This window comes from Pleurodeles waltl, chromosome 10, assembly GCF_031143425.1.
Source record: "Pleurodeles waltl isolate 20211129_DDA chromosome 10, aPleWal1.hap1.20221129, whole genome shotgun sequence".
NCBI classification, from domain to species: domain Eukaryota; kingdom Metazoa; phylum Chordata; class Amphibia; order Caudata; family Salamandridae; genus Pleurodeles; species Pleurodeles waltl.
In genome coordinates, this window is record NC_090449.1 from 62,870,288 (window position 1) to 63,014,466 (window position 144,179).

Below are 144,179 nucleotides of genomic sequence, written 5' to 3' on the forward strand. Positions count from 1 at the left end.
TGAAAATTACATCCTCAATGGGTGGAATCTTCTAAGTGCATTAGCTCTTCTGCCTCTACCAGTTTTGAAAGGTCATCTCCTTAATTAAAGTTAGGGGGCCTTTAATTACTATTATAGCTATCAGAAGCAGGATATCATGCTTAATTATAGGTCCCAGAATGCAAAGTGCTTTTGGCTAAAAGTCAGGACAGATTGGAGGTGTCAAGCATAAGTGGGACCGCTTGATAATTATGTTGTTCATCTACATTAACCAAACCCCTGCCAACTCAAACATAATATTCACGGTGTGAGGATGGAAGGGGCTTTGGAGGGGTTGGGGCTTCATGCCGAGGAGTATTCACAAGGGATTTTTGCCCCAACCCAAACCCCTCCACCAAAGAAAAAGAAAAATCCTTGCTGAGGCTGGAGCCGATGTTCTGGGGTGTTCTCACACCCCTTAATGGATGTCGGCAATTCAAAGTCTATGAAAATGAGCTGAAAATCCACTGTGTACACTGGTTTTCAGCTAATTTTCCCTGCCACACTGTAATATCGGCTCCTCACTGGGTGACCATGTGAAGGGAGCCAATATTGTGTGTCACACTGTGGCATGGTGTGAGTTGGCAGGTCTGTAACCCCCTCTTTGTAACCCAGGGAATGCTCAACTACAGAGGTGTCATTTGCAAATCCTTATGAGGTGTTAAATACAGTGGGTGACAAGATACCCTCTCATCACCGGAGACCAAACATCCACTCGTGTTTCAGTTATCATACCACCAGTGCATTGTGGGAGCTGTAGTCCTGCTTTATTTCAATTGAGCTAATTAAACTAAGGCCTATGATAACCCTAATTTGTTTATGGAAATTGAGAAATGGGAAAGTGGCATTTTGGTGACATGCAGTTGTGGTCACTAAACACATGTATCTATCCATACACCTTCATCTCGCTGCCAAATGTCTGCAGGCAGAACAGAAGAGCATGAGCTTGTGAGCGATAGCTCAGAAAATGAAGTGTCTGCACATTCTGTACCTGGCCTCTCACTTAAAGGAACAGCAAAGTACAGAGGGGAGAATCCTGCACTGCGCCTATGTAGAATATTGTCTTTGAGAGTGAGGAGGTAGCTCTTGGGTGAGAGTGTAGAATGCAGAATATTAGCAGTACTCTATGTATGTCTATGGTACTTCTGTAGCGCAAACATAACCAAAAGGCAACAGGGCTCTGTAAAGTGTCAACAACAAGCAAGAAGACCAGAGTTCAATTTCAAACAGAGCAGGGGGCTGATCCAAATCTTCCTGACAAGGCTCCAAGGTGCAAATTTGGAGGCCTTCTTAATTGCATACCTACCATAGCAACTCAATGCTTTGAAGGTTACACTCAGTCTGTCAATGGTTGTAAGCCATCAGCCCTTTCCATGCCGTCAGTTGGAATCTCATATTTGTAAAGGAAGACTACAAGTCCCAGCATGCACGATGCAGTTGGCTAAAAAGGCAGGGTTGGAGTCAGGTTTCTCGAATGTCCTGACACTTTGCAGACTAGAGGATGATGGTTTGCAGACAGTCAGAAGCATATATTACTACCAGAAAACCACTCGACTTCTTTTTCTTTCAGAACAAAATATTGTTTCTCAAAAAATGATCGGACGGTACCTTCTAATGCCAAGTGCATTGATAAGTTGAGGCAGCCATTTTCATCGGGTGAATGATGAGGCATAGTTCTCGGGCCCTGGATAAGCCTCATCTCCTGTGATCACAGGATGCAGCAGGTGAAGTATTGGCAGATGAACCTGTGTGTCATGGCGTCATCAGGTGATGCTGTTCCCTTGAATCACTGCGCGCGAGAGATAACGCAGCCATGGCGTCCAGCGCGAGGGAAATAATTGCTCCCGCGGCAGGAATGTGGAGAGGGCGTGCCCACAGGCAATTTATATCCTTAATCAGTGACCTCACCGGTGTTCATTATTCTCGCCCACGCGGACGGGACATGTCAGCCCCGGGCTTTTCAGCTGCTCCAGGGACATACATGGAACGTGGTGCACTGGAAGGACTGTATGGCTCAAAGTGCTTGTTTTAGGGGCCGCAAGACAGGAATGTAGTGCCTTTCCAGGTTGAAGTGAAGGGTTTTATTGGGGTGCATGAAGAATGAGGTGCGTTAAAGGAGTGGGGGTGAGGGGTGTGCCACTCCACTCTATTCCACTCCAATCCACACCACTTTACAACTTAATGACACTTCACTCTGTAACACTCTGCACTGCTCTATGGCAATCTACGCCACTGAACTCTAAGACACTCCAATCCACCCTACGACGTTCCACTCACCTCCAGACCACTCTCCTTTATGCCAATCACTTTTACCCATGCTGAACATCAGCCACGTTGGTGTACAACATGGCTAAACCACGTTTTAAGTGAGACCTATCGGCCTTCACAATGCTTGTTTCTATTTATTCCTTTAATATATATCACATATGCTTGTTGTTTGTATGTGTTGTTTATTACTGATGGGAGGATGAACGCAACCATGAGTCAGTGGGTGGATGAATGGTGCATGGGGGGCAAAGACAAAGGACATAATTGATGAGCCATCAAGTGACAGAAGAAACACTTTCACTAATACGCCAGACTATTGACAATGCCAAAGCTTGTTGTTTGCATGTGTTTCAAGAGGATCTCTCTCACCCTCATAATTCATCACTCCTCTGGCTGCTTAGCGACACCAAGATAATCATTCCACCTGTCTAGATTCACTGTTAAATAAAAAGTACTTCATTACTCCACTTTTTGAAGGATAAAAGTTACTTCAGAGAACTTCAAGCATCTACAGCAGAAGGACAGCCGCCAACACAAAGCCACTGTGCGTTTTTTTATCCAGCTGATGCAGGCAGCGCTTGGAATCCGTGCTCATTAGCAGCCCGCACCAGCTGCTCAGTACCAGCAAGCAAAAGATGAGCCTGGCCCTTGGTGCGAGAAATCAGCCCGGAGTTTGTTTAAAGCGAAATTCAAGGTACCATAATAAAAGGTCTGGCATATTTCTCCTAAAGGCAGAAAAATATGTTACCACCCCCCCTTATGAGTTGATGGAAATGTTGTGATTTTTGTTATGTTATTAGCACTGATGTAGCCCACCACCACGATTCCTATATCACTGAGGCGCTATCAAAGTCCTGTTACCTTTCCATTCTGTTGTGAGATTTTTGCCACTGGTTGTTTTGGTTAATGAATGTTTTGTTCTAAGTATTACTTGACTTACAATGGGCAGTGCAAACACTGAAAGGTGTCTTTTCCCATCAGGGGTCTTTATAGTGGTCTACAAGTTTGGATGCTTGCACTTCTTCTGGTCCACTGGGGTGTAATTTAGCTAACTTTAGGCCTGGGTGGAGTCTGCGGAGTTCAGCGAAGTGACCCAAAATCTCAGCTGTGCGACGCAGAGTTCCACGAGGGGCAGAGTGCGTTAGGTTACTTTGTTTGCGCTGATCTTTAGCACCAGGTGCTTGTCCCGCACTGTAAAATCAGCGCGAATGGCACCACGCACAGCTCAAAAGGGTGCTACTTCTTTTCTGCCACTCAAGTAGATTTTCTATTCAAGTGGCAGCTTCCTCAATGCAAATGGAAGGTTTCTCAACACAAGCAGTAGTGACCATCCGCAACCGCCTGTGTTGAGAAATTTCACTGGGAGGTGGTCTGGAGTAAGGCTTTTCTCACTTGCAGTTGCCAACTTAGCATTGGCAAGCGAGAACAAGGAAAAAATCTCTGCTTTTCATAACTCTGCACTTTAAGCGGAGTGAGGAGTGGGAAAAACTCTGCAAACTCCACGAGCAGAGCGGAGTTTACCGCCCACCCCTAGCTAACTTGCAATGAGTGTAATAATCAGCAATGGAGTTGGAGATGCTTTGCTATACCCGGACATAACTGAATGGTGTGCATTGCTGAGGGGTAAGTGCTGTAGGAAATCAACTATAACTATCTACTTAGCACATCTGAACTGCTTTGGGTGCATGGCATGGTATGTCTAGTGGGAACGTTTTGGTGGAAGTGTGATATTTCGAGAATAAGGTGCTGTTTGTACCATTCTGATAGTGGACTATCTGGCATATCCGCGCCATGTTGTATGCAGGTGAGATGTTCGATTTAGCATATCTTATCGAACAACGGGATACCCTTTAGCTACAAAAATAAACTGTACAACAATATGAAACTTATAGTCATATCAGTCCAAACCATAAAGAAGTCCTGTAGATAGAAGAAAAGACAGGATGAGTAAAATGGTCTTCTGGATCCTGTGTTAGCTGAATAAATGGCATATCTGGAGGTTTATGCAATTAGGTTTTGTCTGATGTTTGATGCTGGGTATTTGCAGGTGGCCTACCTCTGTGAAGTGTTGAGTGCACATGGTAAAAGCCTGCTAAAGGCCTGATTACAAGTGTCCCATTATATTCCTATCTCTGATCAAACACCTGGTTCCGCAGAAATAGTAAATATTAGTGGTGCAGTCTATTGGGTGTGAAAAAGTTCACACACTTCCTTAGATTTTAGCACGCCAAACCTGCCGGAATTTCACAGGAGGCAAAAGGCTGACATTTATAGGGACACGTGCGTTTGTAATTGTTGTAAGTAGGAGTGTGTGAAAAATGTGCAGAATTTGCTTAGACATAACTATGCAAAATATTAGGAACATCATGTGAAATTAAGAGAAATGCAAATCTCTCAATTAACCCTATATTTTAGCACAAAATACATACTTAAGCTTTGGAAACCCAATTGTGGCAAACAACTTTTGCTCGTGTCTGGTTGTTCACGTTGCTCCTGTGTTTCAGTGAAAAAAAAACATGCAATTGTTGTCATTATTATGCAACATGGGATAGTGACAAATACAAAAGTAATGCAAAAATTCATAAAGTATGCAAATTAGAATGGAATAATTTATACTTTGCCAAGGACTAGCTGTAATCAGCAAAGTCTACATGTTATTTCCCCAAAAAATCAGAAGGTGATAATTATCACACTCAATAAATATTGAAAACCTTAGTGTTGGGATTTTATCTGGTGTGATGATTACCACATCTAATATGGACCATCTGCAGGTATGCCCTATGTGGCATACCTGTACTGTGTTTTGAGTATGATCTACTATCTTCTGTTTGTTGGTTGTCGCATTAAAATTATTATATTAACATTTTTTTCACCAAAAAAAGTAGAAATTGAGACATCTTCGAATCAAAAAGAAGAACGTATGATAACTTTTCATAGTGATCTTTCAAGTGTTCTGTTGAGAGGTTCTGAGGATGCCACTTTTATCCACAGTGCCAGCCTGAGGGTAGGGTTGTCCCCTTTGTCTAACCTTCCCACTTTCCTGGGTTTGGCTCCAAACTGTCTAAGATAACAAGTCAGGCAGGAGTAGCTGTGAGCTGGATTTGTCAGTGGCAGGGCAAGAAGCCCTTAGAAGTCAGGAAGTGGGTGGACAAGTACTGCGGCTGCTCTTTAAAGCTCTGGAAGACTGAGTGAAACTCTCCAGGATGTCTTGCTTTGCACTCAAAGCCCTTTTCCCCCCCATGCTTGGACGGAATACACAAAACAACCCGGGAGAGTCATTCACAGTCATGTGACATTGGACATTGGCAGAAAGGCACATTTGGTTTAGGCAGAAAAATACCAGATTTCTAAAAGTGGCATTTACAGAATAGTAAGTTAATATTCGACTTTACCATTGAGGATGATTTTAAATTAGAATTAATTTGAGTGGAAACAGAATTTTTATGTCTGGTCCGAAACTAAAGTTTTCACTTATTAAGTGTGATAAGATAACCCAGAGTTAGTCTATGGGAGAGAGAACCTCACAACAGTGAAAAACAACTTTAGAGTTTTTCACTGTCAGTACGTGTGAAACAAACACACCAAAAGCAGCTGCTTGTAATGGGTGTGAGGGGCATTGCCCTGCCCCCCTAGGAAGAAGAAAAAGAATAAGACGAAACACCAAGCAGCTGGAAACAAATTGAACTTGCTAATCGATGACAACATGAGCTGAATAAGTGAATATGTTTTTTTGGTGGAGATACGGGGTTAGAGGGATGGCCTCCTGCACATGCACTGAGACTTTCTCTCCCTGGAGCCATAAGCTAAGACGGTGTCAACACTGTGGTGGGTGTGGTGAGTTTTAGTATCAAACATAGGGTTGAGTTTGGGATGTTAATAATAAAAGCTGAGGGCAGGATCACAAGAGAACATTAAACAAACGGGCCATGGGCCGGGTAGGTCGAGGAGTACAAAGTTGGGGTGCGCGTGGTGTCAGTACTGATAGGTAACAGAGGCGTTGGGGAGGAGTTCAGCTGACTCCTTCTAGGTTAATTAAGGTGATATGACGTGGGTTCTAAGTTGCCACATTTTTTTCAGGGCCTGTAGGTTGGAAGTTCCAGTTAAGGCAAAGGAGCAACTCTCTAGTTTTTGAAGCCTCGGTGCTCGCTTTCCTTTTGTTGGAGCTTATCTTGAAGAAATCTGCAGTTTGTCATCATTCGCCAGTGTCTGCCAGTCCTAGCCTTGTCCTCACTGGTTTTTACATAGACGAATGGTACTGTTTTAATATGCCTGGGCTGGGACAGCAACCTATACCGTTTTTTATGATGGAACCACGCATACGGCAACTACGCATGCCTGAACATCGCGGTTGGAACAACGACCACATTGTTTCCACGCATGCCTTTACCATGCATGCCTTTATAACGATTTTTCATTGTAAAGGCATGTGTGGAAACGACATGCGTGGTTGTCGCATGCCACCCCACCCTAAAAACAGAAGTACCCCGACCCCCAACCCTTAAAAACTACTTGTATACCCCCACCCACCCTGAGCCCTAAAACGACCCCCAAAAATAAAACAACCCAACCCCTAAAAACAAAATTACCCAGACCCCCAAACCCCACTCCTAAAAATACGACCCCCCACCTGCCCTGAATACAAAATTATCCCAACCCCAGGACCTAAAAACCTGACCCCCCACGTGCCGTAAATACAATACTACCCTGTCCCCCACCCCTAACAACCCACTCCACACCCCCAAAATAAAAAAGTTCAGCTTGCGTGCTTCCTGACACGTTGTTCTGGATCTTTCCCACCTATACCAGCCATTGGCAATCTGCCTTTTCTTTGCAATAGACTGCTGCCTAGTCTCACCCCCTGAGTCTGTGTCTCCTTACACCTCTAGCATCACAGAGGTTAGTGCTGTGGCTGCAGAAGAGGGGATGTGGGCCGAAGACTGCTCACTAGGGTCAGTCTTATACTGGGCTGGGGGGTTGAGAAAGATGCAAAGGGATGGGGTGCCTTTTGGAGGAAAGGGCCAGAGCTAACTGCACACTGAGCAGGATGCACTAGAGGCGTGCAAGGGTAACCATGAAAGTCTGAGTCTTTCCTGCTGAACATACGGCCTACAGTGGTGGAGAGCATGTGTTCTGCAGGGAAAATGAAGACTTTCATTCATTTGTGGTTCTTTTAAATGGAGCACAGAAACAGGTAATACAAAACCTCAGAGACTAAAGGCCAGTGCAGGGTATGATGGAGAGCGTTTCTGAGGAACAGCGAAGAGGCCCTACAGACCAGGAGAAAAAGGAAAGTGTTGCACTTTACAGGTACCTCAATAAGGGCCATATGTACCAAAGCATTTTCCCATTGCCACAGAATGGGTAAAACCCTTTGATACATCTGGCCCTAAGTGCGGTGCCGGCTGCTTAGGGGCGCAGTACCAGGCCTTACCCCGTACACATGCACTGGCATGCCAGCACTAGATTAGCAGTTTCTGTGAGTCAGAGTTCATGCATGCGTACTGAAACAAAAGCCAGAACTCTGGTGACAATAAGGTTAGAAGGCCAGTGTTCTCGTGAATTTATCTTAGGCACTTACACAAATCGATCTCTTTCTCTTCATAAGATAGAAAGCACACTTTTGGTTTATTCAGTGCTTAATTTGTAAATAAAAACATGCCGGTGCTTAAAGTCCTCCTCTTAAACCCACGACTGCTGCAATTAAATGTGGGAACACGGAATACTGAGGCAGAGTAATCCCAAAGCCATCTCGGGCCTCTTCAATCCATATAAAGCCACTCTCTACCCCTTCAGCTCACCCTTGCACCATTCTGCTTTCTCCCTCTGTGACACTTTTTAGTTTTTCTCTTCCTCCGTCTTTCCCATATGTGTCTTTTGCTTGCAGCAAATGCTTGAGGCAGAAGAATAAACCCCGGCCCTCAAAAATAAGCGCCGGTGCTCAGCACCGGAAACAACAAGCACAAATTAAACACTAGGTTTATTGCAGGGGCATAGTATCAATGGAGCCGCTGGTGAAGTAGCACCGGGTCCATTGGTTCCAAAATATTTTACTTCTAAATTAGGGGCGCATGACCTTATTCCTTTCTTTCAATAGTACCCATGGTTTGTACGCTACACCCCTGCTGTGCTGCTTGCCATTGCAGCAGTGGTCGCTGGCTCCCAGGAAGGGGCTTTGAGAGAGGGTGTAAGCCAACTGTTTAACAGCAGACCAAAGTGAACAGAAGCACCTCACATGCATTCAGACATCACACAGTGCAAACTTCCAAATACACAGGAACGGGAAGGGGAAACATTTTGGGATGTCACGGAATCTGACATGCCTACTAAACAGCTCAGACAGAGACTATAGTGCATGCATTATGACATCATGCAGTGAGACCTTCCAAACGCACAAGGATAGAGAGGAGAAGGAACGCTAAGTTGCATCTACTGTTTTCTTGACACTGTTGCTGTGCAATGACCCTTTTGGATCTCCTTGGTATAAATGTGTGCAGTAAAATCGGCCATTCAGAGTTGGACTGGCCTACACAGCAATCAGGCAGTGCCCGCTGGGCTGGTCTGACTGGTCAGTGAGTGAGGCTTTTTTCTCTGTTTGTGGGCCTGTTTTTTTAGTGTTCCTTTCCCTAATATGAAAACAAACACCTGCAGCATACAAAAAATGCATGCTGTCTTCTATACTTTGCAAAACACTTCTACAGTGTGTCTTTGCAAGTTCATAACTGACCCAATTTGCAAAGATGGACCACTTTTTAAGCTTTGTAATTCACTGATGGGGGACTTTTTTAGTGCCAGGCCTATTTTCTTTCCCTTTCCTATCCTGCTGCTATTTGTGTCAATTTAAAAAAAATAAAAAATCTTGCAAGATGGGAATTCCCTCGTATTCCTCTTTTTTTATTTCAGGGTCGGTTGCTGCACTCATACATTATAGTTGTCTCTAAAATTCCTGCACCTCTACGTTTAAAATCCACCAGCTGCCACTGAATCATACATGCCCTAATTTTTAAATATAATGCATCCTGCCCTGTGAGCCTTTTGGGGCTACCTTAGAGGTGACTTATAAATATTAAAAAGGAAGGTTTAGGTCTGTCAAAGGGATCATTCTGTCAGACAGAAAAGGCAGTTTAAACCTGTACTACAGGCATCAGTGCTAGGCCTGAGACATGTTTTACAAGCTGCTTTAGTGTCTGGCACAAGGAGTGCTGCAGACCACTAGCAGAATTTACAGGCCCTGGGTACAGGTAGTACCAGATATTATAGACATAAACTAATGGGATATACCAACCAGGTGTAGCAAATTTTATCATTTTTTCAAGGGAGACCACAAGTACTTTAGCACTGGTTAACAGGGAGAACGTTCAGAGTCCTAAAACCCAACAAATATGGGTTCAGCAAAGGAAGGCAGAAATCTTTTGTGACCCTGCAGAAAGAGTAAGGTCGAACAAGTGTGTTAGATTCTCTGTTAAGAGCTCACCTACAAGCTCTCTGTAACCTGCTATGGAGCACTGTTGTCAGGCAACAGCTGCATGGCCTGTGGAAGAGTTCAAAGGCCTGAGCCTGGCGTCTCTCTAACCTGAGGGGAAGAGTTGGTGGGAGGTGTCTAAGCTTTCAGGATCTCTTTAGCCAGATGGACAAGTATGCTGTGAATTGCCCATAGAGTTTGTTGCATATGAAGGAGCTCTGCTGGCATAGTTCTTCTAAATCTATAAGATTTCAGTAACTTAGACTTTAGTCCTGCAATTATATGCTTGAGCAACCTCCGGGGTAGCTTTGCCTTCAGGTGTCTAAACTTGCAATAAAAGTGTAACCTAGGGGATCACTTCGCTCTCTGAAGCCTGAGCCTACAAGATCTCTGTCACCTCAGCAATTGCCTGTAAACTTTATTGTGTGAACCCTGAGCCTATATTTAGATCTACATATGCTGAACATGATTTCTCAAACTTGAGTGATAGCTCCTTTTTCTAATCCACAGCCTGCATTATTTTTAAAGTTTGACCATGTGATATCTGGGTTGATGCAAACAGGCTATTCCCGAAAAATAAGATTAATCAGTAGGTGTATGATTTTTTTTACAGCACATCTAAAATTTAGGGGAAAAGCTAAAATATGAATCATATTTTGCTGAAATTCATTAAATAAAAGCACAAAAAAATTATTATACTGGCACTCTGTAGTGACTGCTATTACTGTCAACCTGTGTTTCTGGACTTTTACGTTCATGGGTACTTTCAAATTATAGTCCTTGTTCCCTGCACCTAAATCTGTATAGAGAACTGTGTCATGGAGAGTTGGAGTGTAGCATTCGTTAAGGCCAAAATGTTAATTTGCAGTTGGACGCTAATGGCATTCTCCCCAAAATTGACACATTTGGTCCACCCTTAGCTTGCCTGCCTCGTTCAAGATATGGTGGGGGAACCTCAGTGGCATCTCCACAGCTTGTTCTGCTGCCAGGATAACTCTGTCTGGAGGATACCAGTCATCAGTCCCCAGCAGACATGGCTTTATAGGGCCCAACCTGTTTAGGGTGGTTCATCAAAACCATGTAAGCAGTGTTCTGTCTATCCAGGTCTAATAGGCATGGCTTAGGAGTCCGAGGCAGGAACAAATTACCAATGTCTCCAACCACTCCCAGAAACATTTACCATGTTTTCAAAATTCAAATCCAACTTTGGGAAATGTAAAAAACACAAACTGGTCCACTTTTTGATTTTCCCACCTTGTTGCCGAAACATCTCTCCTACCAAACAGGTTGGAGGTTTTAAATCCGACTGGGCCGTCGGAAGTGGTACGTTCGCCACCCTACCCCTTTGACAAGCCAGCCTGATTAGTGGGGTCATTACGAGTTTGGCGTTCCCAATGTGGGACCGCCAAACTCGCAGGGAGGACTCCACCACCATGGCGGTGGAGTCCCCCTTGCCCTATTATGATGTTCCCGCCGGTCTAAACAGCGGGAACATTGTACTAGAGCGTTCCCGCTGGTCTATCCGCTCAGACCAGCAAGAACAGTGCTACGAGTGCTTAAAGGAGCTGAGTGCTATCTTGTAGCACTGAGGGAGCCAACCAGCACCCTCAGAATGCACACTGTCTGCAAAGCAGAATGCACACTGTCTGCAAAGCAGACAGCGCGCATTCTGAGGGTGCTGGGCAGAGTGGCCGTTGCACTGCCCACACCATGGTCATGGCAGTGCAGGGGCCCCCTGTAGCCCCCTGCACTACCTTTCCACCAGCTTTTTCATGGATGGGGGGGTTCCTGCCATGAAAAGGCTGGCAGAAATGGGGGGTTGTAATCAGCCATGGTGGCGCTGAACTCATGTCGTCGGAAACCATGTTCGTAGCACTGCTCCTGCCGGTCTGACCTCCACCGCAGGTCTGGCAGTCTCATAATGAGGCACTAAATCTAAATTACCTCCTAAGTGTTTTCAGAAGGGTATCAAAAGAGGGGTCCAGGCTCCCAAAATCCTGTAAGATGTACAGAATCACACTGGATTCCTTTACCTTTCTTTAATTGTGGGAGGCATTTCAGATTTTCATGCTCTCAGGCTGTGATACAATAAGTGATGCCTTTGTCTGTGTTGTTCTCGAAGTGCACACCTGTCTCTCCCTCAAAGGCCTCCATAACGAAGAGTTTCTGATTTTCTTCTCAGTAACACCTCACCTTAAGCGCTGCTAGTATTTGAGGGAGCAGGGAGAGAGCTGAAATGATTAATATTTCTCTCCTACCTTTGGTCCTGGCCAGTCTCAGAGCTGGGCCCGTGCCTCGGTTTTACGCATCCTTCACCCACAGACTGCCTGGATGTTTACGCAGCCTCCTCTGAGCATGACTGACTGGACAGACCCGGTCAGAAATCATCATCTCGCTGCAGGATCTCCGAGCTCATAGGCGGAGAGGAATCCACTGGGGTAAAGCCTGTACTCGCATCAGCTGGTATTTCTCGTTCCCTTTATCTTCCTGCGTGGAGGCTTCAAGGCTTGAAAGCGCAGACCTCTACCTTTAAATGGTGCTTTTTCTCTCCATCGCTTCCCTCCTGTCTCCCTCTCGCTGGTTCTTAGAAGCATCATTTTCCAGCAGCATTGACCGAGGATGTCCCCCAGAACCTAGGCCTGGGTAAAATTTGAATAATGCTAGTATTATTCGCATAATTTGGGGAATTTCAAATTACCATTGTTATGTAAATATTTGCTGCAAATATGCCATATGCATTAAAAATGTACCATGAGCGCACAGAAACAACAGAACGCAAGCAGCTATTGCTTATGGTGCTTTTAACTTTGCACTATTTTTAGTGCAAGTGAATCCTCAAATAAAAAATGTGTGCAAAGATGCATTTTTGTCCTAAAATATAGCCCTAAATGACAGATTTCCATTTTGCATAATCCTGTATAATTCTGCAGTAATTTCAAGGAAGTATACAAAAGCAAAATTCTTGAATTTTGCACACCTTTCCCGGAAACCCTTCTTCTATTTCCCCAAAATGCATGTTGTGTTTACCTTCTCTGTAGCCCCTGATTTGAGTGTCTCTTTTGCACTTCTGGCCTTCAGTATTGTCCGTCTATCCGAGGCCCAGGAACCACAGCATGAACAACACACCCTGCCTACTTGGGTGCAAGCACCTTGGTGGATGGACTCGCAGAAATTAGGGCCTGATTTAGAGATTGGTGGACAAGTTACTCTGTCACAATGGTGACGGATATACCGTCTGCCGAAATATGAATTCCATGGGAGGAGAGGATGTGACCTAACTGCCCGCGCTGCCAACTTTAGAGCTGGGGGAATCAAGTTCAAGTCTTCATGTCGGCTTAACATCCTGTGATTCAGGGCAAATCAATCAATCTCCCCGTTGCCTACTATTCAGCGCCTTTAGACCCTCATGGGTGATTTGCCACACTTTACAAATCCTATTTATATTTTGACGGACGGGACATCCGTCACCGTTGTGACGGAGTAACCCATCTGCCAAAGTCTAAATCAGGCCCTTAATTCCTTGAGAGGGAGTCCTGGACTCCATTTCAGGCATGTATTATGTTTGTGTGGCAGTAAAAGTTGTGCAAAGATTGTTTCTCTCTTGAGAACTTCCTATAATATTGCTTATTGCACATTTGCTGTCAGTAGTTCTCACAGATTTCCGCATGCGGGCATATGAACCCCTTTTAAGTTTAAAGAAAAAAGATTGCCAACACCCATACGCTTTCAAAGTCACAAGAAAAATGGCTATAGAGTTCATTTGTGAGAAAAGAACACATCCATTTTCAGCATTAATTAGCGGTCACATGGAAACATTACCAGTTTGCACATCTTGCCATTTTATATATATTACCAGTTTGCACATCTTACCATTTTGCATATATTACCAGTTTGCACAGAAAAAGTACACAAGGGAATAGGAGTAGGGAAGAGGGAAGCAATGTGAACCATGGCCATTCTAATACTCTATGAATATGGTAGATTTTACTCGCAATAACGAGTTTCCATACCCCTTAGCTGAGTAACAGATACACTAAGTGGTTGGCAAAGCCTGTAGTTCTGGCCTTGACAAGGTGATGTGGTGGGTTATTTGTTTTCTATTTCAAGCATACACCACAAAAATAAAAAGATGAAAACATTAGCAAAAATGGGTTCGCCTAAACAAGGTGGCAGATTCTTGCTATCAAAATATTTTAATGAAAATGTATTAACCATTGTATATGATTTTAATAAAACAGTAAGGCAGGATCGTGTACTAAGCCCTGGTATAGAAACCACTTTTAGTCCTAATGTACATTGCAGGAAAATATGATTCTTCTGAAGCAAAAAAGCTTTGAATTGTAACCTGGCTACACAGTTCAAACAGGTGAAGGTGGAATATCAAAAAAAAAAAGTTAAAAAATAATAAATAATAGGAGGGAAAAAACACTTGCAAAGTAAAGTTTTGTCCCACTTGCTCTGCCACTGAAGCTCACTTGTAGGTGATGAGGCCGATGATGCTGTCACAGTGCAAGAGAGCCTTTTGCTCCAACCTGTATTCTCTGGGCAGAAGCAAAATGTGAATGACAGTTGCACAGACCAATGGATTAAGAGGGTTGACCCAAAGACCTCTATGTGTATACATGTATTTTTCATTTATGTTTTTTTATAACATGAGCTAAAACTATATTGTTTAACCCTTGCATTAGTAAATGACTGGCAGTTTGAGTTAAGTAGCCATCGTTGGGTTATGTCCTACTAAGTAGGTATGTGTGTGTGAGAAACAGGAGGGGGGAATGAGAAAAGTGGTTAGAGAGAAGGCTGTGGGTGAGGGAGGTTAAAATGTGGAAGAAGGGCAGGAGCCTGTGAGAATAGGGGGGTGTTAGTGAGAAAGAAGTGTGTGCATCCCCTGAACTGGAGAAAAGAGAGCGAAAGAGAGGCTGAGAGGCTAGCGTGAGACGGGCATCCACAGGAGAAGCGTGCAACACCAGCGGGAGACAGGAGCGTGTGTGAGGCAGCAGATGGAGAGAGTAAAGAGAGTGCACTAAGCCTGGCAAACCTTAGCGCTGGCGGCATCCCGTGCGACGTTTGTTGGGGCCCCCATAACCCCATCGCCACAGATTCCCTCACTACCACCCTTTAACATTGTCCCTCAAGTCTCCATAGGCACTCTCTCTCAGATGCATTTAATTTGATTTGTAGTGCCGCTCATACCAGTGTAGGGTGTCAGAGCACTTTACATCACACGCAATTTACACAGAAAGCCATTCATAAGTGTGTAAATCAGTGTATAAGAAATGTTGCATAAGGCAGAGCACTAAAAGATGTAGTGGTCACATGCAAACTCAGAATTTAAAATGTAACACTATGGTTGGGAGTTCTCTTTAATAAGAATTGATTTCTACCCAAATGAACCCTTTTTGCAACATTACGATAAAGAAAGACTGGGGAAAAATAATAACGTTCTAATCTATACCTTGGGGAATGCATCAGTTCTTTGATGATAGTTATTCGCTTACTGTTCTATATTTAAAAGGACCTCTCTGACAAAAGCAGTAACCCACTGACCCTATTTGTGTTTTATGCACTTTGTGATGTGCATGGTACATGTCCTTTACCTTAAAACTTCCACTAGAGAAAACTCCGAACTCTCTGGACTCAAAACATTAATCACCAGAGTTATCCTGACATTTTTTTTTTGTTGCCTGAAAATAACTGGAGGCAAGGAGCGCTGGAGCAGCGGCTTTTAAAACTATAATATACTTACCAACATGGTGCCCGCTTCCAACGTGAGCACCAGTCGCACAGCCCTAGACTCGGCCCTGCTTGTAAGAACAGAAAAGAGGGCTATTGACAGAAAAAGTTCCAAAAGCGGGGAGGCGTACACAAAAAAGGGTGCCGCTTTGAAGAAAAGAGTTCAGCAACCATTTTTGTTGTAGGCAGTACCAGGAGGATGGGCAGGGAGCTGTAAGCAGAGGTAGGCACAGCTACCCTTACTTGGAGCAAACGTGGCACCATTGCTGTTGGGCAGGTGGAGAAAAATGTGCCTTCACTTAAGTTGTTAAATATCCTTTCAGTGGGTCATGGAGGGGCAGAGGTGTGCACCTGTGTGTATGTGTAAAGCGCCAACATAGCCAAAGGGCATTAGAGCACTGTACAGGGCCAAAGACAAGCAGAGTGACAGAGATGAGGCATACAGAGGCAAGTAAATTGTGAGGCAGCTAAGAGAGGGGCGATAAGAAAGATGGGGTAATTGATAGGAGGGCGTGGGAGTAAGTAGGTGTGAGTAAGATGTGGAGATTGTTGGTGTGATAAAGAGGCAGGTGTGAAAAAGAAGTGTGTGGGGAAGTGCTGGGGTGGATTATACGAGAAGAGGGTGAAAGAGAGGACAGTGAAACAAGAGAAAGGTGAGAAAAAAAGCCTGACAAGAAAGAGAGATGGAGAGGAGATGCCCCTTCCTCAAATTTTATCCAACAGCACTTTGAGTATTGGGTTCCTAAGCCAAACCTACAATGGTTATAAGTACTACCACCTAGGAAGACAGGACTGGATGGTGGTGCCACTTGAGATTTAGGGGCAGTAGGCAGCTATGGTCCATGCTGGTGTCCTGTACCCCAAAGTCTGTGGGCCAGCGTACCCCTTGGCATACTTTGCACACCACACCTGCAACACCTCGCCACATGCACAGTGCATTGAAAAATTGCAATAATGGCTACAGACGTGGCCCCACAGAGATGCCAGTGGTTCCAGGTGATGGACACGAGCTGGTTCTGCAGCGTTCCACACTTCAACGCCCCAGACCGCTCATTGCTAAGACCTCCATCATCAGTCATGGCCACTTGCATTTTGCCGCATCTCATGGAAGCCACGCATTACTCTTCATTTCATTTATCATCTTTTCCAGTGGTATTTGGAAATTAATTGCATATTCCTCACCTTTCTAGAACAACTCATGCCCAAGTTTACTAGACAATGCTTTCACAATGTTGTACTTTGAGGGGAGGGGGCAAGTTTATCTTCCCTGCTGTCCTACTCCAGAAATACAACCCTGATGCAGTAGTTTGGAAGGGTTGTCTGCAAATAAAAATCCAATCTTGATGAAGAGTAGTGGCTGCCACAGAATAAATTAAAATATCTATAAACCTAAAAATACATCCACAGTACATAATAAATCTGCTGACTCCTGGTGAAGCTCCATAGGTGTTTGAAAATAAAAACGAAACATACATATAAAGTGTTATTGACTTTGCTGACATCAAATGCAGACGTTCTGCAAGCAGGCGAAGGAAATCTAACAATACATCCAATAATTAGAAAATCTGCTGACTTCTAAAGTTCCCTCAATGCCACAGAAAGAACAGTGCCTGTGTCTGGGCGCAGAGGCTCTTCAAAGTCTTTCCACGGTTCGTCCCCACCAGGGTGGGCTGTGGAGTGCAACCAGGGCCACGAAGCAGGACTGCAGAGTCAGAGGTAGGACCATGTGCTTCATGTAGGGGGCGCTAACGACGGCATCTGGTATCCCCGGCTTGCCCTTTGGTACCTGGGGCTCTGCCCTTGCCAACTCTCATCTCAGGAGTCAGGCAGGTTGGGGCAGGAACAGGCCTACCAGAGGGGGGTGTCGAAAGAGCCATTATTCCTCGTGCTTTTTAATGGTCCTGTTCTCCTGTGGCTAACATTTATTATAGATTTTAAAATAAAACTATCCTTTTTATTAATGAAGAGGCAGCTAAAGCGGCTCATGCACTGGAGGGCACCAGACGCTGTTTTTGCCATGCTTCCGTTTTCACAACAACACATGTTCTTTTGTACGAAGGGCCTCTCTTTAGTTTGTTTACTCGGGATGCACAAAACTTCTAAGATGCTTTGGGAGGAGCTGAAGGCACACAGGCAGAAATCGCATTTAATTTTGCTAACTTCCATTGCTTGCCCTCTCCCTGCCCCCAATAATAACTGCTGAGGGGCAAATCATGTGATGTCATTAGGATGCCTGACATCACTCCCACCAGCCCTTGCATTTTCTTGACTGGGCATCCACAGTTAGGACCGAAGTATTTTAGTGATTCACCCACTTGTGGCACGGAGCCAGGTGAGGTGGGCTCTGCGGAGGTTAGCAGAGTCTTGATTCTGGTTGATGCTGTGTGGGGTCAGCTGCTGGCTGGGAATGGGGGAAGTTATTTCTGGATCTGAGAGAGCAGTTCTTTGTGTGGGCCTTTCTTTAGTATCATAGCTTTTGCTGTATCTTGCACGGTAACACTGTTGCAAGTGTTTTAGCACTTGCTGCATATGCGTGGGTGGATTCTGTTTTTGGCACTTTGATAACAGATTGCGTGTAAGTGTTGGCTTTGGTGGGGCAGTGCTGTGTCAGTGTGTAGCATTGAGCTACCAGTGCTGTTTTAGTGGCATTTTTGCAATACTGCGGGATGACTAGCAGTGGCATAGCAATGGTGCCATGGACCCTGGGGCAAGCAAAGTTAACACCCCCACCCCCTGCACTAGCTGTATAGTGTAATACAACCATCATTTTAATGCTTTAGGCACATAATGACCTTGGGCCCTCGTGTTGCTAGTGATAACTGCATCTCTAAGAAGGCCCTTCTTATAGACCACACAGTCCTGGATCAGTTTGGGAGGCCGCAGTGACCTCTCCTGGGCCTCACAGCGCTGGATCATGGCAGAGAGACTCACGTGTCTAGTGGCTTGAAGATGGTGCCATGAACCCTTATGCAAGCATGGCAAATGGGCAACCCCCATCCAGTGGCAGGGAAGAAAAGTACATCAATAACTTGAGGGCCTTGGGCCCCTGCCACCCATGGGCCTTGGTGCCACTGAACCTGCTACACTATTGATAGCTACACTCCTGCAGTTTAGTGTCTTCATCTGGTTAGCTGTGGTAGTACATGTATTTGTGAGCACATCTGGTTAGAAGCAGTTCTTGGAAGACAGCATGAAATATTCTCTAATTCAATTTCTCCCTCTGCTTTTATCTTTTCATATCCATTTAAGATTCTCTGGGTTCAGACAATTAAAAAATTAATATCTCAAATAAATGCCCGCCATACACTTAGGGAGATGTAATTTGGATCCAGAGCTCTCACACTCAGTAATTAGTCCAAAGATCCCTATAAGGCTTTGTGCCTTATCTTAATTTGATGCGATGAATATTTAATACAATAATCATACTCACTACTCACGACACCAATGGCCTGAAATTCCCCCAGTGCAGGGGCAGCTTCTGCAAAATGTTTCTTTGAAATGTCTTCTTGCAGGGTTGTTTTAAAGAGGCTCATTCCCTGCCTGCGCCTTATCCACTGTGCCCAGGGGGAGGGGGATATTCTTACATGGGTCTGAAGTGTTTCCTGCCACCGATGCAGAAAGATGAGTTCCAGGCAGAAACGAAGCAGAGCTAATTCTTTCCCTTCGGGGAGTCAGGCGCGCTGCATGTGTGATCTCATTTAAGCATCGTTTGCTTTGCAGTCTCTGGGCTTCACTCCTTCTTTTCAGTCTGGGTTGCAGTTTGTGGCTATAGTGCTGTGTTGATCGAGCTTTTTAGGACTTATTCACGTGTGTCCCCGTGGACATAAAATGTGAATGTAAAAGTAATGGCCCCAATGCATATAATTAATTTCTATATTATAAACTGTTAACACATAATGCGAATCAATTATTCTAGGTGTCTAAATGAAAAGAGTGGATACAAATATTTTTGAATTGAGGAAACAGGGGAGTTATTCAATCCATAAAATGATATAATTGGGGTGTTTGTATGTGGTCCCACCTTGTGGATTGCCCAGGTGATAGTGAAGTGTACCTCACTGTGTGAATCTTTCCCGTACGTGGAAGAGTCACTGCATTGCCACCGAGTCTCCCACTTTGAGAGTAATCTCCGTCCCTACGCCTTAGTCCGCCATGTTACGATGATTTATCACCACACATAGAGCCTATCACTTTGTGAGATGTAGCTGCCTTCTCTCAGCCTTTTGTTGGGATTATTTATCCGTTACAAAGAGAATTAGTGTCCACGCCCTGGTCCACCACTGCGTCCACAGTCGATTAGTAATGTGTATGATGACTGCGTGGTTGGGGGAACACATATACCACCCTGACTTTGTTGGGGTTCTAGTAGGTCAACATATGGCAGTGTACATGGGTAGCTCGCCTATCCACCCTCCACCAACCTTGCAGATGAACAATGCTAGCCCTGGGTCAGCACCCATAGCCTGCTCCGTCCTCTGCCCCAATCCAGCATTCAGCCAGACACTGGAGCAGTAACGTATTCGTATGACACTTGAGCCTTGATATCACTTAGCACTTGCAGATGAAACATGAACATCTGAAGAGCACTCTGCATCCCCCATCTAGAACCTACAAGATGTACACACGCCCTGTCTTCCCCCTCCATTCATCACCAATAGCAATACCGGGGTGGAGACGTGAGTGCTCACAAGGCACTCTATGTTGCCCACCACCCATCACTTACAGAATACAGGGCTACAGGGGAAAGTGCTCTGGGACATAATGGCCTATCCCACCAGCACTCCAGAAAATAAAGTAATGGTAAAGCTCAATCATGTGAAGGTAGTCATACCTTTCCCACCATGCAACAACTCACCAACACATTTAGGGGTGCTGGGAAATGATAGCCATGTTGCACCCAGGAAGACATGAACTGAGGTCTTGTTGTTGGAACTGTAAATATATTTCTTCAGCCCAGGATCCAATGGTTGCATTGGTTCTTCTAAAAAATAGACTATTTTTAGCCCTCAGCTGTTAAAAGATTGTACTGTGTTCCAGATATCTCTTAGTAAAGGACTATTTTAAACTACAGATGAGATGGTCCAACAGAACAAGCACTAAATACACATCATTGTACACAGAGATCAGATGTGTCAACAGAGCATCTACTGAAACAAATCAATGTTCACTGTGTTTCAACCTTAAATTGTAAAAGCTCATATTTGAACAGATATGTCTGCAGCACAAGCAATTAGTTTCATGAAACTTTATGTTTAAAAATGTGCCAACTGAAAAAACATGCAAAGGTTCCACAAAACATTGGGGAATATTTTATGGCCTTTGACCTCCTAGCACTTGCAGCTGAGTAAACACTAGCTTGAGACATCAGTTTCATGAATGCATGTCTTGAAAAAGGCACTAACAGGTTGTTAGACCTGTCAGCCTTAAGTTACTCCCCCCTAACTTTTTGCCTGCTTGTCTACAATTTTGCTGAATTTGTTGATGTTGGCCTTAGGACTCTATGTACTTTTCCACTGCTAACCAGTGATAAAGTGCTTGTGCTCACTCCCCTAAAAATGGTTGGATTGGTATATGCTTAATTGGCATATTTAATTTACTTAGACCTTCCTAGTAAAGTGCTCTACTTGTGCCCACAGTCTGTATATCAAATGCTAGGAGTGGCTTTGCAGCACTAATTGTGCCACCCATGTATGTAGCCCTTTAAATATGTCCCAGGCCTGCTGTTGCAGCCTGACTGCAGTGTCACACTGCTATGTCGACTTGGCATTTAAAACCCATTGGCAAACCTGAAATTCCCCTTTTAATACATATCAGTCACTCCTAAGATCCACCATAGGGCAGAGTAGTATGAAAGTAAAAGGTATAGCATGTACCTGTCAGCTTTACCTGTCCTGGTAGTGAAAAACTCTGATATTCGTTATTCACTACTGTGGGGCACACCCTTCACATAGGATACGTTTGGGATTCCTTATTACATTTAATACGCTGTAATTCCTGACTGGGAGGAGGTTGATCCGTCATGTGTAGTATCTATGAAATTGTAAAGATGCATTCTCTTTAATGGAGAAGTCTGATTTGTTGTCACAATTTTGAAAACGCCACTTTTAGAAAGTTGTCATTTTCCTGCTCCCAGCCCTAAGTGCCTGCAACTTGTCTATGATCATGTGTCTGGGGTGGGTGACAGCCTTTGTGTATTCCCTCTAGACAGCCACACATATTGGGAGCTTGGGGGTGACTTGATGGTCTGTGAAGGGCCATCAGGACAGGATGGAAGGGATGAGCTGGCCACAGCCTCACACTTACACTTGAATAGGCTGTGTCCTGTCCCAACACAAAGGGCTTCATACACCCTCATAGTGACTTCGGAGCCAGGGCAGGATGGGAGAACCCCTGTGCACGTCTAAGACTCCTTTGAAGTCTTCCCCACTTCAGAGGTACCACTGGGTATAAGTACTGGACCTCACACCCTTCTGCTTCAGTACACTTCTGGAACTGCGGATACCATGCCAGGAAAAAGGACTGCTGTGCTGCTCTGCTTTACAACTACTGCGAAGACCTGCTGCCTAACATTGTTGACCTGCTGTCCTCCTTGCGTGGGTGAGAAGAACTGGACCAGCATCTCTCCAACCCAAAACACAGAGTGACTCCAAGGGCCAACCGACTGATCTCCTAATTTGATGTCTAAGGGTCATAAAATACTTCCAACCAACTCAACTGCACCCTGACACCTATGAGTCTGACCTGTCAAGTGGTACCACACTAGTCCTGGACCCTTGAAGATAGATCTTCAGGTGCTGCTCCAGCAGAACCACTACATCTCTGTCGTTGCATCAACAGGACTGGCACATCTCCACGTTGCACAGATAAACCCAGCACATCACTTTTGAAACCAGAGTTTTTTTTGGCACAATGCTACTGCTTCCCTGTTGTACCCAGCTTCGATGACAAAGCCGAACTCTGCATCACAGCCACTGTGCTCATCAGAGTCAGCGCATCGCCTGCACCTGAACTCCATCGCATCTCGTCTCCAATGCATCACCACCGATGTATGGAGAACTTCACCGCATTTCTTCAACTGCGTGGGGTAAATCAACATATTTTCTCAACGGCTGGGATTGGAACCACCGCAATGCTCCCGTAGTAGAATTTTAAGGTAGGTTTGTTCAGCGAGCCAAACTGGGTCCCAGTAGCCAGCCTGCACTCCATTGTAGTCAGCCTGTCAACACCAGGACAGTGCGCGCTCTACGGGCAACATAATGCAAAATGACAAACCTTATGCAATGTAATAATTCATGCATTGTGTGCTGATATTGCATATTAACTTTTTGCATTGCAGGTATTTATCTTGAACTGTCATTAATGCTGTGTGTAATGTATTGTTCATTTTCAAGCTTGTTCATTTTCAAGCCTTTCCTGCAAACTGGCTGGGTGTGGCATGTGGGCGGGGCTTGGGACTATTTAAGGAACCTAGCCCAGCTCCACGTGCTCACTATTCAGAGGTCCCGGTGCAGAGCAGCAGCATTTTCCTGGGCTCCGGTTCCGGAGGCCTACTTGGATATTTCCTGGCCCTGTCCTCATTATCTTGCTGATCTTCAAGCAGGGCGGTAAGGCGGAGTTCGGGGAAATTTCCTCGACTCCGTTTTCTATAACCATTTGAATTTTGGCTTTGTGATTTACAGAGTGTGCGATTTATTCTTGGCATTTAACCCTTGCAGTTCGGGTCGGCAGAGTGCGCGATCATTTCAAGGCATTTGAATCTTGATGGTTGAATCGGCAACAGTGTGCGCGATTCATTCTTGGCAGTTCGGATCGGCAAAGTGCACGTTCATTTCAAGGCCTTTGAATCTTGATGGTTGAATCGGCAGCAGTGTGCGCAATTCATTCTTGGCAATTAACCCTTGCAGTTCGGATCGGCAGAGTGCGCGATCATTTCAAGGCATTTTAATCTTGATGGTTGAATCGGCGGCAGTGTGCGCGATTCATTCTTGACAATTAACCCTTGCAGTTCGGATCGGCAGAGTGTGCGATCATTTCAAGGCATTTGAATCTTGATGGTTGAATCGGCAGCAGTGTGCGCGATTCATTCTTGGCAATTCACCCTTGCAGTTCAGATCAGCAGAGTGCGCGATCATTTCATAGCCTTTGAATCTTGATGGTTGAATCGCACACAGTGTGCTCGATTCATTCTTCGCAATTAACCTTTGCAGTTCAGATCGACAGAGCGCGCAATCATTCCAGGTACTTGAATCTTGATGCGCAGTCTGGCAATAAGGTGCGCAATAACTTCTGGGCAATTTAATCTTGAAATCTAGAACAAACAGAGTGTGATTTTCTAGACATAACAAGTTTAGTCAGTTTACATATGCTACAGTATTATTCATGAATCCTGTAGCACTTAATTCTTTGGGAACAAAAGTACTCATTGATTCTTGTGGTGATGTAATTGCTATGCTAAGGATTAACTTGAGTGAGTTCAGTGTTCAGAGCTTATGAATATAAAAAGGTCACGTTATTGAAAAGTTCTTGATCTCTCATGTTGTTAGAGCATAAAGAATTAAAAAACAAAGTTCATGAAGATTAATATGAATAACCTTGCTATTGTGTTCTTAACTCTTGCTTCCACAGGTCTCCTTCATCGCTGTTCCCAACCTAAAACCCATCCCCCCACCTGACCATTCTTTAATTCTGTGCTATGATAGCTATCAGAGTTTGGAGCTGCCAAGAGGTGGACATATTGGGAACAGGGGCAAACCCTGAGGATCCGGTCTCGCTGACACAGCCTGAACCTTTGACTTTGTCCCAGTCAGGCGTGACCAGATAACCCTGGCTGGTGCTTTATGGCTTCTAAGTGCTTTTCAACAGTCTATTCTTTGAAAACCTAAGTTGTACTTATTGGATTTTCGTCCGTTTGGTTTTGCCTTATTTATTAAATTAAGTTATGTTTTTCTAACCAGGTGTGCTGTTTTTGTGTGTGGTGTTTTACTGTTTTACTGTTTGAAGTGTTGCACAAATACTTTGCACATTGCCTCTTACGTTAAGCCTGATTGCTCTGTGCCAAGTTACCAGAGGGTGAGCCAGGATAATTTAGGGCTTGTTTGTGACTTACCCTGACTAGGATTGTGGTTCCTTCTTGATCAGGGTGATACCTCAGTCAACCAGAAACCCTATTTCTAACACAGGTAATATGGCAAAGCCATACCTGAGGGTCAGGGGTTGTTTAACTACATTTTTTCACTTTTGTTAAGTGAAGGATTTATACAAATTATGTGAGTTATATTCAGATCTATATAATCAGATAAAGATTATGGGGGTCATTCCGACCCCGGCGGGCGACGGGTGCCGCCCGCTGGGTGGAAACCGCCCAAACATCGCCCCGCGGTCAAATGACCGCGGGGAGCATTCTGACTTTCCCGCTGGGCCGGCGGGCGATCTACAAAAGATCGCCCGCCGGCCCAGCGGGAAAGCCCCAGCAAAGATGAAGCTGGCTCCGAATGGAGCCGGCGGATTTGCTGGGGTGCGACGGGTGCAGTTGCACCCGTCGCGATTTTCAGTGTCTGCCAAGCAGACACTGAAAATCTTAATGGGGCCCTGTTAGGGGGCCCCTGCAGTGCCCATGCCAGTGGCATGGGCACTGCAGGGGCCCCCAGGGGCCCCACGACACCTGTTCCCGCCAGCCTCTTCCTGGCGGTGTAAACCGCCAGGAACAGGCTGGCGGGAAGGGGGTCGGAATCCCCATGGTGGCGCTGCATGCAGCGCCTCCATGGAGGATTCCCTGGGGCAGGGGAAAACCGGCGGGAAACCGCCGGTTCCCCTTTTATGACCGCGGCTTTACCGCCGTGGTCAGAATTGCCCCGGAAGCACCGCCAGCCTGTTGGCGGTGCTTCCTCTGCCCTCTGCCCTGGCGGTTACAAACCGCCAGGGTCAGAATGAGGGCCTATATCATAGGTATATTCACTTGTATAAAGCTGTAGATAGTTCTAAAGTGCCACAAGGACATGTTGATGGCACATACATTGATCTGTGTGTCAGAGTAAAAAAAAACACAATACAGAGAATTAAGACTTTAGACTGATGCAGGGAGATGGAATACATTGTTTGTTTTTATTAGTTATAACATAGTTAGGTAAAATTGTGTATATAAACATAACACTTACCAATAATGTACACTGGAAGCCAAAATACACCACCCACTACTCTGCCGATTAGCTTTGCCAATGATTTTTAACAATTATACATGCCACTGCCAGAAAGAATTCCTTTTGCTAATTCTGTCTAAACGTGGCAACAAAATAAGTGATTTGTGTATCTGTGTATATATGAATACTTTAAGACTGTAGCGTTCAGTCATGATGACCTGTGTGTGCAGGCGTCACAATGCAGGCATGCATAAGGTATGATGGGGTTATTTTTTGCCAAATGGTAGCAGCAGAGACCTCCCAAAAAACTGGGAAAAAAAGCATTGGGGGTGGTAAGCAACGAAGGAGAAGGCAGGGAGACTGAGTTGGAGAGGAGTAAATGCACCAGGGAGACAAGGGAAGTGGGCGGGGAAATGAAGGGGCTTGATTCAGGGTTTTTGAAAGAAATTCAAACCAAATAATAAAAAGCTAGAGTGGGGCAAGCATGGGTGGGCTGGGTAGGAGGGAGCAACAAGGAGCACACAGACTGGTAAGTATTTGGAGACAGAAAGCAACACACAAGGGAGAAAACAATAGAACGCATGCACTGTTATGGAATGCTGAAAGAAGGGAAAAGGGGAAGGACACAAATCATCCTGACAAAACGATAGTAAAGAAGCTGTGCTCCAGGGTAGGGACAAGCACAATTAGGGAAAGTAAAGCCGTGAAAAACAAGCAATCAAATGATAATTATACAACAAATCAATGGTAAGTAATGGGCAGGTTCTAAGCCTACACCTAAACATGTGCATTCCTTGTGCTATTACATAAAATAACCAGATCCTCATCCAGAGATGGGGCATTTGACTGAAATGAGGTAATGTACAGTACAAAAAATCTGGGTCCAATAAGCAAAGTGTTGAAGTTCTTGGTTCGGCTGGATCAGTGCCCGCATTAGGCTTCATAATTTAAAACCTGCCAAATATTGACAAGGGGCAGCTTTCTCCACCACTGAGGAAGGCGTGTTCATTTTGGCAACCACGGAAAAAATTCAGGACTTTTATTTATCGAGAGACCTAGAAGGCCTCACTCTTTCTTGCATTCCGGTTCTTGCATCTTTTCTTTTTCAGCATTTCCGGAGTGCAAGGGAAAAAAAACAGAGCAGGATGACCTTTTCATGCCTGCAAAGGACCTATTGATATTTCTCTGAGCTCCAACACCTCAGGAAAAGTAAATTGTTGCGCATAAAAACAATGGAAAGCATTTTGCAAAGTTGATGGTCTATGATTAAATTAGTATACAAAAACATATAGAGAATGGAACAAAGGATGGAAAAGGAGTCAAAGAATGTTTCCACTGTTAGTTTTCAATTGGTCCACTCCCCGTGTGCATTTTGGTGCTTATAGATCAATGGCCTGATTCACAACCTTGAATTTTATAGTATGTAAAGAAGTAAAACAGTATTCTTACTTACTACAAAATGCAGTTCACATACCTATCAGTGGAAATCTCTATTGTCAACTCTCCCATAGTTTCAATGGGAGTTCTTCACATATGTAAGCTTACTACTTAGTAGTAAATGAGGGAGGGACTAGAAAGAGGGGCTGGAAATGGGGAATAGGGTTAGGGAGAAGTAAGGAACAGTTTGAATACTTCTAAAGTTCGTACATCATAAAAGGGTCCTAAACAATAGTAACTGTATTCCACCTCAGACCTGGAGTAAGTTCAGCACCACACATGGCCAACCACTGGCACTGCAATAGCCTCCCATAGTAAATGATGGTACCAAGAACTTAAAATAGAACCCCATAGGAAATAATGTTAAAAACATCCATATATTTCAACTTCTTAAAATGTGTATACATTTATTTTAATGTTAAGAATAATATATAAAACAAATATTTTACTATGCAATACTTTAATAAACTATTTTAATTGAAAAATAAATGAAACTGTTTCTTTAAAATAGTTATAACAATTTACACTCATTTGATACATAACTGTGCTTGTAATGCACAATTGGTGATAGAAACCTAAATCTAGGTGGGATCCTTGTAAAAAATAAATCTTAACAAAATATTTAAATTTAATGTCTTCAAAATAATTATAAATTTGTTTCAAAATGAAGTTAATAGTGCTGTATCATTTTGTTTCATTTGTTCTACTTGCAAAATAAAAATATAAAATTAATTTACATTAACATTTAACAAAAAATATTTTTACAATTTTTTTTAAGTTTAGTCAACTTCTAAAGCCTTACCTAAATGTTACTGTGGGGTGCGCTCCACCCTATTGGTCTTGAATTCTGCCTATATGTGAAAAGTAGCTAGTAGTAACTTTACACTTCTAAATTTGGCTGCATCCCCATTTCTAGGGGGTGAAGCCATGTAACTTTACACTTATACTAGGAACTGTACACTGTTACACTAGGAAATGTAAATAATCAAAAGTACTGAGTGTAGGAAGGTAGCCTATTTCTAGCCTTGTTACCCCCGCTTTTGGCCTGTTTGTGAGTATATGACAGGGTGTTTTTACTGTCTCACTGGGATCCTGCTAGCCAGGACCCCAGTGCTCATAGTGAAGACCCTATTTGTCAGTGTGTTTTATATGTCTCACTGGGACCCTGCTAGCCATGACCCCAGTGCTCATAGTTTTGTGGCCTGAATGTGTTCCCTGTGTGATTCCTAACTGTGTCCCTGAGGCTCTGCTAACCAGAACCTCAGCGCTTATGTCTATGCTTTGTCTTTGAAATTGTCACTGCAGGCTAGTGACCATTTTTACCAATTCTGATTGGCACACTAAAAAACCCTTATAATTCCCTAGTATATGGTACCTATGTACCCAGGATATTGGGGTTCCAGGAGATCCCTACGGGCTGCAGCATTTCTTTTGCCACCCATAGGGAGCTCTGACCATTCTTACACAGGACTGCCACTGCAGCCTGAGTGAAATAACGTCCACGTTATTTCACAGCCATTTTTCACTGCACTTAAGTAACTTATAAGTCACCTATATGTCTAACCCTCACTTGGTGAAGGTTTGGTGCAAAGTTACTAAGTGTGAGGGTACCCTGGCACTAGCCAAGGTGCCCCCACATAGTTCAGGGCAATTTCCCCGGACTTTGTGAGTGCGGGGACACCATCACACACGTGCACTACATATAGGTCAATACCTATATCTAACTTCACAATGTTAACTCCGAATATGGCCATGTAACATGTCTAAGATCATGGAATTGTCCCCCATGGCAAATCTGGTATTGGGGTGCCAATCCCATGCATCCCCAGGGCCCCAGCATGGACCCCGGGTAATGCCAAACTAGCTCCTTGGGTTTTCACTGCAGCTACCGCTGCTGCCAACCCACAGACAGACTTCTGCCCTCCTGGGGTCTGGGCAGCCCAGTCCCAGGAAGGCAGAACAAAGGATTTCCTCTGAGAGAGGGTGTTACACCACCCTCTCCCTTTGGAAATAGGTGTTAAGGGCTGGAGAGGAGTAGGCTTCCCCAGCCTCTGGAAATGCTTTGAAGGGCACAGATGGTGCCCTCCTTGCATAAGCCAGTCTACACTGGTTCAGGGATCCCCCAGCCCCTGCTCTGGCGCGAAACTGGACAAGGGAAAGGGGAGTGACCATTCCCCTGTCCATCACCACCCCAGGAGTGGTGATCAGAGCTCCTCCAGTGTGTCCCAGACCTCTGCCACCTTGAATGCAGAGGTGTGAGGGCACAATAGAGGCCTCTGAGTGCTCAGTGCCAGCAGGTGACATCAGAGATCCCTCCTGATAGGTGCTTACCTGAGTAGGTGGCCAATCCTCCTCTGAGGGCTATTTAGGGTCTCTGCTGTGGGCTTCTCTTCAGATAACGAATGCAAGAGCTCACCAGAGTTCCTCTGCATCTCCCTCTTTGACTTCTGCAAAGGATTAACCGCTGACTGCTCCAGGACGCCTGCAAAACCGCAAAAATGTAGCAAGAAGACTACCAGCAACATTGTAGTGCCTAATCCTGCCGGCTTTCTCGACTATTTCCTGGTGGTGCATGCTCTGGGGGCTGTCTGCCTTCACCCTGCACTGAAAGCCAAGAAGAAATCTCCTGTGGGTCGACGGAATCTTCCCCCTGCTAACGCAGGCACCAAACTTCAGCTTCACTGGTCCTCTGGGTCCCCTCTCATCTTAACGAGCATGGTCTCTGGAACACAGGAGCTGGATCCAAGTAACCCTGACAGTCCAGTGGTCCATCTCTCCAAAATTGGTGGAGGTAAGTCCTTGCCTCCCCACGCCAGACAGTAATCCTGTGTACTGCATGAACTGCAGCTGCTAGGCCTCCAGTGCACTTTTGCAAGGAAACCTTCATGCACAGCACAGCCCAGGTCTTCAGCACTCTGTCCTGCATTGCTCAACTTGCTGAGTTGACCACCGGCTTTGTGGGACTCTCCTTTGTAGTGTTGAGATGACCGCCATGCTCAGTTCTCTTGAACCCATGTTCAAGTGCTTCTGCGGGTGCTGCATGCTTCTGCATGGGCTCTCTGTGTTGCTGAGCATCCCCTCTGTATCCTCCTCCAAGAGACGACCTCCTGGTCCTTTCTTGGCCCACACAGCACCCATTTTCTTTAACTGCAGCCTTTGCAGCTAGCAAGTCTTGTTTGCAATCTTTCTGCATGAAAACAACTCTACATCCTCTAGCACATTGTGGGACATCTTCTGTGCAAAGGAGAAGTTCCTGGCATCTTCTGTTGTTGCAGAATCTTCAGCTTCTTCCACCCAGAGGCAGCCATTTTGCATCTTCATCCGGGGTTTAGTGGGCTCCTGCCCCCTCCGGACACTTTTGTGACTCTTGGACTTGGTCCCCTTCCTTTGCAGGTCCTCAGGTCCAGGAATACATCTTCAGTGCTTTGCAGTCTGTTGTGGTCTTTGCAGAATCTCCTATCTCGACTTTAGTGTGTTTCTGGGGAAGTAGGGTAACTTTACTCCTACTTTTCAGGGTCTTGGGTTGGGGTATCTTGGACACCCTTAGGGTTTTCCTACACTCCCGGCGACCCTCTACACACTATACTAGGCCTGGGGTCCCTAAGTGGTTTGCATTCCACTTTCTTAGTATATGGTTTGTGTTGCCCCTGGGCTATTTGCATCCTATTGTATTCTACGTTTTCACTACTTTTCTAACTGTTTACTTACCTGATTTTGGTTTGTGTGTTTATTTTGTGTGTTTTACTTACTTCCTAAGGGAGTATATCCTCTGAGATATTTTTGGCACATTGTCACTAAAATAAAATACCTTTATTTTTAGTAACTCTGAGCATTGTGATTCTTATGATATAGTGCTATATGATATAAGTGGTATAGTAGGAGCTTTGCATGTCTCCTAGTTCAGCCTAAGCTGCTCTGCTATAGCTACCTCTATCAGCCTAAGCTCCTAGAAACACCTCTATTCTACTGTTAACTGGACCTGTCACAAGGTGTACGTTCCATCAGGTACCCACTATAAGTATAAGCCAGGCCAGCCTCCTACACTGAGGGACTGATTTTGAGTTTGGTGGCCCGACCCCCGGACCGCTGCTATGGTAGTTGGGAGAAAGACACCAAGCCAACACCATCCCAACTGCCTCATTACAACACTACCGCCGGGCTGCTGGTGTGCCTGCGGCGTTGGCACAGCGGCAGCATGTTTCGGCTCATAAAGTGAGTCTGAAGCACATGTCGCTGCAGTGCAGTGCGAGATGCACCTCAGGTGCACTTTTGCCATGCACAATGTAAAGCAGGCATAAAGGAGCACAGTATGTGCCCCTAGCCACACTGCCCAATGGGCTGAATCGCTTTCCCTGACTTTCCACTGAGCTTTTCATGGTGGTGTTCCTGCCATGAAAAGCTCGGCAGAAAGGCATAGCATGATCAACATGGCAGTGTCGGCATCGGCACTGCCGTGATTGATCATCGCTTTCCCTACTACCACAGCCGCAGGATCCAAGATCCTGGCGGTTGCGGTGGTCTTGTGATGGTCCGGCCACCATCTTTGTAATCTGGTGGTCGAACAGGAGATGAAGCGGCAGCCGGACCGCCACTGCGGGTAAGGCAGACCCAGGACTGCCACAATCATAATTAGGCCCTAAAGTTACTACAAGTGTAAGAGCAAGTCTGGGGGGGGGGATATACATGAAGGCAAATTACACCTGTGAGTAATTTACAAGTGTAAATTTACTCTTGCGCTTTTGACTAACTTACTATTTTTGTATGTTTGCCATTTACGAGTGAAAAGTTACTCAATAGTATAGGCTTACATGTCTCTATTAAAGGGCACCAACTACTAGTTCAGCACCATGCATGGCCAATCAGTGATACTGCAACACCTTGCCATAGAAAATAAGAGGCAGGTACTCAAAATTGAAATTAAGGTTGAAAAACATAATTGATTTGGACTTTTCTTAAATATATATGCATACACATGGATAAAGTTTTTAATTTAAGAAATGTAGCTTTGTTTTAAAAATACATAATTTCATTTCAACTAATTTTATATAAACTTTTTACTTTAGGTGAGATTTAATTAAACAAATCTTAAAAACAACTTCTAATTAACACACTGTATTTAAATACATTTTGTGTTCAATGTACATTAAGTTATTAGTGCTGTAGCATGTTTTCTTATCTTATTCTACATGTGAAATAGATCTATAAACTATATGTACGTCTATGTTTAACGTAAAAATATTTTAATAATTTTTTTAATTTTAATAAACTTTTTATATTTTCCCCATACTCTATCAAAAGGAAATCTCCACCTCGCTGGCAGATTTCTCCCTTTAGTAAACTACTGGAGAAGGTAAAGAGGTTTACTAAACTTGAATGACAATAGTAAACATATTTTAATATTAAATATGAAGGTAGCTTAATTAAATATTTTATTTTAAATGTAGAACAAAATTAGCAAAATGACAGAACACTATTAATTCAATTTTGAATTAGATATTACATTAGGGTAAATAAATAAAATTGAATAAATGTCATTTTCTTGATGTTTTTGTTAAAATAAAATCCTCTGAATATAGAAAACAATGTATTATTATGCAATAATAATTATTAAAAGTGATTTATGTAAGTAGTTAAGTTGTTTAATTATATGTTACTAAAATAAATGTTGTATTAAAGTAAAATTTTGAAAAATATTATGAAATATTTTATAATCAAGAGGCTATATTTAGATACAGTACATAATAATTAATAAATGTGTTCTATTTAAAATAATGATTAACATTATATTGCATTTATATGAATATATTATTACATTGTTTAAATAGTTTATATAATTTAATTGAGTATAACATTATTTCTTAGCAGCTTGTATTTTAATTCCTTTCCTCCATTCGTTTTTGTGCGGGAGGGTCTTGCAGTGTCAGTGATTGGCCATGTGTGATGCTGGACATATTCCAACTCTGAGATAGAGTGCATTTACTACATTAACCTATCCTTACTCTTCGCTAAACCACATCTTTTTTGCAGTAAGTACATCTTGTTTTTAAACCACTTTTACTGCTAAATATTAAACTTACATGTGTGAAGATCTCCCCATAGAAAAGATGGGTGAGGTGGAGGATTACATTTATACCTGGCATTTAGTAGTATTTTAGTAATACTATTGTGATGCTACTAGATACATTACAAAATGCAGTTTGTGAATAGGCTCCTCTATGTCTTCTTTGTCTTCGCTGTGGACTTCAATTACCCTCTTTGGTACTTGTTACCCAGCCTTTCTGCCAAGCATGTCGTGTACCACATTCATTCTACTGTTAAACGTTTCATCTGGAAGTGCCAGATCACTCATGTAAAATAAATAAAACATAAATATTTAAACTGTGTAGTATGTGTGGGGGTATCGTTCTCACTATCTTTTCACTACTCCTAAAAACATTTATGGCAAACTTCCTCCCTTTATTTCACGGTTGAGCAGTGACCCGGGTCAGGATACTCTGATCTGTACTTTTATATGTCTAAATCAGGTCTTGTGCTTCCTGGCTGGGGTGAACGAAACAAAGTTAGTTGATTTAATTATACATGGACTTAATGTCTTTGCTTTCCAGCTTTCATGTTTGTGAGGATAGTTACCCTTCCACTGCCAACTCTATTTTTTCACAAACTATATAACAATTGTTTAGAATAATGAATCAATGCAGATATCAAGGAATGATGCACTGTGTTTCTTATGTGCTCTATATTTTGGACACATGTTATTTTAATGTTCTAAAAAATACAATGAAATATTTTTTTAATACGTTTTTATTCTTTTTTCGTAGTTTTCAAAAATATGTCTCATAAAAAATAGCGTGAAACAATGTACATGGGTTGTGGAATGCACTACTCGACAAAAGGCTGAAGTATTGGTTTTATTAACCATCTTTTGTTTACCACAGCTATCACAGCTAATTCTGTAATTTATAGAACACAGATCAAAATTCATATCAGAACAAGATTTGTAGTTTGTTCATTGAGAATTAAATAGTCTGTCCTCCCCAATGGTATCTGATCTCCTCGAACCCAAACCCCAAAGGTACCAATATCTTTCCAAAGATTTAAACACATGTGTTTTTACCTTTTTTTGCTTGTTTACTGATAGTTCTTTGTCCTTATCTGTACCCAGGATCTTTGCTATATCAAGAATATAAAGTTACAGCCTAAATTGAACACATTATTGTTAGTAGGTTCCAGTGCTTAATTTGTGAAGGAATGAGTGCCTGTGCCCAGTTCTCTGCTTAGAAGTCCACAGCTGGTGCAATTAAATGTCAGTGCGCCAAATACCAAGGCTGTGTAGTCTTAAATCCATCTCATGCCTCTCAAATACACTTCCAGACAATCCTTACCCTTTTATCAAACTTCTGGAGGTTCCTGCATTCTCCCTTTGGGTGATATTTCCGTCTTGTGCATTTTTTCTCTCTCTTGTTCTCTGTAAGTATCTGATGCAGAAAAATATGTGGTGGTCCACAAAAATGCCTGCCGGTTGCCCCCACCAGCAACCACCGGCTCAAATTAAGCACTGATACATTCTTCCTACAACACAAAATGAATGTTTTCTTGTTCTGTTTATTGCAAAACATATTAGTCAAAGTTCACAGGCTTTAAATGCTTGTACAAACTTGCAGATACTAGAGTGTTTTTGCAGTTGTGCGCTATTAATGCTTTTTAATAGGACTGTAACAGTTAAGAGGCAAACTAATTAACTGAATTAATTGATAAGAGCTGTGTCTCTTTTAAATTTGTTTTTCCTTCATTTTCGGATGGTGTTAATTTTAAGCTATAAACAAATTACATGAAACCAAGAACAGAGACCCAAGGGCACAACACATGTAAGGCCCATCTACCAGTGCTTGTTTAAAAAAAACGTAAGAGGAGCCGGGATCTGAGGTTTCTTTATGAGAGCACTGCACCGTACTCCAAATGCCTTCATTGCTGAATGCCAAGGCTGTGTACCTTTGATTCCAGCTCATGACTCTTTCTTTCCCACCGTATGTCTCTTAATCTCACTCTTGTTAGTTGTCCCTCATCTCTTCTTTCTCCTCTGGCTTTCCCCCTTTTCTCGTTTACTCCCTCTTGCTCTGGGTCAAAGTCTGATGATGAAAAATAAACCTCAGACACTAAAACTGGTGTCCATCACCTGCAATCACCAGTGCAAATTTACCACTGCCAAGAAACCTGAATTGTGCCTGGGCTGCTGTTTTTTGTGAGGTGAAGTACAAAATGGCATGCATGCAGCTATTCCCCTTCTTCATGAGATATATGAGACACTGGTGCTGGATTACTCCAAAAATTAATTCTTCTTCCCTGACGTTAAAGGAGTGTTCAAGCACTCCTAGCCATCAATTAATTACACCTGTTGTATGTCAGCAACACCAGCCTCGTGTTCTACCTTGAACAGAGTGGCATCTGTGCTCAACACCATCTCAATATTAAAGATGCTATGAAGTGGTCGATTTTCACTATGCTGGGTACAGAGAAAAGGAGATGTTAAATTGTATGTGTACTCAAGAGAATCTCAGCGTTATCTCCTAAGGTAAACCAACCAACCACAGAAACAGTATTTAAGAATAGGATACCAGATACTTGGCCATAAACTTTCTCTTGTAATGCAAGCCAGCCAAGCACTGAAACAGTTGATAAACCTACGACAACAACCACTTGGTGATGAACTATCTCTCTGAAAGTAAACCAACCAAATACAGAAGCAGTAGAGAAGCCTACAATACCAGCCTCTTAGCCGAAAACTATCTCTTGGAAGGTAAACCAACCAAACATAGCATTAGTAGATAAGCAAACGTTAACACAAAACTACTAGCCTTAAACTAAGGGCAGGTGGACAAGTGATGAGGATATGCAGTGCAGAGGTAGGTGTGCTAGTTGTAAGGAATCTAAGTCAGTTTCAATGCAGGGGGTGGGAGGTAGTGTGGCTCAGATGAGAATCATGTATGTGGAGGGTGAGTGATTGATCCAGTAGCGGAATCAGTGGTAAGGTTTGCACAGTAGTGACTGGAATGATGGCAGATAGAGCTTTCACTGGAAGTAGTGTTGGATATGGGGAGTAAGTATGGACTTAGTAGAGTGTCATGCAAGAGAGAAGTGGTTGGGTAAACTTAAATGAAAAGTTGTGGAGGAGAGAGTGCTATATCATGTACTACCCCGTAGGATGTGGTGAGGTCGAGAGTCGATGGACGGACAATTTATGAGCTACATTGTTGGGTGTGATTAAGAGATGGGAGCTGAAGATGAAAATTAAATGGTGCTTGGTGATCCCAAGATTGCTATATTTCACAGTGCACTTTGTTTATTTTGTCACTTTTTCATTCCTTTGGTTGCCTCCCCCAGCACTCCCTTGAAGTCCCACATCTCCCCCAGTACCACCCCAAGGCTGTGTATTTTTCCCACCTCACAAAAATTGTGTTTTTATTAAAAAAGGTAGTTTTCAAACCTGCAAAAAATAAGCCCCCTTCAACAGCCAATTACATTTGAGAAAAATAAAAATTGATAGAGAGAATTTGCAATTTTCTGGATTGTGATTTTAAACAGCATAGATATTCAAGCACTTCCAGTGCCTTTTTAAACACATATCTGAAAAAGTACTGAATAGATTTATATAAAAAACAATGAAACCATGCTTTCTGGGTAAAGTTCTACTTTCATGCCACGTCTGACATAAAAGCATTCTGCTTTTTTTGCTGCGGTCTGCAGCAAAGTTTCATAAGGGAATTAAAATAGAAAACATAGCATTTTCCTCCTCATGGAGCCGAGGCTAATGCCGTTGCACGGAAGGTTCCCCCACACCCTCAGAATACACACTGTCTACCGTAGCAGACAGTGTGCATTCTGAGGGTGCTGGGCAGGGGGGACTCTGCCCTGCCCACGACATAATAGTGGGCAGTGCAGTGGCCCTTCTGTGCCCCCCAGCACTGGCTTTCCACCAGCTTTTCATGGCAGGGTCCACTCACTGAAAAGGATGGTGGAAAGAGGACTCATGAACTCAGAGCTGCCGTGGCTGACCACGACCAACCACTGCCACCCCGTCGGGAACCATGTTCCTGGCCTGGCAGCAGTCCCCTCGCAGTCCGATCACCAGGATCGTAATTTGGCAGTCGCCAGGAGTGCGGCGGTCCGACCACCACCACGAGTCTGGCAGTCTTAAGAACACCAGACTTGTAATGAGGCCGTAAGTGTTTTGCAATTTGTGCATAGATCCATCCATGGGATCAAAAGTTAGAGGCAAATCAAGAAAATGTGGCTGAACCGTTGCTACCAGAACTAATCAGTGGCAGTTGTCACTGTATAATATATAGTATATATGCAGATGAATAGAGAGTAATGCATATAAACTGTGTTGAATTCCACTGTGTATTATATTCATAGATATATATTGTACATGCAGATACATAGAGATTTACACATATGCATAGTGCAACTACCATGGTGTAATGTATTTAAATTATACATGCAGATATTTAGAGAGTAATTAGATAAAACCAGGATACAATAGGTCAAATTTGAATTTGTGCATTAAGTTAAACATTGAATAGACCTCACCTTTCTGACTAGAAATGTTTCATTGTCTGTAAAGTAATTGTTACATGCAATCTGTGAGGCAGTAAATCGTGTTTTTCTCATGTTTATCTGTACTGTGGTAATAAAGCAGAATGTAAGCTGTGCACTGTGGTAATAACTGTATGAATTTCAGTTTATTGGTACTGTTTCTCCACATAATGTGTTTTGGGCCACATTTATTGTGTGTGTTTGGGGGGGAGCAGTGTCATGCAGGAAGGATGGAAGTTCAATGGCAAAACAGAGGGTGCATTTGATGCAACCGCATTAGTAGATTGTTCCTGAGAGCAATGACTTTGTTATAGTCAAGGAGAACAGTGCAGCGTTTAAACTAAGAGCCAAACAGTGACAAAAAGTGTAATCAGCAACACAAATCATGTAGGCTAACGCATCATGCAGGTTAATGTAGGGCCTGATGGTTCTAATGGAGGTACACTTGAGGCAGATTTGCATAATCATATGGAGAGATGAAAATCGCTTGCAAATTGAAGATAAGCCTGATTCCAGCTGGACATATTATATGGTATTGAAAAGGTAGAGTGGAAATTTAGAAGTTTTAATAACATTTTTATATATGCACATCAAGATGTAGATTGCTATTCAGAACATAGCCTAAAGATTTGGTGATCAAATTCACGGAGATTCACAAATTCACAAAAACTAAAAAACAGCTATACAAAGAAGATTAGGGGGCAAAGAGCTGCAGGGTTCCCATATTTTCATGTTTTAGGGCCTGACTAGGAGTTCGGCTGACGGTTTGAACCGTCTGCACACTTCTGACAGGGAGGATCCCGCCACACTGGCTACCTCCCCACCAGACTGATTAAGAGCTTCTCGTTGGGCTGGTGGGCAGGAACCGAGGTTTCCGGCGGCCAGCTTAGTGGGCAACAGATGGCTCTTAATCGGGCCGGCGGAAATGCTGATGTCGCAGGGTGCACCAGGACCTTCGCAATGTTCACTGTCTGCCCAGCAGATAGTGAACATTGCGATGGTGATGGGCACAGGGACCCCGGCATTGCCCTTGCCAAGTGCATGGGCAGTACAGGGGCCCCCCTGAGGCCCCCTGCACCTGTTCTCCACCAGCCTTTTCATGGTGGTAAAACCACCATGAATAGGCTGGTGGAGAACTAGGTCGTAATCAGCAAGGCGGTGCTGCATGCAGTGCTGCCCCAGCTGATTGCGATCTCCGCCACCGCCAGCCCATCAGGATCATGGATCCCAGCGGTGATGACATCTAACCGCTAGGGTCTTAGGCCCATATTTATACTTTTTGACGCTAAACTGCGCTAACGCAGTTTAGCGTCAAAAAATTTAGCGCCGTCTAACGCCATTCTGAAGCGCCATGCGGGCGCCGTATTTATGGAATGTCGTTAGCCGGCGCTAGCAGACCGGCGCTGCCTGGTGTGCGTGGAAAAAAAACACGTAGACCAGGCAGCGCCGGCGTAGGGGGAAAATGGCGTTAGGGCGTCTTAAAATGGGGCAAGTCAGGTTGAGGCAAAAAAATCGCCTCAACCCGATTTGCGCCATTTTTTTCGACGCCCAGACGCCATTTAAATGACTCCTGTCTTAGTAAAGACAGGAGTCATGCCCCCTTGCCCAATGGCCATGCCCAGGGGACTTATGTCCCCTAGGCATGGTCATTGGGCATAGTGGCATGTAGGGGGGCACAAATAAGGCCCCCCTATACCACCAAAAAAAATTAAAAATATAAAAAATTATACTTACCTGAACTTACCTGAATGTCCCTGGGGTGGGTCCCTCCATCCTTGGGTGTCCTCCTGGGGTGGGCAGGGGTGGCAGGGGGGGTCCCTGGGGGCAGGGGAGGGCACCTGTGGGCTCATTTTGAGCCCACAGGCCCCTTAACGCCTACCCTGACCCAGGCGTTAAATAGTGGCGCAAATGCGGGGTTTTTTGACCCGCCAACTCCCGGGCGTGATTTTTGCCCGGGAGTATAAATACGACGCATTTGCGTCGCCGTCATTTTTTTAGACGGGAACGCCTTCCTTGCATCTCATTAACGCAAGGAAGGCGTTCACGCAAAAAAATGACGCTATTTGCCCATACTTTGGCGCTAGACGCGTCTAACGCCAAAGTATAAATATGGCGTTAGTTTTGCGCCGAATTTGCGTCGAAAAAAACGACGCTAATTCGGCGCAAACGGAGTATAAATACGGGCCTTAATGTGGCGGTCGGACCGCCACAGCAGCAGCAGTCCTGATCGCCACTGCAAGCCTGGTGGTCTCAAGACTGACAGCCTTGTAATGAGGCCCATAGTTTCCAGTAGTGATCTTGCATTTAGCTTATTAATGCACAACACTGCACAAGTTCTTATCTCATAAACACATTATTGTACAGTGTTACTTATGCTGATCTGATAGTGATGTTTTCTTGTCTCTTCTGATCCCCTACCCTTCAGAGTAATCAATAGAAGACTGTTGGTCGATGGCTGATACTGACACATATAGCACAGCTTCTATATGTTTTTAATAGGACATACAAACAGGCTTGTTAGCATTACTGCATTTTATCTGCACTTGGGATTTTGAAATTATGCCCGAATGAAATTTAAATTATGCCAGAGTAATTTTGCATAGTTTCTGAAATGTACTGTTAAGCTTGTTCCAAAATTCCCCAAATTATGCCATTACACCACTTCGTGTAATTATCCGCTATTGGTGGTAAATATTTACTGCAAATTATGTAATTTGTGGGAAAAAGTTACCGCAAATGCACGGGAACCACAGAACGTGGTGTGTTTTTCTTCAAATATATCCTTCTGCTAAAAATTGACACGAGGATGCATTTCTTGCTAAAATATGGCACAAAATGACAGACTCACGTTTTGCAAAATTACCTTAACTTTGCAGTATTTTTTGTGTATTTACACAAAAGCAAATGACAGGAATTTTGCACATCACTAAAATATAAGGTGCGAGCACAGAGTCCAGAACAGGATGTCTTTGTTATTTGTGCTTGCTAACAAGTATGTGTTGGGACAGCCATATTTTTCTTATCTCATACTAACAAACTAGAAAGGGAAGATTTCCATTCCCTAGTGAATGCACTCTTTACAAATTCAGCAGCCGCAAGATATCTACAAGGGAAAATGATCTTGTGTGTTCCACCCTGTGGGAAAGGATGGGTTGGAAAGTAGCAGTAACTTTCTACATGCATTTTTTGAGCAAATTTATAGTTAAATAACCCACATAATGATTCAGGAGCTGAGCATGAGTCGCCCCTCTTTGATCCATAGGACACCATACTCAAGAAAGTTACTTAAGATATTGGTTCAGAGGTGGGTTTGCACACACCATGGGAGAAGATGCTGTTCCATGAAGTTCCATCTTCAGGATTGAAGTCATAATACGGGATGTGGAAAGGGATTGCATGCCTTGGAATATAATCTAGGACTCACTTAATCATGCTCTCAGACAGCCATTTAAGGGTAAAATTGATTAAAAAAATGATGTGATACGAAAAAAGAATCAGTATATTTAACCTTTGCTCTAATTGGTACAATTAATGCTTAGTTTTTTGTAGTATTTAGAACAGTGGATAGTATATAATAATTTAGGAAAATACCTATCACTATGCACACGTACTGATTTCAGGTATGGGGGCGTCCTCTATGATTTCCGATAAGGGGTTGTCAATGAGAGACTTTCCAACAGATTTGTCTGACTTCTAACTCTCCTTTCCAATAGAGTTTTTCTTAATGGTGGTGGAGCGAGAGACATCTGCTAGTTCTCCTTTTTCTCCAGAAAGGCCGAATATAAATTTTTTTGAGGGGGGGTTAAGTGACATACCACGCATAACTCCAATAATTTGGTGCTAACATGGTTATGTGACTGTTGTGGAATGCTGGTTGTGTCCTTCATAGAGAAGCTAAGGCTCCCCTATCGACTTATTGATACTGAGTTGGCAGATCCACTGTGCCAAATACAGACACCAAAAGATCGAATCAAATGCCCCATTCATTCAAGCAGACAATGTCTACTGTGTTAGCAAATAGTCCACATGGTTGTGAGTCACCATGTATTGCTTTTTCATTAAAAATGAAGAGTATTTACATGCATCTGAATTGCAGATGAATATCCAGACACAGACTCCTGGAAAAGGAAAAGCTCTATATTTTATTTTTGTATGAATATTTGAATGAATTCTATAAAAGCATCACATAAGATAACGGAAGCAATCTAATAAGTCTGTATTCAATTGATTTCAATGTAAACATTGGTACAAACAAAACTATTTTACTAGCTAAGGTATGGCAACCTAAAACTGGTTTTAACACCCTATTGCTTAAACACTTCTAGAGAACCCTCTGAGTAGTAGTGGTTCACCACAAGAAAAACATGAGTCACTAGTTTATAACTTTAGGCCATATTAAATGAGCTAATATCTGGTTAGGAAGTTTTTTTCTAACATTTGACCAAGGATTTAGATTTATAGAATTAAGTCAGCTCCCTTGTTCTCAGGTACAATGCAATGCCAAACTTATATAGCAGCATATGTATACAAAACAGAAACAACACTTGTGTAGAACCTTTCTTTAGAAATATTAAATTGACTTAAAACAGTCTTTGAGAGTGCTTCTCCAACATTCAAATGCAACAAAGCCTCAGAAAGTAAAATGTGGGATTTTAACTAATCGGAACCAGCGTAGCTTACCTAAAGGTGTAGACTAAGAAAAAGTATGTGAGGACTTAGTTTTGACCTTTAAAACTAAACCAGAACAAAATAAGGAAGACATTGAACAGGATACCTATGGTTCATCCATTGAAGAAAACTAATCTCAATTTATTGAATACCCAAAACGCCTTTACCATTAGGAAGCTTATGGATTGCTCTTAAATTAATGCATTACTTAAAAGAGTCTTCCCAACTGACTCATGTTCAGTACGTCTATTAAGGCAATCAATTGAGCTAGAGCATAACTCCATTTCCCACAAATGTGTAGGATTTTTAACTTATCTTTAGAAATGGGAAAATACCCCAAAATTAACTTAAGCCATAATCATCTTGCTAAAGTAGGAAGCAGGTTCAGATAGTAGTGATCCTTCTAAGTAATGGCCTACTTCATTGCTTCCAGATGTATCCACACTTCCTGAAGTGCATGTGCCTACCATGGTATAGACCTTCCTAGAAGAAAATACAAGTCTAGATGATGTCCAGTTACGCTTTCATTCAACAGCAAGCTGACTGTCAGTTTAATGACCTACTACGTTTTAATGGCAGATGCCAAAAGTATGTGTGGAAGTGGTATTTGTGTGGCTCAGAAGTAGCCAGAAGGCAGGAGAGTGCTTTATACTGTTGAAGAATGAAGCATGGTAATCCTGGAGCAAACCTAGATAGTACCCCAAAGCTCATAAGAGGGAGGTGAACTGTTTAGTGTACTGTTATATTGTTGTTTAAAGAGGATGTCTTCAGCTCGTTCCTGTATTGAAAAAAAAGGTTTGGGAAGTCCTAATGGATACAGGGATGTCTTTACTGATCCTTGTTGCATAGATGTGAATATCTTGAAGGTCTTGCACTTCTTCAACTCCAGATTGATTGTGTCTGGCTATGGGTGTGCAGAGAGGCACCAAAGGTGGTGATGTTGTCATCTAGATAAATGGGATGCAACTTGTGAGATTTTTCAGGAGATCCATCTGGCCTCAAAGATGGTGCGGGTCAGCAAGGGAAACTGTAACCTGCTTTTACTAGACCTCTCAGCTGTATTTGATACTTGTAACCCTGGACAGCTGACTACTACGCCTGAAGAAAGAGGCATTAAAGTCAGGGTAGTTAAATTGCTCCAGTCCTTTCTCTAAGATACAATTTGTAGGGCTTCTTTGTCTGCACTTTGGTAAAAAAACTATGGTCGCTTCTTGTGGAGTTTCACTCTTTCACCGTATGTCTTTAATGTACATTTCACACTTAGCCTTACTAATCCATTCCCTGTGCCTTCAGTTCAAATGATAAGCTGATGATACCCTGCCGATATCTTAGCTGAGAACCAAAAACACCTTGACGCAATGGTTAGAAAAAAGCCTTTCAAATAATGAATGGGAAATTCTGGCTTAAGTGTAACTCTGGAAACCGAAGGGTTTGATGTTAGTTGAGGGTCCGCTTTTAGTTGAAGAGCAAGCCTTATGGCTCTTAGATTCTGCCTTATACATGTTCCAGTGGTAAAAATGTGGAGTGAAAATTCACATAGATCTCTGTCAGAAATCGGGTCTCTAGTTGGCAGAGGTATGCACCCTTACCAACTAGGAACCACAATCCTAGTTTGGTTGAGTAAGATACACACCCTAAATTAACCTGTGCTCACCCTCTGCTTGCTTGGCACAAACCAGTCAGGCTTAACATGAGAGGCAATGTGTAAAGTATTTGTGCAACACACTCATACAGCAACAAACTGAAACACCACAAAAAGACTCCACATGCATGAAGGAAATTAGAGTAGGCTTATCTGAATAACAGAAGACCAAACCAATAAAAATGTAATTAATAAATATTGAGTTATCACTCTTAGTAAATTAATTATTAGAATAAAAACAGTTCTTACAGTATACGAATATTTCAGAATTCATATAAAGTGGCAACTCTAGAAGATGGTATGCTCCTATTGAGACAATTAGGGTATCACTGAGGGTTGACTCACCCACAAACATATAGTACGATCTCCCCCAACTGCGAGGAGTGCAGTATTGCGATGCAGGGACGGCTCGTGTCCGATCTAGTTGGGTAAAACAAAGAACTTGCACTCAGCAGTGTGGAGGGCAGCGCAGTCCCCTACGACTGCTAGGGTCTAATCACCACAAAAGTACTCGCAAGCTGCTGGAGGGAGCGCAGCGATATCTTCAGTGTTTTTCAGGCCCATGAAGATGCATGATGAAGGTCTGCTGATGTTGTTGGCAGGTTTTGGTTCTGGAGCCTGTGGTGTTGGGTGCTCATGCCAAGTTGAAGTGACAGTGACATTGTACACACAGGCTCTGCAATGGCAGGCTTGAGAAGTATTTACAGGGCTACCTAAGTGGTTGGCACTATCAGTGCTTCAGGCAGACTTGCAGTATTTAATTTACAGGCCCTGAGTATATGGTACCCACTTTACATGGGACTTAAAAGTAAATTAAATGTGCCAATTGTGGATACACCAGTGTCACCATGTTTTAGGGGAGAATCACATGCACTTTAGCACTGGTTAGCAGTGGTAAAGTGCTCAGAGTCATAAGGCCAACAAAAAGATACATCTAATAACAGGAGGTGAAAGGCAAAAAAGTCTGGGGTAAGACCACCTTAAAGAGGTCAGGGTTCGCAGTCTCCAATTGAAGACATGGTTGGAGGCTGTGCTTTCGAATGACTGATTTAAACTTTTTAAAAAACTAAATAAAATCAGATGCTATTAAACAAAACAAAATAATGCAGCTCCATTGATTGAAGGCGCCCCAAGATTTAGCCAGGCATGGCTTTTCCTATTGTCAGGACGCTGCATTGGGTGTTCATTAAATTGAGTATTACTACTCTCTGTTGGTCAAAAAACATTAGGATTTAAAGACGCTGTTTAACTCCTGGAGTGAAAGTCCTAGTAGAGCCCCCATCAAAACTCTTAGGGCCTTATTATGACATTGACGGAGCGGTTTCCTCTATCACAAATGTGATGGATATACCGTCTGCCATATTATGATTGCATTATATTCTATGGAGATCGTAATACTGCGGACGGGATATCCGTCACATTTTTGATGGAGGAAACCCCTCTGTCAAGGTCATAATAAGGCCCTTAATTCTGTTTACTGGCAGAATCAGAAAGCCAGATAGGGCAATCGGGCTTTCTCAATTCTGACACCAACTCTATGGAAAACTATCCAAATCTCTGCTGGAAATGTCATGAACCTCATATTAATCAGGAAAAACCTGTGAACATCTATTTTTACCTTATTAAAATAGACAGTGTGTTGTGGAATGGCTCAGTCCCCAAGTTTCCTAGCACTGACAAGTCCTATGTCATTCACTTTACAAAATTAAATAACATAACAGGAGCCAGGCTCCTATGCCATGGAGAGGAGAGTCACCAGTGACGTGTTTTTGTATGGCTTAGAGATCAGATATGGGTTCACTTCTCTAAAGTACGTAGCCCAAATGACTATCACATCATTGTGCAGGTATCCAAGAGACAGTGATGCACTGAACATGGGAGCCACCAGGATGCTACGCTTATGGAACCATCCTCACCACAGAGGCAGGTAACTGGATAAAAGGACGAAAGCTGAAGCAAAGTAGCTGTGTGGTCTGGTTTTCAGACAACATGGAAGGACTATTTAAAAGCCATTCTGTCCTCAGGCTGGCTCAGGAGTAGTGGCAAGAACTGGTGATGGGATATATATCCACAAAGCTGGTGGCAATGGGCATTTTTTTGTGCACTTTGCTACAATAATAATATGTCATGCAATAACTGAATATTTCCAAATTTTAAATGCAGTAGTAACTCATGACAGAAAGGAAATACCGTAGCTTGACCAGACTACTCCAACGTGGACCAGTGAGTGTCTTCTTATGCAAATACACATATCATATTAACTCTACGTCCCTAATTGCAATCATTATTTCTGAGGTCCCACCTCCATGACACGAACGACATAAAAGAATTTTGAAATTGAAAGCCACACTCACCCTAGTGGGTGCCACGAAGACGTGTGGCATTCCCAGAATCCTCCAGTTTTGTTGTCCTGTCTCCAGGGTGAGGATGCTGGATGGATTACATGCCTGATAGGCTTGTAGGGGCCCACCCATGCAGCAAGGGAGCTTCTGATTTAAGGGTCTTGTTTTGGCAGACGCACTGAATATTTGCAGTTTTGGGACTTACTGTGCTGGGCGGTGGCATTAGTTGAAGTCCAAGGGGCTCTGTCTTTGCTCCCGTCTGATCCTGGGATAGTGGGAAAAAAGCATTTCAGATCAGGCATGCACAGTGGATTTTGCATGAACCACCCATGTTGGAGGTTTCATTTTCGGCGTGCAAAAACACACATACATCTTCTGCATTATTTTATACGGCAGCCAAATAGGTAAGTTCCAGATATTACTCGCAGTAACTTCTGTTTCATTCAGTAATCCTGGCATAGCATTTCCAGAATAGATGACTCATCTCTCCATGTCATTCTGAACCTCCTCAGACCTCTCACTCCTCTGGTGTTTCTTCTTCCTTGCCTACAAGAAAAAAGAGGGTCAGAAAGGAGGAAGATGAGAGGATCAGGGGATTGCCCTGGAGACTTTGACGTCATTTAAAAAGGACATTCCTAAATCAGATGGAGGCAGGAGATCAGCTGGAGGGTGCTGTCAGCTTTGGATGTTTCGTCTGATAGAGAGGATCTCTTACCTGCACCATAGCAAAAGTGGGTGTACATCTCCAAGGAAATGTTGCAGGATGGCGTGCCCCAAATAAGGGAAAACATGGCTTTTGGCCCTGTTGACAGGTCATCTACCTCCCAGGATTCTTGCCTTGGGCAGTTTCAAAGACCCTTGAATTCAAGTCTGCCTATTCATTAGTTTGTCCTAGAAGCCATTAAGCAGGAATGGAAGGATCCTGAAAGGTTTCTTTTCTGAAGATATATGTGGAAGCTTTCTCCCTTCGATTATATAGTTTCTGGTTTACCTGATAATATACGCACGGATTCTGTGGTTGCTAGCCTTGCCAACACATCTCCAGTGGTGGTGGAGAACATTTTAAAGGACCCTACCGACAAGAAGATAGACCCCTTCCTGAAGGAGGTCTTCTTAGGATCTGATATTGTTATAAGATCTGGGGCTTACATAGCTCAGTCCTTAATTTCGGACTTCAAATCACTCTTCAAAATCATCCGAGAGGGTTCTGATTGTTTGGAACTTCTAGAGGCTATGCAACCGCAAGTTGAACTGTTAAAATGTATATTTTTTGATGTTGTGAGATCTGCTGCTTTGGTGAGTGAGGCTTCGATTGTTGCAAGACGCAACCTTTATTTGAAAGATTGGAACACCCATACAGAACTGACAGCAACTGCATTAAATAAGCCTTTTGAAGGGCCCAGAGGTTTTGCCTCAGAGTTAGAAGATAGACTATATTTTTGCATTAAAGAGAAGCAGTCTTCATTCTAAATCAAAATTATCTGTCAGGCAACCCTAAAAAAACTACAAGGGTGTGACCAACCATCAAGGTTCGAAGGTAAATCATTTTGCTTTTGTTGCTTTAAAAATCAGAAGTAGTATCCAGTATTCAAGAGTCAGTGCTTCTTAGTATGCAAGATCAAGAATAGATGGTCAGTTGTCAACGTTTTGAGGCCGAATGGGTCAATTTTCTCAGAATGGCAGGAGATAACCACAAACAAGTGGGTTCTGCATATAGTGACAAAATGACACCATATTGAACTTCAGTCATTGTCAGAATTGTTGGCATTCTGATGCTTTTAACCAAGAATCCTCTCAAAAGGAAGGGCCTCATGAGGGGAAAATCATCCTTGATCTCGAAAGGACCAATATGTCCAGTTCCTTTGGAAGAATGGAGGTCTTTTCCCCACCTGAACGAATGGTTATTCCATACTTCCTTCAGAGAAGAGACTCTTTTGATTTTAAACCAGTCAAAGATGGTTAGAATTTCTTCTAATTGTTTCTAAGTGCCAATGTATTCCTTTGAGAGACCTCAACTTAATTGGTGCAACATCCTAACCAAATTAGGAAAGGTCTTTCTCCTGCAGGAGATTCTTCATCTTCAAACACTGACCAACCTCCTAAGCTAGCGAGAAGCACCATCGATATTCTGGATGGAGATTGAGTGGTACGTGGCAGCATGTGTGTTCGCTGTTCAATTGGCCAGACTTCATCTCTGCCCATTATAATGCCATTTGTACAAGTTCTGCCCTCCAACTACTCAATCAGTAAAGAATTTAGTTATCTTTTCTGTTGAGATCATCAGGACCCGATATGCTTGGTAAACTTTGAAAATGTATCTGATGGGGTAATTATGCATTCCCAGCAACATTTCATCTTAGGAACTGACGCAGTTGTTGCTTGAACGTGAATTTACCTTAAAAAGCAAAAGACAAGAGGCATCTGGCAAAACAGGAACAGTTTGTTTAATTATACATTATGGCCGGGAGAGCAGTCACAAAACCGTGAGCTGAGGACTGTCTCTCAATGTACATCAGTTTGGAGTGGTTTTTTATACATTTCTCTGAGTACCATAAAATTAATAACGCATTCCTTTCTTGGTTAAGAATGCCAACATTTGTCATGGACTCATAAATAAGGTCCAGATAACAAATGCAGCTAGGTCTCAATCTTGCGAGGACACAATTTGGGCCAGCGAATACATGTCCAAATGTCCAGCCTGAAGGTGTTGTGGTCGCTGTGTGTTGCTGTACGTGCCGGGTTCTGATTGGCTAAGTGTTTCTAACTACATGTGGTATCTAACTTTATGATGTTTTTGGAAATGCACACACCCCTCTGGCCATGTGAGTTTTATTGTGCCAATCTTCTGGGACCATTGTGGTGGAGCTGAGCCTATCTGTGGGATTTGATCTTAGTTTTCTGTTTGCACATATGTCTGCCTGCTAAATGCCACTCCACCTGTGACCTGTCAGTCAGTAACCTCAGGCCCAGGTCTCAGATTCTGCCTGACCACATATCTTCATGCGAGGGTTGATAGAGAGTTCTCAAAAGGGGAATCTGATAATGGTGATGCAACTTCCTTCTTATATATGAGTGTATTGTTGTCTGTATCGACATCGACTATTCCAATATTACCACAGTCAAGTAGGTAAGTAGCCAGTGGCACTCAACTTTCATGCGAGTTCAAGTGGTCAATCATAGAGAGAAGACGATCACCACAGTAGAGAGAGTTGATGGGGACCTCTAGAGCTCCATTGAATTTCAAGTCCTTTGTTCATCAACTAAATTTTTTGGTCAAGGAAGGCAATACAGTCTCAGTAGCGTATATATATCTCAACCAACATGGGAGCACCCAATCCAAATCCTTTATCAGGTTATGAATCTCAAAGGAATGTAGGCTTGAAACGATCTCTTGAGCCCTTCCGTGATCCCTATCAAGGGCAAAGATAATGAGCAACCACCCTGTTGAGTAAGAGCTTGCCATGATCCAATGACCTATTGTTGTCCATAATAATGTTCCGCAAGCTCTACAAGAAGTTCGGGAGTCTTCAAGGAGCAATGCCTTTTTACACAGGTTTTGCTCGAGGAGAAAGGAGAAAGTAGCTTGCGGAGTGGATCTGCTCCTTATGAGGTAGTCCAGGAGGATATTATATTCCTTTCCTCCATATCAATTTATCCCATGGGTCTTGACCAAGATTCAGCAGTCGAAGGCGGATGTGAACTTGGTGGCTCCGTTTTGACCAAATTGTTTTTTAGTTCCCTGTTCTGAAAGCTCTTGCTTCATACACTTCTTGGATCCTCCCTCTCTACCTTCTCCTACCCAACCATCATCACCCTTCCACCTCTAAATCTAAATCTGTTGGTTTGGAAGTTGAAAGGGTGAGAGTATTAAATAAGGTACCATCCCAACTAGTTGATACTATTCAAAATTCTAGGATGCTATCCATTATAAAGCTTATTCTAAATACTGGGTGACTTTTGATGAGTGGTGTTTTTCTCTTGATTTGGCAGTTTTGTATTGTGCTTTTCCTTTGCAATTTTTGTGATGGCTTTCATCTTAATTTCTCTCTTTCACCTTTGAGATCACAATAGTTTGCTATCAAAGCATTCAAGAAGTTTGTGGAACTCCAAAATGAAGCTGGGTCAATAGTAGTGAGAATTTTAAAAAGCTTTTTGATCACAAAACCTATGTCAAGTGCTTCTTCTGTGCCTTGGGATCTTCTTTCAGTTTCAAGGGTCTCCCTTTTGAACCTTTGGAAACAGTGGGTTTTAAGTATGCCCCGGTGGAATTTCAACTATGCCAAAGTAATCTGAGTAATTTTGGTAAATTGGGTGAGAGCACAATTAGAAAGTTTGAGCATCCACTTATGTTCTGCTGCATGTAGCACTGTTTTTTTATGCAAAATGTTTCCTCCCGTCCATTTTGGATGCAAGGGTGCATTTAGGGCTAAGAAAAAATGTACTCGCTGTTTATGTTCTTTTGCATTTAGTGCTATTTATTAGCACAAAATGCATTCTTGGGCCAATTTTGGATGGAAGAGGGTGTTTTAGTGCTAAGAAATGACACTAAATACAGAATTACTCGGCTTGCTTAATTATGAGTAAGCTTGTGGAATTCTTAGGTAATTCTTCTACACTGAATTATGTAAGTTACGCTCACCCCTAATTTTAAGTGCCTTTCCTATAAAGTTTATTTCTAGTTGCAATAACATCTGCTTGTAGGATTGAGGAGCTTTTGGCATTTCTATGTCATCCTACTTTCTTGATTTTTTTGATGATGGTATGAGTTTGAAACCTAATCCATCTTTCACTGCTAAAATCAAGTTTTATTTTCACTAATCATAGAGGTGCTTCTCCCTCCCTTCTTTCTTTCTCCTTCAGAGGAAGAATCTTGTTTAAACACTTTGGATGTTAAAAGAGCACTTTCAGTTTATCCTGACAGGTCACATGACTTCAGATAATCCCACCCTTTCTTTGTGACTTTTGGTCAAGAAGGGAAGGAAAGTTACAAAGATTATATTGAGAAAATGGATGAAAGCTATATTAAAACACTGAAATGTTCGGATCTCCATTGCAGACAATGGAGTGCTCCTGGCTTTTACTAGCCGACAAAAAGCCTGGAGCGTCAACATTCCAATGTTCTCTTTGTTCACAGCATAAGCTAGGAACAAAGCCTCACGGGGGGCTTTGTGAGGAATTTGTTTTATTTAATAGAACATTCTGCCCCGAGTGGCAGAATGTTCTAATAGCCTTAGAACCCGCCGTAGCGGGCTCTACCAGCCACTAAAGGCCCTCTCCTTTGTTAACAAGGGAGAGGGCCTTTAATGGCTGGTAGAGCCCGCTACGGCAGGTTCTAAGGCTATATTAGAACATTGGAATGTTGGAAACTACATTGCGGACAATGGAGTGCTCTGGGCTTTTACTGGGTGGTAAAAGGTTGGCGCGTCAACATTTCAATGTTCTTTGTTCACAGAAACAGCTGTGAACAAAGGACTCATGGAGCCTGAGGGGATTGTAATCCCCTTGGGCTCTGTGAGGACTTTGTTTTAATTATTAGAAAATTCTGCCCTCTAGTGGCAGAATGTTCTAATAGCCGTATATTCGTAGCTAGGCTATACTGGCAATTAAAGTCTAGCTCTCTTGTTAAAGGCCCTTGCCTTCGACTCGAGCGAGGGGGGTCTCTGTATGTATGCATGTGGTTGGGTGGGGGTGTCTGCATGTATGCATGCAGTTGTGTGGAGGTGTTTGGATGTATGCATGCAGTCGGTGGGGGTCAGGAAGTGTATGGGCGAGTGAGGGAGTGTGTTTGCAAGTGTATGAACGTGTGGGGATGCATGTGTCAGTGACACGAATGGGGATTCCTTTCGCCGGGCATGTTACCTCCAGGGTTTTCGTGGCGGGTGACCTCTGGGAAAAGCCTGGCAGTTTGCTGCCTCATAATATGGCTGGCGGTCTTAGGCATGCCACTGGCCCGAAGGAGCTCACTGCCAGCTGCGCCTGTCCGACTGCACTTGCGGGACTGGCAGTGTTGTGGCGCTTTGGCTTCGGCCAAACCGCTAAACTCGTAATGCAGTGGTCTTTACTGCCATGACCGCGGTGGTAGGACTGCCACCGCAAGTGTGGCGGTCTTAGGACCGCCACACTTGTAATGAGGGCCTAAGTAATGTTATTACCAATGATACCAACTTGGTGTTGTGGTTCTAAAGCCAGTTATGTCCTGAACAGAAAGACTTTATTTTCATATTTAGTTCTTTACCACTTTTTTAGGGTGAATTAAAGATCACATGATTGTGCATACTTATCGTTCAAGTGGTAATATATTAGAGTTAAATACTTTTTACATTGGTGGACCTCAAAAGTAATGATTAGGATGAGTAGAGGTAAAGGTAGAGGTAGAAGTAATGCTTTAAATACTTACTTGTAGTCTTCATTACTTAGTTCAGCTCATCCGTGTCAGCCGTTACAAATCTATCCACCCACCCTACTTAGCTCTTGCCATAGCTTGGATGTCACAGGAGTATTTTGGAAATGTCAGCCCTTTTATAACATCCAGTAGGGTAGGAGAGGATTTCATTTGCAGAATTTTCCTGTCTTGGAGGAGGGTCCACCTCAAATGTAATGATTGTGATTAAGAAAATTGGACTGAGTACATAAAATTACTTGTAGGTAATCAGAGCATTTCCCCAAGCTATGGACACTGATTGAACAAAATGATGGCAATAGTGGAAGTGACACCACACACCCTGTGATCTCCAATGAACTAACAGGATTGACCTTTCGTCCCCACTTTAGCCAATCAGGAACAACCTAAATGTTATTGAAAATCATCTGGCCTTTAGAAGGGCTTTAAAAGCTTGGTTATTTTATCTGTGGATTGCTCTTATTTCCCTCTGAATGCTATTAAGCCCCAGCCTCTAGAGTGTTTACATGGCTCTGAGCCCCTTGACGTCAATTGGTATTTTAGAGCTTTAGAAATATACTTTCATTTCATTCGTTTCACCTTGTTTGCTGCTGGAGGGAAGAGTGTAGGGCAAGGGTGGGTAAGCAGAGCTCTTACAGCTCTGCTTTCAAGACTGCTCAAACTGGGTCAGAAACGGTAGTGCCAGGGACATGGGCGTAGGAAGTGTGTGGCAAGTGGGGGATGCATCACCCCCAGATTTTGGAGGGTGGAGGACATGGGAGACGAGGGTGGGGGGGACAAGGGGACAAAAGAATTTCCCCTCTCACTTCTATTATTCACAGGACCATTAGCGCACAAAAGCGCTACTTGTAATAGCCCTGCACTGACCTGCCTCCAATCTGATGGTCATAGAATGAAGGTGAGTCAGAGGCCCCCTGTGCCCGCTGCCCTTTTATTTGTCATGTTTATATCTGTGGGCATAAAGGGCACATGAGCGAGGAGGAAAGAAAAGTTTTTGATGCTTGCTGTCAGCATTTTTGGTCCTACCCTCACCTGCCACCTTGAAGAGGAGTGTTGCAGGACGCCTCAAAGAGGAGCACTGCAAGACAATGAGGAAGATCTAAAGAGGAAACAGAGTCCCACTCAGCCTGGTGCCTGCAGGCTAGAAAGGAGACTCGGTGAAACACAATATTTGTATTTGCCAAAGATCACACCAGTTGGTGAAAGAGGAAAGTCAAGACTGAGCCCAGATTTTACCTTTTCACACTACACAATTTAGCTATTAGATGGGTATATTTTTCTATCATTTATGCTTAATGTTTTTTTACCTAGGTAATAAAGGGTTTGATTACAGTGTGGCTAACAGGGAGAAGTCATATTTCATTTTGGGCAGTTATGCCTAGCGTTATTATTTAAGTTGTTGTTATCCTTATAAACTTAATCATATTGAAGCATCTGATCTTTTCTCTATCTGTCTTTTCTTCACTTTGCTCTGAAACAATCTACCCTATGCCACTGCACCCTACACCACTTTCTCCACTCTGTGCTACTCTATGCCACTGCACTCTATGCCACTACAGTCTATGCTGTACCACTTCACTCTACACCACTCTACACTACGCAATTGCAATCTATGCTATTCTACTCTAACTAAAGTACATTACATCCACGCACTCTATTCCAGTGCACTCTTAACCACTTTACTCAAAACAAATGCACTCTATGCCACTGCACTGTATGCCAATCTACTCTGCACCACAACACTCTATTCCACTGCTTTCTATGCCTTTGTACTCTGCACCACAGCACTCTATGCCAATCCACTCTATGGCACTCTACAATACACCACTGTACTCTACGACCCTCTAATCTGCAACATTGCACTCTCCACCACTGAACTCCACGCCACTCAACTCTGCACCACTCAATGCCACTGTACTCTTCCCCACTACACTCTATTCTGCACCACTGCACTCTTATCTTCTCTACACCACTCCACTCTAGAGCACTTCACTTTACTTTGAAACCATCTACTTTATGCCACTGCAATCTACGCAACTCCACTCTATGCTATGCCAGACCAATCTACCCTGCACCATTCAAATATACCCTGCACCACTCCAATCTGCTCTGCACCACTCTGTACTACTGCACTCTACATCACTATGCTCTACTCTAAAACACTCTACTCTTCACCACTATACTCTACTCTGCAGCAATCTACTCTATGCCACTGCACTCTATGCCACTCTGTTCTACTCTGCACCACTGTATTCCATGCAACTCTTCTGTACTCTGCATCACTCTACTTCACTGCACTCTATGCCACTCTACACCACTGCCCTTTATGACACTCTTCTCTGCAACACTGTACCCTGCCACTGAACTATACTCCTCTCTACTCTGCACCATGGCACTCTACTCTGTACCGCTCAACTTTATGCCACTCTACTGCACTCTACACCAATGTACTCTATGCCAGTACACTGTACGCCACTCTACTGTGTATCACTGCACTCCACCACTGCACTCTACAATAGTCTACTCTACCTTGTACCACTCCACTCTAGCATGCACCACATCACTCTATGACACAGCACTCTGCACCACTGCAATCTATGCTGTGCCACTCCACTCTGCGCCCCTCTACTCTTCACCTCTCTAAGCTACTGCACTCTACTCTAAACCAATGCACTCTACACCACTTCACTCTATGCCAATCTACTTTGCACCACTGTACTCTATACCACTTCACTTTAGACCACTCAACTCCACTCTGATACTTCACTCTGACATTACTCTCCATGATACTGGACTCTGACACTGTATTGCATTAAACCCTAACACTTTCTCCACTCGGTAACTCCCTACACAACTCCCTGTACGCCACTCCATTGCAGGTTACTCCACTCTATGCCACTCCACAGCTGTCTATGCCACTTCAATCTATGATACTCTGCTCTAAGCCACTGCACAACCCTCTATGCCACTCCACTATACAACGATGTACTATGCTCAACAACACTCTACCCAACCCTCTCTATGCCACTTCACGTTACCTTACTTCACTCTATGCCACTTCCCTCTTCTTTATGCCTTTCCACTCTATAACAATCTAACACTCCACTCTAAGGTACTCTACTACACTCTGACACTACTCCACTCTAATACTACTTTATGGCAGTGGCGCTTGATTAGAGATTCAGATCTCCATTTATTGCCTTCTCACTCATGTGAAACGTGAGTCAGATTTATTGTGGCCTTTTTGGTTACAAGCACTCGGTAACCCCTTTATATCAAGCTTAACTAAGGCTTAGGATGATCCTGATACTTGTCTAGGGGACCGATCTGTCGTCGCCCAAAGTATCTTGACTTGAATTTGTGATATTGTATATAAGTTGGCATAAACATAGGTACCATGAGCTAATGATTTCTTGATTCACTATTTGAGTCATTCATGTAAAAGCCGGTGTATGAAAGCTTGTAAATCATTATTGTGGATGCTAACCACTGTGCCATACAGGTTACTTTTTACATTTTTCTTGTAATTGGTGACATTGGGTCATCCAGATAACTTGTGTAATGCCTGAATATCGAAGTCTTTCTTGATTTCCCCTGTTGATGTTTTCCCACTACATGTGATCTTTTATATTTTGATTGAATAAATGCACGAAAGATTCCATTCGGGTACTACTTTAATATTGTTTATTGGAGTGGTGTTGCATTTTACTCAAGGGATCCCTGTTCCTTTAGAGTTAGTTTACTACTTCATTCTAGGACACTCTACTTACTCCATGACACTAAACCACACTAATCAATGACACATCTTTATCCTTTACGCCATTAGCTTTTAGTCATACTGAATAGTAGTCTTACTAGTGTACAGCATGGCTAATACACATTGGCTAAGGCAACAGATCTTGCATAGGCGAGACCTATGGCTTTGCCAAGGCTTGTTTATAAGGTATGAACTTCGAGGGGACTTGCAATATCCTTATATACGCAATGGGTCTTTTACCCCATATAATACATGGTCACACCATCAACTTTCCCACAAACCACTTAAAACCTTAGTGCATAGCTTCTGTCATGGCAAGCTATTAAAATAGAGCAGAAGAAAGAAAGGCAACATTCCATTTGTTGCTTTAAACAGCTGCATTAATTATGCTCTCTGACCTGATCTGCCTTTCATCTTGGCTGCTAGCTCTGGCAGAAGGCATTGTGATGTCACAACCTGAATGTAATAATCTTATCATAGTCATTTTCTGATGTCTTTTCTTTATAATCAGTGATTGCCTTTTCTTTATACTCAGTGACTTGGTGCATCACAAAAAGCTGATCCTAAAAAAATTAGTGACTGCCATTGATACAGGCATTAAAGAATTCCATGTTTATATAGCTCGTAACTTCAAGAGCTTCTTCAGTTGAAATGCTTCTAGTTATGACTGGTGTGGGGCTGAGCTGCCCAAGATCAGGCAGAGGAGAAGTGTTATTAGAACTATGGTTTTGGGGGACAGTTTACAACTGTTGTACCTAATGGCTTTTGATATCTCCAGTGCAGTTTCAATTGGCATTCGACGAGGGCCATAATGTGTGTGGGGCGCAAAGGGTATGTTCTTTCTTTTTACCCTCCTACCTTTATTTGCTTAGTGCATGAAGATGCAGGGTTAATCAACATGTTATTTTCACATTTGAGCTAGTTTCTTTGTAAATGCAAATAACATTAAAAGATACTTTCAGACTGTGAAAACATGCCTTCCTTTCGCCCTATTTCACTTCCAATATATATGATGGTGTCCATTTATCGGAGCCTGCAGTTTACCAAACAAAGAGCGATTTGTTTAGGGTCGATTGAAAAGTCCCCAAGGCTGTCCCTGTCCCCCCCAGAAATATATAGTCTCCCACGCCCCTGGCTAGGGATACCAAAGGACCGTAGATGGGTGACAAAGTGCAAGGCAGGGACAGGGTCTGCCACTGACGCCCAAGGACCCAGTGCTGCAGACTAGCAACTATCTGCACATAGGTAGCTCCTTGAAGCTCGAACAGTGAGACCTTGGGAGGCATGCGCTATACCTCCTGGATCCACGAGCTGGCACGCAGGATGCTCCTTTTTGCGCTGCAGAGGTTCCTTCTCCCCGGTACCCACCGTGCAGTGTGCACCTCAGCGCGCGGCTTCTGCTCGGACTGATATACGCGCCCCCACAGGGAGCCTGCCGGCCCCAGGCGCAGAGACGCGCTCTCCCCGCGGGTGCGAGGGGCCACGAGCTGCTGACTACACAAGTAAATTGGAGCGGTCCATCACTTTTAGAGCCACACGGAGCTTCCCTGCCATTACTGAAGGATGGGGCCGGGCGCGGCGGAGCTGCAGGAAAGCGCTCCCCGCGGTACGGCTGCCAGATTACCGCAGCACCGGCATGGGCCCCCGAGGAAATGAAGGCAGCGTGAGCACATTCCAGGCCACCTCCCCGTCAGCGGCGGGAAAACAAACGGGGGCGTAAAGAGAAAATGCATTATTTATAAATCAGTGCTGCGTCTGCGCTGCGGAGGGGCGGGGGTTCGCCCGTTTTATATGTATGGTATGAGTGCCCCGCGTAATAGCGCGCGCCGCGTGCCAAGATGCGCCTAAAACGTGGAGTAAAGCACTCTATTCCTTGCCAAACACGAGCACTGAAGGTAAAAACGTGTGGTTTTACCAAAGAGACCAAGGGGGCCGCAGGCCTCTATTAAAGGGGTCCCCGTGCTATACAGGGAAGGGTAACCAGATTATGTGGCAGGATTAGCTAAATTAAACGACAAGAAATTGTTAATTTTGGTGCGTAATACTGCACATTTTGAGGCAATATGGTTTCGACACTTTGACAAGAATTAGTACCGTCTGGCAAAACTTTCACCTCATTAATACAGTTTAATTTACCGCAATCAACTCCTTCAAGGTGGCCTTTTAACATCTGCAAAAGGTCTGCCGCTGCGCTTCTCAGCGTATTGCAGGTTTTTGCCCGGTTGAGCAAGAAACACTTTTTTTTGCTTATGCAGCTGGTATGTAAATCCATAAATAGGCAGAAAATGCCATGGCGCAGAATTGCCTAAAGCGAGTGTTCCTATTTAAAGAACCAGGGGGCATATTTACATGCCCCTGCGCCGCATTATCACCTCCTTAGCGACATTTTTTACCACTAAGGCAGCACTAAGGTGGCCTTTCTCCCACACCAGATTTACAAACTGGAGCAATGCATGCATAGCGCCACTTTGCAACCCACTGCGCCACCTTATGCCTGGCCAAACATGATGTATGCAAGGGGAGCATTCCATCACAGGGAAGACCGATAAAATGGCGCAGTGAAATTTACGAGATTTCACTGTGCCATTTTTTCTGTCATTTTTATTGCGTGCGCAAGGAGGGTGGTAAAATGACGCACCCATTAAAATTAGTGGGCCTCCCTGTGCTTTGCTGCACTAGCGTCATTATTTTTGACGCAAGTGCGTCAAAGCGCCATAACAGCATAAAAAGTCCAGATGCTGTTGTGGTAACGACCACCATGGTGCGCCATGTTGTAAATACGGCACAACCATGGTGTCGTTAGGTGAGGCAGGGGGCGATGCAAGAGAAGTGGAGCACCAGGACTGATGTGCCACTTTCTCATAAATATGCCCCTAGGTGCCATATTATAATGGGGATTGCTGGTGCCACACAGAGCACAGCAATTGTTTTATTGGCCTGTATAATTAAATTAATTTAACCCGATATTTCTCTAATTGAGTGTTTTATTTTTGACAGCACACCACAGAACCAGAAAGAGGCCAACCTTAAGCACTTTTTGAAAGCTGTGCACCGGGTAATAAAGCATTAACTCTAAGTAATATTAAAACAGGCCTACGCAATCATAGCCCATCCTGGAACAGCCTCTGAAGGTGCCCGTCTTTCTTTTTATCCCGTGATTTCTGCACACGTCGCTCTGTTACAAAATGTTTAGATCTGTCCAGTGGAAATAACACAACTCTGTGCTGCCAGTACTTTAACAAGCCAATGTTCAACCTTTCACTTCAGGTCATTTCCGGCCCATACTTTGACAGGCGTGCTAGCATGTAGATAGTTTCCGGTTCTTTTGTTTTGAACTCCATCCGTGCTAATCATATCACTGTGTTATTACCTGGTGCAATGCACTCTGGTGCTATTAACAACAGTATCACGACTCAGCTGTGGTTTGCTTACTATTTAAACCTTTCTGAAAGTAATGAGGAATAACAAGCTTGGGGCGTGTATTTGCCCGCAGCTGGAACAACATCCCCCTGCACCTCAGACAAAACTCGTTGCTCACCATCTTCAGGAAGAACCTCAAGAAGTGGATCTTCAGATGAGGCCTCTACCCCCCAGTGCCTTGAGACCCTCACGGGTGAGTAGCCACGCTTTACAAAAACTGACTGATTGATTGATTGTTGTGCCCAGGTTTGCGCAGGCAATCACAGTGAGTAAAACAAGACAGTGTGTGGATAGTAAGTGCCCGCGCAAACATAAGACTTATCAGACGCTGCTCACAACTCCTAATCTTTTATAGCGCTAAAGCTGCAGCAAAGTGTGTTTGCTCCTGTTCTAGCACTTGGTACAGCGTGATCCTCTAAACAAAGATATGCAATCAATGTTTGCTTGTCGGCTACTGACTGTGACCCATCGGGTAACAAAACATATAGAAAGGTTTCTGTAAAGAGTCGCCCCTTTGTTCATGTCTTCAATAGGGAGTTGGTGTTGGAAGGGCAGCAGTTCAAGTTGCAAAAGACGACCTTTCACTGCAGTTTGGAATTTTTTGGGGGAGCTGCTTGCACATACGAGGAATTACAGTGAAGTGTGCCAAGGGGGCAGAAAAATTCGAATTTGGAGGCAGTGGGCGGTGATTTGAGGTTGATTGGAAGCCAATGCTATTTCGATCTCAGGTCCTGTGTAGATATGTAAAAAGATTAGGTTTGGGGTTCATCTGTAGGGTGATATACTCAAGAAGCAACTTTCAGTGTCCTGCTTACACTATACAGGAACCATTTTGATTAAGGGTGTGCACAATATGCATAACTTGATTGTACCTAATGACATGAAATTAAGAAAAAAAAATCTGAAAATAGGCATAATTATGTGAAATGCAAAACCGGCACTTGGCGATATATTTTAGCATGAAACATGTCCACACATTTATTTTGGATGTGAGGAACCATTTCTTGCTAACAATTTGGCGCAAGAAACCCAAGCATAGCAAGCAGCAGCAACCTAGGGTTAGTTTGTTCTTATGAGCTCACACAGAATTGCCAACAAACCAGTGGCCATTTGACCTAATGACAATCTTCAGCTAGTGACCCAAAGTTTTTTGGCTGGAACTCAATGAAAGGTGATACAAAGCTGGTGACCCAAGGCCTCTAAGATGTAGCCCACAGCTTTTTACGTAGGTCAAGTAGAGTCATGATCCCAGGCCAAACAAAGAATGAATCATAGTCAGTAAGTCATTGACTGAAGACTGGTGCCCATCAAGGCATACAAGAAAGTCCTGCTCGCCACTCACCACACCAGAAGAACCAGGCTTAGATTGGAGCTGGATCGGGGTTCCCAGTCCTTGCATGCCAGGTGGGCATAATAAAGTATTTCCTTAGGGTCCGGCAAGCCCCAGAGTCCACCCTCAAATGCCACCTTAAAGTAATCATCGAGGAGGCGGACTCCTCATGGCAAACATGGTTGGCAAAGGCATTCATCAGTTTGAAGAGCAAGGCTGCAGACTGTAATTATCGCGAAGAATCTTGGTATAACCTGCTGTGCTGCTGTCCTAAACCTGCTGTGATGAGATGTCAGCTGCTTCTTTCATTGTTTCACTCCAAAGGTGTTAGGCATTGCAGGGAGGCCTTGGACCTGTGCTTTACGGAAAAGTCCCCCAGTGCTCGAGGTAGACTGAGGAAATTTACGTACATCATTTGCTAATCACTCTCCAAAGCCGCCACTGGCAGCCTTTAACCATATCACTTTGTGCTAGCAGAGCTGCTAACCAGTCTTGTTAACTTCAAGGGTGGCATGCTGTGTTCTATTTCATGTGCTCATTTGCCCAGCGGGCAGCCATCCTCTTAACAGCCAGTCGTATTGATTATGGAGGCAATTCTTTCTTCCCTCAGGCTTATGAATGCTTTGTCCTTTTGAAGGTGTCAAAGTGATTTGAACTCTTAATAATCAAGGTTTTATTAATTACGTGCTGGTTGAACTAACCATTCTTTTTTATGTGCAAATGCTATGCACAGTTTTACACATATAATGATTTTAATTAATGGAGCATGTATTAATAATGAAGTGAAAGTGACTGGTGGCCATTGGCTAGTTGGCTGGCTGCCCTACATCCTTATACCAGTGACCTAAGGATGATGGCTGAAGACATAACTCCAGTAACCCATGCCAGAAGGCCAATGCTCACTGTTAATACCTTAGAAGCATTCCTGCTATGCTGAAATATAATCCCCATGGTCAAAGGCACTATCCATGTTCATTGACCCAGGGGCCGAACTGTCTACAAGGATGGCCGGTGACTCAAAGCTAAGCCAGCCAAAGGTGACAGACTTAAGGAGAGTAGCCTAAGCCCAGTAGCCCAGAGCCCCATATCCAAGGATCCAAACACAGTAGGTGCAAACATTAATACGAAGAAGGTTCTACCAGCATACTCAAAGAAAATCCTGACCACCGCCTGCTGCTTTTAACTATGTTTCCGAGAAGAAGCAAATCTACCATCACATTATTGGTAAGTATTACACTCAAGTTCTGTGTAACCTGGACAAATCTGCTGATTACTACCTATGCTGGGCCTCGGACCAGCTGCTGGCTAATTACCTTTTAACCATTTCAGCCACCTCTCTCCCTCTTCCTTTACCCCTCACTGAGACAGTCCCATCATGTATAGCGCTCTGTTGCTTTGCGGCAAAGCCTACACTTTACAAGTCATCTGCAATACCTGTGCTGTACCGTACAGGCTTCATCATGGCATCCTCTGCAAATATCGCTGTCACTCCCTTGCACGTTATACATTTTTTTAAGATCAGATAGCTTCTAAGCTAAGGTTTCCACAGTAATGGGCCTGGAAGAAGGGGGTCTAGCATTCGAACAAGATCACTTTGGATAAGCATGCACAAAGTGTGAAATATAACTAATAATAATCAGAGAGACACAACTTGACAATGCTCACACACCCTCCGAACAACGCACGTTTTTTCCAATAACTTTTTGAATTTGGCTGAGAGACTAAATGCTTCGTCTAATATGTGCATGCGTTCCCCCATTTTACTTACTTTTAAGGTATGTACTATGGGGGTCACTACGAGTTTGTCAGTCTCAGCACCGCCATTTTGGCAGTGGCGGTCGTACTGCCAACAGGCAAGCGGAGACCACCAAATTATGAACACAGTGGTATTCCCAACAGAATACAGCCAAACCATCGCTGGCAATGCCAGTGTGGTCAGGCCGTCATGGTCGACGGTAGCCACCTGCAGGCTGGTGAAGACCATGTTTCCATCGGATATATTATGAGTCTGCACACCGCCAAGGTTTCTGCCGTGGTCGCACCACCACAGAAACCCTGGTGGAAACCAACAGTTTAAAAGGAGACACTCACCTTCAGGGAGGCATACCCGTCTGGAGCTGCCATGGAACCAGAACTACACGTCTTCCCACTGCTCCTGCTCACCCAACGACTCTGGAACCAGCGATGACGACAGCAACCGTGAGTACACACACTTACCTATCACTGTTGCAAAAAGCCAAAGTACCTACGCACACACAACAACCACATCAGGAATGGGTGGCGAGAATGAAACACACATGTAACCTCAGGGATTAGGAGGGGTTTGGGGCTCAGGGTTGGGAGGGGGATCTTGGGGCTTGGGTTTAGGAGGGGGTGCTTAGGTCGAGGCTTAGGGGAGGGCTGGGAACTCTTCAGAGTGGTCGACGTCTTGGCGGGAGGGGCATGGGTATTTGCAGGGAGGCAGGGGAGGTCTTGGATGTGGAAAGTCTGGACTTGGGGAGGGACACAGAGCATTTGGGGGTCACACTGAGTGGGAAAGGAGTAGTGAAAAGGTTCAACTCTGAGAAGAAAGATTTCTTAGACACACAGGGACAGCCATGGCAAAAGAGTTTGGGTGTGGAGGGAAAGGGAGTGGTTGTCTGAGGTGGTTTGGTGGATGTCATGGGTGCAGGTGTGTGCGAGGTATGCTTGTGGGTGCTGGGTGTCTTTTGGGTGGGTGAGTGTGGGCGTTATGTGTCTTGGGAGAAGGGCGGGTGGAGGTGCTGGGAGATGCTGTTGTGGATGGGTGACTGTCTGTTGGGGTGGTGACTCCAGGCATGGTGGATGTGCTGCATGTAGGCATGTCTGTGGTTGTGGTCGCTGCGGATGTGGTGACTTGGGTGGATGTCTGAGGGTCTTCTATTGTGCTGATTGTGGGTAGGATAGGTGGTGCGGCTGTATTGGTGAATGTTGGTGTGGTGCAGTGCTTAATTTGAATATAAAAAGGTGCCGTGCCCAAAGCCCTCCTTTTAAACACGCAGCTGCTGCAATTAAATGTGCCAGCACAGAATACTGAGACAGCGTAATCCTGAAGCCATCTCAGGTCTCTTCAATCCATAAAGCCACTCCCTGCCCCTTCAGCTCACTCTTGCAGCTTTCTGCTTTGTTCCATTGTGACGCCTTTTTGTTTTTCTCTTCCTCCGTCTTTCCCATATGTGCCTTTGGCTCGCAGTAAATGCTTGAGGCAGAAAAATAAGTGCCGGACCTAAAAAATAAGTGCTGGTGCCCTGCTCCGGAACCAACAAGCACAAATTAAGCACTGGTGTGGTGTATGTGATGCTGGGGTGGTGGGGGTGTCAGTACAGGTAGTGACTCTTGGTATGTCTGGAGGTACATATTAAAACATTCTGAATTATGGACCTGGAAATACTAGATGGATAGGATGCTACAGCAGCTTACATACATATATGTGGCTGGGTGGAGTCACACATGTGGCACTGTCAATTGTGCATCTCCACATACATTCATAGATGTACCTTGACAAAGGTGAGCTAAACCTACACATGCGCAGACCTAAGGCCAGGTCTCCATCTCTTATGAGTACTATGTATTTCCAGTAGTAAACATATGTATAGCATTTACTACATTGTCACAGCTGTTAAAGTGTGACAGCAAACACCAAGCTACCAGAGCTAGGATACAGTCAGTACTTACCCCCTTGTGGCTGCTCTGCTGCCCTCAAATACCCATCCACCTCAGGGTAGGCCACAGCCACAATGCGGGCCATTAGAAGGGTCAGGGTCTGACCGGCACCCCCCTTGTTGGGAGGACATCCCCAGCTGGGCCTCAGTGGTCTTCTGGGCCCAGCGTCTGAGGCCCTCCCGCCGCTTTCTGCAATGGGTGCTTCGCTGTCTGTGGACCCCCAGGGTCAGCACTTTCTTGGCAATGTCACACCAAATCCCCTTCCTCTGTTGGGCATTGACCTGCATGGATGACCCAGACAAAATGAGAAAGTCAAGTACACATGCACCATACAAATAGGAGCGATCAGCGCACATCAGTCACAGCAAGTAGCCACACATACCCATCCTCTCTGCACACACACCTTTACAATAAGCCATCTGCATGCATCTACACCCTCACAAGTTCACATGCTGTAGGCAACGTCACACACAACACCTCTCACAAATGGCTAGGCCATTGGATTCACCTGCTCCTTTGGTGCCCATACAGCTGTCCATGTCCTCCTCCACCAGACATTTACGTTTTTCTGGGGTGAAGGCAGGGTGTGCACGAAGGCTCCCAACATCTCATGTCGTGGAGGTCTTGCTGGCAACAGTTTCAGGAGTCAAGTGAGCAATACTGCTGAAAATGGCGGACACGGCCGCCATGTACAGGACCGTCACTGATGCCCAAGTCGCCAAAGGCAGCAATGTTAACCAATGGCAAGTTGCACGTCATGACGACTTCCAGCGGTGGACTTAGGTCACTTCCAACTATCCACTACAGGAGGTCAGGTGCCTGCCATTTTAGGCACATTTCATCAAAAGATGTGTTGACTAATCTGCATCATTTACTTACGCCCCCAAAATGCTGTATATTCGTATGTCCTCCAAAATGCTGTATATCTGTATGCCATCATGTTTGTGCAACATATTGTCCAAAACATTACAAAGTGACGTATTGAGGGAGTATATGTGGTGAGAACTATGGGCCTCATTACAACTTCGGTGGTCCTTCTCCAGGACCGCCGAAGCCGCTGCAAGCAACAGACCGCTAATGCTGGCGGTCTGTTGCCCGCCATATTAGGAGTCCTTGGAGGACTTCTGCGCATTTCTGGGTGGAAGTCTGACTCCGAAGTGGCAGGTGCATCACCAGCACTGCCACGGCAGCAGGTCTCCGCATGCCGTATTATAAGCCATAATATGGCGTGGCGGAGTCCTGCTGGCGTGGTGGTGCTGGCGATGCAAGACCACCAGGACCCATCCCCTCCCGGATGTCCTCAACGGAGAAGGTAAGGGGGCGTCCAAAAGAGGGGTTGGAGGAGGGTGTCTGTGTGTGTGGGTGCTTGTGTGCGTATATGCGAGTGAATGTGTGTGTGCGTGTATGTGCAAGTGAGTGGGGGTGTCTGTGTGCATGTTTGCGAGTGAGTGGGGGTGTCTGTATACATGTTTGTGAGTGAGTTGGGGTGTCTGTGTGGATGTATATGTATGCTGAGGGGTGTGTATGTGAATGCATGCATGCATGAAGCGGTAGTTTTTTTTTTAGAGTGTGGGTGGGTGGGGGGAAGTGTGCATTTGTGGGGACATGTGTGCATGTTTGTGTGGGTGCGTGACTGCCAGGGTTTTCATGGTGCGATGACTGCCATGGAAAGCCTGTCGGTTTGCAGCCACGTAATACGGCCAGCAGGCTGAAGCCTGCCGCCGGGTTGGAGGTGTTCACCGCCTACTGCGACGTTGCGATGTTACGACTGCACCGGTGGGCCAGGCAGTGTTGTGGAGGCATAACATCTGCCAAGCTCCGCAAATCGTGATGAGGCGGTCCTTACTGCCGGGTCCACGGCAGAAAGACCACCACGGCGAGGCTGGCTATCTCATGACTGCCAGCCTCGTAATGAGGGCCTATGTAATGTTACTCAGAGGTTCATAGCCCATGGGTAGATATTGTTCGATTCCATAACATATGTGTGAATGGTACAGGACAGCTAAGTCTTACACACACATATACTCTAACATTAGTGTCATATGTACAATCCCATTTACATGGTTGCCAATGTGCAGCAATGAGGGTGAATTCAGAGCATATCTATGGGCTGTACTGTATATGTCTGAAGTGCTAGGCATCCTCTACAGATGTTAGATGTTAGGCAATGTACAAAGTGTTCATGATGTGTACATACCTCAAACCTCATTGTTTTTTTACTGCTCTCAATATAGTTATCCTGCCATGAGGAGAGTGAGACAACCTCCAGTGTACCGTCCACTAGTAGATCTGGACACCATGGAGGAAAGGCATGCCATCTAGGCATATAGGGGGTCATTCTGACCTCGGCGGTAAAAGTCGCTTACCGCCGGCCAGAAGGCCACCATAACACCGCCGCGGCCGCGGTAAACCGCCACGGTCATTCTGACCCGCAACTGGCAAACCGCCAAAAACCCGACATCCTCAAAAATCCGCCACACCAAAGGTCAGCGAAAAAATGGCGCTGACCAAACCTCCACCGTCACGCCAACAGAAATACGCCCATACCATTCCGACCCACAAATCCACGCGGCGGTCTTTCAAACGCGGTATTCCATTGGCGGTACACACCGCCGCGGTCAAAATACACACACCCATAGAAAACTCAGCCACATTGGTCAGTTCGAAATACACACACCTGATACACATACTAACACCACTCCCACACACCCAACACAATATAAAACACACACCCACATCACCCACAAGCCCCTACGCCCCGAAATCATTGACGAAGGCTAGAGACAGAGCACAGAATAGAGAATCCCACAACACAGAGGCACACAACACCATCACCCACACAGAATCCACGCACCAAACACCACACACCACCACACGCACCACACTCATCACCACAAACGCCACCCCACACCTCAACCACACCACCCCATGGCACCCCAAAGACACCCCAGGTTCAGTGACGCCGAACTCAGGGTCATGGTGGAGGAAATAGTCCGTGTAGAGCCCCAGCTCTTCGGGGCACAGGTGCAGCACACCACAATTGCCAGGAAGATGGAGCTATGGCAAAGGATAGTGGACAGGGTTAACGCGGTGGGACAGCATCCACGCAATCGGGAGGACATCAGGAAGAGATGGAACGACCTACGGGGGAAGGTGCGTTCCATGGTATCAAGGCACAACATTGCGGTGCAGAAGACTGGCGGCGGACCCCCACCTACTCCCCCAGAATTTACCGCGTGGGAGGAGGAAGTCTTGCACATCCTGCATCCTGAGGGCCTCGCAGGAGTAGGCGGAGGAATGGACTCTGGTAAGGCAAATCTTCACTACTGCTTCCCACCCCCACCCCACCTGTATGCCAAATCATACCCCCACCCTCACCCCCTCCCCCATCACACCAACCCCTAGCAAAAGGCTCACCATCACAACCCACCCATCCCAACACCAAGCCCTGCATGCGACCCCAAAGCATGGACACCCATCACCAAAGCATGCCCACTGCACACACACATCACCCCCACAAGCCACCCTCACAAAAGCCCCCACAAGGAAATGCCTGCACATGGGTACACGGACACCCACCCATCACACGAAATGCCACACACAGAAGCAATAACCATACCTTTATACCCCTGCAGGACCCGAATGCCACCACACCGCCACGGAGGGTCCAGAGATGTCCATCCCACCCCCAGAAGAGGCCCCCAGCGATGACAGCAGCTCTGTCTCCCTGGAGCCAGACGACCAGCCCGGCCCATCGGGGACTTCTGGACAGTCGGTTCCCCACAGACAGCCACAGGCTACACCAGACCCAACCCCCTCTGGGAACACCAGCACAGCTCCCACCCAGCGGGCCCATGCCTCTTTCTCCAGGGCACGTAAATCAGCGGTGTGTCCACCACTACAGGGCACCCAGGTTGACCCACCACCCCAACAACAACAGGGACCTGGGGGCAGTGGTAGTGGGCACACCGACCAGGGGACAGAGGCCCAGGAACACAGGGGAACTGGGAGGGCTGCTGTGCGACGGGGGGGGACAGGCCCAGGGAACCGACTCTCCAAGAGGCCCTCTCCTCCATCATGGGAGCATACCACCGCTCCCAGGAGACGATGGCGACGGTACTGGCCCGGTTCCAGGAGATCCAGGAACTGCAGGAGGAACGGTACATGGGGTTCAGGGAGGAACTGAGGAACATCGGTTCCACAATGGGGACCATCGTCCTGGCCCTTACCCAGATCGTCACCACATTGCGGGACCATGTGGCATCCCAAAGGGCCCCTGTCACTAGCCCAGGCCAGGAACAGCCTACCACCTCCGCCGGCGCTAGTGGACAGGAGGCCCCCACACAACGACAGGCCACCAGAACCCCACCTCCTGCAGAAGAAGAACCACCCCGCAAGCGGAACCTGAGATCTCACAAGAAGACAGAGTAGGATTGCAAGACCCCCGCCAGCCTAAGATACCCCCTGATGTCATCCCACTGTCCCACATTGTCACCCTGTCCAACCTTGAACTGCCCCTGCTCCATCCTTCCACAGGCATATGGACAATGCACCTGTGCGACTGAGAACTGGACTCTGCCATGGACATTACTCCACCCCCACCCATCCCCGCTTCCCAATCATTTACCTATATGTAGCACTTAAAATAAATCACTTATTCCACTTAAATAAACAGGAGTCTGCTTGTATTCTTAACAAATATATTACACATAACGGTTCAATAATGTCCAGTTACTTTGTGATGACAACATACCAATTTCAATAAGCTCTAGTCCATGGGCAAACAAAGCTGAAGTCAGGCAGTGGGTCATACAGCTCTGAAAAGGGAAGGGAAAGTCACAAATCAGTTAACAGGAACTGGGGGAAAACACAGACAGTGGAGACGCATGAGGCCTCAAGTAAATGTAAATTGGGGTGGCTGTTTCTTACCTGTGTGCTACTGAAAGTATTGTTGTATGACTGTATCCCTGTTGTCCGTGTCGTTCCCGTCGTCTTCCTCCTCTTCACTCTCCACAGGCTCCACAGCTGCAACAACACCACCATCTGGACCATCCTCCTGCAGAAAAGGCACCTGGCATCGCAATGCAAGATTGTGAAGCATACAGCAGGCCACGATGATCTGGCACACCTTCTTTGGTGAGTACATGAGGGATCCCCCTGTCATATGCAGGCACCTAAACCTGGCCTTCAGGACCCCGAAGGTCCTTTCTATGATCCTCCTAGATCGCCCATGGGCCTCATTGTACCGTTCCTCTGCCCTGGTCCGGGGATTCCTCACTGGGGTCAGTAGCCACGACAGGTTGGGGTAACCAGAGTCACCAATTAGCCACACACGGTGTCTCTGTAGCTGTTCCATCACATAAGGGATGCTGCTATTTCGCATGACATACGCGTCATGCACTGACCCAGGGAACTTGGCATTTACATGGGAGATGTACTGGTCAGCCAAACAGACCACCTGGACATTCATCGAATTATAACTTTTTCTGTTTCGGTACACCTGCTCACTTTCTTGGGGGGGAACCAAAGCCACATGGGTCCCATCAATGGCACCAATGATGTTGGGGATATGTCCAAGGGCATAGAAATCACCCTTCACTGTAGCCAATTCGCCCACCTCAGGGAAAATAATGTAGCTCCGCATGTATTTCATCAGGGCAGACAACACTCTGGACAAAACCTTAGAAAACATAGGCTGAGACATCCCAGATGATATGGCCACTGTTGTCTGGAAAGACCCACTTGCCAAAAAATGGAGTACTGACAGAACCTGCACCAGAGGGGGAATCCCTGTGGGTTGGCGGATGGGGGACATCAGGTCTGGCTCCAGCTGGGCACATAGTTCATGTATAGTTGCTCTGTCAAGCCGGTATGTAAGTATGATATGTCGTTCTTCCATTGTCGACAGGTCCACCAGCGGTCGGTACACGGGAGGATTCATCCTTCTCCTCGCAAGTCCCAGCGGACGGTGCCTAGGAAGGACAACATGGAGCACAGAGTCAAGCAACCCACAGGTTAGTTCACACAACTTGCACAGTACACGAATCGCTATGCATGGAACGGCTTGTATGAGTGGCAATGCAAGGCCTAGGCCTGTGTGACGCAGTAGAAATTATGCCATGTGGGCCCTTGAAATGGCAGCTGCCTGACCTGTGAAGTGTGACAGTGGGATGTGAGGTCACTGCGCTGGCGTGGCACACCATGGCGGTAGGCGGTCGAAGAATGCGGCGCAAAGCAGCATTGGTTAACATTGAACCCTATGGGTCTCAGGAGCCAATGACGATGTGCGCCGGCGGTCGCGGGACGCACCGCCGCGGTACGCACCGCCGCGGGCGTGGCCGCCATTTTCTATCTGATTAATCACTCGAGACCTGATCATCCACAGGAGAGGACCTATACTGCAAGTGCTGCTGTGACCTCGGTCTGGGAGATACAATGGCTGCTGCGACTGGGGAAAGGGCCCATGCCTTCACTGCCGAAGAATTGGAGAAACTTGTTGATGGGGTCCTCCCCCAGTATGCGCTACTCTACGGTCCTCCAGACCAACAGGTTAGTACACAGGGTGCACGTTGAATGGGCTATGCCTGTGTTGTGTGGGGTGTATGTAAGATGGTGGGGAGGGGAGCGAATGAGGAGTGCAACGCACGAAAGATGAGAGCATGTGCCACATGGCAAGGTTGGGGAGGGGGGGGCACTCACATTGACCAGGCAGAAAACTGATGCGATTTCCTTTACCACCCTGTACATGTCACATAGGTCAGCGCCCATCAGAAGATCGACATTTGGCGTGCCATCGCCAAGGACGTCCGGGCCCTGGGGGTCCACAACAGACGGGGCACCCACTGCCGAAAGAGGTGGGAGGACATCCGCCGCGGGACCAGAAAGACCGCCGAGTCTCTGCTGGGGATGGCCTCCCAACGTAGGAGGGGTGCCAGCTGCCAATTGACCCCCCTGATGTCCCGGATCCTGGCGGTGGCCTACCCCGATTTGGATGGGCGCGTGAGGACATCACAGCAGACACAAGGGGGTGAGTATCAGCACATTCTGCTATCTTTGCGCGCAGTGAAGGTGTCTGGGTGGGGGAGGAGGGCTGTGGCTATCTCCAGGCTAGGGCGCATTCTGTAGGCTAGGCCCCTCCGTTAGACACGGCCCTGTGCCCCCGCCCCCCACCTCTGTAGGGTGCCAAGTACAGCTAGCCATGGTCCGGCCCCACCCATGTGTGCATTTGTCGTCCATAGACCCTTAGGCCTAGTCACAATAACTGAGTAGTGTACCCCCATTGCGCGGCCTAGTTCAGGGGGCTTCTGTGTCTGTCCTCTCCGCCAACGGTGTTGCCAATGCATGCACTCAACCTGTCTTCATGTGTGCATTAGCATCATCAGGCGGAGGAGAAGTGGCATCAGCGCACGAGGGAGCTGCATCTCACATGGCCCCGGAGGGCCTTACAACAGACTCCGAGTACACCAGTGAGACGGAGGGCGAGTGGAGCTCCACAACGGGGACCCGTGGAGACGTCAGCGACACCGACACGTCCTCAGAAGGGAGCTCCCTAGCGGTGGCGGCAACATCCGTGCCCACCGCCACAACAGGTACAGCCGCCACCCAGCGCACCAGCCCCGCCCTCCCAGCAGCCCCTCAGCCTTCGCTCCGTGCCCGCTCGCCCAGGAAGGCGGGCATCTCCTTCGCCCCAGGCACCTCAGGCCCTGCCCCAGTTACCCCTGCTGCCCTCAGTGAGGAGGTCATTGACCTCCTCAGGACACTCATTGTTGGGCAGTCTACCCTTTTGAATGCCATCCAGGGTGTAGAAAGGGAGGTGCATCGGAGCAATGCATACCTGGAGGGCATTCATTCGGGTCAGGCTGCCCATCAGTGATCGTTCAACGCTCTGGCCTCAGCACTGACGGCAGCCATTGTCCCTGTCTCCAGCCTCCCTCTTCTGACTCCCTCCACCCAGTCCCAGTCTCCTGTTCCTCTGCCTATCCCATCCACACCATCAGACCAGCCTGCACACACCTCTACACCCAAGGCCAGCTCATCCAGACATAAGCACCACAGATCCCACAAGCATTCACCCAAGCAACATCCAGATGCAGACATGCCAACAGTCACTACCACCTCTGTGTCCCCCACCTCCTCATCTCCCTCCTCCCTCCCTGTGACGTCTCCACTCACACCTGCATGCACACCACCATCAGCCAGTACTTCCATCACCAGCACACCCTCCATTACAGTCCGCACACGTGCAGTCACCACCCCCACTGCCATTTACACGTCCCAGTGTGTCTGTCACCCCCTCTTCCAAAGCACACAAACGCAGGAAGCCACCCACCCAACAGCCATCCACCTCACGACAGCCTCCGACACAAGCACCTGCACCCAATGACAGCACACTTGACTCTCCTACAACCACATCCTCTTCCTCCACTCCCATACCCACTACAGCTACCCGTCCCTGTCCTTCCCAAGTTGTTTTCCTTTCCAACCTTGAGCTCATTCCAATCCCTGACCCACCCCCTCCATCTGGTAAGAGTAAAAAAAGCACCTCAGCCACCACCAGCCCTGCATCTACTGTGACCATAGTGCAGGGCTATTGGAGTCCACCAGATCCTAGGGCAGGAACATCGGCCACCAGCAAGGGGACAGCCAGCCCCCCCCGGGAAGAGGACAAAAAAGAAGAAGGCCCGGCGCGACAAGCCTGAGACGGCTGCCACCAAGGACAGTAGCATTGCCCGTCACCTGCCACATCATCCAAGGGAGGCAAGGGCCACAGAGCTCCAGCGAAGGAGGGCAAGGGCAGCAGGGCGGAGAAGTCAGGCAGCAGGCGAGCTGCCCAGGAGGGCCCCACCAGCCCCATTCCGGGTGTGACGGACGACACCCACGGGCCCAGGACTCCATCACAGGAGGGCGCCGCGACCGCAAGTTCGGATGGTGAATGAGCGGGAAGTCTTGCCCAGGTCTGGCTCCCTAGACACACAGGACAAGCACCGCTGAAAAGGGCCCCGCCGGGAGGAGCACCGCTGAACAGGGCCCCGCCGGGAGGAGCACCGCTGAACAGGGCCCCGCCGGGACAAGAACCGCTGAACTGGCTCCGCTGGGAGGAGCACCGCTGAACAGGGCCCCGCCGGGACAAGAACCGCAGAATGGGCCCCGCCGGGAGGAGCACCGCTGAACAGGGCCCCGCTGGGAGGAGCACCGCTGAACATGGCCCCGCTGGGAGGAGCACCGCTGAACAGGGCCCTGCCGGGAGGAGCACCGCTGAACAGGGCCCCGCCGGGAGGAGCACCGCTGAACAGGGCCCCGCCGGGAGGAGCACCGCTGAACAGGGCCCGCCGGGAGGAGCACCGCTGAACAGGGCCCCGCCGGGAGGAGCACCGCTGAACAGGGCCCCGCCGGGACAAGAACCGCTGAACAGGGCCCCGGCGGGACAAGGACCGCACCGCTGGGCCCTTCCTGTCAAGCACTGCACCGCTGGGCCCTTCCTGTCAAGCACCGCTCCGCTGGGCCCTTCATCTCAAGCACCGCACCGCTGGGCCCCGCCGTCTCAAGCACCGCTCCGCTGGGCCCTTCATCTCAAGCACCGCTCCGCTGGGCCCTTCCTCTCAAGAACCGCTCCGCTGGGCCCCGCCGTCTCAAGCACCGCTCCGCTGGGCCCTTCATCTCAAGCACCGCACCGCTGGGCCCCGCCGTCTCAAGCACCGCACCGCTGGGCCCCGCCGTCTCAAGCCCCGCTCCGCTGCGCCCCGCCGTCTCAAGCATCGCTCCGCTGGGCCCTTCATCTCAAGCACCGCACCACTGGGCCCCGCCGTCTCAAGCACCGCTCCGCTGGGCCCCTCATCTCAAGCACCGCTCCGCTGGGCCCTTCATCTCAAGCACCGCACCGTTGGGCCCCGCCGTCTCAAGCACCGCTCCGCTGGGCCCTTCATCTCAAGCACCGCTCCGCTGGGCCCTTCATCTCAAGCACCGCACCGCTGGGCCCCGCCGTCTCAAGCACCGCTCCGCTGGGCCCTTCATCTCAAGCCCCGCTCCGCTGGGCCCCGCCGTCTCAAGCACCGCTCCGCTGGGCCCTTCATCTCAAGCACCGCACCGCTGGGCCCCGCCGTCTCAAGCACCGCTCCGCTGGGCCCTTCATCTCAAGCCCCGCTCCGCTGGGCCCCGCCGTCTCAAGCACCGCTCCACTGGGCCCTTCATCTCAAGCACCACACCACTGGGCCCCGCCGTCTCAAGCACCGCTCCGCTGGGCCCTTCATCTCAAGCACCGCTCCGCTGGGCCCTTCATCTCAAGCACTGCACCGCTGGGCCCAGCCGTCTCAACCACCGCTCCGCTGGGCCCTTCATCTCTAGCACCGCTCCGCTGGGCCCCACCGTCTCAAGCACCGCTCCGCTGGGCCCTTCATCTCAAGCCCCGCTCCGTTGGGCCCCGCCGTCTCAAGCACCGCTCCGTTGGGCCCTTCATCTCAAGCCCCGCTCCGCTGGGCCCCGCCGTCTCAAGCACCGCTCCGCTGGGCCCTTCATCTCAAGCACCGCTGGCCCATTGACAGTGCCGGTTCTGTGTCGAGCAGGGCTTCAGGTAGCACTCTGGGCACCATGCCTCCTCCAATAACAGTGGAGTCGGTAATCCATCTGATGGACTGTGGCTTTGCACTCCCCAGGATGGTCCAGTGGGCAAGCCTCCCACTGTAGACACTTGAGAGACTGTGGCTTTGCACTCCCCAGGATGGTCCAGTGGGCAAGCCTACCACTGTAGGGACTTGTGAGACTGTGGCTTTGCACTCCCCAGGATGGTCCAGTGGGCAAGCCTCCCACTGTAGACACTTGAGAGACTGTGGCTTTGCACTCCCCAGGATGGTACAGTGGGCAAGCCTCCCACTGTAGGGACTTGTGAGACTGTGGCTTTGCACTCCCCAGGATGGGACAGTGGGCATGGAGGCCCCTCGTGGAGCTGGCGTCGTGGACTCATGTGGCTGAGGTGCACCCCCTTCCCATCCTCCTGAGGTGCCTGTAGTTTTATTATCTGATGCCCCTGCAGTGTTCTCTCCAATGGTATCTGGTCTCCTGTGTGGGCTTTGCCCATGTGTTTGTGCACATTGGCCCACGGACTATGGAACTTTGACGGAATGTGCAGGACTTTTTGAGCAAGGATATATTGTTGACTATGTTCATTCCTTATTTTTGTATCTTTTATATGGCATATTTGCCATTCCTTCAATGGAGCTATTTATACATATATTTTATAGATCATTTAAATTGTGTCTTTGCATTATTTCGGGGGGTTTGTGTGGTGTCACTCTGACTTGTTGCTCGGCATTGGGGTGTAGGTATTTGTGGTGGGGGGGTGGGTGTATGGCGCATGTGTGTGCCCGTAAGCTTTCCTCCTCCCCCCTCACCTGTGTCGTAGGTGCAGTACTCACTGTTGTCGTCTGCGCCAGCGTTCGTACTCCTGGTAGATGAGCAGGTAGGCAATAGCTGGTAGGATGTGTAATTCGGGCTCCATGCTGTCCTCCGTCCTCGTGGAGTGTGTAGAGGTGAGCGTTTTCCCGTTCGTAGTCTGTTTCCGCCGTGTTTTTATCGGCGGGGCTCCCGCCCCGGAAAAGGTGGCGGATTGGTGAGTTGTGATAGGGTGGGCGGTACATTGTCTGCCGCCTGCCTGTTGGCGGTGACCGCCGCGCTGTTTGTCGGTCCCGCCGTGGCGGTCGGAGTGTTAAAGTGGCGGCCTGTGTTGGCGGTTCCCGCCAGGGTTAGAATTCCATTTTTTGGACCGCCGGCCTGTTTGCGGGTTGGCTGCCGCTTTATCACCGACCGCCAGGGTCAGAATGACCCCCATAGTCTGAATCATCAGACCATAATGGATCTTTCTTCTCCGACAGAGCCACACTGAATGCCTCCGATTCGCAACCCCTATGGCATACCTTCCATCTTTCAAGTCTTGTCAGAGCTACACTTCCTGGCCACAGACTCATTTCAGAATACAGTCTCCTTAACAGCAGGGATGTCTCAGCCCATGTTCAGTCTGGTTTTGAAGGATGTACCGGGTACATCGTTGAAACACCTTGACAGCTACATCAGGTTTCCCCAAAAAGTGGATTTGGCCTATGTGAAGGCAGACTTTTGTGAGATGGGACACACTCCTCATGTGGTAGGAGCCATTGATGGCACCCATGTAGCCCTGCTTCCTCCCAGTGCCAAAGTCCTGGTGTACAGGAAAAGGAAGAACTACCACTCAATCAACGACCAGGAATTGTGTCTGGCAGACCAGTACATCTCACAAGTCACAGCCATGTATCCAGGATCTGTGCATCATTCCTACATCCTGCGGAACAGCAATGTCCCACATCTAATGGCACAACTACAAAGGGAGCGGCCTGGCTGGTTGGTAAGTTTCCACTGTAGTGTGTGTTTGCGTGTTATGTCTCCCGTCATTACAATCTAGCCAGTCCCAGATACAAAATTTGAGATGCTCAACCATTGTTTTCAGAGGTGGCTCAGGCTATCCTAATCGTCCTTGGCTGTTGACACCAGGGAGGTACCAAACCACAGCAAGGGAACTCCATTACAGTGAGGGCCACAGGACGACAAGGCATGTAATAGAGAGAATATTTGGGCTCCTGAAAGCAAGATTCAGGTGTCTGGACCTATCTGGAGGAGCCCTCCTCTACTCGACCCACAAGGTATGCCAAATAATTGTTGCCTGCTGCTTGCTCCACAGTCTAGCCCTGAGGCGTCATATACCATTGATAGCAGATGAAGGGGAGGCAGATGGAGCAGTAGCTGGAAATGCTGAAATGCCAAGTGATGAAGAGCCAGAGGATGAAGGAGAAGGTGACTCTAGGGCAGATCTCATCAATCAGTACTTCAACTGACATACAGGTATGTGAAGTGGACCTTTTGATGTGATGAATGTGCACAACTTGAAGTAGATGGCTGCCATTACACTTCCTTACTTGCTTCATTAGTGGAAGTGTCATGAGCTCCAATGCCTATGTGTGAGTTGTATTTGTAGACTGATAGGCTGTAATGTGTACTGTACAGTATCTTCTGCTATTTCATCTACTGTTACTTCACATACTTACATACACTTCTGTTATGGACTTCTCAGAATTGAGGTATGTTTCCTGCAATCTCATATCCTCTTTTCCTTCCACTCACAAAATGTGGCTTAACAGTGGGTGGAGTACTTTGTGATGACCATGGGACCTAGCTGTGTTTGTGTTCTGACTCCGCTGTCCAAGGTGAAGGTAACTGTATACTGACATAAGTAAGTGACAATAAAGGAATGGGGCCTTGTTAGTGTACGGTTGAAGCACTGTGTTCCCTTTGTGACATTCTTCTTCAATGGGATATGTGAATATGTAGCTGTTGTATGGACATGAGCCTCTACCTGTTGAAATATAGGTCCAGTCTGTGTGCCCCTGCTTTGTAGGTAGTGTACCATGAGCCTGACTTCTATTACCTCTATATGTGCATTGTATGACACCATGGCTGACATCCTGATGGTACTCTCTGTCATGCTCTATTTGCAAATTGGAATTCTGACTATACTATTGTGTAGACCTGACTTTCTACCTCAATGACATCTGTCCCGTGATATTTCTGTTGTAATGTGTCTCCTGCTGAGGGAGCCTCCGTCTGATGACCATTATATTGGATGTTCAATTGAGGAGGGCATGACCAGACCGCAGTTGGCAAGCTTGACTTTTGTGGATGTATTTAGTAAATACACATATACAGGAGCTGTGTTTAAATGTGATTTATTGTGCATTCCAAAAGACTGAAAGTCAAAATTAAAGTGCATAAATAAATATTAGGGTGAAGAGTGAAGTCATGGCAGATGGTTTCATCAGAGTAGCTGCTAGACCATTTGGTTACATAGGTCCAGTGTCCTTCTACCATGGGAAGATGGAGTTATGTTTCAGTACAGTGAACAGGGTGTCTCAGTGCCACACAAGGGTGACAAATCAGGAGAGGTTCACTTCCTGGCAGTGGGTTTGGTCTTGGCACCTGCTCCATCTGGAGGTCTTGGTGGATGTCCTCGTTTGCGGGGGGTTCTTCAGCTACACAGGGAGGGTTGACTAAGGCATATGGTTCCCCTGGCAGGGCCTCCATTCCACTAGCTGCCACAGATGTAGAGGGGGCAGATGTAAAGTTGCTAGTGGAAGGGACCTAATGTTGTGACAAGATGGTCATCAGGGTGGTATTGATGTCCCCAGTACTCCTGCAATGGTAGCCGTGTGGGCATTTTGTGCCCGCCACTGCTGCATGACTTTCTGGTGGTGTTCCCTGCGAAGCCTTTGATTTTCCCCCAACATGGTGATTATATGGCCCATTGTTTCCAGGGAACTTTGGTATGCTCCCAAGACTTGGGAGATGGTTTCCTGGTCAGTGGAGTCACTTTGAGTCCCCATCCTCTGGCCCATCGCATCCCTCCCACGTACCCCATACCCACATACCTGCGCCCTTGGCACGGCGTGCCCATTGGTTGAAGGTCCATCATTGTTAAGGGTGTCAAGGTTCGACTCAGGTCCCTGTACTGGTGGGCACACTATTGACTGAACAGTCCTTGGGACACAGGTTTGGGGCAAATGATTGCCTCTGATGTGGATGAACCTGGGGTGACAGGGTTGATGTGGGCAGGGTGAGGCTGGGAGTCGTTGTCTGACCAGGTGTCCCAGATGAGCCAGTTTGTTCGTCAGTGCCCATATATCCAGGCGTGTTGTCCTCACTGGGGCCTTCATCCTGAGGGGGACTGGCAGTCTCAGGTATCCTCTCCATGGTGGAAATGGCAGGGTTACCTGTGGAGGGAGTGAGACACCGCATTCAGGTTAGAATGTGTGTTTTGTTAACTCTTTGTAAGATGCAGACAGTGGCTTTACATGATTCCCTGCAATGACAATGACAGATGCTGCACAGCATTCCTTAGTTCTACATAAGACTCAGTGACTTGTTTTCCTTACTCCATGTTGTGTGTTGTCTTACTAATTGGATACTGTTTTTTGTGCTGTGGGGATCTGATACTCTCTGATGATTAGCATGACTGCTCATCTTTGTACCTAGTGAATGGTCAGGCTTGCTAGATGTCTCACATTGGAGCTGCACAAAGCACCATGGTGTCCTAGTGGGTACAATGTGAGTATGCATAGGGAAATTGTCCTATAACTAGATTGTGTGTATGTGCATATAGTCTGCCATCTTATTTTCCATCCCAGTTCTGTCTTTTTCTGGTTTTCAATCTTTGATCTGTGGCCATTGGGAATGGCTGCCATTACATTGCTGCCATTGCCATGTACTTGCATGTTCCTCAGTTGAACAATCTAGTTGGTGTAGCTAGTACATTAGTCATACATGCATGGCATGTGATGTGATGTGCACAATCCAGGTTTTCACTGTGATGCGTTAGTGCATTCTGATAGTAGTAGTGATCTGATTAGCCTGTGGTAAACATGTTATTTCCAAGGGCTGTGAGGGCAGTTGGGCTGAGTGGGGTGGTGGCATGCAAGAAAAGGGCATTGGGTGATTAGGTGAGAGGTGTAGTGGCACAATTAGTTAATTACGGAGGGTTTGGGTGGTGAGGCAGCATGCAGGACTAGTCAAATATGTGACATAACTGTTGTGGGTACTTATCAGACTCCAGTCCCACAGGTATTCCAGTCAGGCCCTCTGGATGTAGTATGTCCAAGACCTTCTCCTCCCATGATGTGAACTGTTGGGGAGGAGGTGGGGGCCCACTGCCAGTCTTCTGCACAAATATCTGTGGTACCTGGATGCTATGGAACGCACCTTCCCCGTAGGTCGATCAACCTCTTCTTGATGTCCTCCCTTGTGCATGGATCTCTGCCTACAGAATTGATCCTGTCGACTATCCTTTTCCACAACTTCAATTTTCAGGCAATCAATGTTTGTTGGGCCTGTGTTCGGAACAGGTGTGGCTATACCCTGACAATTTCATTCACCATGACCCTCAACTTGTCATCAGTGAAACATGGGTGTTTTTGTGGGGACATGGTTGTGGTTGTGTGGACCGTGTGTGGGGGTGTTGTGAGTGTAAGGGTGCATTGTTGGAAAATTGGTGTGGTGTGAGTGCTGTGTTGTGAGGGGGTGATAGTTATTGTGGATTGTCTGTGCTAGTGTTGTGTGTTGTGTTAGTTGTGCTAATGTGGTCGGGGTGTTGAGTGAAATGTGTATGTGTGCCTAGGGTGTAAAAGTGCTATATCTATCTTTTTGGCTTCTCTGAGTATGTGTATGCTGTTCTGTTTGTAAAGGATTGTGGGTTGTGTAGGGGTGTGTTACATAGTGCAGTGAATAGGTGTGTCTGTATGTGTGTCAGGTGTGGGGTATTCAAACTATCCAGTGTGGTGTGGTGTTCTGACTGTTGTGGGTTCTGACCGCAGTGAATCGGACTGCCAATTGCTTTCCGCCATGGAAGAACCGCTGTGGTGATCTGTGGCCCGTAATCTGGTGGGTGTTATTTTGTCGGGTTAGCTGTGCTTATGGTGGGACTGCCTCTTTTCCATCCTCCAGTGTCCTGGCAGTTTCATATTTTGGCTGTTTTTTGGCAGTCTTCACAGTGTGAGTCGTAATACGGCGGTCGAATTACCACCGATATGGTGGCCTTTTGGTGGCCACCACCTCGGTGGTCATACCGTCAGAACGCCAAACTTGCAATGAGGCCCTATATGTTAAAAACTATATTAAAGCGTTATAACTTTAGTTTTACAATGTCTAAGAGTCATATGTATCATTTCAATTGAAGAGTTACACATATATTGGCAAGTTTAATTTTCCAGTGGCTCAAACCACCTCTGAGTTTTATTTTCAACATCCTGCTTCTTTTGAGGCACAAATATAAAAACACATTGGCCCATTCTGTTACCCCACATGCCCAGCATTTTTCTTGAAAAGCACATTTTCTCCCTTGTGCTATGACTAATATATCTTTTTTGCCTAAGATATCTGATCTGCAAATATAAAAACTAATAATGTTTATTGTATTTCACATATTGAAAATATCTCAAGATTCATTAGTCTATCTGATGTCCGACATTTGCAGAGCATGTTTTAACTCTTAGCTTTCTGTGACCCCCATCCTTTCAACAAGTACTTGTTCCCTTTGTTTTCACATTGTGATAGTCGAGAAAGCAAAACAACATTTAGATTTTTGGGTGAAACATTGATAACCAGTTACTTACACAGGTCTAGATATTTAGGGCCTCATTAGGAGTCTGCCAGTCAACAGAACACCAGACCCGTGGAGGCGGTCATGACTGCCACAGGTTTGGCGGTTAGACCACCAAATTAAGAGTTTGGCGATCAGACCACCAAACGACTGCCATCTCTGCTGGGAATAATGTTCTCAATGGGCTGACAACAGGTGCAGGATGGAATCAGCCAGGGTGGTGTGGAACTCAGCGCTGCCCTGCTGATTACAACCTGGTCCTCCACCAGCCATTTCATGCCAGTTTCACCACCAAGAAAAGGCTGGCGAAGAACAGGTGCCGGCAGCCACAGGGGGGGCTCTTCACTGCCCATGCCCATGGAATGGCCAGAGCAGGGTCCACCTGCCCAACACCCTCATAATACGCACTGTCTGCTGTACAGACAGTGCACATTACGAGGGTGCTCATGCCTCCTGCAGGCGGCAGTATTGCCATCTGCTCGATTATGAGCCGGCAACAATGCTGCGCCACTTTCCCGCTGGGCTGACAGGCAGAATCCTTGGTTTCCACCCATCAGTCCAGCAAGAAAGTCGTAATGGGGCCTGCAGGGAGGTCACCAGTAAAGAAGCAGCCTCCCCGTCGGAGGTAAGGGAGACGGGTCTTCCCATCTGCTGAACTCGTAATCGGGCCCTTATTTTAAAATGTAGGAGATCCCAACCTCCTTATTGTAAAGGAAGTTATATGCATTGCATTTCTCAGCTTCCTGTAGCAGCTGTAGTATGTAACAGCTACAAGCATCAGTTAAGATTGACTATCTTAACTAGGTTACATCACCCTAAAAAAGAGGGTGCCCATAGTATTTCTTCTTTTGTATACAACTCGATCGTTTTCTTTTTTGAGTGTGTTTTATATATGTTGTAAACATTTGCAAACAACTGTTACCAGTCTTGGCACACAGGTTATCAGTTGATTGAAGACCGACTCTTTGTGATATTATAGTAGTGTTTGATGGGGTCCATGAACAGTTTGCATGCCAGCCAAATTCTTCTGCAGATTGTCCTATTTCATCTCATGTTATTAACGATTATGTTATTAATTAATGCGATTTTGGATGTAGCCACCATCACATCATCTGCAGATTGGACACCTCTCCTTTTATCTCCAATATGAGTCGTAGCAGCCTATTGTATCGTTATGAGAAATCCTATCAAGAGGGCCTGAAACCTGGAGCAGGACACCTGGAAGGGTGTCAATTGATGATGGTGTAGGCGCCAGACTCTTGCCATGAGAAGCATTTATTATGCCCTATAGAAAGAAAACAGTTCTGTCACTTTAGAGAAAGACATGAGCGGCCCTGAGACACTCAGGGGATGATTCACAAAGGGCCTCTGCACTCGTGGAGGAGGACCCACAGTCGTGGCAGGGTTCCGCGCTCATGGCGGGACCCCCGCAATGGGTAATTGCAGCATAGGTCCCCCGCCATGACAGGGCTCCCACACAAGTACAGAGGCCCTTTGTGAATCAGGCCCTCACTAATGGGCCATCAGTAACATTTTTGCCAGTCACGTCCTTGCTGGGAACAGGTGCCAAAGGGTGTCCCCCAAATAACCCCAACATCTCACCCACCCATTTCTGATAAAGCAATTTCTGTAAGACGATGGGTCTTCAAATAGGATGCTGGAAATAACGCATTTGATTACACTTTCAAAAGACATAACCAAAAATAAGTGCAATGGTAGAACTGTTAAAGATGTTCAGTGAAGGCAGATTATCCCAATTCCTGTGAAACACCGTCTAGCACTCCTGGTATTTTAGCCAAGAGGGCATGTATTTTGGCACTTGTCGTTTTGCATTTTACATTCTGGGGTTGTAGTAAAAAAAATCTAGCATGCACAGAATAATTGTCTGGTGCATATGATAATGTGAAAAAATCAAAGGCAAGTGTGAACACAATTTCTCTTTGACACCCTCTAAAGTCCTTTACCAATTCTGGATCGTTTGCTTACAATACATAGGAAAAAAAAGTAAAATATGGGAAAAAGGTAAAATACAACACTGCTGTTGAAAGATTCTTTTATTATGCCGCTGTGCTCCTTGATTTAAAACATGTTGCTGGCTTACAATATTTTGCACTGCATACACGTAATGTAATAAATTGAAAAACACTTCTGCAAATCATTTGTGTCTGTAGTTGTTTGAGGTGTATCCTCCATCTCCATAAAAATGATTTACTTTGCTAGCAGTATTTCAGTATATGAATAATTATGATAAACCGTGTTTGCCATTTTTGGGTAGGTCAATGAAATAACAATTATGTTGGGGGAGGAGGCTCAGCATTAAAAAAAAAGTTGAAGTTCATCGCTATAAGATAACAGCAATAGAGTGCCCCACTGAATGTTTTTAGGGTCGAGGCTGTGACAGCGCCTGAGTTGCAAAACAATACTGTATGCACAAATGGCTTGGAGCCCGCTTTTTTCCAGCCTTCTTTATTGGCCTGTGTAGGCCATATGTAAGTTCCGGTCATTTCTGTGGAGCAGGGACCAAGCACAGGTTAATTCAAGTTATTCAGTGCCCGTCTGCTGCTCCTGACATGAGATAGGTACTATTTCTTACACCCAAACTCACCCTGCCTGCTACTTCCTCCATAGTGCTTTCGCTTGGAAATTCAAATAATAGTGTAGCCCTACAGGCATACAGACACTATCACTCATGCAGTCAATAAATCTTTCCCTCTACATAGTGTCCACCGCAATACATCTTCCACAGGAGAATGAGGCAAAATTACATTCTTTGCTGACAGCATGTGAAATGACGCCTTCAGTGGGATTAAAATTCGATAATTATATTTTGCTTTCTTGACATTATATAGCGTAACTCGACTCAAAGGTATTGGAACTCTCTACACAAGCCCCACTTGCATTACACAAGGACACATTCATTTTCGATTTTTAGGCACAGGGAGATTAAGTGATGTGCCCAGAATCATAGCTGGGTTAAGGTGACACCAAGACTCAAACCTGCTTCCCCAGTTTAAGGGTCAGAAACTCTGGCCCTTAAGGCCAATTCTCTCCCCTGTTGTTATGAATGCATTTGATGCTTGAAAGTTCATGATGTGCCATCAGAGGGGCCAGTGTGCCATCTGCGTCTGATTGTGAACACAATAAAACGGTGTTGGCAAGGCCAACTTCATAGCAAACTGCTATTCCAGGAGCATAAAGCGTCCAGACTGAAGGCAGCCTGGCTGTAGTCATGCAAAAAACACGTTCAAGGTACTAAAATTACATTTTTTTAACTGTCACTCTTATTTTATTTACCAGTCCAAATGACCTCTGCCATCTTGGATCAGTAAACGGTATGCTCATGTTATAGCAAACCTTTTTGCTTTTTTACCAGTGCTGATTACCATGAGCTAAAAGCACAGCAAAGCCAGTATGCTCAAAGACGAGGCCTATTGTCTTTGCCAATGCTTGTTTTGACAGGAAATGCATCAGGTACCTCTGGATCCAGTCACTTTGGCCTCTCATTCAAAACCTGATGATTTAAGTAGAAAAGGAGTCAATTTTCAGACAAATGTGCAGACTAAAATTCACAAGGCTCATACCAACCACTGAGTGGAACTGACGTCAACTTTGGTTACTGTGATGTCATATGTACCGGGAACTATTCTGAGCCTTTTTAGCACACTGAGAAGGCTGTAGAATAGAATCAAGCCCAGACTGTGCTTTAAATCGCATACACAATGGCATGAGATAAACAAGCTTTGGGGGTACTTTGTTACCAGAAGAGTCTAATATTGAATTAAAATGTTCTCTATCAAGCACAAAGTCACCTGTAGCAAAGGGACTAGTTGCCTATAGAACATCTGTGCAATGTCCCTTTTATATCCACCTGAATTATCAACAAACTTTCCAATGACTTACACATTGAGATAGATCTATGGGACTTTAAAACCTATCGCTCTGAAATTAGTCAAGCCCAAGCATCTGGATAGAAGTAGAGTAGTTCACATATTTTGAGGGGTGGGACTGAAGAATGCTAACTTGCACACACTTTTCACATATGGCTGGAGATAACCTGTCTCAATCATGATGTATTTTGTTCTCTTGCCTCTGGGCATTGTGGTACCTTCTTGAAATACTCCAAAGATACATGTAGTGCTGGACAAAGGTCTTAAATCGCTACATCTGTCCAATGTTCATGACTAGAGTCTGAGGAGTTTCAATTCTGATTGGTGACGTCCAGTCAGGGAGATTCTTTCTGAAGTGTGCATGAATATTGGTAGTCCTGAAGCCACACTGACTATTGTGCAATTTCAAAGGTACAATTACTATTTCTAATGTTAGATCATTCAGTTGATTTTCACATTCATAGCATGAAAATAAGGTAAATTTGCCTGTACTTATCATCCAAAGTATCAGAAGGAGAAACATGCTGCTCACCAGTGAAAATTTGGTATAAAATGTACCTTTCATTGGGCAACTTTTAGCAACAAAAGAATAAAATTAGATTGAGCCCCATAACTATTTTCTCCTGAAAAGAACAGTAGCATGCTTTCCTTAACCTGCAAGGAACCCTTATATTTGAGTGTATTATATATTGTATATGGCTTATCAAACCCTGATGATACCCTAATGTATTTCCAGATGGTTGCATGAGATGGTTCACTATTTGTTGCCCATGGTTGTTGCATTTAACTTGTAGCTGTGTGTAACCATGAAGGGAAGCAGAGAGATATTAAATAGAAAAGTCACCATTTAAAATTCTGTATACATAAGGTGAACAACACAGAAGTTTAGATAGACATTCAAGATCATGGTCATATGCAGCTGGTCATACTAGCAAGGTAGGGGAGAATTCATTTGTGAGTGTCTACAGACAAACTGCAAACCAAAATCAGCCCTGACAAAGATGATCAAACAAGCCCACACCTCAAGAGTCTGAGACTAGAATGTGGCAAGGGGCATGGCTGTGTGATAGCAGTGCATCTTACTCTAAAATCAACCCCTTTGAATGCAGCTTACCACCCTGCAAATGGCCCATGAAATGGAATGGCAAATTATGATTTTTCAACCAGAGATTCAGGCTGCTGAAAGAAGATGTGTAATGAAAAAAGACTGTTTTGAAAGTCTGGGGGAAAACATACAGGAATGGGTGCATTAGCACAGATGACTGCATGGTATTTTCCAAACACGTGTAATCCACCTTATTTTGACACCTTTGTATTTATCACAACCTCTGGTAATTGTAATTCTGCAATAGAGACATAACAAGAATTAATCAAGGGCCCTCATAATCGAGTCCTTGCAGACTGACAACAGGTTAGATCTACTTCGCGAGGCCCGCTGGTTAAATTTCCCTGGCTGTAGTCAGTGCATAATCTTTACAAAATCTCCATTTGTGCACTTTCTTATGTTGACATGAGAGTCCCTCTTGGCTTTTTCTAGAGCTTTTCAAGATAATTTAACATTCCTTTCCTTTATCACTGCAGCTGAGAAGAAGAGTTGTGTTACACTGCTAGCCTATTCTGAAGGCATCATATACTCTATCTTCATCAATCGCACTCTGTTACCTCCAATGTAGTTAAAACCCCATAGCCACCATACTCTGTTCCCATGGGGAGCAGGGGGTCTAGATGATTTGTAAATGGCTGGGTCCAAACTGGAATGGCATGGCAAGCAAAAAACGATGGATTTAGGCCCGAACCTCGACGGGGGGTGAATGTTTAACATTGCTCACCATTCTGGCCATCATCCGTTCTTTTTACACTTGCCGCTCTAAGTGGGGAGGGTATTCCCAGACATGGGTCTCATGCTCGATATACCGCTGGATTCAAACTAGCCTGACTGATGAGGGGTGATACCCCAAAATGAGTCCCAGGATACTTGTTTCCGGTCCAGGGAGGACCTGGTCTGGCAGTTAGGTCTGGACTGTTCCATGAGGAGCAACTGTTTTACATATGGCTGGGTCCAAACTGGTGTGGCATGGAGGGCTGAAATTTATGGATTGTGATGTGGCCAGAGTGATTACCAGAGGCTGAGTTTAATTCAAGCATTTCATCAATCACCTTGTGGTTTTTGCATTTGCTGCCCAAAGTGTGCTCTGTATGCCCAGATGTGGGTCCCGGGCTCACTGTGCCACTGGTTTCAAGCTAGCCTGTCTGATGAGTGGTGATACCCCAAAATGGTCCCAGGATGCTTGTTTCTGGTGTAGAGAGGACTTGTCCTGGTATTTCGGGCTGGAATGTTCCAGTGAGGAGCATGTTCAAGACTAATTTGCTTATGACTGGGGTGGCATGGTGGGGAAGAAAATGATGGAATGGGATGCGGCTCCAAACGATTGCCAGTGGCTGAGTTAGATTCAAGAATTCCATCCATCATCTTGTTGTTTTTGTACTCACATACCACTAACTTCCATTTGTGACCTCTGCTTCTAGAAACACTCCTCCACCCTCTCTCACAACCTTCCACATCACATTGTGACATCTATATCTGGGAGCACTCTTTTCCTGCTCCCACACAATTCTACCATCAGTTTGTGACCACTGTTTTCCAATGTACCCGTACACCACCTCATAGACCGTGCCACCATCACTTGATAACCTTTAGCTCTGGAAGCACCAACACTGTACCCATCAACCTTACTTTATGACTTTTAGTTCCAGAACAGTGCTTCTGTTTTTCTAACTCCACCAGCTTCACTTTGTGATCTCTACTTCTGGTGGTGCTTTTCTCCCCTTCTTCAATATGAGCCTCACTTTGTGACCTCTAGCTCCAGAATCACTGTTCCACCCCCCTACACATCCCGACACCATCACTTTGTGAGATCTATTTCTGGAAGTGCTATTGCCCCTCACGCGCCATGCCAACATCACTTTGTGACATCTATTTCTGGAAGCACTCTTCCACTGCCCACGGAAGCACTGAAATTCCACCCCAACAAACCTCACTTTGCCACTTATTGTTCTTGGACAACTCTTTTGCTTCTTCACCCGCCACTCCTTTACCAACTTCACTTTGAGATCTTAATTTCCAGAGACACCCTTCTGCCTCCAATCCCAATAAGTCTCACTTTGTGACTTCTAGTTCAAGGTGCACTCTTCTGCTCCTGCCACCTTCACCAGTCTTATTCTATTTTTGGGAGCATTGTTTCCCCCCTTTTGCACCCTTCCACCATCATTTTGTGAAGTATGTTTCTGGAAGCACTATTTAGCCCTCTCCTATACCTTCCACCATCACAATGTGATCTGTTTTTCTAGATGCACCCTCAGCCTCTCCATTCCATGACTTCATCACTTTGTAGTCTCGGTTTGTGGAAGAACTCTTCCACCTGCCACATCCCGCCACCATCACTTTGTGACTCCTAACTCAGAAAGCTCACTTACACTCCATAAAGCTCATTTTGTGACTTATTATTCCATGATAACTCTACTGCTACTCCACCTCCATCAACTTCACTTTGTAATCTCTATTTCTGGAACCATTCTTCTACCTCACTCCGTGTAAGCCTCACTTTATAACTTCTATTTCTTCGAGCGATATCCCCCATCTCACACCACGTGTCCATTACTTTGTCGCTTGTTGCTGTTAGCACTCTTCTCCCCTCCCACCACTCCCCAAACCCTGCCTTCATTACTTTGTGTGCTGTATTTCTGGAAGCATCCTTGGCTCCTTCCCACATGACCTGTCAGCATTACTTTGTAGCTCTTTACTCAGTTTTATTTTTTACTTACACCAAACTCACTTTGTAACTTAGTAACATCTTGTGAGTGTCTTTCATTTAGGAGATGAACAAATCAGATTTTCTTCATCCATAAGCCAGAATGGAAGCACCTAATTTTACATACAGTAAGAGCCTTATCTGGAGCTTAGTACAACAGGAGCACCACCATAAATAGTAATACTTCTGCTTCCCAACATTCATGATTCCCCTCCTCTGTTTAAAATCTCAAAATGTCTCATGTTTATACTGTTGGTGCCTACACTGACTTTGACAGTGTAAACCTTCAACCTGCCTGCCAATGTGCCATGGAGTCCCCAGGTCACAGAGACCATAGTCAGGATCTGGGGCCTCAGTTAGAACTCAGTGGATGGGTTAATCTGTTACAACGGGGACAAATATCCCATCCGCCGAAATCTAAATTCAATTAAATTCAATGGGATTTAGATTTTGGCAGATGGGATATCAGTCACCGTTGTGATGGAGTAACCCATCCGCTGTGTTCTAAATCAGGCGCTTTGTTCTTATTTTCCTGTCCTGGTCCTGCCATGTGAGGCATAGCATACACACACAAAGAAAGTTCAAATTGGTGCTACCAGCAGCAAGAAACCTCCCACTGCACTTGGCTAATTATTTTTTGTCCAGAAAAAACTATTTGCTGAGCGGGCGCTTCAAACATGGCACCTACTCACTAAATATTTAGTGCTGTAATGGGAGCCGCAATGGCAGGAACTCACTGTACTATACAGAGACTCCTGCCATGCAGGCGGAGATCTCTACATAAGATGGGCAGGTGTTTGCCAATGTGGTGAATGTCATTACATGCCACCATGGCAGACCAGTGGACCCCCTCCTCCATAATTTAAATGACTCCTAATGTCACACGCCTATAGCATGATAAACATGCAAACCAGGGGGGTGCACCCATTCCTGTACAGACAGAACCAAACTGGATCCACACATACTCAAGTGTCATCTGAGGGAATATATTGTGGTAAATAGTCAGAAAAATAAACTTTTATAATTTAAAAGCTTTGATCAAAGGTAGACTGGCTCAGTAGGAGAAATCTGCTCCGCAACATCTCTCTTCCATAACGTCATAACTTGAGCTTGCCTGCAGACTGTATAGTGCCCAATTCTGAAAAGTATGGGGAACCTGGCGGATCATTTTGGCTTTTTCTGGACTTTACAAAATATGAATTGGTCTAGGTGTAATTGATCAAAACTATGAGACAACTCTGCAGCTCCTGCACGTTCTCTGCTCTTTTAGAGCAGCAACCTGCAGGAGGTAAGTGGACTTTCTTTTTTCACTTCCCGCTGGGCCAAAAACAAAGGCCTGAATTATAGGGTCATAGGCCTTTCTTTTGTTTGAGTATCATCATGCTGGCAGCCACTTGGAGCTTAACACCTAGATGCCAATGCAATGAAAGAAAACAAAGGCATACAGTTTATGTATGAGAACTTTAGAGAAACTATGACTTTGAAGGTTTTTTTTCACTTTGTTCAACTTTCCATGTACGAAATGTACATGAAATGTAAGAACACGGGATTTACCTGTGTTTAAGAGTGTAGGAGGATGGCCTGGTTTGTAGTGGGTATCAAAGGTACTTACACCTTATGCCAGGTCCAGTTATTCCTTATTATTGAAATTTAGTCAGTGTCTGGAAGCCAGGCTGTCTAGAGGTAGGTGTAGGCAGAGCAGCCAAGGCTGAACTAGGAGACATGCGATTCTCTTGCAATACCACTGTAATCACACAGTACTTACACACATGAAAGACAATACTCAGTGTTACAAAAATAAAGGTACTTTATTTTAGTAACACAGGGGGTGATTCTAACCCTGGCGGTCGGTGTTAAAGCGGCGGCCAACCCGCCAACAGGCTGGCGGTAAAAAATATGGGATTCTGACCCTGGCGGGAACCGCCAACACAGACAGCCACCTTAACACTCCGACCGCCACGGCGGTACAAACAAACAGCGCGGCGGTCACCGCCAACAGACAGGCGGCAGACAATGTACCGCCCACACTATTCCAACTCACCAATCCGCCACCTTTTCCGGGGCGGGAGCACCACCGATAAAAACACGGCGGAAACAGACTACGGACGGGAAAACGCTCACCACTACGCACTCCAGGAGGAAGGAGGACAGCATGGAACCCGAATTAAACATCCTACCTGCTCTCGTCTACCTTCTCATCTACCACGAGTACGAAGTCCGGCGCAGACGACAACGGTGAGTACTGCACCTACGACACACGGGAGGGGGAGGACGAAAGGTTACGGGCACACACATATGCGACCCCCCCCCCCCCAACTATGTACTCACCAATGCAGCGCACCAAGTCACAGTGACACCACCCAAACACCCCTGAAAAATGCTAGGACATAATCATATTTGGAATAAATATTTATGTACCAAAAAGCTCCAGAAAATTAGCGTACAACCATGAAAGATATCCACAACAAAACTAATGACACACACATCAGTGTATAACTGAAGTACCAAGTCCTGCACAACCTACGATTTCAGCATGTCCGTGGGCCAAAGTCTTGAGAAACAAGGGCAAAGCCCACACAGGAGACCTGAGTCCTTTGGAGAGAACACTGCAGGGGCATCAGATGTAAAAACTACAGGCACCTCAGGGGGAAGGGAAGGGGGGGCACCACAGCCACATGAGTCCACGACGCCAGATCCACGAGGAGCCACCATGCCCACTGGACCATCCTGGGGAGTGCAAAGCCACAGTCTCTCAATGTCTCTACAGTGGGTGTCCTGCCCACTGGGCCATCCTGGGGAGTGCAAAGCCACAGTCTCTCAAGTCTCTGCAGTGGGTGGATTGCCCACTGGACCATCCTGGGGAGTGCAAAGCCACAGTCTCTCAATGTCTCTACAGTGGGTGGGCTGCCCACTGGGCCATCCTGGGGAGTGCAAAGCCACAGTCTATCAAGTCTCTGCAGTGGGTGGATTGCCCACTGGACCATCCTGGGGAGTGCAAAGCCACAGTCTCTCAATGTCTCTACAGTGGGTGGGCTGCCCACTGGGCCATCCTGGGGAGTGCAAAGCCACAGTCTCTCAAGTCTCTGCAGTGGGTGGATTGCCCACTGGACCATCCTGGGGAGTGCAAAGCCACAGTCTCTCAATGTCTCTACAGTGGGTGGGCTGCCCACTGGACCATCCTGGGGAGTGCAAAGCCACAGTCTCTCAATGTCTCTACAGTGGGTGGGCTGCCCACTGGACCATCCTGGGGAGTGCAAAGCCACAGTCTCTCAATGTCTCTACAGTGGGTGGGCTGCCCACTGGACCATCCTGGGGAGTGCAAAGCCACAGTCTCTCAATGTCTCTACAGTGGGTGGGCTGCCCACTGGACCATCCTGGGGAGTGCAAAGCCACAGTCCATCAGGTGGATGACAGTCTCCACTGGTCAAGGAGGAGGCATGGTGGGCACAGTGAACCATAAACGGTGCTTGCGACGGCGGTGCCCAGCGGAGCGGTGCTTGAGAGGAAGGGCCCAGCGGAGCGGTGCTTGAGAAGAAGGGCCCAGCGGAGCGGTGCTTGAGAGGAAGGGCCCAGCGGAGCGGTGCTTGAGAAGAAGGGCCCAGCGGAGCGGTGCTTGAGAAGAAGGGCCCAGCGGGGCGGTGCTTGAGACGGCGGGGCCCAGCGGAGCGGTGCTTGAGAAGAAGGGCCCAGCGGAGCGGTGCTTGAGAAGAAGGGCCCAGCGGAGCGGTGCTTGAGAAGAAGGGCCCAGCGGAGCGGTGCTTGAGACGGCGGGGCCCAGCGGAGCGGTGCTTGAGAGGAAGGGCCCAGCGGAGCGGTGCTTGAGACGGCGGGGCCCAGCGGAGCGGTGCTTGAGAGGAAGGGCCCAGCGGAGCGGTGCTTGAGAGGAAGGGCCCAGCGGAGCGGTGCTTGAGAAGAAGGGCCCAGCGGAGCGGTGCTTGAGAAGAAGGGCCCAGCGGAGCGGTGCTTGAGAAGAAGGGCCCAGCGGAGCGGTGCTTGAGAAGAAGGGCCCAGCGGAGCGGTGCTTGAGAAGAAGGGCCCAGCGGAGCGGTGCTTGAGAAGAAGGGCCCAGCGGAGCGGTGCTTGAGACGGCGGGGCCCAGCGGAGCGGTGCTTGAGAGGAAGGGCCCAGCGGAGCGGTGCTTGAGACGGCGGGGCCCAGCGGAGCGGTGCTTGAGAGGAAGGGCCCAGCGGAGCGGTGCTTGAGACGGCGGGGCCCTGTTCAGCGGTGCTCTTCTCCACGGCGGGGCCCTGTTCAGCGGTGCCTATCTCCACGGCGGGGCCCTGTTCAGCGGTGCTCTTCTGCACCGCGGGCCCTGTTCAGCGGTGCTCTTCTGCACCGCGGGCCCTGTTCAGCGGTGCCTATCTCCACGGCGGGGCCCTGTTCAGCGGTGCTCTTCTGCACCGCGGGCCCTGTTCAGCGGTGCCTATCTCCACGGCGGGGCCCTGTTCAGCGGTGCTCTTCTGCACCGCGGGCCCTGTTCAGCGGTGCTCTTCTCCACGGCGGGCCCTGTTCAGCGGTGCTCTTCTCCACGGCGGGGCCCTGTTCAGCGGTGCTCTTCTCCACGACGGGGCCCTGTTCAGCGGTGCTCTTCTGCACCGCGGGCCCTGTTCAGCGGTGCCTATCTCCACGGCGGGGCCCTGTTCAGCGGTGCTCTTCTGCACCGCGGGCCCTGTTCAGCGGTGCTCTTCTCCACGGTGGTCCCTGTTCAGCGGTGCTCTTCTCCACGGCGGGGCCCTGTTCAGCGGTGCTCTTCTCCACGGCGGGGCCCTGTTCAGCGGTGCTCTTCTCCACGGCGGGGCCCTGTTCAGCGGTGCTCTTCTCCACGGCGGGCCCTGTTCAGCGGTGCTCTTCTGCACCGCGGGCCCTGTTCAGCGGTGCTCATCCAGCAGGTCAAGGGAGCCAGACCTGGCCTCGACTCCCTGCTCAGTCGCCCTCGGACCGTGACGTTTCTGGACCCTTCGGGGACGGACTCCTGGCCTCCTTAGTGTCCTCCTTCCCAGCTGGGATGTGGCATGTGGGGTCCACCTTCTCCGCGCTCCTGCTGCCCTTCCGCTCCTTTGATGGGGCTCTCGGGCCCTTGCCTCCCCCAGATGGTGTGGGTGGTGAAGTGGCCGCACATTGCTCCTTGGGGGCAGCCCTGTCGGTCCTCGCACGGCGGTCCTTGGTTTTGCGGGTCCTCTTGCCGGGGGGGGGGGCTGGACGTGTCCTTGCTGCTGATCGATGTGTCACTGCTGGCAAAGGGTGGGCTCCAGAACCCAGGCACAACAGTGACACCCGAAGCTGGGCTGGTGGTGGCTGCGGTGCTCTTGGGACTCTTTGAAGATGGATGGGGGAGGTCATCGGGGGGAAAGAGGTTAAGGTTAGCCAGGAAAAGTTTTTTAGGGCCAAGGTAAAGGGTAGGAGAAGTGGAGATGGAAGTGGAGGTAGAGGAGGTGGTTGTAGGAGAGTCAGGTGTGCTGTCATTGGGTGAAGGTGCTGGTGCTGTAGGCTGTCGTGAGGTGGATGGCTGTTGGGTGGGTGGCTGCCTGCGTTTGTGTGTCTTGGAAGAGGGGGTGACAGACACAGTGGGAGAGGACACAGGGGACGTGTACATGGCAGTGGGGGTGGTGACTGCACGAGTGTGGACTGTACTGGAGGATGAGGTGGTGATGGAAGCACTGGCTGATGTTGGGGTGCATGCAGGTGTGAGTGTAGACGTCACAGGGAGGGAGGAGGGAGACGAGGAGGAGGGGGACACAGGGGTGGCAGTGGCTGTTGGCATGTCTGCATCTGGGTGTTGCTCGGGTGAGTGTTTGCGGGATCTGTGGTGCTTGTGTTTGGATGAGCTGCTCTTGGGTGTTGAGGTGTGTGCAGGCTGGTCTGATGGTGTGGATGGGATAGGCTGAGGAACAGGAGACAGAGACAGGCTGGAGGCAGTCAGAAGAGGGAGGCTGGAAACAGGGACAATGGCTGCCGTCAGTGCTGAGGCCAGAGCAGTGAACGCTCGTTGATGGGCAGCCTGACCCGAATGAATGCCCTCCAGGTACGCATTGCTCTGTTGCACCTCCCTTTGCACACCCTGGATGGCATTCAAAAGGGTCGTCTGCCCAACAATGAGCGTCCTTACCAGGTCAATGAGCTCTGCACTGAGGGCAGCAGGGGCAACAGGGGCAGGGGCTGAGGTGCCTGGGGCGAAGGAGACGCGCGCCTTCCTGGGCGAACCGGCACGGAGCGAAGACTGAGGGGCTGCTGGGAGGGCGGGGCTGGTGCGCTGGGTGGCGGCTGTACCTGTAGAGGCGGGGGGCACGGATGTTGCCGCCACCCCTAGGGATCACTGGTGCCCTCGGTGTCTGTTCCTGGGCCCACCCGGGCCTTGTGTCCTGCAGCTCCCTCGTGCTCCGATGCCATATCTCTTCCGCCTGATGATGCTAATGCACACATGCACAAGAAGATGAAGAGAAAGGGTGGGGGGAGAAAAAAGAAGACCAGGTTGAGTGCATGCAATGTCAACACCGTTGGCGGAGAGGACAGACACAGGTGCCTAATGCACTAAGCCGCGCATTCGGGGTACACTACTCAGTACTACTGACTAAGACAACAGGCCAAGAGACGTCAAACGCGCACATGGGAGATGCTGGACCTTCAATGGCTGTACTTGTCACCCTACCGAGGTGGGGGCCGGGGGCACAGGGCCATGCCTAAGGGAGAGGACTACACTACAGAAAGCGCCCTGGCCTAATGTCACCCACAGCCCTCCTCCCCCACCCAGACGCCTCCACTGCGCAGAAAGATAGGAGAATGTGCTGATACTCACCCCCTTGTGTCTGCTGTGATGTCTTAAAGCGCCCATCCAATTCAGGGTAGGCCACCGCCAGGATCCGGGACATCAGGGGGGTCATGGTGCGACTGGCACCCCTCCTAGGTTGGGAGGCCATCCCCAGCAGTGTTTCTGCGGTCTTCCTTGTTCCGCGGCGGATGTCCTCCCACCTCTTGCGGCAGTGGGTGCCCCGTCTGTTGTGGACCCCCAAGGTCCGGACTTCCTTGGCGATGGCATGCCAAATGTCGATCTTCTGATGGGCGCTGACCTATTAGACATGTACAGGGTGGAAAGGAGGAACTCATCAATGACCTGCATGTTAGATGTAATTGCCCCCCCCCCACCCACTTTGCCATATGGCACATGCTCTCATCTGTCGGGCGTTGCACTCCTCATTCGCCCCCCACCCCACCAACTTACATCCACCCCAATCCACACAGGCATAGCCCATTCCATTAGCACCCGGTGTACTCACTTGTTGGTCTGGAGGACCGTAGAGTAGCGCATACTGGGGGAGGACCCCATCCACGAGCTTCTCCAACTCTTCAGACGTGAAGGCAGGGGCCCTTTCCCCAGTCGCAGCAGCCATTGTATCTTCCAGACCGAGGTCACAGCAGCACTTGCAGTATAGGTCCTCTCCTGTGGATGATCAGGTCTCGAGTGATTAAGCAGATAGAAAATGGCGGTCACGTCCGCGGCGGTGCGTACCGCGACCGCCGGCGCACTTCGTTATTGGCTCCTGAAACCCATAGGCTTCAATGTTAACCAATGCGGCTTTGCGCCGCGGTCTGCGACCGCCTACCGCCACGGTGTGCCCCGCCAGCGCATTGACCTCACATCCCATTGTCCCACTTCACAGGTCAGGCAGCCGCCATTTCAAGGGCCCACATGGCTTAATTTTGACTGCGACACACAGGCCTAGGCCTTGCATTGCCACACATACACGCCTTTCAACCCATTGGCATTCTTTAACTGTGCAAGCTGTCTGTACGTACCTGTGGTTTGGCTGACTCTGTGCTCCATGTTGTCCTTCCTAGGCACCGTCCGCTGGGACTTGCGATGAGAAGGAGGAATCCTCGCGTGTACCGACCGCTGGTGGACCTGTCGACAATGGAAGAACGCCATATAATACTTCGATACAGACTTGACCGTGCCACTATCCATGAACTGTGTGCCCAGCTGGAGCCAGCCCTGATGTCCCCCATCCGCCAACCCACAGGGATTCCCCCTCTGGTGCAGGTTTTGTCAGTCCTCCATTTTTTGGCCAGTGGGTCATTCCAGACCACAGTGGCCATGTCATCTGGAATGTCTCAGCCTATGTTTTCTAAGATTTTGAGCAGAGTGTTGTCTGCCCTGATGAAACTCATGCGGAGCTACATCATTTTCCCCGAGGAGGGTGACTTGCCTACAGTGAAGGGTGATTTCTATGCCCTTGGACATATCCCCAACATCATTGGTGCCATTGATGGGACCCATGTGGCTTTGGTACCCCCAAAAGACGATGAGCAGGTGTACCGAAACAGAAAAAATTATCATTCGATGAATGTCCAGGTAGTCTGTTTGGCTGACCAGTACATCTCCCATGTAAATGCCAAGTTCCCAGGGTCAGTGCATGACGCGTATGTGATGCGAAATAGCAGCATCCCCTATGTGATGGAGCAGCTACAGAGACAACGTGTGTGGCTAATAGGTGACTCTGGTTACCCCAACCTGCCGTGGCTACTGACCCCAGTAAGGAATCCCCGGACAAGGGCAGAGGAACGCTACAATGAGGCCCATGGGCGTACTAGGAGGGTGATTGAGCGAACCTTTGGACTCCTGAAGGCCAGGTTTAGGTGCCTGCATATGACTGGTGGATCCCTAATGTACTCACCAAAGAAGGTGTGCCATATCATCGTGGCCTGCTGTATGCTTCACAACCTGGCTTTGCGACGCCAGGTGCCTTTCCTGCAGGAGGATGGTCCAGATGGTGGTGTTGTAGAAGCCGTGGAGCCTGTGGAGAGTGAAGAGGAGGAAGACTCAGAGGACGACACAGACAATAGGGATAGAGTGATACAACAGTATTTCCAGTGACACCCAGGTAAGAATCACCCACGCCATTTCCCAATTGCTTCTAGCCTCCTGCATCTGTACTTTCTGTAGTTCCCACAGATGTTTTTCAGTAATTTTTGCCTTTCCCTTCCCTTCTCAGTGCTGTCTGACTCAGTACGTGACTTCTGCTTGGTTCGCCCATGAAATACAGCGTATTGACATTGGTATGTTGTCATGACTAATTGACAGAACAGAAATTGAACAGTAATATGTAATACATTTGTTAATAAGACAGCATGACTCAAAACAGATTATTGTGCAAAATGTGATTTATTTACAGTGCTAGATATCGGTACATGTGATTCTAAGGGTGATGGGTGGGGGTGGAGGAATATCCATGGCAGAGTCCAGTTCTCAGTCTCACAGGTGCATTGTTCTTTTGCCTGTGGAAGGATGGAGCATAGGCAGTTCATGGTTGGACAGGGTGGCAATGTGGGACAGTGGGAAGAGTTCAGGGGGTATGTCCTGCTGGCGGGGGTCTTGACATCCTACTCTGTCTTTTTCTTTGGTCTCAGGCTCCTCTTACGGGGTGGTTGTTCTTCAGCAGGAGGTGGGGTTCTGGGGGGCTGTCGAGGTGTTGGGACCTCCTGTCCACTAGCGCCGGCGGAGGTGGTAGGCTGTTCCTGGTCCGGCCTAGTGACAGGGGCCCTGTGTGGTGCACCATGGTCCCGCAACGCGTCCTCTATCCTGTGGAGGGCCAGGACGATGGTCCCCATTGCGGTCCCGATGATTCTCAGCTCCTCCCTGAACCCCATGTAGCGTTCTTCCTGCTGTGCCTGGATCTCAGTGAACCTGGCCAGTACCGTCGCCATCGTTTCTTGGGAGTGGTGGTAGGCTGCCATGATGGTGGTGAGGGCCTCTTGGAGAGTGGGTTCCTTGGGCCTCTCCTCCCCCCCCTGTCGCACAGCAGCCCTCCGAGCTGCCCGGTTTCCCCCGGCCTCTGTCCCCTGGCCAGTGTGCCCGCTCCCACTGCCCCCAGGTCCCTGTTGTTGTTGGGGTGTTGGGTTAGCCTGGGTGCCCTGTAGTGGCGGACACACCGCTGATTGAGCTGTCCTAGAGACAGAGGCATGGGCCCGCTGGGTGGGAGCTGTGCTGGTGTCGGCAGAGGGGGTCGGGTCTGGTGTGGCCTGTGGCTGCCTGAGGGGAACCGACTGCCCAGAGGTCCCCGATGGTCCGGGCTGGTCATCAGGTTCACTGTCGACAGAGCTGCTATCCTCAGTGTGGGCCTGTTCCGGTGGTGGGATGGACACTTCTGGACCCTCCTGGCTGGTGTGTTGCCGTTCGGGTCCTGCATGGGGTAAGAGAGTTTGGTTATTGTTTCTGTGTGTGCAATAGCGTGCGTGTTATGGGTGCCCTTGTCCCCCAGTGCAGGCATTCCCTTGAGGGAGGTGTTGTGAGGGTATTTAGTGGGGGGGAGGGGTTAGTGCAGTGGTCATGCATAGGTGATGGGTGCCCATGATTTGTGTTGGCATGCAGGAGTTGGTGTTGGGATGGGTGGGTTGTGCTGATGAGACATTGTCAGGGAGGATATGTGCTGGAGGGTTGGGGGTGAGGGTGGGGGTGTGGGTTGGCATGCTGGTGGGGTGGGGGGGATATAGTAGTTGAGATGGGACTTACCAGAGTCCATTCCTCCGGCTACTCCTGCGAGGCCCTGAGGATGCAGGATGGTCAAGACCTCTTGCTCCCACGATGTAAATTCGGGAGGGGTGGGTGGGGGTCCGCCGCCAGTCTTCTGGACCGCGATGTTGTGCCTGGAGACCATCGATCGGACCTTCCCCCGTAGGTCGTTCCATCTTTTGCGGATGTCCTCCCTATTCCTGGGATGCTGTCCCACCGCGTTGACCCTGTCCACGATCCGCTGCCATAGCTCCGCCTTCCTGGCTATACTGGTGTGCTGCACCTGCGAGCCGAAGAGCTGGGGTTCCACTCTTAGGATTTCCTCCACCATGACCCGGAGTTCTTGGTCCGAAAAGCGTGGGTGCCTTTGGGGTGCCATGGGGTGGTGTGGGTGAGGTGTGGGGTGGTGTATGTGATGATGAGTATGTTGGTGTGTGGTCCTTTGTGCTACTATGTGGTGTGTGTGATGGTGTAGTGTGCCTCAGTGTGTCTTGCTAGGGATTGTCTGCTGTGTCTCTCTCTCCTTCTCTCTGTAATTATGGTCGCAGGGGTTTGTGGGTGATGTGGGTGTGTGTTTTATAGTTGGTTGATTGTGTGGGAGTGGTGTGTGTATGTGTATCAGGTGTGTGTATTTCAAATTGTCCAATGTGGCTGTGTTTTGGTGATGTGTGTGTATTCTGACCGCGGCGGTGTGTACCGCCAATGGAATACCGCGTTTGAATGACCGCCGTGTGGATTCGTGGGTCGTAATGGCATGGGCGTATTTCTGTTGGCGTGACGGTGGAGGTTTGGTCATCTCCAGTTTATCGCTGCCCGCCGATGTGGCGGGCTGCAGTGGAGGACGGATTTTTGGAGGTTTGGCCGTTGTGGGTCAGAATGACCGTGGCGGTTGACCGCGGCCGCGGCGGTGTTATGGCGGTCTTATGACCGGCGGTAAGGGCATTTTACCGCCGAGGTCAGAATCATCCCCACAATGCCAAAAATACTTTGTAGGCTTTACTCCCCTAGGAGGTAAGTAAATTACACAATATGCACACTAGTAACCAGAAATAGGTAAGTGCACAGTAGGAAAATAGTGCAAATAGGGAAAAACACCTTAGGTTGCAATGGGCCTAGGGGGAACACACACCATATAATAAAATAGTGAAATGCAAAAGTCGGTTTCCGACCTAGGCAAGTGTAGTGTGTAGAGGGGCGCTGGAAGTGTTTGAAAACACCAATAGTAAGTAAAATACCAGAGCCCAGGAAAGCAGGAGTAAAACACAGCAAGTTTCCTAAAACACACAATAAGTTGTTATGGAAGATAATGCAAGAACCAGAAGGGACTACAAGCCACCAATGATGGATTCCTGGACCTGAAGATCTGTGGAAGAAGGGGACCAAGTCCAAGAAGCACTGAAGAGTCCAGGGAGAACAGGAGCCCCTGCTAACCCGGATGAAGGTGCAAAAGAGGAACAACCGGTGAGAAGACAAAGTCAGTATTGTACCAAAGAAGACAGATGTGGGTTTCTGGTTGGTGCAAGAGATGTCCCACGCCAGATGGATGAATGCAGTCTGGTTTGCGTCATTGGATTCCACCAACAAGCCTTGGTACCTGCAAAGCTCGTGGTTAGCGGAAAATGGCACTGCCCAGGACCAGGATGGATCTGGTGGCCTCTACCCGGGGGGGAGAGAGAGGGGCCTCTCAGTAACTCAGAGAGCCCTCAAAAGACCAGGCAGCATGCACAGGAGTCCCACAGCACGGGGACAAAGGAGGTGCAAATGGAGGCCCACGCAGCATGACACAAAGGATTCCCACGCCACCGGATAACCACTAATGAAGTTGTGCATTGCAGGATGGAGTGCTAGGGGCATAAGCTGTGCTGTGTACAAAGAACTTTATGGAAGGTCGCACACAAGCCTTAGCAACTGCAAGTCACGCTGTGCATGGGGGTACGGTCTTGCATGGGCAGGCAAGCTCTTACCTCCACCAAGTTGGAAAGCTGGACAGTGGGACTGCCGGAGTCACTTTAGTCCACCACCTGTGTTGCAGGATCCACGCCTGTCGTCTGGAGAGTGGGTCCAAGCCACCGATCATCACTGCAGAGAGGTACCTGCTGAAGCAGGGAAGTGACTCTGTCCCTCCACTGGAGATTCCTTCGGTTCTTCTGGTGCAGGCTGAAGACAAACAGTCCTCGGAGGATGCACAACCTGGAAACTGTTGCAGTTGCTGGCAGGAGCTGAAGTTACAAGGTTGCAGAAGTCGTCTTTGCTTCTTTGATGCAGTTTTGCAGAGTACCTGGAGCAGACAGCGGTTGATCCGTGGTAGAAGATGAAGTGGAGGATGCAGAGGATTCCTGCTGGAGTCTTGTGATCCAAATCTGAGGAGAGACCCTAAATAGCCCTGAGAGAGGGATTGGTCACCTAACCAGGTTTGGACCTATCAGGAGGGGTCTCTGACGTCACCTGCTGGCACTGGCCACTCATATGCTCCGAGAGTTCCCTGACCATCCTGAAAACAAAATGGCAGAACCCAGGGACACTATGGAGGAGCTCTGGGCAGCACCCCTGGGGTGGTAATGGACAGGGGAGTGGTCACTCCCCTTTCCTTTGTCCAGTTTTGTGTCAGAGCAGGGACTGGGGGGTCCCTGAACCAGTGTAGACTGGATTATGCAAGGAGGGCACCATCTGTGCCCTTCAAAACATTTCCAGAGACTCTGGGAGGATACCCCTCCCATGCATGTAACACTTATTTCCAAAAGAAGAGGGTGTATCACCCCTCTCCTAAAGGAAATGCATTGTTATGCCTTCCTGGTATTGAGCTGCTCAAGCCCCAGGAGGTCAGAAGCCTGTCTGTGAGGTGGCAGCAGCTGGGGCTGCAGTGAAAACCTCAGAAGACTGGTATGGCAGTCCTGGGGGGCCAAGGTGGAGCACCCAGTGTGCATGGGATTGTGCAACCAATACGGGAAGCGGTATTGGGGTACAATTCCCAGTTGTTCTACACCTTATATGGCCATATTTGGAGTTACCATTGTGAAGCTACATATATGTATTGACCTATATGTAATGCACACCTATAAGGGCGTCCCCGCACTCACGAAGTCTGAGAAAATGGGCCTGGATGACGTGGGAGCACCTCAGCTAGTTCAGGGGTGCTCTCACACACAGGTACTATGCACCTAGCCTTCACGGTCTGAAGGTTAGGTATATAGCTGACTTATAAGTGACCTGGTGCAGTGAAAATGGCTGTGAATTAGTGCTTAAACTATTTCACTCAGGCTGCAATGGCAGTCCTGAAGAAGTGTTTGTATGAGTTCCTTATGGGTGGCAAAAGAAATGCTGCAGCCCATACGGCTCTCCTGGAACCCCAATGCCCTGGGTACCTAGGGACCATATACCAGGGACTTTCAAGGGGGGGGGGACAAATATACCAATTTGGAGTGGAATACTGGGTTACCAGTATGTAAGTACAAATCTGGAACCAGAGAGAGCATAAGCATTGGGGTTCTGATTAGCAGGACTCCAGTGACATAGTCAAGCGTACTGACAAAAACAGTGAAACATACTGACAAGTAGGCCACAACCTATGAGCACTGGGGTCCTGACTAGCAGGATCCCAGTGACACAGTAAAAACACACTGCCAAACTGGCAGAAATTGGGGGTAACCATGATAGAAAGAGGCTACTTTCTGACAAAGAGTAAATACACAAATAATTATTTAAATGGTACCTGTTCATTTCAGTGTAGGGTATTAGAGTTCCTTAGAGGCACTATAAATCATACAAGTTTGAAATTAAACATACAGGGAATCTTGCATAACATAATGACGATTATATAGTGTAGGAATCACATATCTTCTGTACTTGTAGATGTTTCAATCCTCTCAAAATTGCATACACAAATATCTCAGCAGCAGGTGTTTTAACCCTGTAAGATATTTTAAAATGCAGCACCTTTGTGACCTATTAAGAAAACGACAAAAGATTTGGGCCCAGAGTTTTGTGGGCCTAGCGCCATTCTAAGACCACATTAGCATCATCTTTTTAAGCTAATGTGGCTTTAGAAGGCCAAAAACGCTGCATCATATTTACAAAGTGGCACAATGCTTGCATTGCGCCACTTTGGATTCCCTTGCACCACATTATGCCTGCGCCAGGCATAATGTATGCAAGGGGGCATTCCGGCGCTAGGGGGGGGCAAAAAAATGACACAAAGAAATCTATGAGATTTCTTTGCAAGCATTAAAAAGACGTGCCCATTGTGTTCAGTGGGCCTCTGGGTATTTTGCAGGATTAGCGTCATAATTTTTTACGCTAATCCTGCAAAGCACCGGACTAGCGCCAAAAATTATGACACTAGTCCCCCTGACTACGCCATGGGGCACCATATTTTAAATACGACCCACACATGGTGGCGTTAGGGGGGCACTAGAGGGCAGAAGAAAAGTGGCCCTTACTGTCAAGTTTGTCCCTGTTTTTTTTTTTTTTACAAATAAATGTATAAATTGACTGTCAAACTCTTCTATTCAAGTTCCGACCCTAGTGACTCAACCCCGTTTACTCTGCCACATTTTGACCCAGAATTTGTGAGTTCCCAGAGTGATTTTTTCCAATTCCAGCCCTTGTGCCACCTTCTGTGACATCTCTTTGGCTTCAGAATGGATCCAATTCCACAGCATCCTTTGCAGTATTTCACCACACTAGTTTCTAGCTATATTGAACATTGGCAGTTAAACCTGTTTACGAGTCTTCAGTGTCTAACAGTTTGAAGGACTTCACTGAGTCTAACCTGTGTGGCATTCACAGTTCCGCCTTGATGTATTTCTCTGGCCACCCAGTTAAAAAATTCAATTACATTTGTCTGGCATGACTTTCCCCTTGTAAACCCAGCCTGCCAGAGATCCTGTACTGTATGATAAATTTGAAAATAAAACAACTAATTTCAAGGTTTTCGGCTGCTCATTTCTATATGAGTGATTCTATTAGTTTCCCCAGAAATTATTGCAGGATGACTGCCCGGGGTTTCCCGGCATCCTTCCACTTGTGTAATGCATGAAAACAATTGCCCTGGTTCGACTTTTTGTTTTTAGTGAGAAACTGAGTAAGAGTTTTGAAGGTAGTTTCAACAATTCACAAATTTTGTGAAACCTCCTTGCATGTTCGATGTTATCAAATAACAAGTGTAGGCCACGCCCCTTTTCCTGCTTCTTCAGCCCGTCTTCTGTCTGCTGTCTTCGCCTTGTGGTTTATTATCTGAGCAGCAAAAACCACACCCAAAACGCTAACCTCAGGATACATTGTAAATACTGAGCAAAAGTATCCGTTCAACAATTAATTGTTCCAATGTCACGATCATGAGGGTGTGCCCAAGCGCAGAAGGAACCTGTGCTCCTCTTTCTGAATGTAATCTTGCTATCAAGAGTGCCGACAATACCTTGGAAACTCGGAGGCCCCAACTTTGATGGAGTTGGAATGAAGGGCCCCATGGAGAGCACAGTGAAACCGCCGGGCGGCCGCCAATGCAGCCACACTCCCGCAGGGTGGTTTCCGCCCGCCGGCCCAGCGGGGATCTCGGCTGCAAAACAGGAGCAGGCTCCAAATGGACCCGGCGGTGTTGCGGCTGTGCAACGGGTGCAGTTGCACCCATCGCGCTTTTCACTGTCTGCTATGCAGACAGTGAAAAGCTCCATGGGGCCGTGGCCGTGGGCCCCTTCACTGTCCAAGCCAATGGCATGGGCAGTGCAGGGGCCCCCAGGGTCCCCGCTACTCCCCTTTCTGCCAGCCTTTTCATGCCGGTTCATACCGCCATGAAAAGGCGTGCGGAAGGGGGACTCGTAATCCCCTGGGCAGCGCTGCAAGCAGCGCTGCCCTGGGGGATTACAATCGCCGGGACAAAAGTGGCAGAAAACCGCTGGTCCCGGCAGTGCGACCGCAGCGCTTCCGCCGCAGTCATAATGCCAAAGTTTGTACCGCCAGCCTGTTGGTGGTACAAACTCCAAAACAGCCCTGGCGGTCTTTGACCGCCAGGGTTGTAATGAGGGCCATAGTCTAGTCTCTCCACAGGAGCGTTCTGGAGGGAAGTGACGGAGGGAGGGCAGGATTGATTTATAGCAGAGGTCTTCAAACTGGGGGTCAGGCCCCCATAGAGGGGCCTCAAGTGGTCCCAGGGGGGCGCCGGACTCTGGCCAAAAGAAGCATTATAATGATTAAAGGCCTTTATTTAAAGCAGAAACATGTAGTTGCCCTTTTAAAAAGGCAACAGTACTTAACTGCAATGTTTAAATAGGTCTAGACATATTTAAACATTGCCATCTTTATAAAATAATTGTGAAAAATTCTGAGGGGGGCCCAATGATTTTTATTTTTCAACTGGGGGGGTGCGGCATTAAAAAGTTTGGAGACCACTGGTTTATAGGTATGTGGGGGTCGGGTATGGAAGGGGTATATAGGAGTGAGGGGTGTGGGGACCGGCCTCTTCCACGCTAGCCGTTCGCGCGGTTGAAGGTTTGGCAGATAAGGTTGTCGTGAGGGTATATTTTGGTATAATTGTAGCTCCATGGCTCAGAGCCATGACGCTGCTGCTGTCCGGGCTGCGCTTCACCTTCTCGGCACAGCCAGCCGTTCCGACCTCCTCAGGCCAGGTGTTCTCGACCAGGCCTGGGTCGGAATGACTCGCACAGCACACGCAGCCTCCAGCGGCGTAGCCGGCGCGGTGGCTGCGTGCGTTTCGCCCAAAAGTGCAAAACAAAGAAAGTCTGTTGGGGGGAGGAGACTCAGCGCGTCTTCTCCTCCAGTTCAGATTTCAGCCCCCCGGGGGCTAGGCTTGACTAAGCAGTTGGTGGAGGGTTGGGGAGGGGCTCTGGAGCGGCGTTCCCGTTGGGGGGAGAGGCAGGGCCCCTTATACAAGCCCAGTTGGAGGGCAATGAGGTGGAGGGGCCAAGAGCAGGCTCCTGGGCTGTGGATGGCCCTAACAAATAAGGTGCCCGAAGGTAAGGGAGACAGGACAGGTGGCTGGACCTGGTAGCCAGGCAAGCCCCCCTCTAGTAGTGCAGGCAGGTGAGGTGGGGCCCTGGAGAGTGGGGGCCAAAAGGGCCCCCAGCAAGCAGAGGGCCAGGAGTGCAGGGCGAGTTGGAGCCTGGTGACCGTTTTCAGGAGCCTGGAGTGGGGGTGCTGGTGAGGAGCGGCAAGGGACTTGGTGGGCCCCTAGAGGCCCATGAAGGGAGGCATTTACTGGCTGGACAACTGGGCAGCCAGCGGCACAAGACTGGTCCATGGTAGACATCGAGGCAAGGATCAGGCGGGTGGTATAGGAGATGGAGGAAAGATGGGCCCCGTTATGCAAGGGCAGGGAGGAGGCCCTAGACAGGGAACATCGCCCGAAAAGGAAGGCAGGCAAGGAGGAAGGGGGGTGTCAGAAGGGTCCTGAGTCTGGGTTGGGCACTTGGGTATGGGTCCCACAGGAGGTCAGTAAAGAGGCTTTTGCAGCCGAGGGGTCTAGCCGTGCGACGGACACCAGTGGCGCATACGGCCATGAGTGGCACGAAGAGTCAATGTCAGTGGAAGGGACTGGCAGAAAGAAGGTGGTGCCAACAGGGCACAACGCGGCTCCAGGATGTTGGTCTGAAGCGCTAGAGGTTTTTTTTGCGGCCTTCTCTACACCGCAGGAATGCACTGGGCGCAAGTATGGCAGATGCCATGAGGGACATGCGCGTGATGAGCGGAATGAAACGTTGCCTGGGAAAGGTGTGGACGACGAGTCTGAGATGAACGATAAAGTGGAGGTGGATCTGGATTACGAGGATGAGATGGACGAACGGGAAGAAGGGGAGATACACGAAAGCCAGGTGAGAAGCAAAGGGGGAGGGGGAACGGGCACAAGAGTGGCGCTACCCCCTCTTCGAATTCTGTATTACAGGAGCAGGCAGTCACAGGAAAGGCGAAGACAACCAAATGCGGGCAAGAACGGGCTCACCCAGCTCAGACAGCAGCTAAAGGGAAGGCCCCACGGATGCAAGGTAAGGGAGAATGGTGGTCCGTGTGGGGCAATTGTCAAAAGAAGGTTGTGACGACTACACACAAGACAGTAAGCGTGGAAGATCATTCTACTCATGACATTTCTGGAGTTAGTGCTGCCCAGATGGGCGACTTGGCACAGGCAATACAGGCTGAGGCTCCAGCGGGAGACATGGGGAACACCTTGATGGGTGACGGAAAGGATGGTGAGGACAAGGGCGGAGAGGGGCTTAGGAAGCGGTTCCCTTATATGGGTCTTGCGATGCCTTTGGGTTCTCACATGGCAGAAAAGACGAAGTCCAGGATTTGGCGACACAACTACGTAGATGTGTTCAAATTGCTCCACAGGGACATTCAGGCTAAGGAGGGCTCCAAGGAGGAGGAATGGGAGCTAGCATGCAGGCCCAGGGTGCTGATTACGATGGATATCTGGACATCCGCATTTTTGATATATGCCAGTATCTATTGTGAAAGATTTCCTGACAGGGCCATTGCGCTTTTTAAATACATGGACATTATACGCAAGGCACAAATGCAGTTTGGGGGTTTCGCATGGTTGAACTATGATGAGGAATTAAGAGCATGGGTCAGCGTGAATCCCGACAAACCCTGTGGGGATGTTGACTCGGAGTTGTGGATGCAGTGGATGGCTTAATCACATTCTGCCGCATCCACACATACCGCTAGTGGCCTGACGGTATTGTACAAGCCCTTTCATGCTCGTCCCACCAAAGCGGGGGGAAGGCGCTTTACAACGACCACAATTGTCCTCGTCTGGGGCATGCTGGACCTTTACCAAGGGTTTCTGCTCAGGCCATCCCTGGAAATTCAAACATGACTGTTCCAAATGCAGGGGATGACACCCGGTCATGCAGTGTTTTTCTCTCACAAGTCCAGCAGAACAGTGGAGGTCAGCCAGGGTTAGAGGGATGCAGGGCGCTCCTGCACCAAAGGGCTCCTACACCAATTAAGCTTGAATTTTTGCTGCCTTAGATGCGTATGTACCTGGACAGAGACATAGCATGCAAGTTGGAATGGGGTTTCAAAGAAGGTTTTCGGATAGGTTATCAAGGGCCGAGGCAGAGGAGGTGGGCAGACAATTTGCAGTCTGCTAACTCAATGCCACAGGTGGTAGCGGAAAAATTGGCGAAAGAGGTCGCTGAAGGTAGAACTGCAGGTCCATTCTTTGACTGGCGTTTGGACACATTGATGATTTCCCCGCTTGGCGTGGTGTCTAAGAAAAGTAAAGGTGAGTTTTGCCTTATCCATCATTTGTCCTGGCAGAGGGGCGTCGGTGAATGATTTCATCGCACAGGAGGACACGAGCGTGGTGACGCTTCAGTGGATGATGCCATTCGGCTAGTTCGGGGGTGTGGTAGAGGGGCTGAGCTGGCTAAATGTGGCATTAAGTCAGCCCTTCGGCTCTTCCCCATTCATCCTGAGGTTTTTTTGTTACTGGGGATGCAGCTGGATGGGGCCATCTATGTGGACAGGGTTCTGCCTATGAGCTGTGCAATTTCATGTGCACTTTTTGAGGCCTTCAGTACGTTTCTGCAGTGGGTTTTTGTCAAAGTGTGCGGGCATAGAGAGGTGACGCACTACCTAGATGACTTCCTTTTTGTGGGACGCGCTGGGTCCCAGTCTTGTAGCATGGCATTGGGCGGTTTTGAAGGACTGGCCAGAGAGATGAGGGTTCCCTTGGCTCCTCAGAAGACCGAAGGACCTAGTTGTATTCTGACATTTCTGGGGATTGAATTGGACACGGAGGCTCTGGTGGCACGATTGCCGGCAGGTAAGGTGACGGAGATTTTGGACTTTATGAGACAGGTGAGAGGTTTGCACAAGATTGATTTGCGCACGGCTCAGAAGCTTTTAGGTTTTCTCAACTTTGCATGCAGAGTGGTATGAGGGGGTAGGACATTCTGTAGGCGCTTGGGCTCACTATGTCAGGTGCCTCCCTTCCTCACCATAGGATTCGAGTGTATGTGGGGCTTCGGGAAGACATCAGAGTATGGGAGATTTTCTTGGCAAGTCTCAATGGTGTTTCCATGCACCTTAGGGAGGAGGACACTATCTGGCAGGTGCAAATCTTCTGGGATGCAACCGGGGCCTCGGGGTTCGGACTTTTTTGGAATGGCAGGTGGTGCGCGGAGCATTGGCCAGCATGTTGGCTGACACAAGGCAGGGGTATTGCCTTTTTGGAATTGTTCCCTCTGTTAGTAGCTTTGGCTGTCTGGGGTGTCAAACTCGCCAACAGGACGGTAGTTTTTCATGTGGACAACATGACGGTAGTGGAACTGGTGGATAGACAAAGAACTAAGGACCTGAGGGTGTTGCGTTTGTTGAGATGTTTTATGCTTAGATGTCTATTGTTAAATGTTATATTCAAGGCAGAACACATTCCTTGGGTGAACAATGCCATTGCAGATTCCTTGTCTTGTTCCCAGTGGGATAGGTTTCGCAGCTTGGCGCCAGGAGCGCAGCGATTCAAGAAAGCGGTCCCGGCAGACATTTGGGAATGTGGTGCATGATGGTCATTGGGCTGGTGGAGATGTCTTTAGCAGACTCAACTCGGAGGAATTATCGACTGGCATTGTTGGAATTTTGGAGTTTTTAATGTTGGGAGGGGGATTTTTGGGTTCAGAGCACTGACATGCTGCAGTCTCGCATGTTGCGATTTGTTTTGTTCTTGATTCAAAAGGGTTTGTCACCTGCAATGATTGGGGGGAAGCTGGCCGGCGTTTCTTTTTATGGGAAATTGTTTTTTCGGTTGCGACCCAGCGAAGGATGATATTTTGGGTAGGATGTTGAAGGGGTGGGGTAGAGCGAGGGCAGACAGGGGCAAGGCAGCAAGGGAACCCATTACATCTGAGTTGTTGGAGCTGTTGCATGTGTTGCCGGATTGTTGTGCTGATCCTCGCAAGCTGGCTTTGTTTCGTTTGTGTATGGTGTGGATGTTTTTTGGAGCATTTCGGGTGTCTGAGCTGTTGGGTGTGGGAAAGGGGGTAGGTGTAAGGACATGTGACATCTGCCTGAAGGAGGAGCGCTTGGGCATATCGCTCAGAAAGTCCAAAACGGACCAGATGAGGAAAGGGAAGTGGGTATGGCTGAGAAAAAGGGGGATGCAGCTGCTTGTCCAATTTTCGAGTGGATCAGTTTTAGGGCGGCATGGCTGATTGGTGAGAACGGCGTCTTTACCCATGCGAGTGGGGAAAATCTCATTGAGTTCCAGTTGCTAGCTGTTTTGCGATTGGCGCTGAGAAGGATTGGGAGACAGGCACAGTGCTATGGGACTCATTTTTTCAGGATTGGGGCAGCTACTGCCGTGGTGGCCCTGGTTTGGGACTGGGCAGCAATCAGGCAAAAAGGTAGGTGGCGGTGCTTTGAGCGTTATGTGACGGTTTGAGTGGTGTTTTGGTATTGATGAGTGGGTAGGAAAAGGAGATTGGGGTAAGGGTGGGTGGTATTCTGGTATTAATATCTGTTCTTTTTGCAGGTTGTGTGGCCCGCCCGAGGAAGGGGAAGATGGTCACTTGGATGGTCGGTCATTCATTCATCCATTGGGCGGTAAAATACACAGAAAGGCAGATATATGGACACTCAGTGGGATTGTCAAGAGAACGGCATGAAGTTTTGTGGTGGAGGAAGAGCAGAATGAGGTGCGCCAATTTGCTTCCTTTTCTAATATCAATGATGCCCAATTGGGGTTGCCCGGATATGCTGTTCTTGCACTTGGGGGAAAATGACTTAGTGAAACTTTCAGGGCTCAACCTACTGCAACATATGCAACGAGATCTGGAGTTGCTTTGCCAAAAGATGCATGGTACCTGCATAGTATGGACTGAGTTCGTACCTCGGAGGAAGTGGAAAGGGGCATTGAAACATGGCGCTGTGGAGAGGGCTCAGAGGAAGCTAAATAGAGCCATGAGGGTTTTCTGCTGGGCACATGGTATAAAGGTGTTGAAACACGAGGACATTAAGGAAGAAGAGGGGGGGTTGTTCAGGTCGGATGGTGTGCACCTCTCCGAGCTGGGTAATGCTTATCATATCATGGACCTCTGATTAATGTTGGGGGCTTTGTGGGGAGAGAAGAAGTGGCTCAAGGACAGAGCATAAGTGTGCAATGTTGCAGCGGGTTCGCTGGTGGGGCAGCAAAACGCCCATCGGGTTTGTGCTGAGTGGCAGTAGATGGGTGAGGGTAGAGAGTCAGATGCGGGCTTGGCCACTCTTCCAGGGGGAGAAAGAAACATGTGAAGGATGATAGTGTGGATGCCCAAAGCAGGCAGGGGATGAAAGGAAAAGGGGGATTTGTGGGTCAATTGAAGTGTGAAGATGGAAAAATCAAGGCTAATAGAGGGGATGAGCGAAAAGAGGACCGGGGAGAGGTTTTCAAAGGGGTGGGGGGGTTTGAACTTGGTTAAAGTTTAGTTGTATAATGTTATTGTATATGAGGCAATCCTGTCCTAAATAATTGGCCTTTTACACTTTAAGAACACTGTGTCACTGACTGTGTCCCAATTTACTGAATTCTAAAAAAAAAATATCCTGCTTTCTCGAACTGCTAGTGGGTATTTGCAGTTTATTATGATGAAGCCAGTGAAGTCATCGCTCATACGTTGCTGAAGAGTATGAAAAGTGTTTAGCAAACTTAATTTTCTTTATTTTATACTTTACACTAGCCATTGTTTAAATTTATTTTGTGAATGTATTCGAAATTTTGCATTTTTATGTGAATGGCATCTGGAACTCTTCTTTTTAGGTCGAAGTCTGCCAGACAATATTTGGGCCCGGGAACTGAAGATGTGCCTAGCAGGGACTGCAGCTATGCCAGCCTGTGGGTGGGAAACGTAAGGTTGCAACCCAGGAAAAGACATGCATGGTACTGGCTGGCGTGTTTCAAATCCGGTCAACAGGAGGCCTGTGAGGGCAGAGCCCAGGGGCTCAAAAGGAGAAGCGGAACATGGTAAGACACTGTTGCAAGGAGTATTGGAAAGTACGTGGAGACTGGGGACCATTTGTCAAGAGTAGGAATGGATATGTTCCTATAAAACATAGTTGGGACCCTGGAGAGGTTAGGGTTTTCCTAGGACGGAGGTAGGCATAATATACGAGAGGAGTTGCCGGCGTTTGTGGAACCGCCAGCAGCGTGGCGGAGACAGCATCAGTGAATGCCTATAATAACGTAGCAGCCCAGAAAGAAAAGAGGCTTGAACACGGTCCTTGGGATGCTTCATGGCACGGACCCCCCGCAGCAGAAACTAATGGCCGGCAAAGGGTTAGGACTGGGTGGACATGGCACTTGCAGCCCAGACACTGCCCAGTGGCTGAGGACACTGGACATTACCAGCAATAGGAAGCCTAGAAGCCACGGCGCTTGATGGTAATGGCCTCTCAAATAAAATGCTGTCAGCTAGAGGATGACTAACTGGTTGATGATAAAGCAAGGAACAAATCAAAACATATGACCACATAAAGATTGTATCAAAATGTTTAGGTTATGGATAATGTCTGGTTCATGCCATTGACCAATATAATGTGATGATTTATGACCCATCATGGTAAAATGTAATAAAGTGCAAACTATGAGCATCGTTGTAGACAGGGGTCGACCATAGTAAATGGATGGGGAGTACTGTAAGAGAACCTTGCCCGGCTGGGTTTGGTTAGTGCAACTGTCTGGCTTGTGAACAACATCTTAGGGACATTCACAAAGCTCCCTGAAATGTATTCTGCCCGCTGCTTACCACTGGCTTTTTGGTTTGTAATTTAAATTTTTTTGCTTTGTATTTGCTGACTTTATTTGTTTTAGGGTGTCCATCTTGAGTTTGACCCTTACCTTGCTCAAACCTTATTTACAGTATTCTTACGAGTGCTCCCTTTCTGTAAACAGGCCTTAAATCTTGTTCTTATCTTGTCACATTTGCTGGGCATTCAAATCCAGAGGTCAAATGTCATGCTCTGTCTTTAGAGGGAGCTTAGTTATACTTTTCTTTCTCTGACTTGAAAGTGAGAGGATTTATGTGACAATTATGAAAAAAGGTGGTGCGAAGTGCGTAAACGAGTACATAAGTAGTTCTTGGTGGCCAAGGAAAACTAAATGCAAGCTGATGAGGTGCACATTTAGAGCTTAAATTGTCGTCATCCTATTTGGGAGGAGTTTGAGATATAAACACCAGCTCCAATGCATTCTGGGTGGCTCCTTGCAGTCCAATTAGAACTCAATACAGGCCTCAAAACATGAAGACATTCATGATATCAGTAGGCTTGGCAGAGGGATGGCTCAAAAGAAGCCAAACAGGATGGTAGGCATCATTCCATTCAACATGCCTCCAAGGCCATCATACTGGGTGCCCCACGCAATGTAACAACATATACCTACCTTAAAAAAATTGTTTGACCATGTCGAAGTATGTGGCACATCAAATCAACTCAAGCATAGTAACCTTATTTCACTTGACCGAAATACTATCTAATTTCTGCTTTCTATTGCTTTACTACTGTTAAATTCCATTATTTTTATTGTTATGCTTTTATGTTATAGGCAACAGATAAACAGAAGAATGAAAGATAAAAATTAAGCTCAGCCCTACAGAACAAGACATTAGATGATGTGTTAATCAGGCTAGCACCACCTTTTGACCTACATTCTGAGGACATCATTCTGCTCAAATTTATGAACACCACAAGTAAACTAACAGTTTTGGACATGTACAGAATATGCTGGAGCTCAACAATGAAGGTGCCACCCCACGGGAACCGCTGGGTCTTGGATGGACTGTTGAGATTGCATGTTGTCAATGTGACTTGGAAGGGCATGAGAAATTGGTCAATAATGTTTTGCTGCTAGTCAGCATTTACTAAGAAAAACAACATAACCCCCCACGTAGACAGTGCGCCATTGTTGCATGAATTAACGCAGGTTTCTCTCCCTTTTACATTGGCTGAGAAATGTACTGAATCCAATGCTACCATTCTGATAGAGATTGCATTTGGTTACAAAGTTTTAAGGGACTTTTGGACAGAAAAACTATACAAAGAGGTAATGCAGATTAGTGTTACTGCAGCGGCACAACAAACAAGCAATGGCAAAGCCAATTGGTCGGGTTGTGGCTACCAGCGTTTTAGCATTGTCAATGCTTGGTTTTTTTTGTTCATGGTTTTTGCAAAACGTTACTACTGGGGACGTTTCCAGGCTCTAATCAGTATAAAAATTTATATTTTTGGTCTCAAAAAGCACACTAGGCATAGTAATCCTTGGCACTTAAAGAAACTACTTTGCCTATGGATGTGCTCCTTGTGAAAGAGCAGAATAATGTCACTCACAATGAAGTTAGTTGATGGCTGAAGTGGGCTGACCCATTGCTCCAAGCTGCAGTTGGTGGACGAAACTTGTGCATTAAACAATAACAGATTAACAGATGAAGAGGGCTGGTGGAAAGCCTATATAACTAAGTATATTATGCAAATCATTTTAGTAAAATCAAAATGTCTTGGGTAACTCCGGACCTAAAAAGATAATGAAAACCGACCATACCAGATTTTTTATTGCTTATTCATCTTTGCACCTGGGTCGGCCAAAGAAAAGGAAAGTACATGTGATTGTGAGGCGGCAATGCACAGAGTACTTGTTTTGAGACTGCATTTCAGTAGGCAAAGACGTAGAGCCATTTAAACCCATTTATATTATAAGTTTTCGCTGTGTGAGGAATAATGCACATTTACACCAATAACTGTGGTGTGTATGTTTACTTACTGTTTTCATCTTCAAAGTAATATCTGGGCTTATAAACCATTACTTACCTTCACACATTTGTTTTGTAGTTTCAAATGTCGGCATACCAAGCATTGATCAAAAAATTGACGTGACAAGATTCATACGTGAATAAATATCTTGTATCTTGAAAACTGGTTTGCAGCAGGCACATGCATGTGATAGAAGTGTGTGTTAATAATGTATTGAATAATCTCAACATATGGATGTCAGCACTTGTTTAATTCCAGGGGTTGTGGGAAAACTGCTCGGTTGGTGATAATTGAGCAAGCAAGAGTGCGTGTGTATGTGTGTGTGCATGTGTGTGTGTGTAAAATCATGCATGAGAACCATGAGAACCTCACTTTAGGGAAATTGGCCATCCTCTATATGTGACCTCTGATTATCTTGCAGACAAGCTCAGCATCTCTGGTGGTACTCAGCACACCCGAAAGCCAGGACACCATTAAACTGCAGACTAAGTAGTGTACAGGACTTTCCCAGCTATTCATCCAGGATCAGGAAGAATATGCCATGTCTATCAGAACTTCCATAACGCTGCTCAAATTTAGAAAAGAGTTGAAGACACACGCTCTGTAAACTACACTACTGCATTACTGTCCACAAACCATAGCTCTGTTATCACTTGTTGCCGTTATGCTTGTCATTGACCTTGAGAATGTGTTGAATTTGGAAATCTGTCCTGCCACGCCTTGTACCCTACAGGCCAAGGAACATCCAAACTCAGCTGCTCATGGCCTTCAGCCATGCACAGCGGAGTTGGTCACTGGGACTGGCCCTGAACCCAACTGCCCAAGAGCGGCCACTCCCATTGCGCAATGCCAACCCACAACGGGATGCCCAAAAGGTATCTTAGGCCAGGCACAGAGAAGGTGGTCCACAGTGCCTGCAGCCAACTACGCCTGCATATGGCCTTCAGACTGAGTCCCTATTCCTGTAATTGCAGCCACAACATTTTGTTGAATTTTTAAGCCTGCTAATCAGATCATTTTCGCTTGTGGGACCAAAATGGCCAATGAGAGAAAAGCTCAGTGAAAAGATTTCTTGAAGAAACCAAGGGGAATAAAATTTATTTTTGGAAACCTTTTTGCAGATTCATTAATCAGTGCCCAATTTATTTTTTTTTAAAAATAATGTTCTTCCTGTAAAAAACTCTAACATAACTACACAGTGCTTGTTCCATGTTGCACACCTAGCTTAGAGATCAGATAGTTATTTAGCAATAAATAACAAATGCAAAGTAAATTATCTGTTGAACTTGGCCATCTTTGCAGGGTCACCCCCAAACGTCTTGCCTCATCTCCTCCTATTTTCTGAACCCATTTTGTTGGCTTTTAGGACTCTGTGAACTTTTCCACATCTAACTAGCGCAAAGTGCTGGTGCTCACTCTTCAAAACATGGTAGGATTGACCTACACCTTATTGGCACCTCTACATTATTTATATATCTCTAGAAAAGTGGTATAACATACACCCAGGGCCTGTACACTAAATGCTACTAGCAGACCTGCAGCACTTACTGTCACACCCACTTAAGTAGCCCTTTAACACATGCTTCAGAGCACCAATTGAGGCATGTGTGCAGTTTTAAACTGCAATTTGACCTGGCAAAATAAACTTTTCACCAGGCCTAAGCCTTCTTTTTAATACATAGGTCACCCCCAAGGTAGGCTCTAGACATCCCTTGAGGCAGGGTCCAGTGTATGTAAAACGTTTTGACATGTACTTTGAAGTTTTACTTGTACTGGTAGTGGAAAATACTTGAAAACATTTTTCACTACTGCAATGCCTACCCCTCCCTTAGGATAACATTAGGTTACCGTATTACATTTAATAAGTGATAACTTTTGATTGGAAGCCATTAGGAATGTCATGTTTACTTTCAAATGGATTGTAATTTAAAACTGTCATTAATGATAAAGTCGGATTTTAAGTCACTATTCAGAAAATTGCCACTTTTAGAAAGTTGACATTTTCTTGTCCAAGCCATTTGGAACCTGCAGCCTGTGTCCTGCGTCACATGACAAGGTATAGGTAACAGTTGGCTTTTGTGTATTCCTCCCAGACAATGAGACAAAGAGAGACCAGGTGTTGGAAGGATGGGCCAAATTCAACACATTCTCAAGGTCAATGACAAGCATAAAGGCAACAAGTGATAACAGAGCTATGGTTTGAGAAGCTAACTTTTTCAGCTGGGCTAACCTGGTTCCCATATCTGGCCCGCACTCCATCGCAGCCAGCCTGAGCTTCTGACTTTTCCCCAGTCTAGAACGACCAGATGACTGTGAGTGGCGTTTTGTGCTTTTAGGCTATATTTACGTAAATATTTACAATTGCATATCTGCAGTTCTACTGATTTGATTTTTGTTGTTTTGGTCTCATTTTATTTATTACATGTTGTTGTATTTGTCAAAATTGGTGTGGTATTTTACTTGTGCTGTGTTTTCACATTTCTTCTAAGTTAAGCCTCACTGCGTTTGTGCCAAGGTAGAAGAAAATTAAGCACAAGTTAATTCAGTGACTTTCGTGACTCACCCTGGCAAGGACTGTGGTTGTTGCTTGAGAAAGGTTTTCACCCCCCCTCAACCAACAACCCAGTTTCTTACAGTGCTCTTTAAAAATGCACATAAGGTTAATGTCCTATTTAAACAATTATGCCTTTTCAGAAACCTAATGAATCATTGAATATGCTTCTGTTCTTCCAGAAAGATATGTACATGTTATATACAGCCATGAGCTATAAAGCCAATGAAGTGTCACTTCTCAAGGTCGCCATGGCACTCTGGGCTCACAGAGGCTCCAAGCTCTGCTTCTGCGGCGAGATGTGCCTGAGGAGACCCAGGTTTAGATTTGCTACCTTGCAGGGCGACAAATGTAGTCACACAAGCAAGGAAGGACTGGCTTACATTCATGGGAGAAACTAGGCAAAGGAAACATTTAGCACTATCCCATCCAAAAAACGCATGTTCAGACCGCCAGCCTCGCGGTGGCAGTCAGGACCGCTGCTGCTGTGACGGTCTGACCACCACATAAAGACTTTGGCGGTCAGACTGCCAGGGTTCTGCCGGCACCTCCAGTATCCGTGATCCCAATGGCCTGGCGGTGGCAGAGATCGTAATCTGCCAGGGCAGCGCTGCATGCAGGGCTGCCCTGCGGATTACGACCTCGTTCTCCACCAGCCTTTCCATGGCGGTTTCACTGCCATGAAACGTCTGGTGGAGAAGAGGTGCAGGGAGCCACAGGGGGGGCCCTGCTCAGCACCATTGCAATGTTCACTGTTTGGCTTGCAGACAGTGAACATTGCGAGGGTAATGGTGCACCCTGCGGGCTAAAGCATTGCCGCCAGCTCGATTACGAGCCGGAGGCAATGGTGTAGCCTGTTTCCCGCTAGGCTGGTGGGCAGAAACTGAGGTTTCCGCCCACCTGCCTAGCAGGAAATTCCTAATAGGTCAGGCGGCGGTTACCACGAAGGCACAGGCCACCCTGTCGGGAATTTGGCGGACGGGCTTTCTCGTCCGCCAAACTCAAAATGAGGCCGATGGTATCAGATAGGAAAATATTGAACACTAGATAAAGCTATAAAGAGGTGAGAAGAAATAGGGAAAGGAACATGAAATGGTGCGAGAGGTGAGAGGAGATGTCGAAGAAAAGAATAAAAGAAGAGGTGAAAGGAAAATTAAGAGAGGGAAATAAGAAGTATTTAAAGAAGGATGTAAAAAGTGAACATTTGAAAAGAAAGATGATGATGATGCAAGGGGCAAAGCGCAGAGGAAGAAAGGTGATAAGAAAAGAAAGCAGGACAATGCGACAGGCGGAAAGTAGAGCAATAAAAAAAGTAAAATAGGGAGTAAAAACAGTGAAAGCGAAAAAGGTGGAGAAAATGGAACAAGAGAGAGAGGCTGAAGATGTGATGGAAGGTGAGAGCCTGGGAGAAGAGAAGATAATGAGGGAGTGGAATATGAAAGACACAATGAGGCAGAAATTGGTAGTTCTCCACTGCCTATTGGCCAGGCTCGTGCTATAGAAATACCACATACATACATACATATATAGATACTGAAGCCAGAACTCTATGCAAGGAGCTGTTTACAAATTGCTTGTGTGGAGGGGTTAAATAGACATCCCTTTGTCCCACAAGCCAGATCCCCTAGCTTGATGGAGGAAAATGTGAACCAGTTGTCTGTCCTGATTGGCAAGCCACATGAAATATACAATGAGTTCCTGTGATGGAGAAGAACCCACCCATCTCTTTCAACAATCAAATAACCAATCTACGCCAATATTTCACAGAGCAGCACTCTCATAATGTGAACATCGCAAGAACAGAGCTGCATCAGCATTGCTCTCAATGCTGCCCAGTTCACTTCTGCTGGGGCCAAGCTGAGGGAAGTGCTTTCCTGGTCCAGAACACATTTGTCCAGTTGGCTACAAAAGTTTTTTTGCAGTCAAGAAAAACCACCATTACTTGCAAGACTTTATTTAACCACCATGGGTCTGGCCTGGCTGCCTGACCCAGAATCCTTGATGGCAGTACATATGAAAACTGGTGATCTTTCACCCTTCTGGGTGCTCAGCTCAGCTCTTACCATAGCACTCACTGTTTTGATGGTACTGAGCTGATGTGATTATGTCCTGAAAGAATAGATTAACATGGCGCTTGTCTGCCGTCCACGCAACATAGTGTTAAGATCCACATTCGGTGGCAACTTTCTGGACCTCTAAGAAAGAGCGTTTCCCAGCCAGAGGATACCCCAGCCAGTAACCTGCAACCAGGACCAATAGGACAAACTACTGAAAAAATGTTTTGACACTTTTGTTTTAACATCTCTGGGTGACTATTTTTATGGTAGTCTGTACAACAACAACAGGCAATGGTATGCTACGAGCAGGTTGTAAGGCCACTGAAGTGTAAACAATATGGGCCTGATTACAACTTTGGTGGAGGGGGTTAATCCGTCCCAAATGTGACGGATATCCCGCCCGCCGTATTACGAATCCATTATATCCTATGGAACTCGTAAAACGGTGGGCGGGATATCCGTCACATTTGGGACGGATTAACCCCTTTCTCCAAAGTTGTAATCAGGCCCTATATCTCTCAGCACAGCGCGTGTGTTGTGTAGGCGAAGCCTAAAAATGGGGATAGAACATGAAATGGAAGAGATAGGTCAGGTGGAAGAGAGTGAAAAAGAAGGATTGACAGAAGGGTTTTCAAAAAGTTAGAGACTCTGAAGAATAGAAAAAAGGAGAGGAGAAAGAAAAAATGAAGACATAAGAATGTGATGTAAGAGTTTTAAAAAGGAGGCAAAAAGCAGTGACATGGCAAGGAAGAAGACAACGCATGGGAAAAAATGAACGGAAGACAGGTGGTACGACTAGCAAGAAGGATAAACCAGTAGGTGAGACTTGAAGCATAAAAGAGTAGAAAAATACTGAGAGAAAAAAAGGAGAATCAGAAAAGGGGATAGAGAGGGAATCAAGCTGGGAAAATGTGAGAGAGGTAGAGAGCCTGGGAGAAGAAAAGATGAGGGACACAAAGATGGAGGAATGGGGAGTAAGCAAAAAAGATAGCAAGGAAGAAAGGGAGAAGTGAGAGAAGAAGAGTAAAGGAGATAGCACATGGGCGTTGATTCACCAGAGTGCCAGTGTAGCGGAAGTGACATCACATGCCCTTTCATGACCAATGACATAACAGGAAGTGACATCATATGACTCATGACTTGATGATGTAACAGAAACCAAAGTCACATGACTGATGACATCCAGGAAGTGACACTACTGATGTTAAAAACTGAGCAATAAGTGCAGATTAAAAAAAATAGAGCAGTCATAGAAGCAGATTCATGTATTTTATAGTCACCTTCTACATTTTAACCAGACTGCAACCAACATATGCCAGGGGTCAAGGCACCACCTACCAAGTTAATACTGTTGTATGCAATTATAGTCTAAAATGCTTGGGCGCATCTATTCTATGAGTGTGCATTCGGCAGTATTGCTTTCCTCCCCACGCCTGCATTTCCCTGCACTACATGGAATTCACATAATAAATATTCTTAAATTTCATAGGTAACATGAAAAGTCATGGATAGTAAACTTAAAAAAGTGAGGCAGACCTGCAAAACAAACTCCATCATTAAGAGATATATTAATTAGATATTTCTATATTTTGCAGTGACAAGAATACAACCACTTATATTAGTCAATGATACATCAACACTTGAAGTGTACATAATCATCATAATATACACATTGTTCATCCTAAAGAATTACATTTGGTTCGGTTCTTCCATGAAAAGTCAACATACAGAAACATTAAGCTGGGGTAACACTTAACATCTGTCATTAATTCTCCACAATAACTCCAAAGAATGCCAGCACATGCCACCAATCAGTAGACTGTTAATACACATAGATAAGGCCTTTGCGAAGGAAAAAAAGTAAAGAACAAACATCATGAAAAGCACTCAGTTTCGGCTGGTAGTTTAAGCACTGTCTGCATTTCATATATGTTTCGCCCTCTGGCGGACCCTTTAGGTCCCAATGCTTCTGGATAAGAGGAGTCATCTGGACTTTCGATGGCATGCAACTACTACATGAAGATGGGCCATATCTGAAACTTTAACCCTGGGTTAAGGAAAATCAGTGTGCAGCTATAGGAATACCAGCACCGAAGGCACGTACAGTTGCAAAGACTTATGGGTACTGCACACATGCCGCCTCCTTCTCGGGGGGCAGCATATCTTTCCCAAGGCTTATCCTCCAGCGTCTATGAAAAAAAGGGAAGGGTTAAATGGTTGCATTAATCTCAGCCACTGGTAAACACTTTGGGCCTAATCACAGTCCATCATTTGTTGCCCGCCATGCCCCTTAGACAGGACCCAGCCAAATGCAAATCAGCCATGGACCTGATTCAACAAGAACAGTCCATCTCAAACGCCCAAGACAGGCCCCTTCTGAAATGGGACACAAGAAACCCCAGGACAGTTTCAGCCTGGTTGGGCCAAGCAGCTTGATCCAGAAATAAAGTAATAATGAGACCCACATCTGGGAATACCCATCGAATTTAGGGCATCACACTGAAGAATACAAAATAATGATGGGTGGAATGGAATTCTTGAATTAATCTCTGAAACTGGTAAATACACAGCCTCATCAGAAAGTGCAATGGTGAACACTCCTCTTCTACATCAGGTCATAAAACAACCATCTAAGGAATGCAGACTGGTATCTACTGTGCCCAGTGGACACAAGTACCAGCAATTACTTCTCATGGTTTTTTCAGGTAAGTGAAGGAAGGAACAGGTCAGAATTTTAAGTAGTTTTCCCAAGATCACACGATTGTGTTAAGGGAGCAAGCCCTGATGATAACTTTCTGCTTCTTATTCTACAGTAAGCAGTTACTTAAGCCTGGACCTCACCTGCTCCCCAAACACCCAGGACCATTTAAGAAACTGATCATTATAGTTGCTCTTAGAAAGCATGATAAACTGCATTACCCAGCAGTCCTCTACTAACTGTGCCCAGAAGGACTTTAATCCCTGTCCTGCATGGCCAAAGGTTAGACATTCCTCATTTTTTGCACTTTACTTGCACAGCAAAATGAATCTCATTTAGTTTTAACATTTTTCTAAACTTTAGTCATTATTGGGAATATGGAATGAAGTCTAGCCAGAGGGCATTTATTTAACATAAATTGCACAATTATGTCCATTTACAACTATACCTTTACCTGATGGCATAGCTACTACGAATATTATTTATAGCACTTAGAAACATAAATGAGGCACTATATAAAAGACATGATCAAATACATATAATAAGTTGATCAGTTTTATGTTCATTGCCTACCCTGTGAGGATGGACCAAGACCTGGCCTGGCATAACCAAAACCCCTTCACATCTGACCCTTGCCGATGTGCCGATATTAGCATCAATGTCAGACCAGGACAGGTTCTCTCTAGCTTTGAAGCCTTTTTATGGCATTGCATAATAAAAGAGAGAACAGCACCATAAGAACACGCAAGCTTTTTAACCACTGTGAAGTAGTTGTCAGCTCAAGTTGTTTTCAGTGGGTCAAGGCTTTCAAATATGATGTCCTTATACTCCCAATGACAGCGCTGTAACAAAACTTGAGCCCCCCTGGAAGGAGGCCCCCCACGCTCCAGATAGAATCAGGAACTCTCAGTCCAGGGGCCATTGTGGTGGTGGTTGGGGCCTTCTGAATCTTGGAGCAGGAGCTGTGGGGGCTATTGTTACACCACTGCCCAACGAGCCCAGTCAACCCTCTGAAGGCAGGGGAATAGCTAGGTCACATAATGTAAAATACATTTATACAACAATAGGGGTGCACATTAGGGGCTTAAGGAGCAGCAGAAAGAGAGAGGAATGTGGATTGGCAGCAATACTAAGCGAGAAAAAGCACATTATTTTGTGTAATATCCAACATTTTTCAAGTATTTCCCAAATTCCTGATGAAGTCCGACTGACACTGAACCATACCCTAATGAAAGCACCTGTACCCTACTATTTATCATGAAATACATTTATTAGGTGTGGGGTAGCACTCCAAACACCACCACTATCTCCCACACCCCCTAAGCTGCGTCCCTCTCTAAAGAGGTCTTCACATCCCCTGTATGCTTTCATGCAAGTTTTAATCTTGGTTCCTGCTACAATTGTCATGATCTGAATGCTTCTTACCACAGTTATCTGTCAATTTCGAGGCACCACCTGGTCTCTCGCTGATTCTGGACTGACCAAGGTAAGGGTGACCCTTTCCAGTAGCCATGGTGCTGCTGATAGAGTAACACTAGGCAGACCGTGACCTCCAGAAGGAGTCCCAGAGGAAAAAACCCAATCCTGGGAAAAACCTCAGAAGCAAGGAACTACTGAAAAAGAGGTAAGAAAAAAGAGAAGCGTAATATATACTGGAAACAACAAAAACTGCAGAAAAGAAAAACAGAAGTCCAAAAAATCACCGGATAGATGAGCGAGGAGCACCACCAGAGCGGAAGTGTTTGCAACGCAAGGAACAGAAGACCAACTGAGCTTATTTACTGGCAAACAGGAAGTGACATGCAGGAAGTTCAGAAGACACCATCTTGAATTGTGAAAAAGCCACATTAGAGTGAATGGAAAAATAGCAATGGTGTAAAAGAGGAAGCAAAGCATGCAGGGAAGGAAACACAGACTCCTGGGAAGAAGAAAAGATGGCTAAGAGGGAAACCACAAAGAAAGAAAACAAGAAAAAAAGATCGGAAAAAATAGGTAAGAGAGATTATAAGGGCAAAAGGTGGGCGCAGCGCAAAGCAGCACCCAAAGAAAGATGTACCAGTCGCGCTGTGGACCGGAAAATAGGCAGCGTCCCGAAACGCGGCTCAAAACGTGACCCACAGAAGAAACGGTCGTCCAGGACATGGACTGCCGTTCTGACCGCGGTCCTCAAGTGGGGCACCGCAGGTCCTCGCGGCCTCACAACAATCGGCACAACACGTGTGTAAGTTTTCTTTACTGACCTATAGAGAGTGACTAAGGATTAGTCAATAGAGCTCTGTTTAAATTTAAATTCCTCGCCCTGCCTTTGTGGTCTCTGCGGCCAGATGTCTCAAGGGCAGTGCCAGGGTTCGCAGGGGGTAAGCCACAGGGCGCCGCTGTGACTCCTTGCTACCTCTAGGTGATGTCCATGATATAGCAGAGCGAAGGGAAGAAGTGAGGAGAACGAGAGAGCAGGAATAGGTGAAGAACAGAAAGACAACAGGAGAGATAAAGACACACCGATAGAGAAATAGAGTCATGCATCAAGAGATAAGTGGTTGGGAGAGGAAAGACAGGGAAAGGGGACGACAAGGTAAGAAATGTTAGGACCGGAGTATAGGAGAGTGAATGAGTGATAAAAAAAATAACTATGGAAGAAAAAAGACACGGGGCAACCGATTTTATTCATGCAATGAATTGCAGCAGAACGATGCGCAAAGAAGAGAACTGGAGAGCGAAGGTAAAACTGTGGCACTCTGGGCAAAAAGGGGATTGGTTCCTAAATATGCATAATTAGTGAGTTATAGGTTGTGGAAAGGAAGTGAGTTGAAACGGAGCCACCAAATTCAGAGACTTAAACATCCAACATTTCCTGAGAGGTAATAAAGCCCATTCAGTCCTTACAGGAAGACTCAAGGCAGCGTCCCTCCCTCCCGCCCCCCCAACAGTCTTAAAATACCTGCCCATGTGTGATGTCCCTTCTCCTACGTGTTGTCTTGCACCATCGTCAGACTCATCCTTAAATGTTCTTTTTAATTACCTCCTTACCGACTGGCTCCTCCGTCTAATTGACGGAGATTGTCTGTGTCTTGCTCACTCTGGGAACAGACCTAATTTAATTTATGAAGTGTTAATTACACAGAGTTAATTGAGTGAAATTGGAATTGGGTCCACATTGCAGTGCTGTACTGGAAGCGAGCGAGGCCCCTCGCTCCCCGGCTGCAGATGTGGACCGCAGCTATTTGCAATCTAGGCCGCCTGAATCAGAGCGTTAAAAAGTTTGTTTTTCCCATCGCAGGAGGATGTCTGGAAGTTTTGCTTTTAATGCTACCTCATTCTGCTAATCTCCTGCACCCTGCAGAGTGTGGGTTCCCCAAGCCATCCTCAAAAGCATCTTTCAGGCTCATGTACATTGATTTTCATCACCATTAAATGCAACTCGATTCTTCTTGGGCACAAAGCTAAACTTTCCCAGCATCTGTTGCCAGTAGCTTAAGAGTGGAAACCATTTTCATCAATTCACAAAATGAAGTACTTGTCAGGATCAGGCATAGACAACAGAATGAAAAATTAGCTAGCAAACTTAAAGGAAAATTTCAATTCTATTAAGGATAGGGAGCCTCCTATCCTGCCACAGAATTCACACGCTTCTCACAAATATATATATATTTTTTCCCTTTTTTTTATTTTACTTTTTCCTCCCCCCGTCCTCCATATCCCGAAGTGACTGCGCTGGCATGGCACTCGTAGGGCTTGACCCCGTGCAATCAGCAAGATCAGCGGATGGAAAAATGCATGGGGGGACAGAGTGAAGGGAAGCGTATCCCACGTGGTATGGCTTGCTCAAGAAGAAAACATCACTTCCTTCCCCCCACACCCCCACTTTCTACTCATCTTATGACTCTTCTATAGCTCCTTCCCCTTACCTTATCTCCTCTACCCCCAGGTCCCTGCACTAATCATATAGACATTGCTTTTAACAATGTTAAAAGATTCTTAGCATCCTGTATGTGCTGAAATACATGCACTAGATCCTTGTACAATACTTTAAGTTTGGACAGTTGTACAATCCCGGCCGGAGCTCCCAGCCCTTTAAAGTCATCTATAAGTCGTACAAACTCTTGTCGTCGATGAGCTGCTTTGACTGACATGTCCGAAAATACCCGAAAGTTAAAAGTATCTCCAGGTTTAAAGTTTTTTCTTTTCTTGATTGCCTATGATAGAATCTGTTCTTTAATCCTATAGTCCCCGAAGTTTACTAATATAGTACGGGGACACTTTAAATTATCAAAGCGCGTAAAGGGTACTCTATGTGCTCTCATTATTGAAAAATCGGTTTCTGCTTTTGCTGATTCTGGAAGGATACAGTTACTGATTAGATCAGAGACCACCTTGATTACAGTAGATGCCGCCTCTATCCCTTTCGGTACTCCTACAAATCTCAGATTTGAACACCAAGATCTGTTTTCCATCTAATCCATCTTTAGCTGGAATCATCTAATTCTGATTGAATCTGAGGTATTGCTGATTCCACTTGTTTGCCGGCATCTTCTGTATCTGAGACTCTCTGTTCTACTTGCGTTAGTTTGGTAGAGAGATGGGCTAGAAGAGTATTTAGTTGGGTAAACTGATCTTTAGTCTCTTTATGAGCCACCTCTTGGGATATCTTTATTGCACGCAGTTCCTCTAAAGCCTTACTCATCCAGTCCTCCATTGAGAAAGTGTTGCATATTGCGCTGCGATTACTAGGGATGAAATTTAGAGTGCAAGGGAAGATGCTGGCATCTTCATTTGTGCTAATGCTTGGTATTACCGAATCTGTCATGGCTAGAGAATAGATCTCCACACCTGGGTCTACTGACTTATTGGAGATTATAGCATTATCTATAACCCCTGCTCTGGGAGATGGTATGGCTTCCTCATAATCTGCTATTCTGTCCTCATTCCCTTCTGGTACTTTCAATGGTGCTTTGTTATTGCTGGGGATTGAAAACAAGGGATAGGTAGACAGTTTCTTAAATTGCGACCTTGTCACCGATGCAGCAGGGGATTCATTACTAGGAACAGCAATAGTTGATGTAGAAGCTGATGGAGGGGGGATGCCGATACTCTTGGTATCCTCACTGATTGAGCTTGTCTTGCTGCTGATGGCTCATCATGTTCTTCTGAGGTGGGCACCGTTAGCGCTGGAGCTATTGGTAGCACTGGTAAAGAAGGAGAAGGCACTTGCTGCGGTGAACCTTGTGCCACAATAGAGGTTCTCAGCCCCCCCCGCACACAGAGCCTCCAAACAATGTATCTGTCTGCTCATAGTGTGAGTCAATGACTTGGACAAAGTCTTGGTTTTAGACCCCTTGGCTATTTTCCCCATTGTTCGTGCCCTACAGCTTGCGTCTCTCGTAATCTGTTTCATGTTAGTAGGTAGACTGCAAGTCGGATTAAGGAGTCCACAGAAACTCTTAAAGTCCATATAGTAAGGCAGAGAAGGGAAGGCCACGTCCAGAGTCTGACACCGCAATTACTTTATGCCCCTTGCGCCCCTTCTAGTGACTGACCCCAATGTTGCTTCGGCTCCCTAGAGTTGCCAAGCGATACGAGCCCGAAAAAGATCTCTGCTTGTAGTGCTATTTTCAAGTAACCATAGGTATTTGCCAGAGGTTCATTATTGAGGTACTGCTAATATGCTCCCCCCCCCAGACCACCTTTGTACCTTGTCTGAGTCTCTCACCAGTCACTCTTCAGAAGGCTTGGTTTTTCTGTATGTACAGGGCTTGGAAAGAGGAGGGGGGGTGTTTAGACCTTGACCCTGTATTAAGGCTGGAAAGCCCCTGTTGATCGTGCCCAGGGCTATCAGAACCCCAGTAGGCTGATTTGGTAAGTTAAACTATATTGCCCAAGTTTTTGTGCTCCAGTGCTGGCCGGAATCGTCACCGTTGTAGTAGGTGTCTCAGAATGCCATCTGCTGCTATGCCGAGCAGTCTTCCCGCGCGAAACCGGAGTGCAGTGGTGTCGGATGGCTGAGCGGCTTCAGACGGCTTTGCAGGGGAGGAGCAGTTCCACAGGGACGCTCACCGGCCAGCCGCGCCTATTGCTCAATCAAAAAACGTGAGTTAGAAGTTTCTTCATTTTCACAGAGCGGTAGCGCAATCCTTTGGCGCTCCGCTCAGTCCGCCCGCCATCTTGCCGCCGATTGCCAGAGCTCTTGTCCTGGAGCATACGCTTCTCACAAATATGATCCCACCCCACATGCAGATCACAGAGCACTGGCAATACAATGACCATCAGTCCCCACCAATCTTAATGTGTTGAAGAACATAATGTTAGTGAGCCTCCATGAGAAACTAAGGTCTCACCATAAGTAGCTCATGGCCTAAGCATCAGGCATATCTTTGAGACAATGTATAAAGTATACAAGCCGTACAGGAACAGCAAAATGACAAAGAAAGTAAAATGACACATAAGAGGGCAAACTTTAATAAAGGGATCAGGAGATATGGGTTTTTTTTTAGTTTAGTTTTTTTTAGGTTAGTTTTTTTAGTTTAAAAGTCACAGAGCATCAAGAAACGTTAAAATCCTGATGGAAATCTAGACATAGGATTACAGACCGGGTAAGTTTAGCAATCCACCCATCAAGAAAGTTACCTTCACGGCAGGGGGACATAAGGGGAGGTGGGGCTATTTATCTGTTTATTATCCTGCAACAAGCCAAACATCGACTGTTTGTGGCTCAGCACAGAGAAAGGATGGCCCCAGATCAGCTGGTAGTGATCTGAAAAGTGAATTCAGCCTCCTGACATGCGAGCACTGAGATGGTGAAGTGCCCCCTCCCCACATGCAGCTTATTCGAAGTGTTGTAAAACGGAATGGACACTACCAGAATTTGGTTCCTATACATTCAAGGAGTGTGATTGGCACTAGAGTGGTGGTGGTGGCAATGCCCTAGCTGGTGCTGGCAAAGCTGCATGGCTGGAGTTGAGAGGGGTAAACTAGTCGCCCACCAGACAAGATGTGGAGTGTGCCTGGGATCTAGAATGAGTAGCCGGGCTCTGAGAGGAGCTGGTGTGCTGTGACGAGTGATTCACATAGACAAGGGCCCTGACGTCTCACACAGCTAGTATGGAGAGGGAGCCATCAGGCACAATGGCAATACAGACCAGAGAAGGGGCTCTGGAACCGAGAAGGATCACCAAGATAAGGTGAGACTTACTTGAATAGAGAAGGTGTGAACCCGGGGTGTGTTTTGGAGGAGGCAACCACCACTGTGGCTGGTGAGGTCAACATGGGAGGGTCTCTCGTCCTTTTCCCCTCCACCAAATTGCTCTGGCAAGTGGATGGGGAAAGATCCCCACTCAGGTGCATGGAAATTATACAATGATACTGTGAAACTCTGTAAATTGCCTTATAAGTGCTGCATGATGGAAATCACTAGACCTCTGGACTAAGCCTAACTCCTTATTATCGGTGGTGCTGTGCAGACTACAAACTAGAGATTAGGGGCCGGATGTAGGAAGCTTTGCAAATGGCCTGAATGCAAAAAGGGATTTTCTTATGTACCAAGCCCAAATTGGGATTCAGTAACCTGTTACTGAACCGCAGTTTTGGTGTGCAATTTGGTATAAGGAATGAGCTTGTTCCATGGACCACTGCCTACTCTTAAAAAATTAAAAGAAAAATTTTGATTTTTCTTTTTGAAACACATCCCATTTTTATTTCTAAGGAAAATAGGCTGCATTGAAAAAAAAGATTGCTTTCTCGAAAAGCAGTAACAGTATGGTGGTCTGCTGACCCCAGCAAGCCACCATTCCTGTGATTTTTGTGATTCCCAATGGGTCACAAACCAAGACCTACTTCATTAATATTCATGACTATTTGCGACCCACTGGAAATTGCAAAATGTGTAAAATATACATTTGTACATTGCTATTTGCGATTACCAACTAGAGAATTGCAAAAATTTGATATTTGATAATCGCAAACACTTACATCGCACATCTAGCCCTTGGTGTTGCTACATCCAATGTTTGTTAAACTGAAAGAGTAATAAAGACAGAATTTGAAGAGGAAGGGTTGGAGCTGCAATGCACAGAGTCTTAACTGAGACTTGGAGGACTACCTTACCTTCTTCGAGTACTCTCAAGACATCTGAGGAGCGGGATGCATGGGCCGGTGTTGCAGAAAATAAGTGCTGGGCTTAGGAAAACCAACAACTGACAAAGATAAGGGTATAGTGGTCCAGCAAAGAGATGGACAAATTTGCCAAACCAACCACAATGGCATACCATCAAGGGGACTAGTCTGCCCCAACCCACTTATGGTCATCATTCACAGATTTCATACTCACACTATTCGAGGCACTCATAGATTTCTAGATACACATTGAAAACCGCATCACAGAACTTGAGGGCCATATTTTGATTGCAAAAGATGCACTATGAGCCATGCAGGACAAACTTGGTGTACGAACTAACACAGCTACAAGATTAAAGGAAAGGATTGAAGATATACCATACAAACAAATTAATGCACATACTATTATACTACTAATAACGCAGAGTACTAAAATAAGTAATATTTATCAAACTGATTCCAAAAGTATTTAATACAATTATATTGAATAAAACTATATTGCACACAACTACATTGAAAATAATACTAACAACATAAAAACAAAATTTTACCTTCGATTTTAAATCCCACAATATGTTTGAAATCGCAATATCCTGACCAAGATATCTGTAGCCCACAATAATTTTGTTTCATTACATTGGTCACACACCACCTCATGACCTTTTCCAAAATCATGGCTATTTTTTGATACTTGCTTCATGCCAGAGAAGGATACAGGATGTAGGAGATTGCTCCACATCACATAGCTCATCTCTTTTTATAGGCCAATTTGCCCTTGTCCTTGGGCACAGTCTCTTAATCAGCTGTTGGTCTTCTCAAGCTGCTTAGATGGAGGTGGTTTAGTACAGAGAAGTTTAGCACAAATTAAAACTTTCTGCCCCATTGAAGAATATATATAATGTTAACTCTGCCACATAGACTAGTCTGTGCAATGCTTTCTGCAAGGGTGAGTAAAGATCAGCACAAGAGGAGAAAGGCAGGAAAGGAGGAGACAAATCTTCTGTCTATCACCAAAATCTTAAAATCTTGGTGGCTTCATACATATTGAGGGACACCAAACTTGGTGTGCCAACATCTCTTAATTACCACTTGAACCCATCTCATACATTCATGGGAATCAAGGGCTCAGTCATCACAGGTTCTATGGATTTACACAGAGCGAGCCAGTAGGCAGTCTTCACAGGGGTTCAAGTACAAAGATGCCACCTCCTCTTAGTCATGTACTGACATTATTATTTCCTGGTCTCAACATGGGACTAATTATCACCTATCATAAAAGGAGTACCTGTTTGGGAGTACCACTCTCGCCCACCAGAATCTAGTCCTCTGTTAATGAGCAACATCCAAACAATATAGGACACCTGTCACTTTGGAGGGGGCTTATAACACATATCTCTTGCACACTTAGACCCATATTTATACTTTTTTGCGCCACATTAGCGTCATTTTTTGACGCAAAAGCGGTGCAAACTTAGAAAATACAAGTTTGTGCCACTTTTGCATCAAAAAATGACGCTAATGTGGCGCAACAAAAGTATAAATCAGGGCCTTAGTCCATACTAGAAACGGAATCTCAGGATGGCACTTGGCTACTTCAACAGGAAATTCTGAATCTACAGAAGGAATCTGGAGGAGGCTCCATGACGATAAACTGGTCTCAAGAGAAGTGCAGGAGAGCAGCTTACCTGCAGCAAAAGGCCATTTGAAAGATATTGTGTATACATTGTTTTCCTTTGACATTAGTAGGTGCTCAACAGGGACCTAGCCGATTGGCAACCAGAGCCGAAGATGGTTTAATTCTGAAGAAATGCAGATTTTAAAATTCGTAAAGACATATATAGTAACTAATTAAGATGTTTTGTAATAGCCCTGGAAATTTAAAAGGGTCACAACAATCCGCCAAGAATTTCACAAGTGATACGAGGTTATGTTCTGTTACTTACCAATAATCTTCATTACCCCAAATAGGGTTCCTCCTCCTCCCAGTCCTAACCGATGAGGCTTGTCCTCCACACAACAGGAGTAACACAGTAGTCTTTTTAATATATATATATATTTTTTTAAATACAACTCCTCCCCCACTTCATCCTTTTTGATACCAAGCAGAGCCAGACAAGGTTTAACAGAGAGGGAGGAAGGGAGGGAAGAGGACTGGGATGAGGAGGACCCCTAGTCGGGGTAATGAAGATTACCGGTAAGTAACTGAACATTACCACCTCAACGGGTCCTTCTCAACCCAGTCCTAACCAATGAGGAAGTAACCAAGTAGAAAGAAAACACAGTTGCACCAAAAGAAATAAGCTAACATGTTTATTGAGGGAAACAGAATTACATAGTAGCAATAGACAAAACAGCAGACCCAAAATGGCCATCAGGATCCTCACACACAGAAAGGCAGTAATGAGTGAGGAGCGTATGAGGAGATGACCAAGTAGGCGCCCTGCAAATCTCCAAAAGGGAAACCCCCCAGCCTCTGCCCAGGAAGTGGACACTGCCCGAGTGGAGCTTCCCTGGATATCATCAGAAAGAGACTCACCCACAGCACTATAAGGACGGGCGATAGCTTTCCTGACCCATCTACTCAGAGTCTGGGTGGAAAACATTGGAACCCTTGGAGACAGAACCACATGCAACAAAAAGGGACTAAGACAACCAGAATGGTTTTGTACGATCCAAATAGATCAGAAGAGCCCTCCTGACATCCAGACTAGAGGGAAGCGGTGAAGAGGATTCAGAAAAAACAGGCAAAACAACCCCCTGAGAAAAATTAAATGAAGAAGGAACCTTAGGGATAAATGTAGGATCCAACTGGAGCATAGCCCGATTTGGGAAGAATTTTAAGTAGGGAAAACAGCCATAAGGGCACCCAACTCACCCAACTCTCTGGCCGTAATAATGACTACCAGGAAAATCACCTTAGCTGACAGCCAAATTAAATCAGCCTCTTCTAGAGGATCAAATGGTTCCCCCTGCAGCCCCCTCAGGACAATGGTCAAATCCGATGAAGGAACCTACCATCAAACAGGAGGCTGCTGCAACCTGAAGCTCTGAAGTAATCCCAACACCAGGGGAGACAAGGCAGATACGTTATCTTAAAAATAGCGACAAGTGCAGATATCAGCCCACTGTGCAGAAAGAGTACTGGAGGCCAAACCCTTCAAAAACCCACATCATTAAAAAAACCAGTATCTTAAAAGGAGAAATACTAGCACATCCACAGAATGGGCACTGCACCAAGAAGAAAAAGACCCTCAATGCTTTTTATAAGACTGTAAGGTAGACTGTTTCCAGGAAGAATGAATGTCCAAAGCAACCTGCGAAGAATATCCCAACTGAACCAAACATACCCTTTCAAGAGCCAAGCCATCGGACATAACCGAGATGCCATCAAGCCCGTCATTTGAGGAAACTGAAGGGGAGAGGTCTTGTGAGGAAGAACCAGAGGCCGGACGTTGGCCAGAGACAGAACGATGGGAGACCAGTGCCAGCAGGGCTGCAAGGAGCTCTGAGGATCACATGAGACCGGTCCACCCTGACCTTATGCAAGACCCGGGCAGCAGAGGAATTGATGAAAAGGTATATAGCACCCCCTGCGGCCACGGGACAGACAGAGCATCCACTGCCCAGGCCAGAGGAGGCGGAAGTTCTATGCAAAAGCGAGGGCAAAGAGTTTTGTCAGGGGACGCAAACAGATCCAGCCAGGGAACCCCGAACTTCCGGCACACCAAGAGAAACAAGGGCCGGGCAAGGTGGTACATCACAGAGGACGGAAGGTTCCTGCTGAGGCTGTCCACCCAGTAATTCATTTCCTCCCTGATGTACACCGCCTTCAGAAGCAGAACATGAGCTTCCGACCAGGCAAATATCTGGGATGCAATCTGATTGAGAGACCTGCACCTCGTGCCCACTTGCGTGTTGAGGTAAGCCCTGGCGACTTGGTTGTCTGTCCTGACGACCACCTTCTGCTCCTGCAGATAAGGCTGAAAAGCAAGCAAGGCCGCATCACTGCCATGAGTTCCCTCCAATTCAAGGACTGCTAAGTCTCACCTGGAGACCAAGGGGCCCCCCCTCTCCAGGAGACCTAGGACCACACCACAGCCTCATTCGCTGTCATCGGTAGTCAAAGGAACTGGGGCGGAATTTGGAAAAGCACACCCTTCAAAAGATTGTCCCTGACAAGCCACCATGACAGAGCTTGAGTAACAGGATCTGAGAGAGGAATCAGGACCCTCCAGTCCCTGGAGCTGGGATCCCAGTATGTGAGGATTTGATTCACAACAGGCTTCAAATGAAACCGTGCCCAGGTGACTACAGCAGTGGAGGCAGTCAACAGGTCTTGTACTCTCAACCAGCACCTTGCATAACTGTGTGAATGAGTCAACAAGTCTCATACTGCTATCTGAAGAGAAAGAATCCGGTTGTCTGGAAGAAAAGCAGCACACAGTCGAATAGCCAGACGGGCGCCAATGAATATCTTCAACAGGGAGGGAACAAGGTGAGACTTTGGAAGATTCACCAGGAGACTGAAGTCGTTCAGGGACCCGAGCACCAACTCCACATCTTGTTGAGCCTTCAAAAAATAAGGACCAGAAAGCAACCAATCATCCAAATAAGGGTAAAGGACAACACCTTTCAAATGCAAAAAAGCAACAAAAGGGGTCAATACCTTTGTGAACACTCGGGGAGCTGTAGCCAAGCCGAAAGGGAGGGCTTGAAACTTAAAATGCTGGCCGAAGACTGCAAACCGCAGGAACGGCTGACTCCACATGTATCAGCACGTACAGGTAAGCATTCAGGAGATCCAGAGTGGCTAAGAAATCCCCCTTCATGAGAAGAGGAGTGATGGATTGTAGGGACACCATCCTGAAATGTTCCACAAGCAGAAATTGGTTCTGAGACTTGAGGTTGAGGATGGGGTGAAAGGAACCGTCTGGTTTTGGGACCAAAAACAGGGTCGAGTAGAACCCCAAACCCTGTTGATCTTCTGGAATGATTGCCCATTTCAGCAACAGCAATTCAATGCCCACCTTGAGACTGTGCAACTGCTCGGGATTCCTTGGAGATGGAGTAATTCTGAATCATGGAGGTGGAGTGAGATCTTTGATCTGCATCCAAAAACCATGTTCCACTACTGAAAGAACCCAGGCGTTGGACACCACCCATGTCCATTGTGGAAAAAAAGCCTTGACGTGACCCCCTACTATCATATAGTCACTTCTGCTGTGGGCAGAAGAGGCACCGGAGGAAGATGGTTGGGGTTTATTTTAGAAGTCGACCACGGGCCCATCCACGAAAGGGCAGAAGATCCGTTGTCTGAAAAGCATCACGTCTGAAAAACCTTTGTTTCTTATCCACCCCCTGTTTAAAAGGGCAAATTATTTTCTTCTCCTCAGCAGCCTTCAGCCTTCTCTTGTTGAGTTCAGGGCCAAACAACTTTTCTCCCAAAAAAGGCAATTTACAAATGAGGGACAGCTGGCCTGAATCCCACTTCCAAGACTTCAACCACAAGGAGCGCCTGCCCGCAATGGAAGTGTCAGCAGCAGCAGTGGAGGCCCAAAGACTGTCAAAAGTAGCATCAGATAAGAACTGAGACAAAAGTTCCATACTGGCCAACAAGTCAGAAGAGTCCCCATGAACCTGGAGACAGTCAAACAAAGAGCCTAAGTGGCATATGCAACACAAGCATTGGCACAGATTCCATAATTAGAGGCAGCATAAGTCTGCTTCAAGGCAGACTCCACCTTTTTATCTGCTGCATCAGAGAGAACAGCATCCTCAGAAGCCAAAGCAGAAGAAGAGGACATAGAGGCCAAAATTGTATCCACCTTAGGGAGTTGAGGTAATTTATCCTCAAAACCTTCCAACAAATATCGTTTATGAAGAAAACGAGGAATAGCCACCTTATCAATATTACTCCACTCCTTAAGCAGCAGATGTTGAATAACCTCATGGAACGGCAAGCCGTCAAAAGGAAAAGTATTGTATTGTGACAAAAAGTCCACCTTAGCCAGTTGCGGAGCAGGAAATCTCAACTGCTCCCTGATATTGGATAAAACCTCATTAACTTGATCAGACTGGTTATAATGCCCTCTACAGTCATCTTAATCATCAGCATCCTCATCCAATCTCAGATGCTTAGCAGGCAGGTTTATTTCCTATTAAGGCAGCGTCCAAGGCCTCCATAACCAAGGAATTCAAATCATCCCTAAAAATATGCAGGAGTTCCTCAGCGTCCGCCTGCTCAGAAACCTGGGAATGGTGATGTTTCTCTAAACATTTAGCCATAATGCCTCCAGGAAAAGCAGCCAACAACAGACACAGACGCACGAAGATGCACTACCGCAACACCTGAAACATCATGTTATGAAGGGTATCCAGGGCAACCAGATCTCCCCTCACGAGACTGAGTTGCATAGAAATGGCAAAAAGCATCCGAGAAGAGACACTCACCAAAACAAGGAAGCTGACAAACAGGCCCCTGCATGAACCGCGCTCCAGACACCAATGGAGCACCCTGCCCCAGCAAAGCACATGGACAGGGAGCGCGTCAGAGTTGGGAAACAGATCACCGCCGTGCACCTCGCAGCACAGACCACAAAAGAAACACAAGGTAAGCAAAGAAAAGCACCAGACATAGAGCGCCAAAAATATATGTACAGTGCGCCAAGGAAAGGACCACAAGTGTACTCACCAGCTCGGGACAAGGAAGAAAACAGGATGAGGCAGGGGGGAGGAGTTGTATTTAAAGAAAAAAACAAAAAAAGACTACCGGGTTACTCCTGTCAGGTGGAGGACAAGCCTCATTGGTTAGTACTGGGACGAGGAGGATCCCATGAGGGGGTAATGTTTCTGACCTATAACTAAAAGAAACACCATTTGCCATAAGAAGATCTAAAAGTTTCCAACACTGTCTAAATTATGATGAGTTTGTCAAAAGGAACTGCAGGCATAGAAATTGTGGGGTGATCGAGGATTTAGAAATCTAGACTTCCAATAGTCTTAAAACAGTTTTAAATCATGTAAGAGGGACCGATTTACAGAGTTTTGCCCTGGCTTAAGAAAACCTTAGGAGTGCCTTACCTCTCAAAAGACTGTCTTAAGTCTGTCTTAAGTCAGAGAAACCCCATTTAAGGTCTGGACCAACTGTCTTAAGATGGGAAATACTGTCTTGAGAGTGTCTTAAACCAGAACAAACCCTACATAACGTTGCTTCAGGAAGATAGCCCACCTGTTAAAGATCCTATGATAACCATGACAGTGGCAGCCTAAATTAAAGACTCAAAGACCTTGAGTCTCATTTCCTCAAAAGTAGGTAACTAAAAGCCCGTAGTCTAGATTTACGGGTAAGGCTGTTTGCTAATATTCCACCAAACACAGTAGTGGAACTGGTGCCATTCTCACCACCCAGACGTTTCTGAGGAAGCAAAGCCAAGCCATGGGGCACTGTACACCACAGGGTATTCCAAGATGTCCTTGTCGATCGTGTGCACCTCATTGGCTTTAGATTTGGCCCACGAAGGTCACAGGAGGTTTGTGCCAATATGCTTGCAATCTGATTGGCCTTACCGTGAGGACTAAAGTGGTGCTCAAAATGATCAACTGACACACCCATATTTTAAGTCACTGTGGTTGGTTTTCTACTCTTTCCCAATTTTTCACTCCCACTTTAAGATTCCACATAAAGTGTGCAAGCCCCTTCTCTCCCTCATCACCTGCCATCCTTTCTTTCTCCTTCCCTTCTTGGGCTGGTGGTGCATTAAGAAGATTGCAGGCAGCTGCCACACACTACCACCACATATGATCACAAGATGGTGGCACATTGAAATAAATGGCCTCAAAAAAGGGGGTATTAGAAAGAGAAGTAGCGCCTGAACAGTAAAATATAATTCATCTCGGGACACTAAAAATCATGGTGCACTGGTGCATCCCAGCTTGTCATTTTAACGTCAGATTTATGGGCCCAGGTTCTTCTGCTAGAGATGGAAGTATCTAAAGCCCATGCAGCTCCAGTGGTGACAGTGGGTTCACCCCTAAAGGCCCCTCACTCAGCCCTGCCAATTTCCCAGGTTGATGTGTGATATACTGCTCCAGGCCTGATTTTTCTTTGGATTCTGGGGCTTGTAGTCTTGCTTGTTCAATTATAAAACTACAAGTCTCAGAATTCAGAGTAAAAAAACTGGATTGGAGTAGTACATCACACATTAACCTGGGGAACTTGGCAGATGTGTTCTTTGAGCCCCAACCCGTTGTATATCTGTTAGTAAACCAACCTAAATTAAATTTGAGGAGCTCCTCAACATATTTTGCAGGTTTTCTTGGTTATTTTGTATTGTGCCGCAGCAATAGCAGGGCTGTGCCTGTTTAAAAGCTGAAAGCATGAGCCATTGCTGCAGCTCAGGTTCATTCTGGAAATTCATCAACGCTCATTGTTCACTTCTGTCGATAAAAGTAAAAAAAAAAAAAAAAATAGTCCAAGAAACAAAGGGCTAATTCGGAGGAGATCGTTTGAACATTCCTTTCACCTTGCAGAAAATCAATGAGTGCCTCACACTGAAATATCACGGTGCTGGAGTCCAGGCTGCCTGGACCTGGTCCCGCGGGCGCAGAGCGTTGGCGCTGGCTTGAAATGGAGGGCGTGTGGCTGCCTTGACTTCTGTGCCTTCAGCTGAGCCCTTGGTCTTTCAATGATTTGGGCAAAGTATATAATTACTCAAATATTGGTAACTCGCGTTGAGGTTCCAGGGGTGTAATGAAACTGGAGAGGGTTCCTCTGCAAAGAACATGGAGGGCCCCTCCCCCGGCTCACTCAGGAGCTCTCAGGCCAGGGTGCTGCGTTGCGGGGCCCCCAGGAGCTCGGGCGTGGCGGGGGGCTGTGGAGGCCACTGTCACACCACTGCTAGGTTCCTCATTAGATGTGGGAAGGATTCTCATGCGAGGATACAGCCATTACAACGCATTCTTTAACGCAATACGCCTTCATCGTGCAACCTTTATTATGCAGCTACGTACCACACAGGTATTTGTACCTTTACCAAACAAGCCTTTACTACACAGGTATTTTTGTTTAATTGCATTATTATTATGTTAACCAAGGGGTTTTAGGTGCAGGTGGTGGTAATGGGAGGTATATGTAATTTTAGGACTTAGGGTGAGCACTGGTAAAAGGGAGGTAAGGATAATTTTTGGGTTTAGGGGTGGGTAGTGGTAAGCAGAAATAAGGCTTTCCATCAGAATCTCTTGGCTACCATCATATTCCTTTAATGGCCACCACTGTGTCAAAAAACACTGTGATTATGCAAGAAAGCTGACAATTTTCCAATGTTGGCCAACTCTTGCCTTGGCTATCTAGAAAGGACCACCATGAACCCTGGGATGTCTAGGATATGCCAAAGAGTGTCAACATAAACCGTCTCCTCCATAGTGCCCAGAATGACCACCGTGTTCAGGATATGCCATCTCAACATGATGCCCTGAATTAGTCAATATGCCAGAATGGACTGCTTCAAGGCAGAGTCTCTACCGTGCAAAATGCCCACATTTTGACGAGGGCATATCTATGCCAGAGCTGCATCAATATCTGCACTGCCACAGTAAATCAAGGAGTGCCTGCAGAATGACTAAAAAGTTCAAAATATACCAAAGAGGAACACTTTATTCCTACGCTGCTGTAACATCTAGACCAGTGTCCACCGCAATATCTACCAGTGTCACTGTCACATCATTCTCCCAGTTTCCCTCTCATCTCCATCTCACTCTCATTGACTCATCTCCATTTCTTAGTTTCCCTAACTTATATTTCCCAGATTCTTTCTCAGCTGAATCTCTATCTTTCTCTCGCCTTCTATTTCTCTTGTGTGAAAAGCAAACTACTGTTTCTGCTACTTATCTCATCCTCCACCACAGTGTGCTTTTAATCATTGTTAATCAATGTTCCCTTTTTGTTTCAACCTATTTACCTTTCTCAGTCTACTTTTCATGTCTCCTTCTTATGTTTCTATCATCTCCTCTCTTCCTATGCTGGCCTGTGTTAATATATCCTTTTCACAACCTTTTCTGCCAATACGTCTCCCTTCAGTTCTCTAACTGTTTCAATGTTCCACCGTGTTTTTATACTGCCCACTTCACCTTTTTCCTTTCTCTCTAACCTTTTCTTTAATTTTTATTGTTTTTTTAAGGTCGAGCCTGCGTCGCATGTGCTTGCGCATGCGTTTCGCTAGCGAGACGCTTTAGGGATTAATAAGTGCTCGGAGCCCCATCCACGTGACGTCAGTGTCTTTCATTGGTTCGTGGGCTTGCCTGTTAGAATCTGCTTGATTTCATTAGTGGAAAGCATGCATATATCATGCCTTTTCTGGTGGTTAGCCCTCCTCAAGCGCATCGACCAAGTACAGAAAACATGCGAGGCTCGCTGTTTTCCATTCGGTTTGTGGACTACTTTTTCTCTATTTTCGCAACGCGATCTCTCTTGGCAGAAGTATAGCGCTTTGCATAATATTGAACCTGTTACGCAGTTAATTGCACTTTTTCCAGTTACATACATGGTTTTTGTCGCAAGAAAAGTCCGGTGAGGAGTTTACAACGCTATTAGCTCTAAACCCTTTACCCTTTTCTTTTTGATTAGCTCCCTTTCCTTTTCATCCTACCTATTCTTTTGAATTCTTTCCATAGCTCTCTTTTATCTTTGCACTCTGCATTTTCTCAAGCCTTACATTATTTCCTTTGTTCTTCTCCTTTTTTAGTATCACCCCCCTGTTTTCAGTTTGTTTGCCTCCTTTTTTGCACTTTTCCCTTTCTCTCTACTGCCATTCTTTCATTTCTTCTTGTCTCCTTGCATTCTTTTGTTCCTTCTTTGTTTCTTTCTTGGTTTATTTGTTATTCTTTTTCATCTTCATCCTTTGTTTCTTCCCATCCTTCTTTCTTTTCCTCATTCCCTTCTTCCATTGCATTCCTTTCCGTCTTTATTCCCTTTCTATTTCTTTCTGCTCATCTTCTCTCTTTTGGTCTTCCTTTTCTCTTTCTTCCATCCTTTATTTCTTTCCTTATCACTTAATTTCCTTTTCTTTCTGATACACTCGCATTTTCTTTTTATTTCATTCTTTAATTTTCTTTCTTTTTCTTTCAATCTCTTTTAGTTCATTCTTTTGTTTTCTTTTTCTTTCACTTTCCTACTTCCCTTCTGCCTTTCTTTCTTGTCTCTATGCAATTGTCTCCCTTTTTCCCATTTTTTTTATCGTTCCTGTGCCAATTTACAAGCTAATCAGGCCCAGCGGGACTGCCCCCATAGTTGCTGGAGTGGTCGGGGTGCAATTCCACAGCTGAAGAGACTCAGTAATAGAATAGGGGCAGCATATATGAAGGATGAATACATCTGATGGCTGAAAAGCAAAGTGATCGAGAAATCAGAATGTCGGTACTATATATGAAGACAGAAAAAGAAGAGGATAACTGGGGACTAAAGGACGAGTAGATTGTGGGAACACAGGAATAGAGACTATCGGAAACAGAGTAAGATGCATGAAACAAAAGAGTTTACAATATGGAAAGAGAGGGACAGGGGAAGGGTCAGTAAGCAGCAGAAGATGACAGATCTGTGGGAGCAGAAGAACAGGGGGGGTATATGAGAGCTTTAGTTTGGTGGAATGGAATGAAAAAGATGAGGACATGGAAAGGGAAAGGTGGAGAAAAGCAGAATGAATAGTAAGGAGAGAAGAGTGGACGGGGGAACTGAAAAGGGAGATGATATCTGAGGGCTAAAGGACCTGTGAGGCACAGAGGAAAGGAATATGATAGACTTGAGTAAATGAAGAACATGCTGCGGATATGAAGATACTCATCTCTCTAATCATCTTTTATGCATGGTCCTGCTTCGTCCACCCTAACATCCAGTTATTAATATTCGATATAAATATTTTGCTATCCCAATGGAGTCTGTCATTTTGTTTGAAGCTGTTGTGTTACACATTACTTTGAAGAGGATGTGGAAGGGAGTAAGGGTGAAACTGTGATGTGGGTTATATGGGAGGTGATTCAGATCCCTGGAGGAAGTGAGAGAGTGGAGACCCCATGAAGGCTTACTATCATATAACATATAACATGGAAGGCACGACATGTGAGATGATGGAGAAGGATGCGTGAAGGGAGATGTTGAGATTGTGAGTACTGGACACTAACGAGAGAGTAGCGACATTAAGGCTCCAGTTATCACTGATGTGTGAGGGTTGGGATCAGATCTGAATTAGGGGAGTAAGAAGATGTATGACACTGTGAGACATGCAGAATGTACAAAGCCAGAGGAGGAGGATGTTTAAGGGCCCGAGGAATATTTGCAGGTTCAGAGAAAAGTGTGTGTTGGACCTGGCTTTTTGACAGGGTCATCTCCAAACTTTTTGCCTCCTTCCTCTTATTTTTTCTGACCTGTTGTTGTTGGCTTTTGACCTCTGGGCACTTTACCACTGCTAACCAGTGCTAAAGTGCATATGCTCTCTGTGTAAATTGTACTATTGATTGGTTTATCCATGATTGCCTATTTAATTTACTTATAAGTCCTAGTAGAGTGCACTATATGTGCCTCGGGCCTGTAGATTAAATGCTACTAGTGGGCCTGTAGCACTGGTTGTGCCACCCACTTCAGTAGCCCCTTAATCTTGTCTCAGGCCTGCCATTGCAAGGCCTGTGTGTGCAGTTTCACTGCCACTTCGACTTGGCATTTAAAAGTACTTGCCAAGCCTAGAACTCCCCTTTTTCTACATATAAGTCACCCCTAATGTGTACCCTAGGTAAC

The 144,179-nt window shown here is 46.4% G+C and overlaps 1 long non-coding RNA gene across 1 annotated transcript; it reads left to right on the plus strand.

The window, feature by feature from the left end:
* Positions 1-2,036: 2,036 nt before the first annotated feature.
* Positions 2,037-113,174, plus strand: LOC138260705 (uncharacterized). Its single transcript, XR_011198931.1, has 4 exons — positions 2,037-2,123; positions 2,849-2,980; positions 111,740-111,902; positions 113,003-113,174. It is a non-coding gene; the product is annotated as an uncharacterized lncRNA (long non-coding RNA).
* The last annotated feature ends 31,005 nt before the right edge of the window (positions 113,175-144,179 follow it).